At 41.8% G+C, this 126,056-nt stretch overlaps 1 protein-coding gene across 2 annotated transcripts; it reads right to left on the bottom strand.

Annotated features, from left to right (window-relative positions):
• Nucleotides 1-5,212: 5,212 nt before the first annotated feature.
• On the bottom strand, nucleotides 5,213-84,016 carry PTCH1 (patched 1). Of its 2 annotated transcripts, none has more exons than XM_090038605.1 (24): nucleotides 83,863-84,016; nucleotides 75,672-75,864; nucleotides 52,421-52,610; nucleotides 51,056-51,125; nucleotides 50,859-50,950; nucleotides 49,264-49,462; nucleotides 46,954-47,075; nucleotides 45,197-45,344; nucleotides 44,162-44,293; nucleotides 43,707-43,862; nucleotides 42,987-43,085; nucleotides 41,298-41,423; nucleotides 33,177-33,295; nucleotides 30,692-31,094; nucleotides 29,878-30,187; nucleotides 26,006-26,148; nucleotides 23,726-23,909; nucleotides 21,863-22,143; nucleotides 20,232-20,369; nucleotides 16,184-16,326; nucleotides 13,316-13,415; nucleotides 11,956-12,207; nucleotides 10,247-10,778; nucleotides 5,213-8,538 (listed from the first exon to the last, which is right to left on the bottom strand). In XM_090038605.1, the coding sequence occupies exons 1-23, from the start codon at nucleotides 83,929-83,931 to the stop codon at nucleotides 10,248-10,250; spliced, it is 4,200 nt and encodes a 1,399-aa protein (XP_089894731.1). In that variant the 5' UTR covers nucleotides 83,932-84,016; the 3' UTR covers nucleotides 5,213-8,538; nucleotide 10,247. The 2 variants fall into 2 exon arrangements, with proteins under 2 accessions (XP_089894731.1, XP_089894730.1); XM_090038604.1 differs by lacking the exon at nucleotides 83,863-84,016 and adding an exon at nucleotides 77,611-79,187.
• Between the last annotated feature and the right edge of the window lie 42,040 nt (nucleotides 84,017-126,056).

The raw sequence follows: 126,056 nt of genomic DNA, 5'->3' as shown, positions 1-126,056 counted from the left end.
TAAGGATAGTTGGAGAATTTTACTTGTTTGAATCCAACCATTTTGGCAGTAACCAAAGATCATTTGTCATCTAATGTATATTTGGTGACCTGTGCAAAATTAATTGAAACTTTCAGTAAACAATAATTTCTGCAGCCTGCAGGAGATGTGTTTCTGCAGGGGAACTAGAAGCTTGATCTAAAGCCCATTTGAAGCAATGGCCTTTTGTTTCTCAACCCTCTCCAGCATCTTTTACTCCTTCTGTACAGGTACTAAGAGCACACACCCATGTACATATGGGAGACTTGCTTCTGATAAACAAAAAACCACCTTCATAAAACCACCAAAAACACTGGGACCACCTGGGAAATGTAACAAGACACTTTCTTCTGTTCCCTTGTGTGTATTAAATAGTGGAGTTCCTTTTCGGAACTTTTTTTCTCCTCTTTTCTTTACAGGTTAGCTACATACATTTTTTTTGAAGTCTGGTCCTTCTAAGCCCACAGGTTTGAAAGGGAAATCCCAGGGTTAGTAATCTGGACTAATCTTTTTGTTGAAAAACCAGTCTTTCCACCCATGTTTTAAACTACAGCTTGACTGCATTTGCTTCTTTACCTCAGGGATGAGTTTACTTATATGTCTGGGAGATTTACTTATAGAGATTTTTTTTATAGCAGCTCTCTTCCACCACTCTGCTTTAAGGAGCTGCCTCCTACCAGGGTTTGAGGTGGCTCAAATGCAGGGCATACTGGGAAATGTATCCCTTAACCGAATAATGAGCTTAAACCCTGACTTCTCATGCAATCTGTTATAGCAATAAAAGAGGCTTGATTTGCATGCTGAGTGTTTGAGATGCTTTCTTGTGGACCTCTGTGCTGTCTGCTGCCTGTTGTAACTGATACGCATTAGCACCAATGGCCACTTGTACAGTTGATGGGGTTTTAGGTCCCCTAAATTGAAACGGTGGGTTTTTAATTGGTGGGTTTTTAATTATGATGATTAAAATCCCACCATTTCAATTTAGGGGCTTCTGTAACTGTTATGGTGAGGGGCATGATCCTTTTTTGGGGGGGGGGAGGGGCGGAGACAGTCTATGGCCGGGGGGCAAGCTGCCAGTAGCCCCTGAGCAGTCCTTTCCTCCATAGCAGTGGTACCTCCTGGGGCTGCCCGGGTAGGCTGCTAGCAAGCCAGGTGCTGGCTTCGAGCTGGGGCAGCACCTGGCCTGCTAGCAGCCCACCCAGGCAGCCCTGGCGGGTGTTGCTGCCACCATGGGTGACTAGTGCCACCTTAGTCAGGGGGGTATGTGTGACCAGTTCCGCCGACCACAGGCGATCCCATGGACCAGGGGGGAGGGATCCCCCATGGGTGATCTTGCAGATGGGGGGGGTCCCCCGCAGGTGATCCTGCCACAGCTGATTGCTGCAGCTGCTTCTGGGAGCAAGCACTGGCTGATAGCCGCAGCCACTCCCGGAAGCAGCTGCAGCAGTCACAGAGATCGGCGGGTGCTTGCAGGGGGCACTCCGGTGCTCCTGCCTGCCCCCCCTGCCCATTGTCACCACTGGCTGCCACAGAAGGAAGGACTAAGGCCCCCCCACAGCTCAGGGGCTGCTTGGCCCACTGGCAGCTCACCTCCCAGCCATGGGCAGGCTTCGCCCCCCAAAAAAGGATCGGGCCCCTTGCCACTTTTTTCCCCCACCAGGGCTTCCAGTGCCCTGTGCACTATTCCCGCTGCCGCATGTATACAGTGTGGCAAAATTAAAGTGCAATACACCACTGCATGTGCAACATGTGCTGCAATTAAATCACTGTAAAAGGACAATTAAACCACTAAAAACAGCAATTTTGTCATGTGAACAAGCACCCTTTCTTGACGTCACCAGAAAGACCATACACTGAATAAGTCAATGGTATATTTAAGAAAGAACCTTTTCAAATGGTTCTATGCCCACAAGAGGCTCTCTGAAAAAATCTCTCTTCTTCTCAGTATTAGCAGTGGAGCTGCACCTGTTGTGAAAATTTATGGTGCAGATGACACCAGGAGTCCTATCACTGCATCCTCTAAGGAAGGATGTCCATCTGGCAACCCATGGGCTGATGTACTGCCCCCTGGCTTCTGCCCAGCTGCTGCTCCCCCTATTGCTTCAACAGCAGCTGCCCCCCTCCCTCACTCACCTTTTCCTTCCTGCTCCCACCTCAGGAGGTAGGATAGCATACCCATGGTACTAGGGGAACATTGCAGTGAGGGAGCTGAGGAAGCATTGCAATGTGGGAGCCTCTCATGAGGATGGTGCAGCAGCAGGGACCAGTGCAACCTGGGGCCCTATGGCTTGCACTAGTGCAGCCTCCGAGCTGCTTAGATGTTGAAGAACCTTGACCTAAGGCTATAGCTACATTGCCAAAAAGCCTGTATTTAAAATTTGGTTGGCAAACTGAAATTAAATTCACAGTGAAGGTAGTTTGTTTGAGACAAATTAACAGCTCAAATTAAAGCTGATAGAACAATGATTCTCACCCCCTTAAAAGCACCCTGGGGTATCTTTTAAGGGTAACAGTGGGCATTGCTAAATGTGTAAACACCTATACATAATTCCCAGGATAAAGCCAGAGATTTCAAATAGGAATCCACAGGGTCAAAAATATTCTGACCTGTTATGATCTTCTTGAGTTCTTGGCCACAAAATTGCTCTATTATTTTTCGACAGTCAAAAAATAAATGAAAGCTAACAGCTGGCATTTTCCGAGGGGTGCCTTGAGCCTATAAAAGTCAAGAACCACTACTATAGAGCTGCAGTGAAATCTAAGTTAAAAGGGAAGTGAAGACAATTTGAGTCAAGAGCATACTTTTTATGCTTTTTTGTGGGTTTGTTTATTGGTGGGGGGGGGAAGGGTGGCATGAGGAGGTCAGACATACCCTAAATCTGTAGGGAGTAGATTTATATGGCACCATGGTCAGAATGCCAGTACTCTATGCTAATAATCCCCCCAGTAAAGTTGCAGTAGTTGTACTGAATAGAAAGAGATTTCCCAACAAAGATTACAGTAGTTTATGCCCTGGTTTGCATTCTGTTATAGACAGAGCCAATGTGAGATGCAGGGGTTTTTGACTTGTGCTTTACACCTAAAAGTAGACTGCATCTTGGCTTCCCTAAATGTGACAGCATCCTTTCTACTTTTTAGTTCTAAGAAAGAGTGCACACATTTACTCCCTTATTTTATTAGCTAAAATTAACTGTGCAAAGTTAAAATGCGGAAGTATTTTTAAGCCTCTTACACGGGGCTCTCCAGTTTCCTGGCATGCATCCTGTTCCAGCAAACAGGTCCACTGTGACTCCAACAATGGCACAGGACTGATTAACTGGATTAAGAAACTAGTAATTGTTCTCATTCCTTGTGGCTGTCATTAGAAGTAATTAAAGCTCAGCAAAGGTAATTTTCAGATATAAACAGCCAATGACTCAGATACTTATTGGAGACGTTAAGTTGCCCAAAATGAAACACCTGTTTATACATAAATGCTGCTGCAGTTTAGCAGCATGTAGCATTCCTGAAGCTGTTAAATATGTGCATTATGCCAACAAAAATTTGGCCACATGTTTATTTAAGCCCTGAATAAATATGGCTGATCTTTGACAAAAAAGCTGATTAAAGCTTTACCTGGGTTTAATAAGACTGAAAGTAAGAAAATGTGTCATTTATAAGAAATATAAACATGAAGAGTAATTCAAGGTAAATAGCGATGTTTGTTGATATAAAATGGGATTTTAAAAGAAATATTCTATACTCTGACTGGAAGAAACTGTCAACTTACTAATATTTTTCCAGTCTGATGAACTGAATAATACCCATGAATCGCCATGACAGGGAAGGCCATTCCATTCATCTCCAGCTGAGCAGAATGAATGATTTTATGTCCGTTTTTATGAGTTTTATGCAAACCATTTCTTATATGAATTCTCCTTCTTAATTCCTTCATTAAAGTCCTGTGGACCTCGTTGGACTTACTTATGAATAATGACAACGCATTTAAGTAACTGTTGCGGTTCAGGTTTTTAACCTGTAAAGTAATCCAGGGATCCTGGTTTTCTCAGATAAAAAAATCTGATTTAACACCCCCCATCCACATTTTTCATGATTAAAAATGAACACCATTTATATATATAAAACATCCAACATTTTCTGATTTAACCCCCTGCCCCCAAATCCACATTTTTCCATGATTAAAACAAAATGCCCCTCTCTTTCTGTCTCTAGAGCGGCACTTAGTTTTAATCATGGAAAAATGTGGAAGGGGCAGGGGTGTTATTAAATCAGAACATTTTGGATTTTTTTTATCAAAGAAAACCAGGATCCCTGATAATAACCAATGTCAGAGAGCATGTAAATACAAAGCTGTATAAAAGAGAAAACAGATATTGGACACTCAAGAGTTTAATTTGAATTAACAAGGGTCAGAGAATGCCTTTGATTAATAGGACTGGCAAAGATTGTTATAGTGGATTTACACAAGTTTTGTAAATAAGACGTTGTGGAGAGGGGCCTGATGGCTCTGTGGTATATTGATGGACACTCACATGCCATAAACTACACAGGAATCATGTTAAAAGTGAATGCTGAGCCAGTCAACATTTATACTGGCTTTCTCAGTACACAAAAATCATCTTCCTCTCCAAAACCAGAGATGGGGGTGGGGCTTGGAAAGTAGGTAATATCAGAGGTCCTGCCAATGCAGTACTGCCACAAGAACCTGCAAACTGTTATAGAATTCGACATGTAGTTCCTTAGTATTCGGGAATTAAATCCCACTGGCCATTCCACAGAGTGGGCAAAATCCACCATCTCACTCCTCTATCAGTTGTCTCTTTCAGGGGACACTAGACAGAATGCAAAAGCTAAATAGAGTTGACTGTATTTCCTCCAAGCAGAAATAACCAGTGTTGGGCATTATTTGACCCCAATTCCAAACCCCAGGTTTTGCAGGTTCCAGATCTGGTGCTGGAGTTGCTTAAACTATAGAGCTCTAAAGTTCAGACATGGGACTCCATCCTTACATTTTGGCTCAGGCCCAAGTCAGGCAGTAAAAGTGAAATCTGTTGTGCAAGTACTGCTGCTTCTGACTGTTGCATTAGGTATATTTGCCACTAGTATAATCCATGCTTCCAAGGCGATAGTTACTGTTCTGCCAGGTAGCTTTGCCCTACTTAAAAAAAACATTCTACAAACAACTAAATACGTAACCAATAAGTTATAATATTTTTTATTCATGTTAGAATTTCTATCAGTGTTTGAACATTAATATTTAGAGAGTTTGTACAATTTCCACTCAAGGTTTAAAATGAGAACCACACTAGATCACAAATGGTAACTAAAACACAGTTCAGAATTGCATGAATATTCACACTCTCTTTCTTTCTTAACACTGTTAAACATTTTCTTTTCCACAATGGGGTTTACAAGGAAAAGTGTGCACAGTAATCACATCTCAGCAATGTTCCAAAACATAATGGTATCATCATTACATATAAACTCTTTAAAAATATACTTCTGTCAAAAGACTTGATGACTACTATGTACACTACAAAAATAGATTTTCATATAAATAAATTATATGGCATACTTTTATCTTTGTAACTGTAATGACACAAACCCACTCCTGCCAAAATAGGCAGGCAATGAGACCCAGTTTGAATATTTTTTCCTTTTAACTCCTTACACTAAAAGCTACGACGAGTCCTCAATGTAAATGTTATATACTCTTTCCTATTTAACATTAGTAAGCACTCTATACAAATAAAAATTCCATTAAAAAGTAAAAACATAGCTGTAATAGTGTTTCCAATAGAAATAAAATCCCTGCATTCTGTTTGTTATAAACTGGCATGACAAATACTGTAAGAAAACATTCTTATGATACAAAAATATAAATATCACCCACGATTAAAAAAAAGTTAAAAAAACAAACCAAAAATGTTGCCAGCCACTGAGTTCTCCCTTTGCCAATGTGACTATAGGAGAAGGTCTACATTGTGCAGAAAGCAGCAGACAGCTCACCCACACACAAACATACAGAACAAGGATTTAGGGGAGATAGGACATATTAAGACTCTTCTTTGCTCCCTCTTTCCTGTCATCGACCAAAAAAAAAAAAAGGTGGGGGTGGGGAGTGACTGACTGATAGACACCAAAGCAGTAGCAGTGGGAAGCCATAGTGACCTCTGACACAGTAACATATACACTTGGCAGTTGAAGGTAGCTTCCAATTAGTATCATACAGTTTTGTTGCAGAGTTTTTATGATCTGAGGTCACTGCGCTGCTAGTGCTAAATTGGGGCCTGTTGTCTTTTTGTCATTAAGAGTTTTCATGTTAGACAGTGAGCTGGACCAGTAGGCAGTTACGAGATTAACCCTTAGTGTGCATCTAAACAGTAGCTTATGTACCATTGGAGCAATGCCAGGCTCATCACCTGTTCTCTGAATGTTCACCTTCGAGTTCTGTAAACAAGTGCCTCGTGTCAAAGGATTTTCAAGTGAGCAAAAAAGGCATGACAATTAGTGCATGCTAGTCATGCTCCTTGGCTGGGCTGGGAAGGTCTGTAGGCAAGGACAGGACTTTCAGCCATTGGAGAAGTATGGCTTTGTATCAAACAAGCAATACCTTCCTGGAGTGGCCACTTATATTTCTCAACACAGAGCTTGTGTTTTTTTCTTCCGCTGCATATGTGTTTTAAGCATATATCCTTTTAACCTACTCCTCTGTGCTGAAAAGACAGGAGAGGGGCACAAAAAAAAAAAAGGTGAGGGAAAAATAATGAAGATGTCTTTTCTAGTATTTTAAATCAGGTTGGCAACCTGTGGCTCACCATGCATGTTTGCGCAAGAACGCACCACCTAGTGGCCACTTCTGTCAACTGCTGCTTCAGCCCGCCATTTCCATCAGCTGCCACCTCTGGTCCAAGGGGGGCCAAGCTGTGTTAATTCAGCGTGCTGTTAGTGAAAGGTTGCTGACCTCTGTTTTAAATTACTGTTCCTTTTAGAAACTAAGCATTGTAGTATTTTTGAGGCCCTTCACCTGCAGCAATGTAACTTAAAAGAAACAGGGCTCTCGGTGTAACTATTTAATTAAAAGTACCAATGCAGTACAAGTTACCTTGGGGGTGGAAAAAAATCACTCCAGGCCTTAGTTGTCATTCATTGTGGTCCTGGATCCAGTAGAAAATCAATTATATTTAAAAGTGAAAACAGAAGACTTCTAAAAACATTCTCCTTATATTTGATTTTTCTCACTGCATATAAACTTGCTTCCTGCCATGCAAATAAGATGATGAAGGATACTGTTCTGCTCTAAAATATACAGTTATAGTAACACTGTAAGAACACAGCAGTGACTCACCACCTAACTACCAGATTATTTAGTTTCTAATGCTGGTCCATAATCTACAATACGTGTATCGAAATAAGGCATGTTTAATGAATTTCTATATCCACAAGCACCTCTTAATATCCAGCACCTTTGCAGTTAAGAAAAATAGTTATAATGCATTGTACTTACACGGCACCTTTCACTAATAACGTCAAAGCATTTCACAAACAGTAATTAAGCCTCACAACACTCCTGGGAGGTAGGTAAGTATTATTATACCCATTTTACTGATGCAGAAACGGAGGCACAGGGAGGTAAAGAAACTTGCCCAAAGTCACATGCCACAAGTGAAGAGATGGGAATAGAAACCAAGAGCCCTGACTCCCTGTCCTCTCTTCTGTTTTATTTTAGCCCTTTGATGATGACAGTTTGGATCTTCCACTGTTAAGCACCAATGTATTTTTCACTAGTGCTTAACAATAGAGACATCTACCCTGCCAGAATCAGTGAGCGTATAAGCCCACTAAGGGTTACCATACAGTAAAAAAAATACAGTACACTGGGAACATATACACACACACATACACACACACACACACAGAGCAAAACAAAACCTGCACATAACTAACTCTATTTAAGCCACCAAGATTAATGTGCTTTTCTTCATATCTGCTCATTAAAAAATTATCACGCATAGCGTGTTTGAAGTTAACAGTAACATTTCATACTACCACAGGGTTGTGATAAGCAAATTTAAAATATTTTAAAACAGACACGTACCTTTACAAAACATAATCCTATTACATAAGCAATATTTGCATAGAATTATACAAGTAAATTATACAATATTTAAGCAGCAGCAACATATGCTGAAATTTAGAACTAGATTAAGCTTAGTTGTGGCACAGAGATCAATGTACATTAAGTACAGAGCACAAACAATATTGTCCCCACTCTATTAACAGGAGTTAAGCAACTCCAGATTATACTACTTTACATTGTTCTTTTTGTATATTACATCTGTGTACACCTTTTAAATATTTATAGAAATATTTAACAAATAATACAATAGGTTACAGTAACAGTGAACTGTTGTCCTGATGCAGCATGTCCTTTTCCATAACTTCAAGCAGTTCTCTTCAAGCAGTTCTGGAAAGAGGAGGTTTTCCATCTTTGGCCTCTTCTTTGCTTCAGTTATTACCCTTTAGAGATACAGAGAAAGCACAGCCATTCATTTAAAACTCATGAATTACAAACTAACCAAGCCAACCCCAAACATATTAGATGATTCTTCTGGTTAAGGTATAGAACCTGGAGTAAGGAAATATAAGTTCTTTCTTTGTCTGACCCTGACTTTCTCTTAGGAAATTGTAAGACCAATTTTTTATAAGTTCTACTTATTTTGGGTGCCAAACTTGAAACACTCCTCTACAATTCCAATTGAAGTCAGCAAAAAGTGTGGGGGAATGATGACCTCAAAATGGGCATTCACAACAATAATACTCAATTTAGTACCCACCTTTGAACATTTGGGCCTGAGATTCTCTACCTCAGTATTGTCCTTCCTCTGAATAATATTACTTGCCATTTTCCCTGGGGTTCAGTAAGCATAAATCCATTCAGGACTACTGAGCACTGAGATCCTTGCAGAGAAGTTTTAGTATAGCAAAGTGGTTTTTTAAATAATTTTCTTCAAAAATTTCCATAATATTTTTTGTTGTTTTTTCTTAGTTTGGTTTTTCCTCAGTAAGAGCAAAGGAAAAAAATAGTCCATAGTTTCTTCTGGTAGCAGGGTACCATTTTCTCGTTATTTTTACCTTTTTGTTTATTTTCCCTACTAGCAGAAAAGAAACAAAATGTCTTTATAACCACAAAAATTACATTCTGGTTATAGAGGCATTTTCTTTTCTTCTACTAGGGAAGAATAAATAAAAAGTAAAAATAATGAGAAAGTGATACTCCACTACTAAAAGGATCCAGAGTCTATTTTGTTTTTGTTATTGTAAAAAACAAACAAAAAGATCATGAGAATTTCTGACAAAAACAGAATCAATGTTTTCTAAATATATGGTGAAATATATGGACTTCTATTGACCACTTCTAATTTTTATTTTCCTTTTATCTCGTCAGAGACAGATACTGATCCAGTTTTAAGTTGCACAAATTATTTGGAAGATAAAACAGAGTATCATCTCCTCTATGAAAGCTATTCTGTGAAAGAATTTACTTTTATTTCACAATAATTTCTGACAAACCTTTGATACCCCTTTTATAATGACAGTCCACCCCTAAATGGGATTTTGATTAGTTTGCCATATAGGAAGCCACTGGTCATCTTCAAGTGCACAGAGCTCTGTCTCCTGGACAATGCCTATTTGGTGCTGGGTAAATGTAAACTTCATATTCCTCGGCATGCCTCTGACAGAGGTCTTGAGGCAGCAGGTTGTTTTAACCCTTGTTAAATCTGTATAGTCCTTTGTCTGCATCATATATATTAATTTCTTTTGAATGTGAGTAGCTAGTGGCTTTAGGCCTTTCCTGCAACTATTGTGTATAAGATTTTTAGGGGGCTGCCTAGTTTAATGATCAGAGCACAGGACAAGGGAGCTTTGGAAACCTTGAATTATGGCTCAACTCCCTGGCCTTGAACACTAGATAGTGTGATGTGTGACAGTTTTAGTGTCCCTATCTGGAAAAATGTGATGATAATTATTTACTTACTTACCTCAGAAGGGTATTTATTTGCTTAATGAAAGTAAAAGGCTATGTATTATTGTTTTACCTGAGCTAATTTCTTAAAGCAAAACTTTACATGGGCTGGACAGTCTGGATTACAGCTGCCCAGAAATGAAGCATCTGGGAGGAAAGGTTACTTCTTATCTTTTCTGCAAATGAAGACACAAGACATACCTTAATCTGAGCCGTTGCCATGTGTCCTTTCTTCACATTCAACGTCTTGCAATTCTATGACTTCTACTTTAGAGTTTCTCCTCTCACACCGTACATTAAAAGGCACGTGGGGGTCCTCAAATGGTCCATGGTCGGTTTCCTGGTATCCCTCATAGGATGGAAAGCCTCCTCCACGAGAGTTATGGCTGTGCACAGCAGGGTGTACAGCAACAGTAACTGAAGCTGAGGCAGTCACAGTAGTGATAGGCTGGCAGTATGCTGGCACTGAAGCACCCATGGCAGTAAATGCTGGGTTTCTAATGTTATGAGAACGAGCCCTGTGGCCCAAGCGGTCTTTATTGTAAGGTCCAGAATGCCCTTCAGTAGAAATTTCAAAAGCATCCCTGCGTGGCCTGTATGGGGGTGGTCGCAGTCCTTCCACTGATTCTCTTTTGGGTTGTCTGTTTTGATGCCACGTCTGCTGGGACCCAGCTTCTGGGTTAGTTTGTAATCTTGGATTTGACTGATGATGCTTGTTCTCTGGCTGAACCACCTAGAAATGAGAGATATGGTTACGCCTGTGACAAAAAGCAAGTGCAACATCTGCTTCAGAAATATTTCCCTGGTTAAGCATGTAAGTGTACCGTTCTATATCTAACCCTAAAAGCATAGTTTTCCAGAGGCTTAGCTTTGCCCAGAGAGGTCTCTTCTGAAGTTGTTATAAGATCAAACTTACAACTTCACAGATAAATGCAGGATTAGAACTGAAAACACTAGATACACCTCCCACATGCCGCTTTGTCTTTTCAAACGCCTGGACAGCTAGCACTATGTCTTAAGTGGTTCAATAATCAAAATTGTTGAGCTTTGGAAAAGGCTCTGTTCCAGCCAGAGTACAAATGCAGGATGTTTGTTAGTGGGATGGTTTGTATAGATGGCAGGAATCTGGTTTCTGGATTTCTGTAAAAAGCGTGAAGCACAGCGGCCACATCAGTCAATAAACCGTGACCAACTTCAAATGTGGCTCTGCTTGTACCTATTTTTAGGCCTCTGCTGAACAAAAACAGATCCGCATTGCAGCTCAGCATGCAGCATCATGGGGGGCAGGAGGGGAGTTTTTTCTTTTCTTTAAAACGAAAGTTATGCTGCTGGCCCACTGGCATAGGGCTCTGGCAGAGTGGGGACACACAGCAGATCCACCCATTGGAACAAACCCCGAAACATCCTTTTTCTGATCTACACAAGGCTTCCTCCTGCCCTTCTGAAATGTATTGCTAGAGGAGAGGTACAGCCTTATGGTGACCCACATGGCTCTTGATGGAGAAAATTGTAAGCTGTACCATTTTCAGAGTCCTTTTGTACAAAGGCATCTAGAATAGTCATCAAGGGGCTGGCCTGCCCTGCTCTTGGGGATGGACCCAGCAAGCTGCAATGGCAGCTGCACTTGCATGTGTGCTGTGCTTTAGTCCCACCATTTTATCCCTATTTCTTCCTAAGTAAAAGGGTGGAAAAAATCAGAGTACCCCCTACTTCTAGATTACAGTTTGAAGTTTGGGGCACTTGCAGCAGGGAGTGAAAGTTGGGGGGGGTTTGCGAGGAAATCAGTCAGAAATCAATCAGGAAAAAAAATCAAAACAACAAAACCCCCTAAATTCCCACATACAAAGAAAGACCCCTTCTTCAAAAATTGTCTTCTCTTCTCCTTCAGGCTATGTCTATGGATAACTTACCGTGGATCTGGCAAAGACAGGATTCTCAGTTGCTTCCACTCTTACTTGATGGATTGGTGCACCAGAGCCCTGAGTAGGCTCATACTGATGGAGCTCCTCACTCAGTCCTGACATGGTGGTTTGAGAACTGTACTCAGAATCAGAAGAATCTGATCCATTATTTTGTCCAGGTGGCAGTGCAAACCTTACAATGCTAGGGGGTGGCTCAGGAGATGGTGTAGGTAATCTGTTCCGTCCATTGGTTGGAGAAACCTAGTAATGACAGTTAAAAACCCTTATAATCACTAGTCTTCAAGAAAAATATCCTTCCACCAACTTTGTATGGCACTAAAATCCTGAAGATATTGATTTGTTAAACATTTACTCTGCTCAGCATGGTACCAAACAGAGAAATAGTCTTTCTCTGTGGAAATGTTTGTGAATTTCACATGTCTCTGTATGTATGTGTGCCTTTTTTCTGGTACGACCTATTAAAAGAATGATTCTGTAGTTGTGTAAAATATGTCTGTATAATATAAATACTTATGAACCTGTCTACATAGACAGAAATAGCAAGAATTCAATGCAAATACACACATGGAAAATCACACAACCACAGAACAATTCTCTTTTCATAACACCACCCAAAAGAAGCCAGTGATCATGCCATGCAGGAATAATTATGTTGTACTCAGTGAATAATCAAGCATAAATCTGAAGCTATGACAGTCCTATAGCTGGACTTCCACTGTATACTGTAAGACTGTTCATACAAATGGATCAACCACATGAATCACTTCGCCAGCCCAAAACTTCAAGGAAGTCAATCAGGTACTATGGGGGTGTACTGGGGCATAAGGAAGGGCTCTTCTGCCAACTATTGGTCTAAAGATGTGGTTATCAAGGTGTGGTCTGTGGACCACCAGTGGTGTGTGGGGCCCTTCCTGGTGGTCTACTGAGTTAAATATTTTGAGGAAAGCAATTGAGGGACCAGGGTGTTAGAAGGAAGGTGGGTCTACAGAATGAACAATCTTTTACAAAATGTCCTGCAAAGGTTAGGAAACTCCCTGCTCTTGTGGCATAGATGACACATTAAATTCCACTTTAAAAACCTAACTAAAGCCAGCATTTTTATCTGAACCATTGCCTATCACCTCCAAATGATTCATTATTAAAATACATATCATGATTACTGAAACTTCCTAATTTGATATTCTTACATTCTTAAAAGAAAAGCGCATTGAATAGCATGTTCTTAAAAGCAAGAAACTTAAAATGAGATTTAAAAAAATCAGAACGGTTAAGAAGCTAATAGGTATCTAGGATTTTTTTTTTAAAAGAGATGCTAATTTCTTCATCTCAGAGAGCTTTATTTACTGACCTCAGGATATGGTCCAAAGAGGGAAAGTAGAACTGGAAGCAGCACCAATCCATTTAGAACTCCCAGAATTGTTAGGATTGCCAAAACAGCAAAGAAATACCTGGAATATTGTTGAAGGCCGAAAGAGAAAGATACCAGTGTAGTGAGAAACACAGAAGAGTACATTCCACGTCTCAAAATATTGCATTAATTTTATTTTAAAAATAAACACACACAAAAATCACAAACTAAAAATATTGGACAAAACCAGTATGACTTCTTTTTTTTTTACCTTTTGTGTTAGAGAAGCTACATTCCACAACCCAAAGTGTTAGTTGATAAAGGAAAGAAAAAAAATTATGTTTGTTAATTTACCAAAATCTTGTGGCATGTAATGTTATTTATGAATGTGTTACACAAACACAAAAATATGGAATGTGAACTGAATGGCTGAACGGATTGAAAGCACAAATACAATGAAAAGGGGCCCCCATTAGTGAAAACCCAGCAGTAGCAAACAAATGAAGTGAAGGGTGTAGAATTTAAACAATTTAGCCTAGAAGGAAAAGAAGCCCACTTCTCCCAGCGGCTAATCCACTGTGAAATGCTTCTGCATCTTACAGCGGAATCTCTAATTAAATCTCTAGTGTATCAGGTAAGGCTTTCCCTCGCTGTTCATTAATCACAACTTTCCGCCTAGAATTCTGTGAGTTCCAGTTTTACCAAATAGCTCAAATTGCAACCTTTTTAGAACACAGGAACCAGCTTTCTGCAAAGAAAATGCTGCCCATTCTATAGTAAGCTTCAGCATTGTACTGAGTAAGAGCACTCCACAATGGCAGAGCTGCATTGCAGGCTAATCTTTTGTTGAACAATTTAGCATCTCTGAATACTCTTGTTTTGCGTCAGCCAATTCAAACATAAAGGCTGAAGTACTATGGAAGAAGAGGAAAGTGCACAAGTGGTTGTCCTTTCCCACCATTGAGGGCTAAGGTCTGGGATCCTTCATGAATACCAAGGTAAACCTGTCAGTAAAAGGAAAGCCTTACTAGTTGGTATTCAGCACAGCTGGAGCTCAGACTAAACTTAAGGCTGCGTTGTAACTAATGATTTCAAGTGCTCAGTTTTGGGCAATTTTTTTGGAGGCAAAGGGAGCAGAAGAAGTAGTAGGGGCAAGTTTCCTACTAATGGGCTCTGCAGATCACACTGTTTTACTGGCAACAAATTTTACTGCCTCTCTAAGTTTCCACATCTGATCAAATATATCAGATTGCTGCAGAACTACAAATATCCTGCTATTGTAAACATTTTAGGATTTCTGATCTACATTTGCAAAAATCAACGAACGGATCTCCTACGCTAATGTAAACTACCAGAACTTTATACTGGAACATATATCAACAACAGGCATTAAAAAACATTTGCATCTCATCCATCTAACACTAGAATAAACAGGCTGATTATAGTTCTGACCACTTAGCATATACAATGTCTGTTAATTTACTTAATCTTCCTAGATATTGGTGGGCTAATCTATCCCTTTCCGGAAGCTTGGTGTCTTCTTCACCCCCTTTGCAACAATGCTTGAGCCTTGTTCGTTTATTCAACATCTTGGAAAAGTAAGGGGAACTAAAGTCAGATTATGCTAGAAAAGTGAGCAGACAGAGTTGAAACAAAGGAATTTAAGAGCTTGAAAGGGTGATTTTTTTTTTTATTCAGCAAGTATCAATCCCAATTTGGAATCAAATAGGCAGTCCTTTGCTATATCAAAAAATGTGCTTGCAACAATCTAATGTGTGTAGTATGAAAGATTACTGTAGCAAAACACATGCTATGAATTTCAATTTGATCCTGCTCCGCACTTTCCAGGATTGGATCCTAACTGAATTGTTCTGTCTCATTTCCTAATCACCAACAAAAAATATACAGACATTTAAGAAGTTCCACAGATCAAGACTTCTGTGATGTATATAATTATTTGTTACTTAAACAGATGTAAACTAAATCAAGAGCTCAGTGAAGAGCCCAGTCATCTGCCAGACCATTCATATTTGGTCCAGCCCTCAGTCCAGCTTCTGGTTTTTTGCCATAATCTGCCACAAAGAACCAGTGTTATTTCTAAGATTAGCCATTTTGCAGAGCTCCACAGGTTGTTTGGAGTAGAATAGGATCCGTTTCATTGCACTTCTCAAATTCCCTTCAAAAGAAAAACTTGCTCCTTTCTCCTACTTGACAAATTCACATTCTTAATTAAATCCACAAGAAACAGCTTGCCTGTACCTCTAAACAGAAGGGCCTTCAGGGTTTGCTTCACCACATTTTCATATGAAGTTCTATGTTCATACTTATGATTCCCTTGTTCCTAAAGAGAACTTTAATTCCCACCCCCCACTGGGTCAGTTAAAAAATTGTTGTAAACTTCAGATAGTGGTAACAGAGAGTGAAGGGGACAGGAGGAGAGTGTCAGTTTCAGGATGTTTAGAGTTCTTTCTATCCTTTCTATGCAAAATGTTGCACATATCAAAAAGTCTGGAAGACTCTTAGGTTACAGGTCAAATTCAGCTAACTGCTAGACAATACTAGCTGTTTGGAACTAACTTTATTTTAGAACTAAGCAAACTTGGCCATAGAGGACCTTTTTCTTTTTTCAGTTTATGCTGGGAGTCAGATTTTCCTGGAACAGAATTCAGCACTAGCAATGGAAACACTATTGCAACTACTACATAACAAGGAGTTAATACAGCAGAGAGAAAGCAGGACCATGATGTAAGCATGCTTGACACATCATGCACAGAAGTAAAAAAACCAGCAGATAAATCTGTTTGACCAAATATGGAGCATATTCTTTTTATTTAGAACAGAAAAGGAATACACAAACATATGCTTTACCTGACAATAAAATCAAACTCAGATCCTGCAAGCATTAACACTCCAAGCAGAGTAGACACTGCTCCATCCAGCACTGGTGCAAACATATGTTCCAATGCAAGGACAGCCCTGCGGTTCTTGTCTCCTATGGCAGTTAAAAATGCCTGTAAAATAATAAAGTCCATGCCATCAGATCTTTATGTACAGCCTTTTAAAATTCTCAGCCTCTCTCAAAACATGCATATTTTCCCATGTCAATTACTCCAAATTACAGTTTATTGAAATATCTTTTAGCTGGTTAGAGTTCAAGACAAGGTCTCATCCTGCAGCCATTGTATACAGCTGCTACTGAAGTCAGGGGAGTAGGGCAAGAGGATTGATTGCAGGGTCAGGGCTACAGCAATAATTTTCTCAAATGAGCCTCTGCCTACCTCATGAGGCATTTCATTTGCTGCTATTTTTGCTTGTTTCTGCCTACAACAGTCTTGTCTCATTTTGAAAGCACTTCAGGTGTAAAAATGTGACTACTCTTGCAGGTCCTACTTAGGCCAAATACTCATTAATGTTAGGCAAGTTTTGCTGAATTAAGAACTGTACGACTAGAAGCAGTGTTTGTGAACTTGGATCTGATCAAAATTCTACAGTCTCTAGTGACATGAATAATCACACTGAGCAGAGCATTGTAATCATGGCTCATATCTTTCTGTCACTCTTTAAGCATCCATTGATGCCTGTGTAGGTCTCCTTATGGGCACAGGACCCAGATTAGAGGCTCTTTATGCTCAAAGTATGTCATATTGGATAAGGGGAGCTGAATATGAGCCAATGCATTAAATGAAACTACTAATATAAATAAGTACAGCAGGATTGTGCTGTTACATTTGTGGTCCCTTCTAGATAAGCATTTACAATTTGCAATTTTTACTACTTCAAAACCAGTAGCCAGATATCTAGAAACATTTTCAAGGTTTTATACTACTTCCCATTGTGTTTTCTTTGAGCATGAATATAAATTTACATAGCACCCATACCACCACCACTGAATATACAACTCAAAACATACAGCGTTGTCTGTTATTCAAGGCAAGTAACCCAAGAAAAAATGGCATATGCAAGATCAGTATATCTTATACATACTCACCTAAGGATAAGTAATGGCTTTCTTATTATTATGGGTCAAGCAAAAGAGGATGTAAAAGGGTTGTAGAATCAGATCCATAAACATACAAACAAAATATGCATGTGTGTGTATTTTTAAGGAAGTATTCAATAGATGAAATGTTGGTTATTTGTATGTATTAAAAAAATGCGGTCACAACTCAAGTGGCAGTGAAAAGTTGAACCACGACTGGATTGTGAATTTGTTTTTAAAAAGTGCAATTAAGGCCCATATCAACACTATGTATACCGCATACTTTGTTTATACAATGCTGGTTTAAGGAGATTTAGATTCCATAGGTTTTATAAATACATTAGACAGCAGTGGTGCTATGGTTTAAGATCTAGTAAGTATTTTCACTGTAAAACCCATTTTTGGAAGGTTTTGATTCTAATGTCAATGTGAAAAAAATGTGGATTTAAAATTTGCCAGAGACTGAAACTTAAATCATATGTAATTTTATTAATTTATGTAAAAATCTGACGTGAATTAGTTTGGTCTTTTCAGTTAGTTTTCATTCCACAGTCAAATGTTTTCTAGTCATATACTCTCATTTTTTTGGTTTTAAATCTTTATTACTAACAACAGTTTTTGGCTGTTTGGAGGTCCCTGAAATGCCCATCGTCCCTGCCCCAAGCCTCAGTAAGCTAGGTTTATCTCAAAAAGTCTGGCCACTGTCGGACTTGTCAGCCCTGTATCCTTTGAGGCCTACTGTCCCTGTACCCTTTGAGAATTTCTTAAACTTAATTAAAACTCAGGTTTCCCCCACAGCTCCAATGTGCAACTCACCTGCAGCAGCTCTCCAATGTTTCCAATGCTCAAACCTCTCTTTTCAGTCTCATCACCCAATGATGCTCTCAACACCCCAGCCCTCTAATCTCAGTTCTGCTCTCTATTAGACTCCATCTAATCCAGTGGTTCTCAACTATTTTTGTACTGTGACCCATTTGTAAACATCAGTGGCCAGTCCCTACCCAATGCCCCTCACTCCTGACCCACTGCTCCCCCACCGCCAGGTCCCAGACCCACAGTGTGTGGGGCAGGGAGTGGGGGTGTGGGGTATGGGAAGCCCCAAGCAGCCCCTTGCAGGCTGGAACGCTGCCAACCTGCAAGGGAAAAGCCACAGTTTCCCATGTTTTTCCCCTTTAAAGGAGAATCCATTTTTAAAAGTTTGTTGATCAATTTCTAAAGTTTGTTTGTGACCCTTTCATATATTCTTGTGACCCACTTTTGGGTCATGACCCATGGGCTGAGAAACACTGATCTAGTCCATACCCACTTCCTCTCTCTGTTTGTTACTGCCTTTGGTCTCTCCTGTCATCCTTGTGGCATACTGTAGTTCTTGAGCCTTTTGATATTTTGTATTAAATGTTGTACATTTGTTAGAAGATATTAGGGACCTTGCTGTGGCTTGTGATATCTGGGTAGATATGGAGTGGATGTTCCTGTGGACTCTTCTGGATTAAAGGTTACTCACAAGGCTGCCTCAAATGGCAGGGGACTAGACTCAATAACCTCTAGTTTTGTGTTCTCCTTTAATTCTTTGATACTACTGGACTTTAGTGATACTATTGAAAAGTAGAAAATAGTAACAGACAGGGCATGGTCCTTCCCAAAGCAGTGCAACTGGCTTGTCCAGAGTCATCCGATCTTAAAGTCTCTCTAATATGGCCCCACTCCATATGGACAAGAAATATTAAAATCTTCTCCTGATAAATGTTTGAGAATGATCCTAGATTGGGAGTGTGAAGAACCGTCTCTTTATCAGATACTAGGAAGCATTAAGGAACACACACTCATTTTACACTCTGCCCAAGGAAAAGAAATAATTTCATGTGCCTTTTCAGGAATTGCAGTTTGCAAACAAACTGTTTACTTTATCAAAGTTAGAAGTGGTAGGAAATAGGGTATAGAATGGGGGCCCAGATAGACCCTTGAGCATGACATGACAAATGTCACCTAAAAGCCCAAGATTTTCAAACTGGGATATTGAAAACTACAGATTTTCCTCCATAGTTTGTCACTTAAATAAATGGTCTGCTGAGGTCCTAGAGCTTTCATTAGCTTATCTCAGAGCTGCAGTTGATCAGCACTTTGGAATAAGTCACTAATGTAAGTGCTTAAATGTAAATTAAGGTATCTAAACTTTGACATCTAAGTTTGAAAATGCTGGTGATTGTCTCTTGATTTTTTTGCATTGCTTTTCAGTTATCAGGAGAACTGTAGGATTGGGTCCATTACATTAATCATCAATCAATATGTTTTGAAAGAAATATGCCAACAGGGAGAGATTTTCAAAGCCAGAATCCAATTCCCATTATAAATCTATGGGAACAAGATACCCAACTGCCACTTACATGGCTGAAAATCTTTTCCAGCAGCCTAGCTGACACAACAGGCAGCATCTAGATATAACAGGGCACAAACTGTGTACTGTTATAAGATCTTCAGCATTACTTAGGGACAACAACAGAGGCCTAAGACAGAGTGGTAGTATCTGAGCTGACACACGAGACCCTAACAGCTCTGCTTAGCCACAATTTTCATATGGATCACAGAAATACCTACCACATACTTTAGTGTTACTTTAATCTGAGATTTGTAATGTAATAGTCAAACACTTAATAAGGCACTGTTGACTTGAAATGAAATAATACCTCTTATTTAATGCATCACTGACTTCATAGATGCTAATTATTATATCAAATCAGTTGGAGTTATCAGGACAATTTGACTTGCACACTAACCCTTGTGCAATGTTCAAGCTTGTTTCTTTTTCTTCTTAAAAATCAGACCACTTATTTATACCTCTGAATGCTTTTTTTTTTCAGAGCAAAATTTTAAAGATGTATTTTTAAAAATTGTGAACAGAATATTTAGTACGTGTGCTTTAAAAAGTGTTGTACTTACCAAAGCAACGTGAACCGTGAATTCCACACCTATGCCAACAGAGGCAATCAGGATAACTACAGGCACTGCACTCAGCTTTATTCCAATGAGACCCATCATGCCAAACAGTTCCACTGTCATCAGAGCCAGCACCACCACCTACATGATTTCAAACATCCGTTAGTAACATCTTGTACTCTAGAGAAATGAGGATGATTCAAAACAGTACAGGGATATAAAATACATCCCTTATGGCAGTCCTCCTCACACCCTCAAAGGCAAGCTGTTTTGTTTTATCTCATTTAATTCAATAGCAATGACTCTCAAGAGTCAGTTTAAATTATTCCCCCAGGAGCCAATGGATAGAGCAAACTTCGATGTTCTATTGGTTACAACTGTCCATGCAATCTCAAACACAATTTATTCTTCTTCTCTGTCTGCACCCTTCAGAATATAATGTTTCTGCTTTCATTTTGCTAAACATAAAATAAATGAACTTTGATGCAACACTTTTTGTACAACTTATGGAGTAAGTGAAGATGACTCTAGAGTAAGTTTAAAGTCCGGAAGAAAGTGAATGCTGTAATCAGCTGATGAGTTTCAGGTTACAGAGGGCCTCTTAGCTTTAAAGAAATGTGGAGGGATTGGGATGGACAAAGCAAACAGTTAAATCTAAAAGAAAGCTTTTATTTTTCTTTCATCTACCTTGTAAAAAAAATGATAGGTGGAATCTGTGGAATAAGTTAAAAAGTTTCTGGAGTCAAGAGAAAAAAATACATATGCTTTTAAAAGGGATCGAGGACTAAAGCCCCCTTCTTCAAGAAAAATGTAGGAACTACAATAAATGATTTTATAAGCTAATGAATCATGAATGATAACATAAATTGCTTAAGTGCTGTGAAAAATATTCTAGACTAAACATTTACCTTTTAACATACCTGGAGTACAAATATACATTACAAAAACTAGTAACTGCTCTGTGCTTTTCTACCTCTGGCATTTTATAAGCTATACAATAGTTTATGGAATTTAAACACAGGAACATCATCCTTCAATTTAACATGAATGTTTACTCCAAGGCTAACAGTGCCTTGCAGAATACATGAAGGAGTATTTTATACAATTAATATTTTACTGTTCTTTCTCTTGGATAGAAAAATTACACTCCTTGCTCAGTGCACGTTGATGTACAACTGTTCTCCTAACATCCTAACTACTCGTATCTTTCTAAGGGTCATATCAGTACAAGAATTTATTGTTTATGGGCAAGCTACAATCACTGAAATGGTCACAAAAATATTTTTGTTTGTTAAATTAAAAAGAAAAAAGAAAAACTTGTAATAGCTACTTAGTGTTCCTATTTCTCTTTGTAGTTTATTTCTCATCTTGCTGGGTATCTGAGCAAGGGCAAAAGTTTAGATAACTTTATAAGAAAGCTTTAAAGCTACAAGAGCATGGCCCAAAGATTAAGGTTATTAAGGGTTACAACTTTTGCCATGAACCCTGCCCCCTCAACTTGAATAAATATATCATGAATGATGCAATATACATACTCCACCAGAGGCCCAGACATAAACAAAACCTTTCCGACTACAGCAAGAGCTATGCTGAAAGGAATTTGACTTCAACAAAGACCCTTATAATAAACTTACAATGATCCCAGCTGTCCAGGGGTTTAGGAGGAAGAGGGCACACACCAGAAATGTGCAAGCCAAAACCACACTAATGGACAAGAGAAGCCAGTGGCGAAGCCCAATGTACTGTTCCCAAAAAAGAAATGGGTATCCGTTTGGGTAGCTGGAGATCCCCAGGCTGGTGTAGTTATTACAGATAGCTCTCACTTTCTCAATAGCTTCCACAAAGTCAGAAGTTTCACGCAATCCATTGAGGTAGAAAGGAAACTGAGAATATTCAATGGGCTCAGCTGCTGGAACTAGGACAAAAATAATAATGTTTCAATGCAGATTTTGTAAGAAGAAAAATTTGAAAGAAGTAAACATGATGAAAGCACTTTGTTCTCTACAGCAAAATCTAAAATAAGTTAAATTTGAGGCAAGTTTAAACCCAGAAGCTTTGTGACAAGTGGATGTTCTTAAAAACCATCATAGCATAGGAGCAGGACATGTTTTACCATGCAACCTAATAGAATGATTGTGTGTATCAAGATCAGCTTGATATTATTTACAAGCAAATGCATATGTATTTCTATAACACATCACTGAAATGCATTATATACAGTTTTCTGTATATAATGCAAAACGAATAAAAGAGCAGCCTTCCCAAAAAGTTCCCCCATATCTTAAACATTTTGTTTAAAGCAAAATAGTTTGGAGTAAAACTCCATACTCTAGTTGTTATGCTGGTGTAGGTCTATGAAAATCAAGTATTCTCTTTTAGATTAGTGGAGCGGCATGATCAAACTACAATGTAGTAGTGAATGAGGCCTGCTAGTTTTTCGTATTTCAGTTGAACAGTCTGAAAGTCAGTCGGGAAATGTATTTGTTACATTATCCACGAAGAAAGGTAAAAACATACAAGTACTGGTTTACTGAGGAAATACATAACTTTTTATCCTTTAATAATCTGACGAACTTAGATTTTCCGTGCTTTTTTTTTAATGCAATGCTAAGACTACTGTAATACCAAAAAAAAAAAGAAGAAAGAAAAAAAGGCTTCCACAACAAGCATTTTGTTATTGCTGCTGTGTGTTCCAGACCCTGCAGGGTCATTCAATTGACTTGCTAAACATGATTTGCCTTATTATAATCTCAACTATAAATTTTCATTAAGACAAGACTTGGCTGGCTGCCACAGAGCTCTAGGGTTCGGATATGGTGAAGCACAACTAGCTTGTTATCCAATCACATTTCCAAGAGAACCAAACTCTCCTTTCACCTCTATCCCTCATTACCCAACTAGAGATCTACCAAATAAATCCAATGTAAAAGCAAAGCAGAACAACTCAGGAATACCAATTCAGAATGGAAAGTGGTGAATGGGGGGTAGGTAAAAAGGAAGAAGAACACGCTCTTCCACACATCTCTGCACTACCCAAACATCTCTAGCATAATACAGGTGTTGATGACTTATATGAATGACCTAACTTGCCAAAAATTCCTTCCATGCTAACTTGGCAAATTTAGGATAAACATGATTTAATTCTCTGTGATGAAACACAGGAATAGCAAAGGCAGAATACCCTACAAACCCTACCTTACAACAAGGCTTCCTTAACTTATAAAATTAACGAGCAATATTCAAAATTGTCTACTGTAAGTTTCAGAGCTTAGATACAAACTATTATATAGAATGAATTTTTCAAGATGATAAAGCCCTGCAGCAGTACCACACGATGCTATATCCGTCTGCTGAGGTTTTAAGGTAACACAATATATTGTTCTGTTTATGCTTCCAGGACCTGTACAGTATCAACTAACTAGAGTGTTACTGAGCCTTGAAGGAAGGAGTGAGGCACTTACATAAACTGTAGGACATTAAGATGAAATTTTACTTACTTCTCAGCCTTGTTTCTGGCATATAGTCTGCTTTGTCATGGACCCATTCTGGACGGTGAGGCCGGATGTTGGCTTGTGAGGCAGCATAGGCCACGGGGTCATTGCTAACCCAGGCTGTCAGGTAGATGTAGAAAGCATTTGGGTTAATGATCCCATCTGCATCCACCAGACGCTGTTTAGTCAACTGCAAAATGAAAAGATTAGAAGCTTTTCAGAATATAATTTTTTCAGCACTTTTTTATGCACAGCTTAAAACAAAAGATGACAGGAAGATGCAATGCGTGTGGACATACAGTATGTGACTGCACATGAAGTGACTGAACAGAAAAACTATTGTTTGGAAATGAGTGCAAAACATCTAAATATCAAAAAAAGAAAATCACTACAGAAGTGTTGTATTTATTTTGTGAACAAGATATGATATTTATTACAAACACTAACCTAGCAGATGGTTCCAGAATAGACTGAACCAATTAAACATGAATTCTGAAAGACTGTCTACAGCCAAGGGGGAAAAACGACCAAGTTGGAGCAAAAATATTTTAAGAAGGAAAAAAAAAAACCTGGCAAGAGTCCCTATACACGTCTGTGTGCAGTTAACCTCTGTTGTTAACACTGAAGGAAATGCCACCCAGTAAATGGAGGAGAGCTATAAAAATAAAACAACATCTGTATAAATTTTGCTAACACTTGCCTCCTATGACCTATGTATTCAGAAAATGCCCAACGCCAAGAAGGCAGATGAATGCACTGTGTTGCTTGGGTCATTGTGGGCAAATGTATCTGCAGGGTAGCAGTGGCAGTGTATTTCCAGGGTTCATAGCCAAATGTTGCACAGCAAAAGCCATGCCCGAGGACTTTCTGGATGAAAAGCATTTTGTATTTTTTTGTTTTGTTTATTTTAAATTCTGGCCTGACTCCAGTTTCAGGTCTTTTTAATGAAATGAAAAACAACAGTGACAGCAGTTAAAAAAAAAAAAAAAAGAAAGTTGAATTCCAAGGATCTGGATTCAATTAATCCACAGGATATGCAACAACTGTATGTCTTCAAGCTGTCTTTGGAATTGCACAGTACAGCTCACAGCCCCTGTGGGTGCACCACACTTTTCTCCCTCCCAGGCACAGGAAATTATATCAGCAGCCATGGTCCAATCACATTTATTCCATGGTGTACCTGGAAATACCACCAAACAAAACTACTTGGGCATCTCCATCCTCTGCTTAATTCCTAGCTCAGGCTTCTGTCAGACCTGATAGTGTGCTACATGTTGCCATACGGCACTGTGTTTTACACACCATAGTAACTTTGAACAATGTACTCCGTAAATCTGTCACCTTTAATGCCAGCAAAAAAAGGCAGACAATAAACAGAGCTGCCGGAAAGATCATTAGAGTGACTATTTTTTGCCCGAAAGCACAGAGGCTTGACTATACTTCTGAGAGAAGAGAAGCCATTTGACTACAATATTTTTCTTAATAGTTTTAAAATCTAATTTTGATACCAAGAGTCAAACCAGTGTTCTGTCTTCCAAATGTGATCATCGTAAAAAACTGTAAATGCAGCTGTATTTTATGATTATGATAAAAAAGGAGTTCTGATGTGTTTTATTCAGGCAGCTTAACCAGCTGACATTCCTAATTCTAGTACATCATTATGTTTAGTAATGATAGTACACAAATATTATACTGTATGCAATTTCTCTAATTCTATTGTATCCATTACCTCCCCTTTAAAAAACCCCCTCCTAAAATCTATTTTTCAATACAAATTGTTGGGAATAAATTAAGTAAGTGGGAATCTACTTCTAAGGGGGACCAAGAAAAGGGGTCAAACCTATATTTCCTACTCACAGCTCAAGGAGTAAGTGGGGTTAGTGAAGTAAAGTGGTGTTAAGCTGGGGGAGAATGAAGTTTGAGGAAGCTCAACCACACTTTTGAATACAAGGATGAAGCTTCCATTGAGTTCAATGAGAACAGAACATAGATTTTATGTCTATGAAAAAACATAAGAAACATTTAATATACCGCACCCAGGACTTCATTGACATTTGGAAGGATTAATTTTTAATGTAACAGAATACATGCCTTGCAGCCATTATTTCCATAAGTAGGCCTAGTGAAGTCAGAGGGGATACTCAAGTGAGACTGCAGGCTTAGCCATGTCAACCCATCAAGACATTCAAGAAACCAACAGAATAGTCTCCATTTCTCCAGCTAATCCCACCAGTTTGTGCATTTCCATATAAATCTGTATGGTCACTGTGACATCTGGGACACTACCTGACTGACATCAATGGGTTTATCTCGGTTGCCTGTTTGCACCAGAAGTTTGTAAGCCAGAACAGCATCGTCAGATCCATTTTTATAATTGTTATATGTGATTTTCCCAGTTTCCCAGTCACTGTCAAATGCATCCTGAAGTCCTAAAGAGAATTGGGGAAGAGTGGGAAAGATGAAACATGTAAATAACAAACGAAACTTTTAAACGTACGGTTGAAGGAAACAAAAGTAACTGCCATTTTTAATATGTAGGTCTGGACTATGGCCTTTTACATTGTAGCTGGAATGTGGGGACACAGCAAGCTGGCTACAGGTGTGGGGTGGGGAGAAAGACTGGTTCAACCCTGTGCTGACCAGCAAAGTTCAGCTAGCAAAGGGGAGCTGTAACCTGTGCCTACAAGAAAGCTGCAGTAATCTGCTTCCTCCCAGGAGAAAGGGGAGAGCAGGGAAGGAATTATGACTCTGAGCCACAATTCCTTGTCAGGGCTTCTCCTGGGCCAGAGCAGCTGTGCACAGGGGACCGAATTAGATCAGAAACTATCACTCAGTTTGTACCCCCAAAACAGGGGGCATTCCCAGGTGTCTATATTAATGAACCATAGGTTTTCAATTAATATATTCAAAATCCCATCATATTTATTACCTCCACTGTTTGCTACTGCCTCACCCCCTAAATACTGCTGCAGTTTTACCCAACAGTGAACAGTGCCAAAACAGAAGGGACCAAGTTTATCCCTTGACAGCAGTGCAGTTAAATCAGAAAGAAATGTAGTCTGTCTAGAAAGAAATTCATGCCCCATGCTCCCCTCCCTCTCCAAGATGCTGGCCAGGTATATCAAAGCGAGGAAGGAAGATACACACCACTCTCATTGACTCTTGTGCTACTGGGGAGGGCTAAAGCAATAGGCTCTATGATATGACTAGAAATTCCACTACGAGGGAAAAAAACCACACTCCAACTTTTAGCTTCAAAAAGCAACTCAGCTGCTTCTTGAGCACAGCGTGAGTGAACACGATTTTGTCAATTTGTTCCATCTGTTCAACTTGTGTAGCTAATACAAGTCGTGGGATCTGCTGCCAGCACGTGTAAAGATCACAGCCAACACCTATTCACTCGCAACTGTTATTTTCCTCTTTGCCACCCTTTGTGGGGGGAAATACCTCACAGCACAAATTTGGATCAGATTTAAGAACAGGAAGCCACAGCCCAGTACAAGGAGGCTCTGTGAGAACAGATGACAAACCGCATGTCCAGGGAAGGAAAGGAAAAAGCAGAGGGAGGGAAAAAAAAAAGGCACCGACCCACCTCACAGCTGCACTGTGAGTCTGTAATCAAAACCATAATTACAGATCTGATAGGTTAGCTACAGCTGTAAAGAGATAAGAGTGCTGGAAGAGAAAACATGGCCTGAGTGACACAGCCCTAGGGCCTGAGTGCTCATTCACATTTACAAACTCTTTCCCCTCCCCCTGGAAAACCACCTCCCATGTAGTCCTATATAATCATACCAACTCACAGAGTCAACAGGTTCAGAACAAAGCAATGAAACAAGCCTGCCAAATACAGTTCCTCAGCACCTGGCCAGAAATAGGGGGCAACTACTTAACACCAGATAGTCTATCATCACTAAGGAACTTCAAAGCACCCAGTAAGAAAGCTCTATTTGTTGGGGGGAACAGAGCGGGTAAAACATAACTTAGAAAGTGGAAAAATACTAATCTCTCCTTCCTGCATACAGTGTTATTCCATACAAGCCTTTTCTGAAACACCATAATGTTACAAGAAAGCTAATGTCAGGGTAATGCTTGTAGTGAGGGAGTTAAGTGCAAGGGTTTTTATTATCATAAGGAGGAATTTAAAAGATGATTTGGGGAGTTAAAAGGAGGGCTGTTCAAGAAGGATGTGGGAGAGAAGGAAGGACCACCAAACACAGATTAACTTCTAAATTACAATAGCGATGGCTTTCCTTGGTAAAATGAGCATACAAGGCACCATGCCAGACAGACAATATTTATAAGCAGACCTTTCAGACTATTATCAAAAGAAAATCATATAAAGAAAGAGTGATAACTAGACATGCAAATAATGAGAATTATCCATTTGCATGCAAATTACCCAACTGGTGTTTGCAAATTAAGCATACAATTGTGTTCACAGTATGCTTATGTAAAATGTGCAAAAAAACGCCAGTCTTTTATTCCCCCTCCCCTTTATTCTAAAGCTTTTAGAAGAAATCTGGATCCTCCCTCCAGAGTCCCAAATCCATTTTGAAGCTTTTTGACTTGGATGGGTTATCCCCATTACAGTGCTGCTGACATGGACAAAAAATACCAGCACCAGTTTCTTCTTATTGAACTGGTACACTGACACAACTAACAAACATCTGAAAGAATGCCTAAGGAACCATTGTTAATTGCCTATCATTTCTAGAGAATTTCAGGATCACTGTAATTTACAGTCCACCAAAAATCCTCATGATACATTTAAATATATAAAAATTGTGATTGAGAAAGAAAATAGTATTTTTCGTCCCTGAAATAAAAGAAGATAGAAGGATGGCATGTAAGTGCCTGTGGGGATAGGAATGGAAGAATGAAAGTAGTCTCTGAAAGGTGCCAGGATCTCAGTTTATATAAGTAACAAAGCCTGCAACTCTAGTGATACACTATGAAGAGATTTACCACATGCTGCCAACAGCAAGACAGATCTAGAGCTACCATCTTCACAAGCTTACCAATAACACTGCATGCTGAGCCTCAGCACTAATGCTTGCAGACAGGCAAATAATTTTCACAATAAACAACCTTCCCTGAAGCTCACTATTGGCAGCTCATGCCAGATCTCCTTGTCTTGTACAGCGAGCTATTTGCCTGTCTGTCACTGGGAAACAAACAAAAAAAAAGGGGATTTGCAGGGAGAGGAAGACACATCCTTCAACTGTCTGTATTTTTCCCCACTGTTACCTCAAAACTGCTTTATGTAAAAAGCAATATCGTGAGAGAAACGTGTTTCAACTAAATGCCAAATTGTTGAAGTCTCTGAATGTACTGGAAATGTATATTCAAATCTGTTGCCTTCTCTCTTGCGATTAAATAAGTTTTTGAGCAAAATATTGCAAGCAAAACGCAAGCAAGACCAATGGGTAGATCTAGGCCTTTCAGACAAATTATAGTTTTAAATAACAACTAATGGGTCCTCTCAGCCTGATATATCAAGGAATAAAGCATAGCTAGAACTTGACCATTTTACAGAATCAGTCCTGTAATGTCCCACTTCCCTCATTCTGCCCGCCATATTTTCAGAAGGCATTTAGGTGCATGACTTTCAAGAATCATTTACTACATTAGCTATCTGTGAACTCTGCAGTCTTGGCAAGTCAGTGCAATTTATTTTTCAGTTGGTAAATACTTCTTAAAAGTCCTTCCAACTGAAAGATGGAGAGGAGTCAGAGGCATTTCTAGGCTGAATTTGTTTACTCAGACCTAAGAAATATTAAACTTGTGAAAATGTTACTATTTTAAATACTAATTGTTTGCTTCAGAATGAATTACTATAATAATCCTAATCCTAATAATCCTTTATTATTTATCTGTATTGCCTTACCACTTTGGAGCTCTAGTTATAGCTCGGCACTGCAGTGTTCTAAAGCCCTGGACAAAATCAGAACAAAAAGATGCTTTCCCAAAGAGCTAATAATTTAAGTATGTAACAGGGAACAAAAGACTGACAAAGAAACACAAGGACAATGCTTATCTGCAGTGGTCACAGCACACTTAACAGGAGGCCCTTACTTAATACAGAGATCTTAACTACTGTTCTTAAAAAATTTAGACACAGAAAATCTTTACTAGCCATTCAACTTCTTTCTTACCTTGCAGCCAGTCTCGAAAGTAATGCAACCACATTTTTGGAAGCTGCTTGTTTTCTTCCAACAAAACATATGTCACGTTGCTGAAACTTTTATGAAGTTCATAAAGTAAGTGCTGGGTATTGGGATAGTCTGCTTTCTGGGTCACTATATACATGTTGTAGAAAGAGAAGTACTTGAACTGTGCGGCAATAAAGTCATATTCCCGGGTTTCTCGTGGTACGATGTCTGTGAGGTCCAATCCATCTTTCACTCTGGTAGTTCCGTAAAGACTGAGTCCAAGTAAACCCAGAAAAAGGAAAATAACCACAATCTGCAGTAGAAAATAGAAATTCAGTTAGTTCTACATTTCCAAACAACTGACACTACTTACAGCCATAGCCCACACTACAGGAACTATTCTGGTATTAACTTCCATAGCATTATTCTTTTAATGCTATGCACTGATCCACACTATGGGCCCAATCTAATTTCTATTGTAGTCAATGGGAATTGAATAATACTCCTAGCTTTAAAGAGAAGTAAAGTCAGAAATCTAGTAATAAGTTTGTGAACAGTGAAACCAAGTTAAGTTACAGAATGCAAGCGAACCCTCCACTCATAATCTGTGTAAGAATACTGTCATAGAAACTGTAGAGGAATGGTAAAGAACTTCAAGCCTGAAAATATCTACAAGATATTTAAGAATCAGCATTTCAAATAAAATGCACTTTTTTTCTTTTGGACAACTGCAATTTACCAAATTCTTTTACTCTTAGGCAAGGAAGAAATGAGTAATTTTGAAAAACAGATCAGTTTTTTTCAGCTCATAAGTTACCTTGGCTTTTGGTTTTAGCAGGAAGGGAGCATAGTGCTTTTCAGCAAAAGATGAGAGTGTCCATTTAGTACAGGGTGGCTCCAGACAATGCATGTTAGATTCTGAGAATTGGGAAAGCAAATCCCTCGTTGAGCTTGTGCTTTCTGGGCTCTGGCAGCTGAGGTTATCCTGTGTTACCGTGACTGGTTGCACAGATATTTCTGAGCGAGGCTCTGCTGTGGTATAGTACACCTGTGTATGAGGGTCATATTCTGTGCGTAACTGCACTGTGGACTGCATTGTAATCTGAGTTTCTTGTGCAAAACTGTGCCTGCTGTAGGGTGGCGGTGGGCTGTAGCGAGCATTGTCATTGTTATCTGCATATGCTTGAGGCTCAATCTGAATCACTCTACTAGCACATGGACTGAAAGAAAAAAGAAAAGACACTCATTGACATTCAGATACATTCTCATTTTAATCAGACTAGACAGTGTAATCTGTTTTCATCTGAGACTACTGCTACTAATATTGGATTTGTTTTCACTTTAGTTATGTAAAATAGTCAGATGAAGATTTTTTTTTGCCCTTTAAGGAAACTATTTTTCAATGTGGCTGAAAAAATGTGTCTATTGTATCTATGGAACACACTAATAGCCACAAAACCAACTTTTACATGAAGAAACTAGCATTGCTCACGCAAATAATTAATTACACATGCAAATCAGGTCAATAGACATGTAGTTACACAAGCTGCATACACAACATGGATTTGGGTTTGCACCTGTTATAGCCATGCTAAATGTTATACTATTTAGGATACTGAAACATAAACATACAAAGAACTGAATTCTTTTCTTAGAATTATTGAAGTTATAATTTTGAATCAGTCAACTGTTAAATAATATTTGGGCCTTCTGGATAAGATCTTGTGCCTTTGGGAAAACCACAGTAAATTGGAAGCAGTTTGAAACTACTTGCCATATACTGACTGCATGTTTGAAAAATGAAGTAAACATAAGTGAGGATTAATTCCCAAGAAGGGAGAGCAACATGAAGAGATGAAATCCCTCAAAGTATTTAGCTTCATACATACAGGAACACAGTGGATATCTTGTTTGAGAAAACAACAATGGACCTCAAATTATCAGAGGCAAGCTTTTTCTTTGCATGTGTAGGCAGTCTGTGGCTTGGAGACCATAGCTGCTGCAATCTCCAAGCTGCTGGGGAGCATAGCACACCCCCAAGACTGAAAGATCACAGCAGCTACAGCTTCCCAGCTGTGGGAGTGCAGGGGTGCTCCAAGCAGCATCTGGGAGATCACGGGTACTGTGATCTCCCACCTCTGGGGTACCCATGCAACTGGCAGACTGCAGCAGCGCCCCATGACTACTTCTGAGATGTTTTGTTGTTCTTAGGCCCCCTCTAAACATGCAGGTAAAGGTGCAGTTGAATCTAATACGCAATCCCACAATCACACCTCCTGCCACATGTGCCTGGCAGGAGATGTGATTGCACATTAGATCCAATCATGCCTTATTGCTGGTGTAGGGGGATCCTGATCCTGGGCTTCCCCTGCATCAGCAAGAAGCATGCTCCCATGGCTGGGCACCCCCTTTCCTGATGGGGTTCTCAGCCATGGGGACCATGAGCAACTAACACCCCCATACGGTAAGGGGAAATCCCTGTGCCTGTGGTGCAGCTGAGACCAAGAGCCCCAACAGCTGTGGGGCTCAGCCCCAGTAGTCATGGGGCGCTGCTGCAGTCTGCCAGTTGCATGGGTACCCCAGAGGTGGGAGATCACAGTACCCGTGATCTCCCAGATGCTGCTTGGAGCACCCCTGCACTCCCACAGCTGGGAAGCTGTAGCTGCTGTGATCTTTCAGTCTTGGGGGTGTGCTATGCTCCCCAGCAGCTTGGAGATTGCAGCAGCTATGGTCTCCAAGCCACAGACTGCCTACACATGCAAATTAAGCTGGGCAGAAACTAGGTATAAAGTTATTACCCTTTTATGAGCAATAACTTTACCTCATACCCGTGGTTTGCAATCAGTTCTCTGAATTTGTCATTCCTACTACCTTGAAAACACAGCAAGAGATAACTCTTTATACTAAAGTTAAACACCTCCCCCCAGAAACAAACCCAACCCAACTGTGGCTGGTTTTAAGTAGATGAGTAAGAGGTGGAGGATCAAGGAACTATCCTTTCATACATTTTTGATAGTGGAAAACTAGTCCCCAAAAGATAAAATGAATGTAGTGGCTCAGTGTGCAAGGCAGAAAGTGCCACCTTATTGTTTACCATCTGTCAACCAGAAAACCAAGACAGGACAGTTGTTTTACTTGCCTGCAGTGAAACCATGATGACAACATTTTACTATAGGCCTGATCCTGCAGTTCTTCTGCAGGCAAAACTCTACTTAGTACAATGAGAGCTATGCACACAAAAGAGGAGAGACTAAGCTCCATGTATTACCATGTTTGATGGTAACCCTACCAGATAGCCTCACCTTGTAAAGCAGCAGAATATATCCAATCTCCTGTCCTCCCGACGGTACAGGTCCATGCTCAGAATAGCAGGAAAAATTAGCAGAACCATGGCGAAGTTGAATACTACAACAACTGCAGCCTAGAAACCAAGCAAAAGGGAAGAGATATCACTAAGTTTCATGCTTTAAGGACACAGGCTTTAAAAAGCATACAAACTCCTTTCAATTCCAATCTGTCTACCCATTTATCATGTCAGCTCATCAACACATTTAGGCTTTTGCCGGAGGGTGCTGGGAAGGATATTTTTACATTCCTGTCTCATTATGTCTACAGTAGTTAATTAATGTCTTTAATATGAAATTTCATATTGCTCTTGCATACGCATGCCCAGAGACTTGGTGACAGATAGATTTGAAAACTGGAAAAAACAGACATCATAAATAATATTTTTGTATGAGACTTTGTATTACTGCAATTCTGTTAATACAAAAAGAAACAAAAACAAACCCTGGGGCTAAAACTGTAGCTCTCATTTCAATGGTGCTGAAGTCACTTGGCTACCAACGTAACATTACAAGAGGGTACTAAATCAATAATGGAAAAAAGCTCTAATTAAACTTTAATGAAACTACTTTATTTGGTAACGTACTACATATTTGATGTAATTAGCTAAATTCAAGCTATAAAAGCATAACGAGTAATATTTCAGGAATTTTTGTAGAATTCCTCTACTCCTGGTTAGTAAAGCTTGATTAATAAGCCAGCTTAAATAAATAAAATGAGTATTTAAATAAAATGAGCATTTTAAATGGGACAAGGACATTAATTTAAAGTTAATTTTTAGTCACAGATATTAACATTAAAAAATAATTAAATTCAAGCCTCAACTCTTCCCCCTCAGATTCTGTATAACACCTTTGATACGGCACATGTCACTATTATTCAAGAATATATCACTGTTATTCAAGTGATGATTACATGCTAATTTACATTATGTAATTGCCTTGCAGTAGTGTCTGGCAATGCTACCCATTAAGAATGGATGCTTTGGAGTGCTGGTAGAGAAGGAGGAGGCTGGCTGGCAGAGAAGGAAAACATTGAATTTAAAAGTAAATGAGCAATGTTCAAAATTATTTTGAAAAGTCAACAGGTAACCCCTGCAGGCCAGGGGGGAGGGGGATGCCAGACCCCCCATGGGCTCTGTCTGGGTGGAGGCCACAGACAAGCCTCTGGATAATGATCTGCTCAGGTCCCTTCCAACCCTACCAACTAGGTAACAATTTTATCACCTTGCATATAGTCCAATACATTTGAGAAATAAGCATCTCTACTGTAACCTAGTACATGCCACTCATTTTAGAAGACTTGTTTATTCTTGCCTGCATATAACTTCAGAATTATGTGGGAGAGTGTTTAACATTGAAAAAAAACTGCTGCTAGTTGAGTTACTCAAATTATGGCTGCCTAACCCTGATACACCTTAGGCCTGATTTTTAGAAGGTCCAAAAATCCACTACTCCAACTAAAGTCTATGGTTGATTCCGGTGCTCAGTACCTCTGAAAAGCAGTTCAGGTATCACACAATTGGTAGCCTAATCACTGAGAAAACCAAAAAATGTGCTTCTGAAAAAATAGGCCTTAACCTCTTTTGTACATCTCATCTGTAAAATCAGAATAATCAACTTCTGTGAGGTGTTATTAGGTTTAGTTAGTTGGTGCCTGAACAGTACTTTGAAGCTATAAAGCACTGTAGAAGAACCAGCTATTGTTACCACTTTGTGAGGATGACAGAACCAGTCATGTAAACATCTAGTTATACTAACTGTAAAGCTGTAAATAAACTGCACATGAAAGTGGTTTATGCTGATGCTCCTTTTACTTGTTTATATTGAGATTGTTAATCAGGTTCAACTAAGATTTTTCCCCCCATTGATATGGCTGGAGATGCAACTATTGAAACAGACCTTATCTGGTGTTTAAAAGGCTAATTAGCATTTAACCATCACTTGACTTTTTCAGGGAAGAGATCCAATGACCATTCCATGATTTATAAATACCCACACACAAAGGTATGTAAGGTCATAGCCAGGACTGCAAAATTAAGTGATTTCCTTTTGATCCTTTCTAGAATGGATTGAATCTGTCAGGAAAACAAACTGCTGCTTTAGCAGGGGAGGTATTTACTAAGCCTAGTTTGTACAACTGTTTTCTTTTTAATTCTGCTAAATCAATCACAGTTGAAGTATCTGTAAAGCATGAGTAATTAGTTCTGTTAAAGCAAGAGCCTCTGTCAACCTTCATCCAAACATTTTTGAGGTTTGAGAAAGTCACTTGAGGCTTGATCCCAGTATAGTCCCCATTTCTTCCAGCACCCTTAAAGACCCTCTACCTAAAGCCTCCAGTACCCGATACTTCTACAGACTTTCCCAGCCTTGTATTCCTCCAGCATCTTTGAGTTTCAATTGCTGCTAAATTCAATTATTATGTAATTGAGCGGCATATGCTGCTGTCCAAGGCATTATGGAGGTGACCCTTGGTTCTCTATGATTACGGCTGCACTGGGAATTTTACTTAAAGCCTCTCAACTTACTCCTTCCCTATTACAACTGTCTAATGGGTGAATCTAGTCTCAATGTTTAATATACCAACTCCTCCTAAGACTTTACCCTAATACTGTTTTGGTCACAGGTTGATTTTTCCCATTAAAAATATTTCAAACACAATCCTTTTATAAAAACCATCCTTAAGTGCCTAATGCTTTAATAGATTTCCATAGCTTAAAAATGTCAGTTCCCAACAACTCTACATGTCTCTCATACACATACACACACAGACACACTACTAAGATAACTCAGGGGGCATGACAGTTTTCAATTTTTGCAATGAAATAGATAAATAGAAGACATAGATTGGTCCTGATTTGACACCTCAAAGAGGAATCCACTGAACTGATGATGCTTAGCATACCTCCCTGAATCCCCAAATCAACACCTAACATACATCAGACTCTGGAGGATCCAAAGAAGCAAGTGAGATCAGGGGACTTGTGTAGAGTGGGGGTTGAATAGGATGAGACCTAAGCTACATGGGGGCTGCAGCGCCAGGAACATTTGAGCTCCTTCCTCAGGGGCAGATGCATGATGATCCCTGCAGTGTTACTGATTGTTGCAAAAGTTTGGTGTCCGAGGAGGGTCATGCTTGAGCACTGAAGCATGTAAATGAATTTAACTGACTATACCCTTGAATTGTTATGATTACATTGAAAGGAAATAAACAACCTTAACTTTAAGTTAACAATGTGTCTTGTGTGGGAATGGTGCCTCAGAGCAGAATTAATCTTTATTCAGCAGCTCCATGATGAAGTAGAGAGTTTGCAAAAGGCACCAGGAGTGGGAAGGGCTTCCAAACAGGAGCAGTGAGAAGGGAGGCCTCACGCCTCCAAAAAAAAAAAAAAAAAAAATCAACAAAGCTAGTGGGCTCTGGGATTAGCCTGGAAGAGGGAAAGATGTTAGGGCCTCCTTGGGGGTGTGGGATGAAGGGGTTCACTATAGTAACAGCATCAGAAACATTTAGAGAATTTGGCTAAGCAGCCAAACTTGTAGGTGCTTTCTCTAAATGAAGCTCAAATGTTGAATCTTTTAGTAATCCACAGCCTCAAAATCGCGTGGCTGTGGCTATAACTGTTAACTGAAATAAAAGAATGGAAGTCTGTGCTGGAGTCACTGAGGGAGAAGCTAGCAAGGCTGGGGCCCTGCCCAAGGTATGCGCTGCTATTTGCCATTCCTGGCAGACCACCCAAGGAGACTGGGCGTACTGCATAGCCAGAGGTGATGAGCAGATGAGGAGGGATGTCAGGCAGACTTCCACCTTACTGCTGCCTATCTGCAACTCCCTCCTGATAGCATATATGCCTTGGAACCTGCCCCCCCCCCCAACCCCCTCAGGCTTTAATTTTGCATGTTAAGTCCTCATGACAGGAGTAGAGAAAGTTTAAGGAGCTGGATAAAAGGAGGGGGCAAGCCTTTTCAGTGCTATTCAGCAGACAGAGATAATTAATTGGTTTTGCAATTTACATTCTTTCTTGCAAAAAGTACCACAATCACATTGTAACATACTTTTATATTTAGGAAACAGCTAGTCTTTCTTGTATTGAGAAAAATGCTTACTGTTATGACTTATTGGGCTAAGTTCCACCCGCCATTACGAGTACATTCAAAAACACCTTGAGTTTAAGAGTTAAATTCAGCCCCTGTGAAAGTGGCAAAAGCTTTGTGTATTTTGATGCTGTGCCCTCAGTTGACCAGGGCTGAAAGATTGCTATTCTATCACTAAGGACATTTAGCTCATAGTTTTTATAATTTCCTCCCCCACCGTATAGACTAAACAAACAGCTATTTTTTAAAGAGGTTCTTGCAGGAAATATAACCAAAAACCCTAAATTAATTTTTAAAAGGTTGCACAGATCAGAAAACTTGGGATCCAATTGTGTGAGGTACTGAGGACCTTCAAGAATTCTGGGTGCCCATGAGACATCCAGCTTCTCCAAATCTCTCTCTTGAGATTGATGAAAGCAAAAAAAGATCACCAATCTATAGTAAAGCAAAATACTCACCCCCCCACCCACTAATTAATTTTAATGACACATTTTAAGATAGTTTGCATTTCTTAAATTTAACAATGGTTAATCTACTTGTAATATTTGTGAAAGTTACAGAGTAAGTCTGATTAAAAAAAATTAGTTCAGCTTTTGAGACTGAGAGAGTGAGAAAGAGAGTGCAACAGAGAAAGGGAGAGAGTGCACACATCCCATTTTAATTTGAACTTATAAAAGCAAATGAACAATTCAGAAGTATAGAAGAACTCCATTAGTTCTCACACAACAGACGTTCAGAAGGAAGAAAGCACTAATATGCAAGGCTGTAAGTTGGGTTTCCATTTGTAGTGACCAGTCAGGAAACCATTTATTCTCCCTCAGCAGCTGGATTATTTTACAAATACTGGGCCTCAAAAGCCATGGAAACTTGACAGTTATCTTGCAACATCTTGAAGAAAGTGAATGAAGAGAGAAATAAGGTCAAAAGCAAGCCTTTTAACCCATCTGCTAAAGGTTCTCTATCTAGATGAATAGAAATCAATATCTATGAAAACAAAAACTGTTGTATTTCCATGCTTCCAAAGCTTTGTTTGGAAAGCATTAAAGACAGCAAGGTGCTTTTGTTCAAACAAAGTTTAATAAGAGGGAGAGGGGAAAAGAAGATTGTAAATAAAGAAATTCACATGTAAATCCAGACCACGCACTCGAATCCTACCCGGTTAACTGATTCTGAATGCTGCAATTAATGCATCACCTGATTTTGATTACACCTGGTGAAGCTATACAGAACAAACAATAGATGTCCCTGTTCCTGACAATAAAAGCTGTCATTCTAGTATTTTTTCATTTATGAAAATGTGGTCACACATTATTCAGATATGAGCAAATCATAAATCATAAGGTGCATCTGTATATATACTGAACATTTGCTTCCTCTTTTAGGTGTAAAAAACATGCCACTACACACAAAAAGACTGGTCTAGGCATCTCAAATATCATTTTGTAAATATTTAATGAGGCAAAAGGAAGTTTCTATAGGCAGATTCTACAGTGATCACTGCTTTGCAAGAGAAAATGTCCTGATGTTTATGGTCCTGAGTAATGTGAACAAAACGTGCTGAGTGTGCTGAAATCTTATTGGGAACATACTGTCGGACAACTTATTTTTTGAAAGTGTCACACATATGACAACATGCTATGGTCAGACTAAAAGAACATAAAGATGTTATATCTAATATAAAGTATACACAGGATCAGACATGGCTGCAATCTTTGTGAACACCCCACAAAAGTGGAACCAGTATATTTCTAATATATTTCGGGATGGGTGCTCAGGGTTTGAGCACTTTCAGTTCAGCACAGAGTCCTCTCCACAAAACACATGAATAGAGCCACATGATCTTGCTCCATTTGGATCCTCCATTTCTTTTCTTTACAGTCATTGTACCAGGCTGAAACAGCCTCCACAGAATCCTTCTGTAGTCACTCTACAGGCAGTGAATGAGAGGGGGAAGATGATTTCTCTCCCAGTTCCCAGTGGAGATCCATTCCTGCTATTTGTTTTGGTACTGATCCTTGGATTTGGACGAGGGATTAGAAGACAATATAACACATCATTCATGCAAAGTAGCCCTCTTGCTTATGAATAAGCTCACAAGCAAGCTCTTAAAAAAATATGAGTTCCTATGAAAGTGAATCTTGAGCAACTGAATCCTGAACAAAGTACACTGAAATTGATCTTTGCCATAAAATATGATAGAACTCCATTGTCAGATCTTCCATAAAATGTGAAAACTAGATTTTAGGTTTATGTCACTCCCAAGAAATTAATTGTTGCTAAGCACTCAGGGTTGCACCCTTATTTTTGAGATCACTGCTTGTGTCATAAAAAGGACATCCTGTATAAGGCAAAATACAGTCATCTGTACTTTCCAGTATTTGACAGGAAATTTGAAAGTGACTATATTCATCACCATCATCACTGGAGCTACTATCAAGCTGCCAACTGAGAAGAAGAAAATGGTAAACAAAATGATTCCTGCTGATTGGTCTTTGAGCAGCCACAATCACTAACTGCTTATCATTCTGCGGGCATGTCTGAGCTGCTGAAAACTGCAATAATTGCCACAGGTATTAAGAAAAATTACAGCCCTCACTTCCTCTGAGTAGGTCAAGGGTCAAGTAGAATGAAAAACGATTGGAGAGCCAAGCTACAGCAGAAGAAAAATGACTACTAAAAAAAGTACAGTTTCCCTGATCTTTACCAAGGTCAGACAGTGCTATAAATTGCCTGTGTGCTGGGGCAGTGTCAGAGGAGAACCTCCTGGAGTTCTCTTCAAAGAGTGCTTTACTTTTAAAAGCAGCTTCTTTCAGCATACTTTAATCTTTTGTCTTCCTGAAGATATATCATCACAAACATAAATATGAGAGAAAGAGAGCGAGGGAGAGCGAAGAACTTCCATTCATAAAATTCACTCATCCTCTTACATGTGGCATGTGATGTTCTTGATATATTTATTCCAATACTCCATTAAAAAGGTACTGGCAGGAATGCATCTTGCTGGTGACACTTGCAAGTATGCATGTTCAGTAATAGAGGGATTTAGGACAAAATTCAATGAAGGAATTATATTCCCAGGTAGTTTTGTAGTATAGAAACTGGGGTGCAGCCTGCTGCTCTTGACCATTGCACATTCAAATCTCACTGGACCTATGTTTCTATTTAGTTTTTTACTTTTCTATTTTTGTGCTAAAGACAGTCAGGAAAGGCAGAAAAAGGGAAAAGAGAGCGGGTGTTATCATCATCCCCACAGACATGGAAGACAGAGGAGCAAAGTTTCACTGGAATGAGGAAAAACCAAGCCTCACCTGTGATACTACCAATGACAGCTGCTATCATAATGTATTTACTCTCATACCACATGCATCTTTCCCAGCAAAATCAACCCTCCAAAACTGGGGTCCATGTGTTAAGTGGGGAGGTGATTTTTCTTTGCTGGAATAGAAGCAGGGAGATGCTCCCCAGATACCACTTTTTTCTGGCTGAGAAAGTAGCAGGGGCAGAGTCTAGTTGTAACCCTCTCACTAACTCATATTGTGGCAGAGCACTATAGCTTGTTCCTGAAGCAGCAACTCAACTAGCTTAGGGCAAGTGAGCTGCTGCATGTAATCTTTAGTATCTTGATGAGGCTTGTGATGTGGGAACAACACTTTATTATTTACATGAATATTTTATAAAGAACTATGTCTAGTGAAGAAGTAACAGTCCCGCTACTTCTCTTGCTAGCTAGCCTTGTCACTGTCAGGCACCATCAGGAAGTTCCTACTGCCTCCCCCAGACTGTCTCCTGGGATGCTACTATTCCAGGGCACCCTTGTTTCCAGAAGAACTTACTCTATGTCACACAGTTGGCCATGACTAGAAAAAAATCTTTTTCTCTACATCCTGCCTTCCAAAATCAAGTGCATGTCTTATTGGGGGGGGGGGCGGTATATAGAAACTACACAAGCACAACCTTTACAGCTAACACAACATGATATAAACTTACTTGGAGTGAAAATGCCCGTAAAGCAGGAATAGGGATTAAGGCAGCCATAAAGAATGCAGTAACATTACTAATAGATGTAAGGGCCACGCTTGCTCCTGTCCGCTTCAAACATTCACCTGTTCTGTCCTGCAAAACAAAAAATGTATCTGAATAGTAAAACATATACAACACTGAGTATTTAACACCTGGAAGCTGAAAACTGAACTGTAAATTAACAGCAAGTGATTACTTCTGTAGATGTTATAAGATGATAACAAAAAACTATTTCAAGTTCATACTGAAATAAAATATCATATTTGCAGAAATCTGAAAATACAGCAGACTCAACATAAACCATTAACTATTCTAGAAGAAAACATTATGAGAAGGCTTAGCATGCCACCAGAACTCAAAACTAAATTGAGGCTGATGCTGATATCAAACATCTTTTATTAACACAGTTTTGCATAGTTTTAAATACTTTTCAAAGAATCATGCATGAACCTGATACTGTAACTATTCATTTGCACGTGTTGAAAAGTATGTAGAAATAAATCATGGACCACACAAAATTTAATAATTTGTTAAGAAGATTGAGAAAGGATCATTTCCCAACCTACTCAGGTGTTTGCTTTTGGTTTAAAAGCATAAAGAAACTACAAGACAGTAAGTCTCTACTACCTGTATGCTAACAGGCAAAGAATGCACGGAAGACATGTGTTTGTCTACACATATGCCAGACTGTGCAGTTATTACTGCACAATAACTGACATTACCATACAGTCTGGCTGCTACATGGGTCTTTTCCCACACTACTGCACAGAAGCTTGCTGCTACTGCACAAGAGTGTTGGTGTCACAGTTTGTGCCCACCAATGCTACACTGCATAGCAATGAGCTACGGCAACGTAGCTCATCACTACAGTGTTGTAGCGTCTCATGTAGTTTTGTAGATGTGCCCAGTTAGTACAAAAAGCAAAACAGGCAAATACATGTTGCTTTCAAACAGATTGTAATTTAGACATGAAACCTGAGACTGAGAACTAGGAGTGGAAGTGCTTTAAAAATTAGGGGATTTTAGAGCTTATAGCATGAATATATTAGCAATCATAATGCTATTATTCATTTATCACCTCTTTATAAATAAAAAGAAATAATGAAGAAACTGAGGAAAAAGTATATTTTTTAATCACTTCAAATTTCTTTTATGTAATAAATATATATTTTTTATTTTTAAGATGACACTTCTTCATTTCACTGTAATACTTTTAATGAAGGATACAAAAAAAATTGCCATTTTAAGGCCACAACCCTGTGCTTCTTTTATGTCCAGAACTTACATTGTCTTTTGCCTGGAGTTTTGGGTGCACAGCGAAGGAAGGAATAATGATCTTTGTGAATGAACTCTTGAATCACAGTTTAATATCAAACTTCTAAGCAAAAATTAATCAATGCCATTACTACACTGCAAAGCAAATATGAATGTATATATTTTTTGTGTGAGGCTCTCAGATATCATGCTAATGTGGGCTGTTATAAACATCTGCTTGAATAGACAGACAGACTAGAATTTCTCCTGCCCCACAAAACTAAGTCTTCTAATCTAAGAGTTTTCTTCTTAATGCAAGACCATGAATCTTAGGCACAACATACATTATGTCTGAACCAAAAATTTTCCTTTGTTTGCCCCAAGTCCCTATTTGGTTATTACCTCAAATGGAATTCTCTTATTCTGCCCTGTTTCACTAAATGCATGTGCCAGAAGGAAAACGTCATCTACACCAACTCCAAGGGCAAGAAAAGGCAAAACCTGTGGAGGAAAAACAAGGAGGCTGTTATATTACTCTTATGACCTACCATGTTGCCAGCTATTAGATGGCTAATTAAAACAACATTTCCACCACATTCTAAACAGAAATCCAAGGGCAAGAGTGAAAATCTAAAAGGATAAAGTGAAACTATTAGCTTTCATTCTGAAATCATGCCAACAAAGTGATCCTGCACAAAAGACTCCCACTGAAGTCAATAAGAGTGTTGGGTAGATGAGGGATGTAGGATATGATCCCAAGCATATTTTTTGCAGAACTTGAACAGACTGATACTTTCATATATAAGGGTTAGATGTATTGCCCCTTAATCATGCATCTTGCTGAATGCCTACAACCACTGAGATGCACTGAAGTCTGTGTAGCAAAGCCCACCTGCATGAAATAATTTGCAGAATAATTTGCCTCTCTTTCCTACCCATTGATAGTGTTATTTTTAAAGCTTCTCAAAGTGGGACGCATGAAACACAGGGAGGTAATTGGCGTTGTTACAGAATAAAACTAAACTCTGCAGTTTTATTTCATTTTTTCATACACTGTCTCTAATGTGTGTGTTTACTAAGAGACCTTTCTAACTTAACAGTAGAATAATGGCATCTTAATACCTGAGTTGTGGCAGCATTAAAGGAAATTCCAATCAATGAACACAGGCCCAATCCTGCAGCCACTGAGAGTGCAACCAACAAGACTCCTGCCAGCCCCACGGCACCCTGGGACTTGGCACAGTCCCACCGCAGCATGGTTAAACAGGCATAGGCAAGCTGAAAGCAGAACAATGAGAAAAACAAAAGCAAAACATTAGAATGTATCAGATTCTAATGTTTCCCCCCACCATACCAAGGCTTGCACACATTTAACAGAGTACACACATTAATTATGTTAAATAAGTGAACAGGTAATACTCATGAATCAAAGATGCACAAACTGAAAACTTACAAGTTCATTCTAACCATTCTAAAAAGGGCTCATACTGGCGGCTGATGTCAATAATGCATGTGTACTGTTAAGAGCAGGCAAAGCTCTAGAGATAACAACATACATAAGAGTCTACTTATTTTACCATTAATAAGTAGCCACTGGCAACTCTGATAACACTGACGTCAGAAAATGATTTTAGGATGTCATCCAGAGTAGTTGTTGTAAAGGAAAGCACCTTCTGAGTAGAATTTTGTGCGACACTTTGATGAACAACCTGCAAAGAGAAATTTAAAAATAAGCATTACTAAAGGCAAGGGATCACATTACAATCTGCAGCATATGCTTGAAGTCAACTCCTTTCTTAAGCATTAGTAATAAAGCATGCACCCTATACCAGAGGTTTCATTGATCCTACTAAAAATACCTAATATTTCTGATACTTATTCATTGCAGGCTGCTTATGATGAAACCAGAACTCATGTTCTTTAGAGAAGGACACTTCGTCTTTCAGGGAAAAGGACCGCAATTACAGTTGCTTCAAAATGTTTATTTTAATACTGAAATCTAAGAAGGTTCTGTTGCTTGCCTCTTTTTCTCTCCTGTAACTCTACAATTGATTTGTTGTTGTATCAGTTTTGCCTCTAATCCAAAACAACAAAATTCTTATGGGCACTCCTCTATTTCTTCACTGGCTGTCCATTTTAGAGAGGTCACAAGCAGCTCAGCAAAGGTCAATGTCTGGGAAACAAAGGCCAGATAATGTCACATGACCTCACCAATGGGACTGCAGCTGTGAGCAGATTCTATGGCTAGCTAATGTTTTCCAGACACCTTTTCAGAGTAATCACACTGACCAAGTGCTGTTAAATTCTGTCTAGCTCTTCAGTTCATTTTCAGTCCCAGCAAATCAGAAAAGTATGCTAGATGACACCAACAAAATGCAGAAGGCATCTTATTTTAGTGCGACCCATATGTTTATCACTGAACAATTTTATAATAGAAAGATGAAAGCAAAGCATTGTTAAACGTTCCGTCGGAGCAAGTGTATTGTTACTTTAAAACAAGGAGACATCCATTCCCAGTTCTGGTGTAGGCTTCTTTCTTCTTAGAATACTTCAATCCATAACAAAAGGCAACAGATTTCAAAGCATGATTTCTAGGTGATTTTGCATTTTACCTCAACATACATCCTCTGCCAGGCTTCCAGAATTGCTGCTGCCTTGTCCTCATTCCAGTTGATATGTGAAACATACTCATAGCCCTTGAAGTGCTCATACATTTGCTTTGGAGTCATTAACTGAAACATGGTCTGCAAAGCCTGGGCACTGTAACAGAGAGAGTAGAAAGAAGGAAGAGGAATGAAATATGCATTTTCAGGACATGACTTTCATCGCGTGAAGCCCTACATGAAAGTCTAGGAGCAATTTGCATGAATTTCTGCTTTTATAAGTCACGTGTTCACATTAAAACTGAACAGTATAATTACTGTATTTAGTAACTGCTACAAATGTACTAATGTACACAGTAGTAAGATCTGGATTCTGATTCCACTGGTGACAATGAGAGTTTTGCCATTATTTTCAACTGAATTAGTTTAAGACACAAAGGCTGTAACCTTACAAAATCCATTATAAACACCTTTGTTAAATTAATAGTTAATTTACTAATTTCTAATATATAACACAGGGAAGAGAGAGGAACACTTGCATCTTTGAGATACTTTATAACATAGCAAGAAATCCTGGGCTTTTTCTTTCCATGGGGAAAAATGCCAGAGTAAACTCGTGACACTTGACAAAAAGCAAGGGAGATCATTACTCATCATAAATGATTGGTCCCTCTGTTTGACATTATGCAACTGTATGTAGCACACTTAACCATTCAAGAAAAGACCTTGCACTTCACTGAGGGTGTTCTTTTTGACTAATTCTTAAAGTGCACTGCAGAGTACTTTCTAAAAATATTATGAAATTTAAAGAAAATTAAAAAGTAATACTCAGTGTCAGTATAATATCTTTATCAAAACTTCTAAGACAGCTGCATGTCTTTTTTAACCAAACAAGGTTACTTATATTGCATCTACATGCATGCATACATCCATTTAATTTATTCTAATATGTAACCCACAAACCAAACTTCCATTATACATATTTTAAACTGACCACACATCCCAAATTTTTCTGGAATAGTCCTGTTTCTTCCCCTCACAGGAATTGCTAGCATTCCAAAAACTTATTTTAGAACACCTGCAACAACCCTGGTTTCCATTTGGTCAACTAAAAAGTTTGTTCAAGGTGTAGAAGGGTAGACTTCTCTGTTTTTACCAGGAACAAAAAGGCCAGTGGAGCGTTCAGTGTGATAAACAGTGTTGTGACTCCTGTGAAAGGTCCAGTGAGTACAGATGCTATCATGCTTGTTCTTCTGCTTTAAGTGAATGTTATCAACATTGTTCAGTGTTTCATGATATATTAATTCAGAACACTAAAATCACTAAGAAAAAAAATTCTCCGTTCTGAGGCATATACATATTACTGGAGAGTCAGTAGCAGGCAGCAGTGACCCTGCAAACAATATACTTTCCTTTTTTGCAACACCATAAAGGGTCCCAGCTTTTGAGTTTGAAAATAAATGAAAGCTGCATATTAAATATTCTTGAAACGTTAAGTAATTTCTAATATGGGGCAGTAATGTTTAAGTGCATCCCTATTAAAGTAGGAAATTAAGCACTTGTTTAAAGTAGGAAATTAAGCACTTGTTCAAAGAGAACCAAATGCTTAAGCACAAGCCTAAATGCTGTCCTTATTACAATGTTTCCCTGAGGCTTAAAATACACACCATTCACAGATTTAGGAGGCAACTGCTTTGTTTATTAAAAAAAAACATACCATCAGCAATGAAAATTTCCAGAGTATAATTTAAATTGTATATGTTTACCTGACAAGCTTTCCAGAACTGTTCTTGACTGTACCACCTATAATCAACTCCTCCTGCCAGTGCATGTACTTTTTTGACAATCCATAGCATCCACCACTTAAAACAAGGGCCACATCAAGAGGCTAAAATAAAGTTATTGAAAAATTATTTGGCTGTGTAAATTAGTATATAAATCATGTCCTATGTAAACAGCTAGTACATCAGAATTAATTAAATTGGAAATTAAATGCTAGAAACATTATTCAAGAGGAGCAGTCATTCATGACTGAAGGAGTTGAACCTAGACAAAGTTTTTCACAAGACTGAAACGTCGTCAAATTTCAAATCATACTGGGTTTGTTTTAGTGTGCAAGACAGTGATGCTCAGCCTTCTAGCCCTGCAAGCCCAGTCTATGGGCTGTATCCAGGGTAGGGTGGTGCGTAGAGTCAGTCCACAGGTGTGATCCAGGGCACAGGATTCAGCCATGGATGGATGCTAAGCGCTGGCTCAGCATTGTATGCTGGATCCAGCGGAGGACTGACCTGACACATGGCATACGGGCTGTATCATCTAGACTAAGGCTCTCCATGGGCTGAATGACAAGGACCAGCACATCAGATTCAGCCCATGAGCCAGAGGATGACCACCACTGGTCTAAAATATAAATTAACCTTATAATTATATGATGGACACTGTGACTTACATGCCAAATATTTATCACATATGTGCCAAAATATGAGACAGACAATTTTCTCACTAGCCATGCTTGGCTTTCTCGTTATTATTCTCAGTATTATAGTTGTATAAGTGATGCACTTGAAGGTTTGTCTAACTTTATCCCAGATACGTAATTGGTCCAATAAAAGATACCATGCTAAGAAATCCTTGCCTCTCTCGATTTTATGTAATAGGTGTTCACATAAGCACTAAGCTGTGACTTAAGGAGCTCTGATCTCTAAAACATAAAAAATACCAACTGAGATGGCGAAAAGAAGGAAAGCATGTTACCATTTCAATGAAAAGGCCACAGTAACTGAAAATATATTAAAAGAAATGAGGTTCCAAAATATTAGGACTGAGGAACCATGGGGGCCACACTGCCTTCCGAAGTGACTGCTTTACAAAAAGACCTAAGCTCCTTGTGAAATGTGAAGACAGAACTGATTTCTAACATCAGATAAAGCATAACTACTGCATAAAACTCGACTCCTTGTAGACAACTTTTTGTTGACACTTTTCTGGTTAATTGACTTAGTTTGTCCGTGCAGACATGCTGTTTAGAATATCCTGAATATGATATTCCAAATAGCACTGAAACTACTATTTGTCATGTAAATATATGGTCATACTATTTGTCATGTAAATATATGGTCTGATCCTGCAGCTCCTTAGTCAAGAAATCTCTGGCTGAAATCTAGTGCATAACTTCTAGAATTGAGTTGGACTGGCCAACTGACTTCCAATGACTTCTGTGTGGTGGAATAGATTCCCAGCACATTCAATTCAAAGTGAAATCCTCAAGAAGTGAGCCTTTTTCTTTGGCAGTTTTCTTCCTTTTCATGAGTTCTTGCATGTTAATGTGTTTGTGTAAGAACTGAGTCAAGTGGGAAAGAAAAGAAATACGAATTATACTAATGGCCAGCTTGTGTCAAGCCCTGCATCGGGGGTGGGGAGAGAGAAGACACAATACTTCTTTCTCTTCCTCTTAGACTTCTCCAGATGGACCAAGCATAATTTGAGTTCTTATACTCAGAGAGACAACAGCCCTGATTCTCCTACTCTAAAGTCTATTTTACAATGATGTAACCCCATTCATCTTAGTATATTAACTCTTGATTTACAGTAGTGTAACTGGAAGCAGAATCAGGCTCAATTACATGGAGCATCATTGCTGGGACTACACTTTTCACAGTATGCCAGAGGGGGCAGGTCAAATAGGGGCCAAAGACCTTTCCCCTCCATTCTCCTACAAAAGTCAGTCAAACTGGTCTCTGTAGAGAATAAGCACATCCATGGCAATGTGAAGCAGTAGCTGTGTTTCTCCTGCATTCTAGGAGCCCCAGTGTCCACCTGAGGCACAGTGCTTGTTGGAGCTCCAGATAGAAAGATGAGTTGCCATGTTGCCACCCCAATGGCTGAAGAGCTATAACTTGACACTAAGTATCTGGGGTAATGCATTAGCTCACAGACTAAGGAAAAAAATAGCAGCTTTTTGGTTAAAGGTATACAACAAGAACTGAATAACAAAGATTGCTAGAAAGTTATGTTGCTTTAAAAATGATATAATCTTCACTTTCCTGGAATGGTCAACAGGTGATGAGCAAACTTACTTTGGTTGAATTTTTATTGGGGGCTGTTACCGGGCAATCAGGATCAGCAGGATTCAGGCAAGGTCGATCCATGTAACCATGACCAACCTCTGCTTTATTCAGCATTTCCTCCCAGCTCTCTACTTGATAGTTTATTTTCTTTAACTCTTCCAAAAATTCTAAGGGGTCAAAGTTTATCCACTGCAAAGGAGGCTTTCCTCTGCAAAAAAAATTAAGCATGGAATGATTAAAATATTTTATTTAAAAAATTAAAGATTTAAATGCTATTTTATGTACTTTAGTATGGTTGCAATGCTCTTTGGGAAGCTACAATATAAACTTAAACTATATTTTAATCAGATTTATTTACAATTTTTTCGTATAGTCCTGATGCAGCCTGATGAAAATGCTTGATAGGTAGAAGTTAGCCTTACAACTGAGAAACAACATCTAATAAAGTGAATATTTACATTTTAATTTACTTCCATTACTTCTATATTGTTTAATAACAAAAAGAAGTCAGCTGCTACTTCAAAGAGGTAATACCAAACAGGAGGGTAGGGGACAAAAGGAGAAAGACTTTCACACATCAGATTACCACTTACTGGTCTTTGGTCTTGCAAATATAATCAATCAAAACATCTGAATTTCTTCTCTCCTATAGTACTATGTTCCTCCAAATTCTCTGATAGCTTGGCAACCCCAGTAAACTCCCCTGCTGCCACAGCTATCACCACTATCACTGCCACTTCTCCCACCCCCCACTTTTGAATTTGTGATGTTGACAGACCCGAAAGGCTTTTGGCTGCCTTATTCTGTGGTTCAAACTACACTGTATCTGCTTAACCAGGCTTAAGTCATTATTCCGAATCTCCCAACCAGAAAACACAAACCCCTTATTTCCCCATCTAAAACTGTACACTAAAGGTTAGGAGATGGCCATTGCAAATTGCTTTTACAGAGACATGCAAACCAGGGCAGAGACAATAACTCAAACACTAACTCTTGCATAATTAACCAAAAATGTCTGCACAGATTAACAATTAACTCTTTGAAGAATCCAGTGCATGTAATATCACACTCCGTAGGCTTTGGAAAACCTCCATAAAAGATAGCATTTTTGGTTTCTTTAATGACATAATAAACAAAGGATTAGCTTTTTACTCTTTAGGAAGACTTGAGATTTTGCTCAAGATAACTATGCACATACATTTATCAACAGCTAAACTGAATTCCCAGGCAATCAGTGTGTTTGTAGTTTAAGAAAATAAAAACAAAAAGAACAAAATTTATTTCCAAAAATCAAACAACTTTAAAAGTTCAAAGATACTAAGAATCTGCATTTTCTTTAGTTTGTTAAGACAGATGTTAAAAATGAATGAACAAAACTTAATTTGATAGCTATAAATCAGCTTCTAAGAAAAGGAATAGAACAACCTTTGTGGAGCTTTTTTTGCTCAATTAAAATACAAAATCGATACATATTTTCTGACTAGCAGTGATTTTAGTTCTTGGTTAAACAAGCATCTGAATGAACAATGAGAATGCAACTAAAAACATGCACAGTTTGACAATTAAAAACAAAATCAAGCTATAAAACAAAAGAGTGCACTTACAGTAGATACGCAGTTCCTGACTGTAACTTTGCCCCCTCCCAAAAGCAGTCCAAAGGAGTGATAATTAAACAAGGGTAAAGATATTCTATAATCTGTCAAAGTTAGAGAAAAAAACCATGTACTTAGATTAGAACAAATGAACACTAGTTAAAATGAGGGAAAGGAAAATAATTATAAAACAAACATGGTAAGTTTACCTGGTCCATGTAACCTGCTTCTGTGATAAGTTCTCCTGATTTATAACATAAATGTTCCAATTTCCATTGCCTGTCATAAAGAAAAACATGTTTCCACAAATGTTTAATATAAACACAACACATTTATAATTGAAATTCTTTGTGGGGTCCTACTTCCAGATAGCTACTAACTACTGAGAAAGGAAAGTCTTGTTTGACACAAAGCAAAGGCCTTTTTGGGGCACAAACTCTAGGAAAGTTTACATTAGCTATGGCAAGCAACATGCATAAGACATTTAAAAACAAGAAAGCTATTTTTGTAGTAATAAGAGGAGGAAAGGAAGTTGAATCTGGCTTTAGGTGGGACAACACTGTAATGGTTGGTGGAGAAGGTCAGAATTTATCTCCCAGGGCTAGAACATTACTAGTCCTAACCAGGGAGTTAGGGAACTTGGGAGTTTCTGCTCTTCACCTGCATGTGTTACAGCTACTGTCATCATATGTCCTGGCACCAAGGGTGTACACAAACTACATGAGAGATGTTCCCTGTAGGAACAAATGGACAGGTAGGGGCAGGGGAGGCAACTCAGCTTTGCACCAGCTAGATATGCAAAGGAAAACATGGTTCACACCCTCCTCCACAGGGCTGTATGAGATCACATTCGTGGTCACTGTCTCTATTATGTAAGAGGTAATCCTGGGCACGTCTACACATGCATTAATGCGCCATAAGTATGGCGTGTTAAATGAATGCACAGTAACCAGTGCTACTGCACAGTAGCACCAGCACATGACTTTTTAGTGACACTAATGAGCAGCAGACTAATTCTACTGTGCATTAGTGCAATAGCATGGCTTTTGCTGTGATGTGCTAGTGCGCAGAAGAATTAGTCTACTGTACATTTAGCGTGTCATGTAGATGCACCCCTTGGGAGTAACTAAACCTCAGGTTTATAGCCTAGGGTTGCTGCCACCATAGCCATAGTGGCACATCTCCACGGTGTGGATGTGGTAGATACCTTCTGAAGGCAGAACTGTGTCCACACTAGAAAGTTTGTAGGCACAGCTATTCTGGCTACTCTTTTATCAAGCAGAAGGCCTAATGGTGCAGGACTACTCATATGAATAAGGGATTCATGATCTAACCCAATGTCTCTTGCCCCTTCTTTATTTGTTAAAATCCAACCACTCATTGTCACCACACAACGTTTCCAAATGTCTATGACTTGACAGTCCAATTTAAATCAAAATGCAGTCCTAAGGGGTAGGTGTTTTGAAGAGCTAGCCCTTCATAAATACACATGAAGAAGAAAGTATATACATCTAATTCAGATGCCCACACTTAAGTTGTCAGATGACAGAGAATACCTTTGCTTCATCTCTTACCTGTTGTACATATAGACGTGTACCCTGCTGGCTTGAAGTGCAGATTCAAGGTGCTGTTTGAGTGCTTCTGTTGTTAATACATTAGCACCTTCTTCCTGTGGTGTCTGAATCATGAGCTGGGGATTAAACATGGCCTCTTCTCCAATCTTGTGGCGTGTGTAATTTAACTCCTGACTGACTCGTCCACCAACTGACAAACAAATATTTACAGCTTTGTATTAGCCAACAATAACTTTCTCTGAATTCACAATATAAAAATTCACAGGTCACCAACAACTTTCCCATATATATGGAATACACTGTAGTTGGTTTTCAGCTGAAGTAACTTACAAGCCAAAATTAAATTAATGTATCCAATAGTTTAACAAAAAAAATGCTCTCCATTAAAAAAATAACCATTGTCTCAACTGTACTAAAACCGTGACATGTGTAAATCAGAGTCTGTTGGACACATGTTTTTTCTACATTATAGCCAATATTCCATATGTAGAAATTTAAAAAAACAAATTGAGAAACCTTTTCCTTGCAGACCAGACCAAATATTTCTATGTTACAATTCCTTACACTTGTATAAACAGTCTGCTCCAATAGCACATTTCAAGATAAATGGCTTCAATTTACACTCTTCTCCTAAATAATTTGGCAATGGCAGAAGGGGAAATGTTTCTCTTCAGTAAAAAAGGAGGGAGGAGGGAAATAGTAAATGAGTAAGAGCACTTTCTGAAGCCTTAGGTAGAAGTAAAAATATTAGGTTAGATTCACAACAAATAGTGGAGCCCAGTTCTAGTACAACAGAAAGAACCTGCCTAACTTGACCATTCACTCTATCTGTCCAATAGCCTCATATTGTGCTAATGCAAGAAATCATGGTCCAAATTTACATGTAAGGCCACATGGTCTGTGTGCTCCACAGCAAGAGATGGCAGAAAAGAAAAAGGGAAGAAAGGAGTACGATGCTGACAGACTCTAAAAGCAGCCATATTCATTCAATCTTCCTCACCACAGAAGACTGCAAGGATGGGAAAAGGAACAAGGCAGTTTCTAAGCAGTATGGTCCTGCTGACAAAAGCAGAGCATTCAGCTAGAGTATATATATATGCACTGCCTAATATATTTTATAGGCAAGCAACATGAATCATCAAGTCTTGATCTAGTTTCTACATTTTCCTAATTCTATACACTTTGGCACTGGGTGTGTCCTCCCACCAAAGTCTGTGAATTTTTAAGTGCCATCAGCATTGCTATAAGTTAACCATGTGTATATTAACTGGAGACTGGTTTGTATCCAGTCATGTGCTAGAGACTAGTTTGGATGCCTGTAAGCAAGTCTGAGATAGACTCAAATACCTTTAGCTTATGCTGAGAGGAAGACCTCACTTCACATAATTCCAGTGAAGTCCAGTAAAAGAAGGTATGCCCCAGTAGAAAGAGGGGTGTGAAAATTTAATTCTCTGCCAATGGAACATAGATTCCCTCGCTCTCAAAGTATACTTAGTTTGGAAAAGCAAATGCTCATTTGAGAAATAAATATATGAGCAAAGCTCCGCATGAACCACATGCAGGATTACCTCCCATCATATCTTATAAAAAATGACCAGGTCACTATGACAATTAGCAATCACTGCCTTGCAGATCTGAGACTTAGATTAGTTTATCATTTTTTAGCAGACCAGCTAGTAAGGTGAGACAAGAAATATTTTGTTGACCTTTTGAATTCATGCCAAGAAGTCAGTAACACAAAACTATGTACAATGAATACAACCCAAGAAAAATACTTAGTTCGCTTTTTTTAGTATTTCACACTAAATAAAAATTAAATGTGAATACAAACCAATCTGTGTACTCCAAATTATTGATCTAAACTGAAAAGCTACTTAGCACATCCATCCATACATCAAAGATGTAGAATTGCTCTAATGGAAGTTATTCATAACATCTTAATGCTTTTCATTAGGTTAATGATCATCCTTCCTTTTGCCTCCATAGGGCAACATGATAAATTAATACAATTTAACTCAGTTTGCATAGGTGTCAATGATACTCTGTGTGTGATAATCTATGGCTTCTACAAAAAAGTCAGTCTGTATTCTTTTCTAGAATTATTTAGAGTACAAACTCTGCAGAACAGAGATTTTATTTTTTCCCTGTGATTCTATAGCACCAAACATAGTGATATCCCAATTTGCTTTGAGCCATGGGAGCTACCTCAATATAAATATTTACTAATATCACTACACACTATGTCCCTTCCACTAACTCATGAATACACCACTTTACCACTGGAATGTAACTAGCATTTTATCCACCAGGATAAATCAAATGCAGGACAAAAGAGGACATTCCTCATCTCTGCTGAAAGTGACCAACTGTTTACTATCAACAGAAATTATTGCTTCCTAATCAAGGTACTGTCAAACTATATTAACCTCACTGAACAAGCAGATTTAGCTAATCAAAATTACATCACACCAGCCAGTCACTAGGAAAGGAACCATTTGTTCTTTGCATTTAATACAGGAACAACAACAACAAAAAAGTAATCAGGAGGGCAAACTTATATTCTAGGATGTTGAAAACGCAGTGCGTGGCAGCATTCTTGTTAAACAATAATTTCACCATTTACTTATTTTGCCTGGTAAGTTTAATTTTGTATTTTTCATCTCCCAAAAGGAGTAACACATAATTTAGAGCCAGTGTCTTAGATATTCTAACAATGTAACAAGTATTTCTAAATTCAGTTGAAAAGGAACAATCTGCCTGTCAAAGATAGTATGTGACAACTTATTGGAAACAAGTTGCTATATATGTGGCCAATCTGTACAGCAAAAGCTGTGAGGAACAATGAGAAAAATGCTAAAGTAAAGGATTCCCCCCCTCACCCCCTATTTGTTTTTCTCATTTTAATTAAGTGAATGCTAAAAACAATACTAGGGGCTGCAAGCCCATGGATTTTAACACCTTTGTAATCACCCAAATGATTATTTTTATTACTACTGCAGCCTCAGTTATTCTCTCCTTGCCTTTTAAGTGTCTACAGCTGCTCTTAGAAGAGAGCCACCATAAAAAAAATACCATTAAAGTCTACTTGAAGCCTTCAACCTCATTATGTTCTCAAGCTTTGCCAATACCTCCCAACACATGTACACTCTGCTGTTTGTCATTCCTTACTTATAACCATGAACTGCATGGGTCAGAAAATTCCCACAAAACCATTCACACTATGAAAAATTCTCTAAGCCATGAAAATTATGCTTCCCTCCCCTTTTTTCCTATTCTGCACTATTGCTCTTTATGATGGAAACAACAACTATGTTTTTAGAAACCTCAGAACATTATTGAGTTCAGCCTATTTCTGTATAAAGAGGTCAGTAGCACATTGCAATAATGACACAGTTTGTAATCAATAAACCATACAGAAATATACTAAATATATCGAAAGAAAAAATATTCCAACTGGATGTTTGAGTGATAAAAGCCCTGTCATTTTCATAATTTTTTATATCAACAGAACCACTTGATGGCATTCTAGCCTTGTATTACATGATTCCCTATGATTTAGTGGCTGTGTAGCTGAGCTGGTAGCACTATTACCTCCAGGCTAGAAGACAGATTTAAATTACAAATCAGAGCTTGGGCTCACGGCCAGTGATAATACAACATCACAGTGTGTGTGATGTTACAGGTGTCATCAGATTCTGGGTGGCTGTCCCATGGAAATAAAATACTATTCCCTTCAAAAACAAACAGCCATCCTCCTCTCTTCCACCCCAAACAAAACAAAACAAAACAAAACAACTGAATAATAATATTTAGTATTCTGGCCAACTTTTCAGTTGCTAATGCTCAGGAATTTGTGTAAGAGCTAATGTTGAACACAGGATGCCTGCTAAATTTGTGCACACTGCCTGAATCTTCCTCCTACCTGCAACACATCAAGACAAATTTTTATGTAAATGTTAGTTCTTATGAAAAATACCAGGCTAGCATTTCTGAAGAGTGGAGCCCACTGTTCATCAACAGGACAGCTACAGCACAGGAGAGGGCTGCACAAACTATCCTCAGAGAGCCTACTAGGCTACTTCAGATCTGACCTCAAGAGATCATCCCTATTAGTACAGAATAATTCAGTCTTCATGCCCATTAAGAGCATGATCCTGCACTTATTTGTGTGCATAGGAGTTTTCCACGTACTTAAATGGAAGCAGGATCAGATCTTAAATCATTGGTCCATTTCTCACAAGACTGCAGAGAGTGTTAATTGTGAATGTGGACACCAGTCCACTGAAAACTAGAAAAAGATCATCAACTTTATTCCCCACAGACCAAAGAACAGCTGTCAGGTGGTAACAAGTTTTAGTCATTCTTAACCTGAGGCAGCTCTGAACCAATGACCTAGAGGTGAAAGGCTCTGTATCCCATTACCAAGCCCTTGAGCCACACTCCCAGTATCTCAGTCACCACTTTGCAAAGTGCTTTAGTATACCTTAACTGTGAAGCACACAACATAGAATTAAACTTTGTCCTACCTTGCCCTATGTCTTCAAAATACTGGCACACATTTCCCAAACAGGAGAACTGAACACTTTTCTTTCCAACTACAGTCCTATATTTGTTTTGATTTAGAAATTGCCTAAGTGCCAGACTTCCAGTGACTTTCTAATAGTCTCAAAATGATTATGTAATTTTGATCTTACATTCATTTCAGTAATACTAGCTTACACTTCATTGTATTAGCTATATCCTTCTCATAAGCATTTATAAAATATTATATTAATACTCGTATAAAGCACTCTGGAACTTGCTACTAGAAAGTGGAATTCCCTCTGGATAGAGTAATTTTATGAATAAGCTTAACTTCTGCTACACTAGCAAACTTCAACCCTAAATCACAGAATGAGTGACAGCCAAAAGCACTATTTATTAATTTGCTGTCTACCTTATCATTCAAGGGCACAAAAGATTTCTATTTCAGGAAGTCATGCAACACTTCATTTCAAATGATTGGAATTACAGTACAGCATATAGGCTGAGGTGTTTTTTTTCAGATAAATGCACTGTCTTTATTAACTATTTGATAGCTATCTTGCATGCAACTGCATTGGAAATGTCTTTATCAACTGCCTACCCTCTCATAAAGACCTCTCTAAGCCCAAGACCTAGGGAAAAAATAATTCCTTAGAAGTTTGTATACGGATATGAAGGGCATAACTTGGACAGTGAAGACAAGTTTTCCTAAATGACTAATGATTTTGCATGCTTTATTTTTCGCAGGTGCAACCTGAGACACATACATGATGTTAAATTTGTTAGGAAGCACCATATTTTCTCACATATAGCACACCCCTGAACATAACACACAGCCCGCTTTTGGAAGGCTGCAAAAAGGAAAAAAGATTTTAGCTTGGAATACAGTAAGTATCTGCAATCTGAGATCTGCAGAGCTGGGACTGCAGACCAGGTGCAACCACAGACTGACTCTGCTTGATCTATCATGTCAGGTGTGGGGCTGTGCACTGGGGCTGGAGTCACATGCTGGGGCTGGGGCTGCACACTGGCTCAATCTGGCTTGTAAGAGCTGGGGCCACACACTGGGTTCAGTCACAGACTGACCCCACATGCTAGCTTGATCCAGTGCACAGTGCCATGTCAGTGTGCTGGGGGGCTCCCCAAGGGTCTGGAGATTTTATTGTGGGGTAGTGGTAGCAGTATTAAATTGCTGTGGCTCCCAGAGCAGCTCTGAGAACCACAGCAGTTAACACTGCCACTGTTCCTCCATTACCAAATCTTTGGACCTCTGGAGAACAGTATTTTTTGCACATAATGTGTACCCAACTTTCTCCTAGCTGGTTTGTGGGGGAACCCTCCCCCCCCACCCGTGTTTTATCCAAGAAAATGTGGCACTGATCACCTGCCCTCTTGAGGGTATGTTCACTTGGACATCCCTTCCCTCCTGAAAAATAAAATAAAATTATAGTTAAAAAATTCTGCCCCACACTTGTAAATTGTTTTGGGACAGACTACTTAAAAACTCTGCAGAATCTCCATCACTGGAAGTTTTTAAATACAGGCCAGAAAAACAATTATCTGGGCTGGTTTAGCCAAAGATGATCCTTCCTTGAGAATTGACCTCTTTCATCCTTCCAATCACATTTTTATGGTAATTTTTCATTTTTAGTAAGTGGTAGAAAATCTCTATTATTAGAACATTGTAGGTTACAGATTCCAGTTTGTCATCTTATAAAGCACTGAAACTTCATCCACCTGCCATAGCACAAGTCCCCAAGATCCTAAGTACATTTTATTCATCCCAATTCTCATGAATCTTCAATTCAAAGACACATACAACCCACAACTTAGTTTTCAATGTCTTCTTATGGATCTTACAGTGCTTTTATTTACTGTTTGTGCAACATCAACACCCACTGCCTGCAATTTGTGATATGTATCATGACCTAAACAGTGGGGATTATATTGTAAAAACAGACACAGGAAAACACAACTTGATAAGTGTCAGAAACATATTTTGAAAAATTATACCCTTGACACATACTGCCCTGAGAAGAAGGAAAGCTCACTAAACAGGCTGAGAAACAGCTGTGTGACCACATCCACAAGTACCATCCTCGTAGGGCAGGGCCTCCCCAATTTAAAGGGGTAGAACACTTTTCTACTGCATGCATTTCGCAAGTCTGTTTTGTGGCTGCTGGATAAGGGTGCACTCTAGTTTTCCTCTTTCTTTCCTATCTTGTCCTGATTGTGTTTCCTTTTTCCCTCCAAAGCATTCACCTGATAATGTTCAGACCGTTTCCAAGTAGCAGCAAAGTGAACCTGATTTAAATGAATTTATTTAGTTTTATAATACCTGTGTGACTCATACGCATGCCAATAAGCCATACTGACCTTCATCTCCTGGCCTATGTTATGTCATGTCATGTCATGTCATGTCATGCCATGTGTATTAGGTTTGTAAAATTTCATGCCTGTCATATAGCAGGGGTCAGTAACAAGTCCAAGTGACATCTTCCTTTTCATTAGTAATCAAAAGTAAATACAAATACATAATGCTAAACTAACCCCAAGCAATACAGAAACCTCTATAAGAAAAGTTGAGTTTAGAGTCGTATTTCCCTGCTAGGTGAGATTATCCTGCCTCCTCCTGGACAATGATTAATGCTTATCTCTGATCACAATAGTTTTCTGATCAAATAAATAGTTATTCTTAAACTACAAACTACAGTTTCTTTGGTAGCCTTTGGCTTGGCATCTGAAGTGTCTCTAGTACCTGGCGTTTATATATATTGCTCCTTCTGTTTTTTAATGTCATCTACTGTATCTTAGTTTTGCCAGCATGTAAGTACTGTCAACAACAATTTTGTTGGTCCTTAAGAAACAGAAACAATGTCCTTCTTAGTATGGTTTGGATGCCTGTTTTGTAGATGGTGGTGCTACCGTGGCCACTTTCTGTCTGATAGCTAGTATTTTCTCTTGCTACAGGTTTATTATTTTTTCTGTTACAGTTTGCTAGATGGTTGTCTTTAGTTTATGATGTTTATTAGAAGTCTGTATGCTAAAACTTCTCTCTCCAAGCGTAAATTTACAAACAACCAATCTTAATAAAGTATTGTGAGGCATATTGCAATATTCTCATAAAATGAAGCATACACCTTTGAATCCACTAGGCCATTATTCAAATTTCTTATTTTGTCTTTGTACTGATTTTTCTGCTCACCCATATGATTTCACAAAATAAGGCTTGGCGTGGAGAGTCTGAACTGTTCTATCAAAAACAAATGACAAAATGAGTTCCCTAAGCTTTGTAGTCTGTTGCCTGCTATTACACAGAATGCCACAGTAAACAAGCTGTGATTTATAAAGAGAGAGTATAATGTCACTTGATGTGCTTTCCATGCTGAAAGATTCAAGTGGCTTCAGTTGTTCACCAAAGCTTCAATTTTCTTTTAATAGCATAAATCAATAATATTGTAACCTTGCATTCAAGTGCTTCAAAAGATGACACTTTGTTTCCTGGCTTCTACCTTATGATAAAAGCTTAGGTCACAAAAGGTTATATTGTACTCCTCTTACTCAGAAGTCCAGTATTTACTAACTCTAAAGTTCATGTTACATATTTCACTAGTGCATACAGGGTCATGAATAGTAAGAATTAAAATGCACAGGATTAGGGACAGTTTTCAATCTAATGAAGTCTGACAGATCTTGAGGTAGCAACAAAGGCACTTGAGTTGCCTGCAGACTCAGGAAAGCAGCCCAATAATAATTGGTTCAGGGCATATTTGAAAATGTTCATAATTTTAATGGCTGAACATTTTTCTTTTTAAAATAAATGCTTTCATTTTACTTTTCTATGTTTGTATTTCCCATTGGCAAATAGTTGTTTTACATTTTATACAAAATAAAATAAACTTAATATTCTTATGCTTTCTGATATCTCTTGACTTGATGTTTCTCTCTAATGAAAAAGGGCAGGAAGAACTATACAAGAGACTGCAAAAATAATGAAAGAAGCGTGGAAATAAGTTATAAAAGTGCTTTCTTCTGCTTTTTTTTTTTTTTTTTTTTAGAGTTACTCATACTTTCCAGTTAAATTTAAAACTCAGTAGATGTTTACCAAGCAGGGACATATGTCCTTGGTAACAGGATATGGAGCTGTTCACCTCTGGGTCACTGGTTCTAATCCAACCAGGAACAATAATGACCACAAGTTGTTTACCATCTGACAGCTGTTTGATAGCTTATGTGAAATGAGTTGGTGGTCTCAGTCCATTTCAGAGTGGGCAGGTGTCCATATTATAAAATCCACCATCACAATTGGTAACCTTGTTGAAGGTCTCGATGAGAAATGAATGGACATAGAAAATGAACTATCCTCTTTCCCAAAGTGGTGGTCCCTTCAGGTCAGAGCAGAGGCACAATTGTCAGGTGGAAAAGCCTAAGCTAACTGCTGCCTAGCTTGGAAAATTCTACAGAGAAATAAAGAACTCTCATCTCCAATGTACTGAAAACCAGGGAAAGAGACTCACATCAAGCATAAATTATTACAGCTCCATTGATTTCATGGTGCTATGACAATTAACACCAGCTGAGGAGCTCCCCCTTATAATACTTAATTCTGAATAATTTAAGCAAACATTTTGTGTTATAAATAGAAGGTCAAACACTGAGGTCCTTACTCAGTCTAAATACCTATAGAAATTTCTGGGAGTTTTGCCTGAGAAAAAAGTGAGTAAAGGTTTTATGGTCTGGCCTAATGATTTTAAGACAGCTGACTATAATTGATTTAATTTACTTTAACTTGTCTAAGAGCTTCTGCTGGATAATAGGTTGAAAACAATTTGCTGTGTTGTCCCACAGCAGTCAGCTTTCCTCTAGACCCAACTTTTCATTTAACCTCCCAGTGCCCTTTCCCCGAATATGTAATTGTTTTCCTGTGTGGTTAAAAGCAGCATTTTTAAGTCTTTTCATCTGTACTCTCAGGGACCTTTCCACAGAGTAGCACAAATTTCAAATGGATTTTTTAAAGGAGGAAAAAAAAACATCTATGCAGAACAAGAACATCCAGCATAACATTTTAGGGGAGACCATTTTCCAAATAGTGTTTTTAGGAGACAGCAAAACTAACATATAGAAAAATGAAAGGAATGAACATGTTATGAAACAGGGTACAGTTTCTTTCAAGTATTCCCTACCAGCTGCTTGCTGTACCATCTGTTGTTGCCTAAGCAGCTTCCTTTTGAATGGCTTTGCACTGAAGCAGAACTGCTCTCACTGTTGGACACAATCAGGTCAGGTCAGCACTCCTCCAGCACCGAACCTGCTGCCTGTCACAACTCCCCCCATCTCGATATTTCTTACTGGCCACCAGCTCCCAGGACAGTGCTGCATCTGTCAAGAGGCCCATTTTTCATAGCTTACTTGCTATTCACACCAAGAAGGAGAGTACATTTGATTTTAAACAGAACAGAGTCAGAAGTTCTTGTTAGAAATGTTGTGACTGTGAACATATGGCCCAAGTTTGTTCTGAAATACAAAAGACTTGGGGGGGTAGGGGATAGCAGGAGGAAGGGAACCTTCTCAATTCCTACTTTTTTGCTAATTTGATCTTTAAGGGAATTTTTCCCTGCAACAAATCTTGTCATGCTGCAAGAGTGATCTACTCTGGTTATTTAGAAAGTAGTTTCATACTCTAAAAACAAACAGAACAAATGCCACTACCACAGCACTGGAATTTGTATCCAAAATATAGGAGATTTTATTACACCTAAATTCTGTTCAATTAGCTAAGAACTCCTAAAATCCACATAAAACAACATGGGTACTTGCAACGTACGCTCTCCATCAGCGCATTCAGATTGTTGCATAACATTAACCCCAGTTCCCTTCTCTCAGCTTCTGTGGAGCTGACATCACCTCTCAGCTCTGAACACTATTCTCACCATTATATAGCCAAGTCCTCTTTTCATTGGCTTTCCACTTGAGGCCGCATGGGGCAGAACACAATGGAAGTCCCCAGCTTCACACACAGGCTCCCCCAGCCTGTGAGGAACATCACGCTGGACTGATTTATTTCCAACACTGTTCCTTCTCTCTGCATCTGTGCAGGGAAACACACATCACTGGGAGCCACTTTCATGATTTTGTTGCGATCAGGATTAGCTGGATTAGGGGCTGATTCATAAGGACCCCCTGCGGCTGTGAGGAAGTTTCATCACAAGGTCAGTGTGGTGTGAACTATATTCTGTCAACACCACCACTCCTTATAGCTGACTACAAAAAAAAATACAAAAGAAAAAGTTGCAAATGTGAAATATATGAATGAACAGTTTACGGCAACAAAGAGATTTACAGATTTCCCCATCAGCTGTTTAAAAAGATGTGTGCACTCCAACATTACGTTCCTTTAAAACAAGGAACCTATATTTATCATTTTTAATTTATAAAGAATTTAGTGGTTTAGGAGGTGGGAGGAATCTGGGGAATAAGTATAGCAACCCACACACAAAACCACAGAGGAACTTTTTTGGCACTTGTTCTAAAACCAGTCATGCAGCTTGAAGATAGTTGCACTGTTGAGATTTTATTACATATAATGCTGTCACCTTCAGGACTATTTAATTCCTAACCCTGTAAGTGCAATACCTAACAGGGATGTTAGAGAAACATATACAAAAACAAACAAACAATCCAACTGGGAGCAGAAATGGAAAGGGAAGAAGATGAATTCAAGATTTTTTTAAAATGACAACTATGACATTCTTATCCTTTGCTGCAAAGCTTCCATCCCACCCCACCCCCAATCATAATGACATAGCACAAAGACAGAAACACATTTGTAGACTGCATGAAGCAAAACAAAATCTATAGAGAAAGTAAGGGACTTTTTTTGTTTTGTGTGCGTGTGTGTATTTTTTTTTAAAGAGCAGTCCCTCTTGCACAGAACTGGGCTGTTCAATCAAAGCCTTATCTGTTATATTTCTGTCTGTCTTTCTCTTCTGTTTAGCGCATTCACCAACAAGAGAAAAGGGGGTAAGCAATGGAGGCTTTGACCTGCAGCTGTAACACAATACTTTCGCACAGCCCTGTCGACCCCTGACATAAATTTTACACCGCAGCTGGCATTTACACACTTAGCATTACCATATGTATAGCCTACTCTGTGCTAATTATGCTAATCACCTGTCTAACTCTCTGCTGCGAAAAATGGTTGTATTTAGCAGTCCACTGCCTACCAATACAGCTTACTGTGTGGCTGAAATGTACATTCAGACGGCCCTGAATGGCAAGATTTTTCCACGTTGCTGGCTTCATTCAGGCCACAGAAAAATTTATTCAAGTCAACTGGTTTCGGTCCGCAACAAAAAAGTTACGAGAAAAAAGTGAGTGTGTTCCTGCCCTAACATTCTAAGTCTGCTTGCAAGCAAAATGATAAATCAATTGGTGTGGGAAACAAAAAGGGAGAAAGATTTCTTTTGCAAGCCATGTGAAACTGTAGCCTATTTTTTTTTAAAAAAGGTCATCCTATTTCCCCAAATCTCTAGAAAGAGCAGTTAATAGATATTTAGGCCAGATCACAATTCTCTCAAGTTGCCAGCTTTTATCTATGGCAGGAAGCAATCTTCAACATTTTATTTTTATTTTGTTTCTTAATCTTGTGAGTTGGTGGCTCAGCATCATATTTCCCCTTATTTACCTCTTAAAATAGCATCAGGATTTAAACATTGTGTTATATACATGTACTGGTGTAAACCAGTCACTGGGGTAAAACTGGAGTAAACGGGATCAGAATCAGGCCTGAATGGAGAATCAAACAAGGTAAGTCCACAAGAAACACTTTCCAGCAAAAGGGAGCAAAGGAGAACATCCTTTAAGTAGCTGCCTTGTTTCTTTTTTTATTTCATAAAAGAAAGAAAAAGTTAAAAGGCAACATTAAAATTTACATCTATGTTTGCAGTGGGTCTTTGTCTATGTAACAGCAGTGGCAATGGGAAGAGAAGATGGTAAACTGGGACTTAATTCCTTGTTCTGAAGGAATTGTTCCCCAAAGCCATGGCACTGAACTGATTAAATTGTTGTTTTCAATTGGATTATTCCTGGAGATATTTAAATATGATTTATCAAACACAATAAAGTTCCTACAACTTGCTTCCTCTCTGTACACACCCAAAGCAGCTATGAAAACCCAGAGATGTGTCAGATAATCCATATGTAAATCTGATAGCTGCTTTACCCGTGGCAATTTTCTTCTTCAGAACAAAATTTTGGAATCTCTATCTTTTTCTTTAATTACTTAATGTGCTATGAAAAGACATGTTCACAGGGGAAAAATGTGAGAAAAGGTTTCCCATACCCACCAACGTATCTGGAGAAGGTAAGCACACTGGAAGGTATTAAATATACCCAGAGGGCATTTAATTAAGTATGAGGGCAGCTCTACATCCAGAAGATGCAGTAATGCACCTAGGCTTTCCATTACACAGCATGAGGTCATGAAGAACCCCATACCTCTGGTTTCCCTACTTCCCATTCTTTGTCCACTCTGCTTCCACTGAGGAAGAGACTGCTGTTTGCAATAAGGTAAAGTGAAAAGTTGAGTGTCAACAATGGCCTCATTTAATTTTCTTTAATATTTTACATATTACAACCATTCAATAGCAGTCTCATCCAAGCCACATCTTGCTTGTCAGCATCTCAGTTTTTGTGATTATCTAGCAGTCCAGAGTATGAATTTATCTGTGCTCCTGCAGCTCCAAAAACCCGACTGTGCAGCCAAAAACACAAATAACACTACAACTACTGTGCTCATTTCAGAGTAGAGGGATTTTTTTTTTAAAGTAGGAGATGGACCACCCTGCTCTCATGGCACAGAACACTGTTTACATTGCAATACTTGACTGTGTAATACATCTGGCATTTTTGGGCAGGATTCCTGAGCCAGGGGCCAGAAGCCCTTAAGCAATGATTTTAAAAGGGGGGGGAGGGGAGGGGGAAGGAATCACAAGTTGACTTAACAGTGCTCATTTCTAGTTTGTTGCACTTAGCTGTTGGTTATTGACCGAAAATCACAAATATATCTGCTTGGCAAACAAGAGAAGACTGTTTCTTTAATTTATGTCCGTATCAAGAAAGGAAGAACATGTTACAACCAAAGAGTTTGGTTCCAACCTCAAGTACATGAGGGTGCACAACTGAACATGTGCCTTAAAATATCAGCTCCTGCTTGGACACACATGAGGAATATGCAGACGTTTCAAATATACAATGATGGCTTGTACATTTGAGGCTGGAGTGGAGTTTTAAAGTAAGTCTCTAAAACAGCAGCAACCACCGGCTCAAGGGGATTCAAGTTATGGTTCTCCTCACCCCTCATCCCACAATAAATTTTGACCTTGAGACGTGGAATACCTAATACTTTGCAAAACACCAAGTTAAAGCAGGAATTTTCATTGAAGAAAAAAAATGAGAGTGTTTCTCTCATCCAACTGTATATATAGCCAGCAGTTTCCATAAAGGGCCTTTACTACACTCATTTTTTGCAAAAATTCAGGATAGAGAAAGTAATCAATATACCACTGGTCAAAAACAAATATCACAAGTTTTACCTAAACCTGTCCTATTAAAAGAAAAGCTTTTTACCCCTAAAAGCAAGGTGAGTACTGTAAAACCAAGAAACACTTTCTGTCTTGGTGTTTTATTTGAAAGCAGCTTCTTCTGAATATGACTAATTTCTTTAAAAATATTCAGTATGCAACGGGCCAAATTAATTCCTGGTTTAACATATTTGGAGTTCACAGTGTGACACTATTGATAAACATGGCATAGAATTCTTAATTATCATTTTACTTAGCATATATCACTTTATACACAGGAGGGAACTGTCCTATCCTCCTTCATATAACAGAAGAACTGGGCAAGGAAGTAGTTTTTTTCATACACTATACATTTTCAATAGAGTACAATTTTCACAATTTTGGGTTCTGCAATAGAAAAAACCCTTTAAGAAAGCTGCCCCCTCAACTTATTAGCTACAATTTACTCAGATGGCCTCTAAAACAGTACTGCAAGTTGTGTATCTAAATATTCCTGATGGAAGAGTAAGCTCCTAAGGCAGTGCTGTCAAGTTTATGATTAAGGAGTTTTATTGTCCCTTCAGGCTTTACAGATGCAGCTCCCAACAAATACAAATGGAGGAAAGAACTCTTGGGAGTGAAAAGACTGATGAGATTGGACAGAGAAAGAAGAAAACCTATGAGGTGCACAAGATGAATAAGGAAGATTATGAAAATGACATTTACTGTAATAGTTATGTTGACTTAGGAGGCATATATGGAATAGATAGAACACAGGGATAATTAGGCAGTTCTATTTCAGGCATCTTTAATACAAAAAGATCAACTTCATCTAGTAACTTATATTCATACTTTATCTCCTTTAGAGATCTTGCGCAAAGCCTGGAAACCATCAATTTTGCTCCATTTATAAAGAGAAACAATCTAGCAAGTAGTATCTCCATATCTCCACAAGGCATATCTCCACATCAACACCTTAATGAAACTAAATATTCTCAAATTCTGCCCACTCCAGGGTGCAAGGCAGAGGACACTCTTGAGGGCACAGCTGCATCTGGACACATAGGGATTTAAGTGTGTAACTCAGTTGTGCTAATAGGAGTCATGCATGTAAGCGCATGAGCATCAAGTTGAGAACATACTCCATTAGATATGAAAAGAAAAGCAGTTGCAGACAAGTTAAAGCTAGCATCCTAGTGGACGCAGCTCTAGCAGGTCAAAAGGAGGTCAGCTTTGAAGGAGAAATCCAAATGAAATATAAACATGGCATTGTGGAAACCAGACAAATCTCCCATAGCTTCGTCCAGCCAGCACTAATCTAGGCATCAGCTGTGGAGCATAATCTAAACAAAAGGATCAGTGGGTTCATACATCTGGAAGCTGTCATATTTTGGAGCCTCCCAACAGTTATACACAAACTGAAACATCCAGTTGCATGCACGAGTTTTTAAACCTGTTGAAGGGTCAAGAATTGTTACGTGCCTGCCCAGTGCAGCATTACTACATTTCAGAGAGCCACAACAAAGTGTATTTAATAACAGGGACTCTATTTAATAACAGGAAAGTCAAAAGTGGGAAAGTAAAAGAGAACTTAAGAGTTGCACAGGTTCCTCTGAAGCCTCCCTTCTCTGTTGGAAGGGACTTAGGGTGGCCTTAGGTTTGAGAGACCAATCCTCTAAAACCTCTAGATGCTGAGGGTCCCATGGGAAAGAGTGACCCATTCTGCACAGAGACAGAAGCCATTTACTAGGTGTGGCTTTGGCCCCTTTAACAACCCCTTGTGCAGTGTAACTCCAACAGGAGGTCCACCTCCTCCAGCTGCTCAACAGGAGGAACCCAAAGGAAAGCAATGCAGCATTCAACTATTTTACTGCATACCTGGATTACTGCAGCAACTGTGCTGCAGAAACTCCCTCCATCTTCAGGACTCCTTGGATCACAAAGATTCATTTGGAATACAGGAGAGTGAATGGGGTAGATGATGGAGCAATCAGAGCTTCCTCTCAAATACAGACACTGTATTGCATATACACTATCAGAGAAGAAAAGAGGCAACCCCACTCCATGCATGGATTCACAGGGGCAGATCTGGCCTAAACATTAACCATAAGGTGCAATGTTTAGAAATAACAACCAGCTGGCTTTACAGGAACTCAACAAATAAAAAATATTTATATTTAAATGCAAGCACCCAAACAAAAACTACATCAGTTTTTCAGCAAATTCAGAACTCAAAAGGTACCAGTACTAGAGAACAGGATCTCTTGTAATTCATGAACCAGGTAGAGCACAAAGTGTAGCAATGCATTTGTACTTATCTGGTATGGTTTTGTACAAATCTCAGGTATAATTCTTGCAGCACTAAAGTCAATGAGAGTTTTGCCATCATTTTCACTGGGGCCAGGGTTTCACCCCTTATCTTTGCAATGATGTAAATGGTAGCCACACATGTGGTATTTTCAGTATTCCCAAAATATTTAAGATAAATGTACCTTATCTTTTAAGGTACATGCTTTCTCACATGGACTTATAAGTGTGCATCAACCCTGATCTAAACAAGTGATATCTAAAAGATGGTAGTTCAGCTTCTATGCCCAGTTGAGGCCTGGCTTCTCTAGAACACAAGTTCAGCTGTACTGACTGGGTTAAGGGCACCAATGTCCTTTGATTTAGCTTAAATTTAAGAGGCTACAATCATATTTCCAGTGTAAGCAAAGCCTTTTATCCATTTCCACTTAACACTTTAATAGATCAGAGTTCAAATATAACAGGAGTTAAAGTCATTTAACACATAAATGTACATTTAGCTTAAGCATTAAACACTGAAGTCAAACTTGAAAATAGAAGCATTAGCAGAATAATTCTTCAATTTTGATCACAATTTTGATCTTTGCTTTGAAAGATAATAGTGTAATATTAGCATGACTTTGCCACTGCTACTTCTGAAAGGCACTGTGGAAGCACACAATTCTTCCAGACAAAACGGGAGACATTACATTTATTCCAATAAACAACAGACTTTTCAGTGACCCATTATACCTACTGGGAGAATCAACTTAATATCAGATAGTGGGAGTTTACAGACTGAGCTACTGTATCACAGGAACCTTAATACTGTGTTGAATTTGGGTACAATTTTCTGCAGTCAAACTGATTACGTTAAATATTTGTTAAAAGCTTTTAAAATTATTACTACTACTACCACCACCACCAGAAAGCCATTTACCAAATATATAAATAAAATGAACCAAAAAAAGAGCCTTCTGTGCTCTCTCAGAGCTAAATCCTCTTTTATCCTTTTACTATGTGGAAGGGTCCAGTGGTCGTAAAATGTCAATAGAGAAGATACCTCAAGTCAGAGCATGCTCTACAGCATGCTGCTGGGATTTAGCAACAGAGGAAGTTCTGCTCCACTTTGTATCAAGGCAGTAATACAAAACATAGGCACAACTAAAATGAAGTTGCTCTGGTTCTGTAGGGAAAGTATAGGCAAAAAGCATGGAAGCCACAATAGTTTTGACTGGGCCAATTTCTGTGTCTGTATTCAAACAAAACTTACATTGACTTGGTTCACTGAGAGGGAGGTGTTCCTTGGCAGCCACAGACCCACAAAGATCTTTGTTACCACTTGTCCTTGTTCCTCCACAAGCAATAGTGTAAAGTTAACTGATGCCTTAAACAGTATGCAAGGCAGCACCCCTGCCTTCAACTGCACCTGAGTTTGGTGTGTCAGGTTATGTAACCTGAGAACCTGGGTACAGTGTTAGTCTGCTCCTTTCACTCTGTTTTCCACCCTTCACCCCATGGCCAGGTAGGTTGGTTTCCTACCACACTGAAGTGGCAAAGATGGGGTAATCTCATGCAGGGCCTATCACAGGGGGGGCCAGGAGGGCCATTTGGCCCGGGCCTCTCATTCACTTTGGGAGAGCCCAAATTTAGACTTAAAGGAACATTTATTACAAATAAATGTGGGTTTTTTTGTGTTAAAAGCATTAATTTGTTAAATGTAACATTTAAAATATACTACAATTTGTGTAACCCTGTTTTGGCATTTCTTCATTTTTTAATATACTGGAAGCCTCAAAAAATGGAAGTGGCCTGGGCCTCTCTCGACCTCTGAGAGGGCCTGATCTCATGATAGAATTTAGGGCAAGCTTATCTTAAAGAAAATGTGTTGATCAGCACTGTGGGATTTTACTTTGCAAGCTATATCCATCTGCCTTGCACAGTCAATGCTGATTCAGTTGTGGTTAGAATGAGCTTGATTTGCCCCAGGTACTGAAGCTGAGCTCTCTGTGTGGTAGCTGAGCCAACTCCCTCCCTTCTCCAGCCTAAGCAGAACAGCTCTGCATATCAGACACAGCTGGCCTTACACAATGGTTGTCATTGCACCTGTGACACAAAATGTCACTGCACCTGTCATTTTCCTGTGACACAAAAGGATCACCTGTATCACTGCTGCCTTCTTTTCTGAACAGCAAGATCTCTCTTGTTTCTAGCGTGGACACTGCATTGAATATTGAGGCCTCTTCTGTAATCTCCTAACTGGAGGGTAAGAAATGGAGGTGGGGGGGCAATGAAAAGGAAAAAAAGCAAGCAAGGTAGAACAGTCAAATGAAGGTGGAATGAAAGAGGTCAAGAAGAGGAAGAACATTTCGCCCCTTTTATAATCTCCTTCAACCCTTAATAGTAGTCATATTTCAACTTTCAAACATCAAACTCTTTCTTTAAAACTGGCAAATACATTTTACTTCCACAGCATATAAAAGCTGTATGCCTGTTATCCATCTCTTCTCTTATGAAGACTCTTACAATCCCCACCGAGTGGTACCTGGGCACCTTGCTGACGAGATATGTACAACTCCTTTCAAAAGCCAAGTCCTTTGCAACAGCATGCACAGATAGCAGTTCATAGTTATATAAAAGTCCTAGTGTCTGTGTCCCCATTAGGTTAAAACAAAGTTTCATGAAGCCCAAAACTAAAAAAATCCCGGTGTTGTCACTCCTTCCAATTAGCTCTGAGTTAATAAAAGGGAGAGTCCCAGTTATGGCAGAATCTGCAGTGATGGCCTATTGGACAAAGGGGTTTATGGAGCTGCTTGAAGGAGTGTGACAGTGGGACATAAACGAACAACTCCTGGACAGCAGCAAGAGTGGAATGGAGTTGAAAAAAAAAGTTCCTCTAAGATACTGTTACTGCCAAGAAGTGATTCAGGGGAAAGCCACTCTGGTACCAGAAGGCACACAGAAGGCCAAGTGTGTTGGCACAAGTTGTGAAGGAAGGAGACTAGTGAGAGAAAGCTGCAAGAATGAGGAGCTTTTAAGAGCTGTTTTTCTTTTTCTTTTTCTCTGAGAACTTGCCCACCAGGTGGGTTTTTGCAACTCTTATATAAATACTTCAGCTGTAATAGCTTTAAGCATACAGTACTAACCATTTATCTTAGAATCTAGAAGATCCTAAAACTCATTCAAATTTCACTCTATGAATTAATTGACTTAGGATTTTTACTTCAATAGTTTACTCCTAGCAAGCTTCAATGGGATGTTACCTTCTATGTCCCAAGGTATTCAGAAATGCATTACTGTACATCAAGTACAGAATGTACATAATGCATTACTGTACATAAAGCATATTAATTGTTGGTATTTAGACTAGAGACTCCTTTTGGGATAATCATTTTAAAAAGTTTTAGCAACAAAATACAACTTATTTTATTGCAACTGGCAAGGAAATCTATTTTAAGAAATTCACCGTATTTGGCTAATGCTGCTCTGTACATTCAAACCGTCTTATTAAACAAAGTGTAAAAGCAGAATAAAAGATCTCTAATAAATAGATCAATTCTGCTTCCTACCTGTTAACAAAGAGCTTTATTAAGATCCAAGAGGCAGGAAACTGTGCCTTCTTGTGTGGTGGTACAATACCTTGCACACTGTGTACTATAAATAAGAATTTGGCAGACTAGGAGTTAGGGCTATGTGTGCACGCACATACACATACAGGGATTGGGTATCTGAGCATCAGTTTCCAACACTCAAACACAGTAGGAACAGCATTTTCCAAACTACCTCTTGCTATGCCTCTCTTGACTCTGTTCCTCACTTTGCCCTCTCTTTTGTTTATATTTTTAACCACAGAAATATGCAACTGCTATTCATTTGGTTTATTTGTATAGCACCCATGTTCGTGACCAGAACATTTATATAGTCTCTATTGAGAAAACACAAAACTTAGCCAGACATATCTGTTGATGGTCATGGGGTGGTAGTCTGGGAAGACTACAAGTTAATTTAATTTAAATTAAGAATATTCTTTCATCTTAATTAACTAACTTTTCAGTAATCTAGGAATGCAGAGGTTTCTAAATTCAGAGTTTTAATGTTTACATTATTTAAACTCAGATATGAAACCTAAACCCAATAAATCTGAAGTTTGATAGGTCAACTCATAATATAGCCAACTGTACTATAACTTCATGTACACATGAAAAGTCTGAGGTCTATTTAGGCTAGATTTTATACTGGGGAAAATATTTATTTTCCATGAAGCAATAATGACATAAAAAGAGGTCAAAGCAGTAATTAAACCAAGAGGCTATACTGAAAATTATATTTTTCCACAAGAAACATGTTTCCACTATGGGCACGTCACATACAAACTGTCAGTGCTGTAATTAGGCAGTTTCTTGACACTAAGGCATCAGGAAAAAACAGGTGGGACAAGATGGGACCACCCTTCCTAGTGGGTGAAGACTAGTTACAGCAGTATCAAGATGCTAAATATTCTGGAGCACAGAAGAAACAGTGCTCCAGGATATCACAATCAAACGTTATCTGTGAAAAACCAGAGACATGAAAGCCATGGAACTTTTGACTTTAAATGCTTCAACCAAATCTTACAAAGGGTTAAGAGATTTAAAAAAAAAGAAGAAAAAGAAAAAACCTGTACTAAACCTGTTTGCGGAAATAATAAGGAAGGTTAGCAATGGCTGATGGGTTGCACTGACATCCCCGCTGCTGAGTGCATGTCTCTCATCTTGGACCATCGTGCAGCTGAGCAGGGGGTGCCGGATTGGACCCACTGTACTTGGTGCTGCTCCAACAGACATGCATATGTAGGTTTAGTTAGCAACTAAATTCTTACCCTCACAGACTGCTCCACAGACCTCATCCTCCTCCCAACAAGCTCAGTGGGACATTTGCCAGAAAGGTTAGCAGGAAAGGAGTCTGGTCCCATATGCCATGCTCCATCCATAAAGCAAGACAGGCTACCTCCATGGTCTGCTGGTAACTTTCCTTTCACTGCTTTCTCAACACACACAGAGCCATTCAGTAATGACTGGCTCTGCAATTCTCCATATTAACTTTTTATGAGCCAAATTCTTGCTGTAAGCTACTTTGACGTACATCCAGAGTAAGTCCCGCGGTCCGCGGAGGTAGTCTGGATTAACACCAACGCAGCGTGAAGAATCTGACCTGAAGCAAACACCAGTTTTACCAGAACACAAAAAATAATTTAAAAAAAAAACAACACCTTGACAGGCTCCAGCCACCTCTTTCCTTGCAATGGGCACAAATCCAGATAGACACCCTTGACCTCTCTTGCATTCCCAAAGCAAGCATCAGGGCCCAAAAGGGTTGGAGGCGTGGGGAGTCAGGAGGATTTGGGGTCAGCCCAAAACTTTTCCCCAGCAGGCAACTTTTTTTTTTAAAGTTACATGAAAACTAATGCCACCAAGACTTCACTTTTGGCAAATAGAACTAAACACCACTTCCACTGGTCACACATTGCTGCCTTGGCTGCAATAGCTGGATCTATAGTTACGATAAAAAGCCCCCTCAGGAGAGGCGGCCCCCACCTGTGGGGGGGCTGCAATCTGCTTTGCAAGCCGTCCCCCGAGGCGCTGCAGCCTTGCTTGCCTTTGCCTCCCTTTCTTTTTTTTTTTACCTCGAGACAGATGCCCCCCCCGTTGAAAGCTGTCCAAAAAAACAGGACCACACACGCGCACAGCCCCGCCGAGCCGCGCTCATCACGCTCCGCCTGCCGCCGCACCCGCTCGCGGGGCGCTCGCGCTTTGCAAAATGGCGGAGGGGTAGAGGGCGGAGGGTGGGCTGCGGCCAGGGCGGGCGTCGCTCTCCCGCGGGGGCAGCGCTGCCAGGGCGCCCCCGTCCCGCGCCCGGCCGCGGCCCGGCCCCCGCCCTGGCACCGCGCACGCAGTCGGGTGGCACAACCCGCGCAGCGCCAGCGAGCCCCTCCAGCCTCCCTCCCTCTCACACACCTTCCCCAGGCCTCCCCGCCCCGACCTGACCAGATCGCAGCAGCCTCTTTGTGGGCTTGCACCTGGCTTCCAGCCAACTCACGAAAGCAACCGTCAATTCCGCGCATCACCACCACCATCACCTCCGTGTGGCTGCTAGCCACATTAAAAATAAAATAAAATAAAATAATGTTTATATATATATAAAGGCCACATGCAAACTAATGACACCAGGACTTCACCTTTGGCAAATGGATCTAAGCCAGTCTCTTGACTTCTTTTGTACCAGGACCCATTTGTACACCAACCGCCTGTCTCCATCCAGTGCCCCTTGCTCCTGACCAGTGGCCACCGTAGAGGGCATCCCAGTTTTCTGCTGCTCTGTCCTCTATTGATACGAAACCCAGCACCTTTATGTCCTCTATTTTTCTCTTCTGAGGACATAAAGGTGTCCGGTTTCATATCAAGAGGACAACTGGACTGTCCTCTTTGATGGCCACCCTAGCCCCCAGCCTCACACTGTGTCCCCAGGCAGCCCCTGGCAGGCTGCAACTCTGTCAGCCTGTGAGGGAAAAATCCATGGTTTCCCACTTCTTTTCCTCCTCTAAAGGAAAACCCATTTTTTATGTATTTTTCAAGTGTGTTCGCAACCCTTTCACATATTCATGCGACCCGCTTTTGGGTCTTGATCCACGGGTTGAGAAATGCTGCTGTAGCCAACACTTTTGGCTTGGGTGACAGGCTGGCCACAAACTGCTGCCTTGACCTTCCTGAGGGGGTTGGAGTGGTTGGGGGGAGTAGTGGGCTCCATAAGATCCCAGCAAAGATCTCTTCTGGATCCCCTGAGGTGTGCTAAGGAGGGCACAGAGGAAAGGGAAGGGGCTCCCAAGAGCAGGGACCAAGTCTTACCTTCCACCCAGAGCTCCTCCACGTTGGTCTCGAGATTAGCTGCCCTTAATCCTACAGCGAAAGCCCCAAAGATGAGGAGGCCGACAACCAAAAACTTGCCGCAGTTTTTTTGAATGTAACAGCCCAGTTTGAATAAAAGTCTCTGAAACTTCGCTCTTAGCCACAGCGGTGCTTTTCTTCCAGTCGCCTTCCCCTACAAGGCAAGAAAAGGGCAGCCATTGAGAGCCTGGGACAGACAGACACCCACATGCACAGCGTGGGCATGCTTTTTTTCCTCCTTCTTGGCTGCCTCCAAGCACCATCACATCTTCACGCAGGAGTGCCAGGAGCCTCATGGCATCCATATGAGCGGGGACACGGAGAGGACAACCTGCACCCTGGACAAGACACCTTGGCCAAAGACTGCAGCCCATGCCTCTGTGGAGCTGCCCTCCAGGCACCAGACACAGCAGTGTGGACTAAGACGTGCATGTAGGCAGCTGAGTCTCCTGTTCATAAATCAATACCCAGGTTTTGGGTGACATCACTGCTGGAGATCCGGATAAATGAGACAGCCTCTGCCTGCCCTCCCATCCAGCCCATCCCGGCCTTGCTGCAAGCATTTCCCTGCCATCAGTTCAGCAATACAAATCAGTGCAGTTCTGTAATCAAAAATTCATTCATGCTGGCAAGATTGCCAGCACAGGGGAAGCAAGAATCAAAGCAGATGAATCTCAACATGCCAAGAAAAAAAAATCAAATCAAATCCCCCTTTCCTGTTCTTGTTACATCGGTAAAGGGGGTGGGGGGAAAGCTGCTTTGTACCAATTTGCTGCCGGTTCCCCCCTCCCCAGCTCCCGGCCCCGACTGTGTGTGTAGTAAATGACCGACCCACGTGGTGAGCAATGCTGCGTGATCATAAGCTTAATAGTCATTCATTTCCATAGAGTTTGGAGACGCTGTGTGATCGGAATGGTGAAGCAGAGCAGCCATCTGTAAGTTACGACAATATTTGTGAACGGAAGAGGGCAGCCACATGGATTTTTTTTTTTTTTTGCCTTTCCACTTCTTGCAAAGCCTTTCCCAACAAAAATACAATTAAAGAAATCTGCTGCCTGAAATGAACCGATCTCCGAAGAAAGGCGATGCCTCCTCGCTGGGGTTTGCTAGGAACCTTTTCGCCTTGCAAAAGGGAGCGATCGGGACTATTTGGGGGCGGGGGGGGTTGTTGTTTCAGTCAGTCCCGGCGTTTGGAGCCTTTTGATATTAACAATAAAAGCGAGGATCCGGGATCATAGAAAGGGGGGAAAAAGGCGGGGGGGGATCTGACCTGCACGGCAGCTTTAAGGTGGCAATTTGTTTACAACTTTCACTTCTCCTCCAAGCGCCGGGGGTTTCAACAGGACAAAACTTCCTCTCCTCCAAGCCTGCTCCCTTCCGAGAGCCGCGATGCCCCCGCGGACTGGAAAACGTGACCGAAGCAAACCCCCGTCTTTTCTTTGTTCCCCCCCAAGAAAAAAAAAACCCCTTGATCTTTTCCCGATCCCCATTTCCCGTCGGAAGCCGGGGCTGCCAGGCAGCTGCACCGCGCTCCGCAGGGATGGGGAGCAGCCGGGCACCCGGAGCGAGAACAGGGAGACCCCCAAAAGAGCAGGGCAGGCGGCAGAGGGTCCCGGGCGGCGTTGCTCGAGAGCAGCTCGGGAGCACACCCTCACTCCCCCCCCGGGGGCAAGGAGGACGGCGAGGAGGGCAGGCTCTTCCGCACGGACTCACAGACGTCCCCCTCTTTCTCCCAGCATTTTATTGGTGGCTCTTTCATTCCCATCTCCTCCTTCCATGAAAAAAAAATAGACACCCCCCTTTAAAAAAAAAAAAAAAAAGGATCGCTGGAAAGACACACGCACACACACAGACACCCAGAGGCGCGCGCACACGCACGCACAGCCAGCGGCTCATGCACCTTTGAGATCTGCTCCAAGGCGAAAGCTGCATCGCAGTAGCTCGGCCGCTGCAGACAGTCCAGCTTGGGCGCCGCAGCGCGTCTGGTCCCCCCGGTCCTCCTCCGCCTCCTGCTGCCGCTCCCCTCCGGCCCCTCGGGGTCCCTGCAGCCGCCGCCAGCCCCGCCGCCGCTGCTCTCCGGCTCCGAAATGTTACCAGCCGAGGCCATGTTGCCGCCGCCGGGACGGGGCTGCTGCTGCGGCGGCTGTTGTTGTTTGGGCGACCCGCGGGCTGGCTCGCCTGGGCTTCCCCGCGGCGCGCGGCGGCCGCGCTGGGGCGATGCGGGGGCACGGGGGGCTGGCTGGGCTGGCGGCGCTTCTCTCCGGCTGCTGCTGCTGCTGCTGCTGACAAGCCACCTCTTCACACCGCGCGGGCTGCGGCGGCGGCGGCGGCTCCCGGCGAGGCAGACCCTGCGCCTTCCATTGCAACATTTCGCGAGGATCCGGGGGGCTCCGCTTCCCGCATCCAGCGTGTGTGCGAGCGGGGCGCGGGTGAGTGCGGCGCCTTCCCCCCCGGCCCGGGATCTGGGGGTTTAATCCTCCCGCTTCCACTTGGCTTCTCGCAGCTGCAAAGAAACCGGGCTCCCCCCCTCTCCTGCCCCTTTCCCCTCCCTCCCTCCCTCCCTCCCCGCCGCCTCGGTCTTGCTCCGTGGAAAAGCAAAGCCAAGCCGGGCTGGGGCTCCTCCGTGCTCCCCGTGGAGGTGCTGCCGCTGCCGCCGCTGCCTCTGGCCGCGCGGTCCCAGTCTGGCTCAGGGCAGAGCTGTCTCTGAGTCCCGGGGCGGGCGGCTCCGCGGTGCCCCTCTCCCTCTGGACGTGTGTGTGTGTCTCTCTCTCCCTCCGTGTGTGTGCAGCAGCAAGCAGCAGCTCCTTGATTCAATAGATGAGATGAAGAAGAAAAAAAGAACTCTCTCCATTTGGATAAAGAGGAGGAGGAGGAGGAGGAGGGGTGAAGGGGGGGAGAGGAGAGACAGGGGAAAGAAGGAGAGAAAAAAAAAAAGCCCTCAAATCCCGCCCCTGGGGCTGTCAGATGGCTGGGCTTTCTGGGACGCGATTGGCTCAGGGAGGGCAGAAATTACTCAGCAAACATGACTATTATTAGCTGCTTAGCAACAGCTCACCAAAGTAGAGAGACCACCCAGGCAGGCAACCCTTGTGTGTGCATCTCCAGCTTCAGGGGGAGCCTTAAAGAGATCCAGCCTTCTTTGCATGCAATACTTCCATTAAGGAATGCCTCTCCCCCCCGCACCCCCTCCCCACCTTTTCTTCTTCTTTTTCTTTTCAACAACGGTTTCTTCTTCTTCTTCTTTTTTTGCTTGTTTTTTTACGAGATGCTTTTAGACAAACACGCGCGCAAGCCCTCCTGCACATCCACCTTCAAAAATATATTTTGCTTTCTTAAAAAAAAAGAAAAAAAAAAGAAAAAGAAGAAACCCACGGAACGATTTCTAAAGCCTTTAAAAGAAAATCCTTTTAGAGGCACCTTGGCCTCAAGCTGCAACAAATACTGGGAGGTCCGAGCTGAATTCCCAGGCTTGCACAAATAATGACAGGGTGGTGGATACTGCGGGGGAAAGTGCCAGGTTTTTTTTTTCCCTCTCTCTCTCTCTCTCTCCCCCCCCCCCACCCCTCTTCTCATTTTAACTACAGAGGATCCTTGCAAGAAAGCACCAGTGAGGGTGGGTGGAAATAATAATAATTAATAATAATAATGATGATAGTGATGATGATAACAACACACCATGGAAATTTAACACCCAGAAGAAGGGATGTAAAGCCGGGCAAGGAGCCCGCCCAGTTTAACTAAGCGTGGGGGTCCCGAGACTCACTCTGCAGCAAAGTCCGCTTAATACCTCGCCCCCCCGCCACAATTTTTTTCAATGTCAAGTTCAGTCCCCGGAGGCTTTTCGCGCTCCGCGTGAATCGCCAGCTTGTTTGGGGGCTTTTATTTTTATTTGTTGGCACCCCGAAAATCAATGAGTTGCTTTTAAATAGATACTTAAAAACCAATGCATTGATTTTGGGGAGGGGGGAAGGAGATGCCCGTGCAGGGAGATGCTCCCCATCGGAAACGCTTTTAGGGGTGCAAGGGGGGGCTGTGTCTCTGTGCAGGTTGCAGGAGGCGCTGTCACCCCGGAGGTGGCTTTTGCATCGCATTGCCCCCCCATTTGGATGCATTACAGGGACTCCCCCTCGTGCTTCTGCACCCCCCCCCCAGCCTGTACCACAGGGATAAGGGGGTCAAGTCCCGCTCGGGGCTGTGTCCCTTTAAGGGGCGCGCGGTGTGTGTTCATTGAAAAAAAAAGAACGCGCGGGGGGGCGGGGCCCAGCGGCATCACGTGACACGCGGACGCCTGGGCCGGGCTCCTCCAGTGTGCGGCGGGTTCGGCCGGGCCCTGAGGGTTCGGATTCTGGAAGGGCGGTGGAGATGGTGCGGCCCGAACCCGCGCGAGGCGCCCACGCGGTGCCCGGCGGGGGGGGGGCAGCCGCTCCGCTGGCCCTGGCGGCCGGGAGACGTGCCAGACTAGCCGTAGTACATTCCAGGGGGCGGGCGCTGCGGCCCGCGCTGGCCAATGGCGCTCCGGGCTGGGAGCTCCGGGCCAATGGCAAGGCGGCGGGAGCCGTCCCCATTCAGCCCGCACAGCTGTGGTGGCGGGGTCGGGTCGGGCCGAGTGGGGGGGTGGAACCTGCCCCAGGGAGCAGGCTGGGCGCGCGGCTCCCGCGCCGCGGGGCCTCTGCGGAGCCGCGCGAGCTGCAGGAGGCCGACGCATGCAGCAGGCGGGTGTGCAGGGGGCTTGCATGCGGGTCCCAGCACGGCGGGTGGGCCATGATCTCCCCTCTGCTTCCTGGTGCTCCCTGCACCACCCTGTCTTCCTTGCGCGGGGGCCGAAGCGCCGGCCCGCGGGCATTGCCTCCTGCCTGGTAGCTTCGCCTCGCAAGGCCTTCCCGCCCTGCCCCGGCGCCTATAAATCCTGCCGGTTGGTGCCCCCAGTGCAATCGGGAGGCTCAGATTTAACAAGCTGTGTCTTAATCTCTCCCTCTCCCCCTGTGGTCTGTTTTTTTTCATACCCCAGAGATGAATTACTGCGGGGATCTAATTGGCCTTGTTTCTGCCGCGCTTTAAAAAAAAATGGAGGAGGAGGAGGACGAAGTGTCAGAGTAAAAGTCTGTCTCAACTTGGGTGGTCAGGAGCGGTGGCTGCCCCCAATTTGCCTCATTGCTGATGCATGCGAGTGCTGCATTCCCAGCGATAATGTTGTTCCTAATCAATCTGCCCTTATTTACATTTGTAAGCATTGTTGGCTTTAATATGCATGCCCTGCGCATGTCACCGCGGCTCCGCACCCGGGGCTCTCCCCCTCTCCTTTCTTTGCCCTAAACTTCAAGGATCCCACAGATCGGAGTGGTGATAACACGCTCGGCTCCTCGCCTGCAGGAGGCCTGCCTAGGTGGCACCTCCCGCCGGCACAGCTCTGCCTTCCCCCGGCCCGGCTCGCTGTCCCCGGGTGGGCAGGGCCCGCCCAGTTGGCCCCTCCGGGTGCCTGGCACCAAAGACCCGCCTTTCTGTATGCCCCCCTGGGGCCTGGCATCCCGGAGCAGGAGGCTTGCAAGGGACCTTGAGAGGTCACATGTAGTCCAACCCCCTGCTCGGAGCAGGACCATCCCCAACTGGATCCTCCCCAGCCAAGGCTTTGTCCGCCCGGCACAGATGCCCCGCGGAGGAGTTCAGCCCCGAGGGGTAGGGGCTGGGAGGTTGCTGATGGCTTCACGGCGACTCTTGCAGCGTGTTAGGGGGCTCCCCCCCATCACTGCTCTGCCTGTAGCATCCGGTTACATGAATAAAGGAAGGACATTGAAAGAAAACACCTGCCCTCCAGATTGTTTGTTTGCCCGGCAAGAACAAAACCGGCCTGGAGGGCGCTCACTCGCCTGTCATTTTTGTGCCCGGGGATGGTTTTGCCCCCCACACCCGCCCCGATCTCCTTTTGGCATCCAGCTGTGCAGCCCAATAAGACCGGGGGGGGGAGGTTCCTGCCTCGCTGTTGCAGCCCTTTGAATACGCTCGCCAAATAAACCTTGTTCTTGCTCCCCCCTCCCCACTCCCGGCCTTGCTCCCGGAGGAGCATCTTGCCCGTGTGTCCGGGCAGATGCTGCGGGGGGCTCAGGTCTGGGGAGAGGGAGCCCAGCTCGGCTCTTTCCCTCGCCCTCGCCCTCCCTCCTCGGGACTAGCAGGCGAGGGAGGCTGCTCGAGCCAACTTGTCAAAATAATGCGGCTAATTACCCCTGATCGCCTTTAATGGAGAGCTGCTCCGCGCGCCACAAAGAAGCAAATGAGCGATCTCCAGCATCAGCCGGGCAGCGCAGGGCGTTGCAGCCGCCCCCGCTCTGGGCAGCCCCCTCCGGCTCTGCAGCCGCCGGGGGATCCGAGCCCGAGCAGCCCTTGTCATCCTCTCGCACACCCCAGCGTCGCCTGCAAACCGGATCCTTTCCCTGGCAGCCTGCCCTCAGCCCCGCAGTGTGCACCGAGGGGGGACAGTCCCCCTGGAGAGCTTTTTAGTCCTTCTGGACCGCACCGGGGCTCTGTAACCATACACCCCGGCTCTCGCGTTTGGCAGGAGGCGCAGACCATTCATTTTCCTGATCTCTGCCATGGGGTCTGGCGGGAGGTGGGGGGGAGCAAAAAAAAAAGAAAAAAAAAAGCCGAGCGACACGATCCCTTTGACCCACTGCTGGAGCAACAAATTTATTAGAGATATAGGCGTGAGAAATGAAAAGGAAGTAAAACAATTCAGGCTCATTGTGTGTCTTGCTTTCATACTGCTAATCCGGTTTACACATCACGCCTACATGTCTCAATAGGGCTTTATAGACTGTGGCAAAGGCAGGAGAAAATAAAAGGTGTGTGTGTGTGGATGTGTGTGTGAAATAAGGCTGAAGGCAGGGAAGACCAAGACATTTTAATTCCGAGAGAGCTGCCTTGTCAAATTTCTATCTGCCGGCTCCTGAAAGCCAGCAGACCTTTCCAGCCCCCGCCCCTCTGCCCCCAGCCCTTCCCGACCAACACGAATTCCTGCTCAAATATATTGTCAGATTAGAATCCATCTTCACAATGACTCTAATAGCCCTGTCCAGAAATTAGATACACCTATCAAGCTGGTGCTGAAATGATGTGAAAGACCTCCAACCTGACACTGGGAAGCGCTGGGAGCTGGCAGATGCCCACCTCGGCCACCGACTCGCTTCCTGAAGTTGCCCACCACGCCTTTCCCAGGACGGGGCTGCCTCTGCTCCCCACCCCCTGGCCTGATCCCGTGCAGGCACAACATAGGTCTGACCGCTGCCCACCCCCGCAACCTCCAGTGTCTGCAGCGCGTGCTGGGACCAATAAGGCTGGCTAGAAAGCCCAGCTCCTCTCCTTTTGCTGCGAGCGGGCACCAGCTGGCCCAAAGAAACCGTGCTGTGCGGGCGAGGTCCGGGACTCTCCGCTCCCGCGCCAGCCGGGGGATGGGGGAGCTCAGCACACGGGCCACAGAGGAGGAGAAGGGGGGAAGCTCTTTCTTCCTGCGTGTGCCCATTTCACAGGAGGCTGCACAAAGCTTCCCCAGGCGCCAGGACTCCCTCTCTGCCCGCGATCGAGCCAGCCCCGAGGGCTTTTTGGCCTCCCCTGGTGGCAGATGCCAAGACACCAGGTGACCCGGGTCACACCCGCCCCCGAGACGTCCCGGGCCCGCCGCCCGGGTGCTCTCCAGCCGGAGCAAGGCACAGCGGCGTGGCCCAGGCCCCGCCAGCGGCGCCCCGAGCCCAGCCCGGGGCCCAGCCGCGTGGAGAAGCTCCCTCTGGCTCCCCCCTCGTCCGGAACCAGCAGCCCGGCGGGGGCTGATGAACGGAAGCCGGGGCGGCGACCCTCCCAAGCGTGAAAATGGGATCCCCCACCCAGCACACACCCACCCACCTCCCCGGGCCACATCCCGCCACCCCTGCGAGCCGAGCGGCAGCAGCCGGCATCCCCACGGCTCCAGCAGGAGAGCGGTGTCCGCGGCAGGGAGTCCTCCCTCCCTCCCTCCCTCCCTCCTGCTCCAGGAGCCAGGTTGCTCCCCAGACCCCTTCCCCTCCCTGCTCCCCCCACCGGGGCTCTCCCGGGAAGTAGCCCCGTTACACGCGATTTTCTTTTCTTTTCTTTTTTTTTTTCTTAATGACAAAGCTGGTCTCGTACTCACCATCCTTCCCCTTCTCACGGGGAGCAGCTCGGTGGGAGTTGGGGAGCTGACGGGCTTGCGAAATTGCATTCAGCGCCGAGGGAGACTTTGATATCACATCGATTTCGTGTCCTGCTTTCTTCCCTTTCTTCCTTGGCCCCCCCCAGCCCCCCTCCCTTCCTCGCTTTCTTTTCTGCTTGGACCAAAGGAACTGAAAGTGTAAAAAAATAATCCTCCTAGGTTGCAGGCATTCTGCAGAGTGCTGGAAAGGCTCACAATTACATGCCTGTTTCTATTAAGCAGCTCCATCGTCCTCCATGTGGGTGGTCTGGCTCTCAATAGGCAGGACCTGTCAGGGTCACGTGATGAATCCGAAAACTTTACCCCTTTACAATAAACTCAAGGAAAGCAAAGTAAACTCCAGGAACGTGCTATCAGCAGAGCCCTCCTGGGTAAACAGGCAGCTCCCTGCTCCATCCACCCTTCAGCTCCCAGAGGCCAGCTCAGGAGACAGTCACTGCTGTAACCTCCCAGGCCTGCGATGGACAAAGAGGACACAAGATCCTCTTTTCTTTCTCCCCACTCTAGGCTGTTCCTTTCAAACCATGGCAATCCAAGCAGATCTCATTTCAGCTTGTAAGGAGCTTGGGTGAGCTCCCTCAAGCTGCGGAGGAGGTACAATGTGAGAGGTGCCAGGTGTTGGAACGCAGCTCCCCTGGTTTAAATAAATACCTGGTCCCATGGATATGAAAAGAAAGGGGATGGACAGTTTTCCTCTGGCTAAATGTTTACCATTCCACCCAGTGCTCGGTTGAAAGAAAGCTTGGGCCTGCAAGATTTATGCCGATGCTTGTCATTTTTGCTAGGGGTCACTAGGAAGTTACTTGTCTCCCGGGTGGTGAAACAATGCTAAACCCAGTGATTAGCCCTTCTGAAGGAACATCTGATTATTACTTCTAAGGCAATACACCCCACTCTGTGATGCTTTAAAAAGCAGATCTCCTCCCTTATTTTCCCCATAGGATACTAGCACTATAAGCGTTTAGTGATGATTTACTATCTTGGTGTCTCCATGTAACATGGAAGAAGTTGCTTAGAGTACTGCTTAACTGCTACAGAGTACTGCACAGCATGAATGTGGAAGAAGTCTCTGAAAGAGGTTTCATGATTTGGTTATAAGAGATGTAAAGTCTGCTAATTCTGCTCCGTCATCAGGTTGTACATTTCATTTGCTCAATAAATGCAATCTCTTCATGATAAAATGGGCCAAGAAGTAAATGAAGTGTCATTTGTATGAATTGAAATGTTTGTGTCCAGCTATCAAGATTTCTTTATATTGGCCTTCAGTTCAGAAACTCTGCTTACCACTTTTCTTTGTGCACAGTGTTTCCATGTGAGGGTTTTTTTTAAAGATCCTTCTAACAATCTTATATCTGGAATACTCTTATCATACAGTCCCATTCATTGACAGTAACTTGCATTTGTAAGGTTAATCCATTGTCTATAGGGTTAAACTTTTCAGAGTTATATATGACAAACTCTTGGCATATCTCTATATCAGAAGGCTTTATATGACATAATTCTGGCCATATCTTTATTTGCATAGGACCAGACTGGGCCCCAAAATAATGAGTAACAAAGATATTTCACTGGTGAAACAAATATTATTTTGTCATGGAAGAGGGCATCTGTATTTTTGCTGTAGTAAGGAGAAAAAGGTGGTAGGGCATGGAAAAAAGTCTCAAAGAAAGTTTTTAAGACTGGTTGCACAATATATATTACTGTGCTTCTATGTCTGCACCCCAATAAGAAATGATGGAGTTAGACGATCAAAAGCAGAAGGCAGCAGGATGATCCAGAGATTCATAGACTATAAAGCAAGAAGGGACTGTTGGGGTCCTCTGGTTCGACCTCCTGTATCAAACTGGCCATTGGATGTCCCTAAGCATAATTCTTTTAGATCAATATCATGCCCTTTAGAATAAAAAACACCCAATCTTTATTTAAAATTTCCAAATCATGCCAAATGGACCATGACCCCTGGTAAGTTGTTCCAATGGTTAAACACTTCTTTTCAGACTGTATTATGTCCATAAAGCTCTGTCATGGAAAATGCATGCCTAACCATGTTAGCCACGAAATCATTTTTAGTAGGAGGAGGCAGAACAATGGAATAGGAGATAAAGTAGTAAAGAACTGTGCAACTCTTATGCTAAGCATGAGGGGATGAAAGCAGAATAGTACTTCAACATAAACATGGAAAAGAAATGGAGAGGCGTTCTATGGATGGATGGAATTAGCATGAATATAAGAAGAGGGATGAAACTTGGATCTTTATGTCATGAAGGATTAGAGGACACAGTATCAGAATATGATGATGTTATAGAGGCCCAAATGTATCACAATGAACCAATAATAAATCCCAGAGACCTCATGTTCTCTCTTCCTTACCACTTTGACTTCAGTGAAAATTGTTCTTTCCCTGGGGAACGTTCAGCAATTTTTAGTCCCAGCCTAGTGCTTTACCCACTCTAACCATACTGCCTACTCCTAAGTGAAGAAAAACTGGAACAAGTAATATTGTCAGGAGATGAAGGGATGGCACGATCTGACACAGAGGTACAGAAACATAGTAATGTTTGAATGAAGATTAGATGCAATATTGCAGAAAATGAGGAGATAGAGAAGCATGCCACCAGGTGGACTGTCAACTTTTTTTGTTTTATAATATAGGCGTTTAAGCATCGACTAATAGAATAATATGGTTAGAAGGGATCTCTGGAGGTCATTTAGTCCAACACCCAGCTCACAGCAGGATCTTCCTTGACTCTGTCTAGGCTGCACTCAAAAAAGTCCAAGGACGGAGATTTCATAACTTGTCTGGGCAGCCTGTTCTCATGCTTAACCACCCTTGCAGTGAGGAAGTACTTCCTAATATCCAACCTAAATTTCCCCTGCTGCAGTTCGAAGCTATTGCTCCTATTCCTGTATACTGTGACTACAGAGAATAGCCTACCCATTTTCTTTATAACCACTTTTCAGGTACTTGACTGTTACAAAATCTCCCCTCGTTCTTTCTTTTCTCAAGACTAAATGATTCTAGTTCTTTCAGACTTTCCTCATAGGTCAAGTTTCCCAGGCCTCTAACCATTTTGTCTTTCTCTGCTGACTCCTTGTAATTTGTCTGCATCTTTGTTGAAGTGAGGAGCTCAAAACTGGAAACAGTAAAACAGAAATGAAATACAGAGCAAATCTGATGTTCTTGCTGCAGCCTGAATTTTAAAATACTTCTATATGTTTTTGGAAAAGAGTAGACTATACTCCTCCATCTTTGTTTACAACATTTAACAGCTGTAAAATCTCATGACTCGGCTTTTACATAGGCGTTATCTTGCAATGCAACATTAATAAGGCTTTCAGGGAAATTTACCTTTATGCATCTTTAGGTGAAGTGAGAATTTAAAGTACTTAAGACTACCTCTGAAGGGACCCATTAGAAGAAAAGCTTTGTTAATTACTTTAGTGACTTAGAACTTAAGGACCTAGGTTAAAGAGACTGCTAAAATCGTATTGCTAGTCTTTGCTCAGGGATCTTATTTCGTTATTGTGAAATAATGGTCACAAGCTGGCAGAGGGTAGATTTAGGCTAGATATCAGGAGGCACTACTTCACTGTCAGGGCAGCTAGAATCTGGAACCAACTTCCAAGAGAAGTGGTGCTGGCTCCTATCCTGGGGGTCTTTAAGACAAGGCTAGACGAACACCTTGCTGGGGTCGTTTGACCCCAGTACTCTTTCCTGCCATGGCAGGGGGTTGGACTTGATGATCTGCTCAGGCCCCTTCCGACCCTACCAACTATGAAACTATGAAACAGGGAAGAATTATTAGGGGTGGATCCTTAGGAGATGGAAGTTGACATAGCTCTACTGAAATCAACAGAGACATGCTGATTTCCACCAACTGAGAATCTGTCTCCATCTACTTATCTTACAAAAGGGTTTCTAACATCTATTTTTTTGTTCTGAGAGCCTCACTAAGCTAAAGGATCAGGTGGTAGATGGGGGATACATGGAGTATCTGCTCCACTCTTGGGCGAGGTAGCTAACAGTGAGCCATCACTGGAAAACTCCAAGATTCCAGGTAATTAAAAAAAATGCAGTTATTGCTGAAAATGGGAACAAAAATCATATTGTCTGCCCCCACAGAAAAATATGCTATGATAAAATATGGGGCTTCCTGGTAATGGAAAGACTGTCCCATCAGGTTAGATTATTAGAAAGAGACAAAAGAGTAATAAATATTTAGAAATATGGATTCCATTCCTAACCTATTAAGAGGACAAACGTTCACCAGCCAGTAATCCAGAATCTGTAGCCAGGTTCTTTGACTATTAATGATTATTATCAAATGTTAATTGATTTAAATACACCTCATTATGTTGATCATAGAGGTAATCATTTATACAGATGTTGTATATTATTTCCTTTGCAAATATTTAATAACTTCAACCTCATGTAACCATTATATATTCCTTCTGTGTTGGAGCTTTGTTTCTATAGTTGCTTGGATAAAATAGTTAAACATAAAATAAAAAACAATGCAGATGATAAACCAAGCTCCCAGTCCTGGACGCAGCTATGAAGGAGATTCAATAAAGGGCTTGGTCTGAATTAACTTCTATATTTCATCTTATAATCACTGGAGGAAAAGATGAGGGCAAGGAAATTTTGAGAAATGGAGCACCAGAGGCAGGCAGATTATTTGGTTGGGCTCTCTACCTCCCCAAGGCTCTATAATTACTAATTGTGGAATGTGTTTGTGTTTTCTTTCTTTAGAAATATTGGCTCCTCTCACAAGAATACTGTTGTGGCCCAAAGATAGGGAGCAGATTGCTTATGAGAGACTGAAGGCTTGGCCTGGTACAGAAAGAAGAAACAGAAACAGCATTGTCATTGCTGGGGTCTCATTGGGAATCCCAACAGTGCAGACATATTATAGATTTGATGAGGGCTTGGAGTAGATGGATATTAGTGCAGGGGATATAGCAACACAGGAAAACAGAGGTGAAAGGGACCTCACAAGGTGACAAGGTCACCTTGTCCAGCCTTCTGCTCAAGGTGGGTTCACCCCCGACTAAACCATTCCAGCTAAGTATCTGTCTAACCTGTTGAAAATTTTCAGAGTTAGAGAGTCCACTTGAGAAACTGGACCTGCCACTTGCTAGAGTTGAATTTGTTGTTATTTGAGCTATAACTGAAAAGTAATTTAAGGGATTGTAAGGTAAGAGGTATTCTGTTATGGGACAAAAACCCTGGCACGGATTATCTTATTTAGGGGCTTGTAGAGCTGACTGGATTCTATGTCTTTTCCCTGAGCCTCTCCCATGTCTTGGATCTAACTCTTTCCAAAGCTGTCACCTTCTGATCTTTACGTTTTGAAGTTTTGTTGCCCTCCTTCTTTTAGTCAACAGGTGAGAGATGGATCTGTTTGAAGTCCCGAGGCTTTGCTGCTGTTAGCTGGATATCCCAAATTTTGTAAGGAGGGTGTATTTTCTTTAAACCGGTTTCCTTTGGCCCTCACTCTGAGGCAGAGAACACAGAGGAGAAAGAAGAATTTAAAGACAAGAAGGTGGAAGTTATGACCAGACATATTCAGATCCATACTATCTTCCTCATGATCTAAATGTTTTGATTTTTTTTTCCAAAATCCATCTTGATGATTCTCAGACCTTTCAAAACATATTTTGATGTATACCAGAGGTTCAGATACAGAGTTGTCAGCATCCCAACACATGTAATCTATTCTATAACTTGGGGTTAAAGCATTATGTGACACCATATGGCCATTGTAGCAGGGCCCTGAGATATGCCTCCTCCTTTCAGGGAGAAAGCAGTCTAAGATCCTGCTTGCAGGTAGCAAAGTGGGGCTAGTGAAGGACTCACCTGGCTGGACAAGGGCTCAGACTTGTGGTATATAAGCTCAGAGCCTACACTGGTCAGTTAGTCTTGCTCTGGTAGCTATGGAGTGAGGAGTCCCTGACAGTAGAACAGCAGGACTCCTGAACTGACAGTGGCTCTGAATGAGAAACTCTGAAATGCAGGAAACAAGGGAAGGTCTCTGGAGCAGAGAAGGGCTTGGTTATATGGGCAGGTAGCCCTGTTTTATGTTAAGCCTAGGGGAGGCTTGATTGCTTGCCAGAGGACAGGTATTCATTATTAGGCTGTCCTAGCAGCTTAGTTTGGAGCCCTGCAAGGGCAGGGAAGGCTGACTTGGAGGGCCAGTAGCCTAGCAGGGGCTGAGAGTGGGGCTTAGCCAAGTTTACAGGGACATAGAGAGTAAGGACCTGGGGATCTATGATCCCCAGGCCTGGAAAGGGCTGGGAGTCTGACCAGAGGGTCCAGGGACAAGCAGGGCTGAGAGAGAGTGAGACCCAAAAAGGTCCAAAGACAGAAGGAGTACCTGAGTGTGGGACCTGGAGAATCAGGAGTTGGGGACTGATGGACATTTGGACCAGAGGGTCCATAGGTCCAGGGCCAGAGCGAGGGTCCAACCTGGGTCTATGAGTCTGAGAGGGGCTGTGGGCTGGACCAGGAGTCTGGGAACCCCAAAAGAGAGGGGCTGTGGGCTGGACAGAGCATCCAGGAGCCCCAAGAGGGCCAAGTGTGGGACAATGGGGGTCTGAGGGCCAACAGGGGCCAAGTGTGTGAACTGAACTTTGTAGTGATAACACCTGCCAGGCTTAGGGCATGGTGTAGGGGAGGAACAGAGCCATGCAATTTGCCCTTAAGGCTAGAGGTGCCCTACTGGGGCATAGTCAGGCCAAGAGGGACCTATCAGGCCTGAGGGCTGGATGACGCTAGGGGGGCCCACAAGAGACTTGGTGGGAAACTGTTAGGATTAAGCGTTACTCTAAGGCCTGTGGGCAACTTTTCTTAATCAATCTTTAATAATAAGAACAAGGCATGGCGGGTGACCAATTTAGGGAGAGCGACATTAGAGTGTGAGCCAAGCAGGAGTCACCTGCTTGCCAGGCAGACAGGTGTCACAGCTGTCCAACATCTTGACAGATGAAAGAAGATGTGACAGTCAGTGAGTCAGTGGTGCTTGGCAGTGGTGTGGACAAGAGCCTGATGCATGAGTGGCAAGCCTTCCCCAGTGACTACAGGTCCACTTGTTAGATAGAGGATGAAGCTTCAGCTTGGGCTCTTGGATGACTCTCTGTAGACCCACCTTCTCCAGACAGAGCGGTTGTGGGCAGGGTTCTCCCAGTTGTCAGTGAGAATGCTGAATTTCTTGAGACCTTCCTTGACTTTGGTGCTGTATTGAATCTTTTGCCTTCCTCTGCATCATGGGTGGTTCTTGAGTTGGCCATAGAGCAGTCTTTAGCAGATGATCTTGAGGCAGATGCTCTATGTGTCTCAGCCAGCGAAGCCTGTGAGCATCCAGTGTAGTTTGCATAGACAGTAAGCCAGTTATCTCAAGGATTTCATTGCTGGTGATCCATTGCTGGCACCATGTAGCATGTAATCTGCAAAGAACTGTGCAACTGCTCAACAACATTTTCTGGAATCCTTTAGAAATCCTTGCTCAAGACAACTTCTCTTATAACACCAAATGCCTCAACACAATCACAATGCTCCTGTGCTCACCCAGAAAATAGGTTATCATAGGTATCTCTGTGAGAGAACCAAGTCAAAAAGAAATCTTAGATGTGCTCTTTTGAAAAATATGCCATGTACTTGTTGCATGGAAAGCAACAATGCTAGCTTAGAGCCACTAGTTACTAACAAGGTATTACTGTATCTCTTGGGATAGGCTCCTTGCTCCGTGATATAGCTTACCAATGAATCTGAGGGAGAGGGGTAGTAAGTGGTTCACATTGCTCTCAGGCTTATATCTGGTACCTCTGATATGTTTGTTCACACTGCTTTTACTGTGATTGTTCTTAAGCTTTGTTGTACTTCCAGATTTAAGTCTGCCTGCAAATCTTCTCACCAGAGTAGGTTTGCTTATTGAAGAACATCCTCTCCAGGGACAAAACTGTTGAGGCATTAGAAAGACTGTGCTCAGCCCTCATAATAGACATGACTTATTCCTATTGGTTAACAACATTAGATTTCCTGCTACCAACTTCATACAGATTGCCAATTAACTCTTTTACTTCTTAGCCTGTAGAATTAGCATATCCAAATAACCAAACCTTTTGTATATTAATTTAAATGTTTGAATAATGAAGATTGTCCTGTAGTGCTAAGTATGTTGTATCATTGCTCCTCCCAAACTCATTTTATATACTTTAGTGAACCTGAATGAGCCATCATTTCTTTTGCTGGGCAGAAGGATGCGCTCAGGCCCTATTCCTTTGAGGAAAAAAGGCATTGTTCTTATTTAAAAACTGGTATTACTGAAATCCCTGGGAGCACTCCCTCTTGCATACTGTTGGCATCATATTCTCAACTTGGAGGTAGTTCTTTGAGAACTTGTATGAAGGGGCCAAAATACATAAATATTTTTATTATCACATACTGCCTTGTGCCCCTCCTGTATATAGCAGAAAGTTACACAAAGGTACCAGCTTTCCCTCCTCTTCTTTGCTTAATTGGACTAATATCTTGGAGGAAAACTAATCTTTCATTCTTTGTGGGCAATTTCCTTGGCAGAGTAGCACACAACAGCACATAGGTTTTGCCTCTAAGACCTTCAAGGACAGTCAAACTTATATCTTTCAGCTCCATTCTCTTCTGTCTTAAATATTAGTGGTATGTTATGTTTCCTTTCAATATACTGTATATTGGGTCTTCCTTCATGTCTGTGTATTTTGGGACCAAATTTCTCTTTGAAGCAATGTCATGGATCTCTATTTGCCAGTATATCAATTTCTTTATATTTTGGTCCCAAGTTGGATTTTTCAGCTGGTTCTGCATATAGGAATACTCTATGGTCATTTTGAGTAAGGCAGTGACATATTACATATTAGCTTCTCTGAACAAAACTGCATTTTGTTAAGTTAGACAGTATAGTCTTTTCCCCCACAAAGTTCTGCTTGCAAAAACATCACCTCCTTTATGCATCTAACTATGCTTCCATTGACCTATCACCAGCAATTTATACAACTTTCCCAGGCATACAATAGCATTTAAAGTCCTTTTCTTGTGTAGAAAGTGCTCTTTGTGACTGCTCCTAAGCCTTTGTTTGTATTGTCCATTCATGTTAACTGTACCTATCATCTCAATTGGAAACCAGTGCAAAGAAAGTGGTGATGTCAAAGTCAGTACTACCTGATGCATGGGTTCAGATAGATGGAAGTAACTTTTGGTCCAAGTATATTGAAATAACCCTTGCACTATTTCTTTCAGAGATGGTATTCATCTCTTCTTATTTCACTGGATCAAAAGTGGACCAGAAGATTTTAAAATTATCTCATTGACCTTTTTACAGCCTAAGCTATAGCCTACCTTCCATTAAGTAATAATTAAGAGACATGGTCTGGAATCTCAAGGGCTTATATCTGTTGCCTTTATCAGTATACACTAAGCCCAGGCCCTGCATATTTTAATATGTATTTTGCACAACGCTGTTTGGGACACAGACAATTCCAGCCAGGCTGGGGACAGCTGAGAAGGACTCAGTTGTGCTGAATTGCCCCTGGAGTAGCCCAAGTGAAAGTCTATCACTTAGGGACTCAGTGCCCACCAGCCTTGGGAGGGAAAATGCTGCGCTCTCCACAATGGTGGGGGCATAGCTGTATTTCTGTGTGTATGAGGTGGTGAGCCAGCACTTCACCTATTCCCTTCTGTCACCCATAGAGAGAGGGGATGTAGTGACTCTCTGTAGCTGGCACCCCCCTCCTTTGATAAATATAGCTAGTCAGGAACTCAGTGTGGGGTGACTAGGCCACAGGTCATCCATTATTATAAATGGTATTCATCTGTACTATTAAAACATAGGAATTCCCTACTACAGGAGACAGGGATCACCTACCCCTTTGTCCTGTCACTGAGAGTGATCACTGGTCATTACTAAATAGTTCAAGAGGAAGGCCTAACCCTTCTTTCCTCAGAATGAACCTTACAGCACAATCTTAGTGGCCAGAGAAAGTAAATCTAACCGGTCCTTGCTGGTGAATTTATGCTTTTAGGCACGATCACTGGAAGATTGTTCTTGTCATTTTTTCTTAGCTAACCACAGATTTTTTTCGTATAACTGTTTGCCTCAACATTATCCAGTCCTGCATTCTGCCAGTTTGTTGCCTTTTAATTTAATCAAATACCTTCTTTCTCCAAGGGGCAGGAGCACCAGTTTGGCTTGCCCCCTCCTGTTCATTGAATTTGGGTACAAATATTGTTTTAAGACTTGTAACCTAAGCTGCTTTTGTGGTTGAGAAATTCCTCTTAAATAACAATGGAACAATTTTGCCTTTTTTCTGTAAATTAAGAATGGAATGCACAGAGTAGTAATAATAATAAAAACAAGAACAATGCATCACAAAACACACAGTCTACATTTGTTTTGGCAATTGTAATTTCATTGGACTTAATTATAGTAATATTTAACAGCCTAATACTAAATGCATTAATAGAACCTTAGCAAATATAGCAATAGCTATCACATTCTGCTCTAAGTAGCATGGAAGACTGACTTTTTAAGTAAGAGATATATAATATATAAATAGCAAGAACCAGTTATGTACAGTATTGACCATTCAGCTGTCAGCTGTAGCAAACTGTGTGGACAAATAGCATAGTATGTATAAAAGATTATAGCTATTTTAAGAGATTATGCTTATGGGATTATGAATCTTTTCTAAAGAGTGGTTCATTTTTTACCATTACTTCTGTTGCAACCTTGAGCTTTTCATTTGGAGATGAAAAATAACCATGATTTTGTATAGGAGACTAATGATTTTATTATTATGAACAAAATCTTCAAGGGATGCTTCAAATGACTAAACATGGTACTTTTTTCTACTTATCACATATTTACAAATACATATTTTCTTCTTCTCTAAGTGTAAGCCTGATCCTGTGAAATATATAGTTCCCTCAACTTTCATTGATTTCTATGGCAACCTAAAGATATCATCACCTAACCATAATGGGCCTTAAAATAACAAAAACAGATTGTGTAACTCTTTCAAAAAGTCTCAGAAGCATGTTCCCATCAGTCCTCATAAGCTAAGCAAGATCAGGTTAGGTCAGTGTTTGAATGGAAGGGCTTTCAAAAGTTTCCATGGGTCTCAGTCAAGCTCCTGATGACTCTAGTAGGAACTACTCTGTTTTAATGGTTGTAATTAAAAATTGCAAACTGCTATTTTCAGCATTAGTGGATGTAGTCATTTCAGGCTTCCTTTATGGTTCATTCATTATTAAATAATAATTCCAATTCAAAATCTGAATTTAACAATTAGACTACGTATATACACACAATGAATTTTATATATATATGGCATACATACATATATACATATATATATATATAAAATAAATGAATGAATGAATGATATATAATTCATTCATTTAATATTCTATAATTTATTTATTAAGTTACCTAGATCTATTGAGAACGTGTATTCCAAGTTCCACGTGTCAGTATACCAATTAAAAAAAATGAGCACAAAATGAATGAATTGTGAACTGCGCTTGAGAGAAATCTTTGTTTACTTCTTCTATAGTATTAAAACTTCCAAACAATATTTCCTCACCTTATCAGTTTAAAAACCCCCTAAAACTCCCAAAGTAAAACAATAGAACCTTCCATCCCCTCAATCCCTTTTTGTTGGTTTGTTTTTTGCTTTAGAGCAAGACAGTTCAATGGGTAAAGAGAAATGAAATTCCCTCTTGGTATATTGCTACAGAGGACAGCTTAGTATATAAGAAACAAATTCAGCTTTCAGAATTAACATTTTGGTCATTGTTGAAGCATGCCTGAAGCAGCTGTGGCACAATGCAGGTATCAAAGGCAGCCTGAAAGAGATGGACAGCTCCAAGAGAAGCAAAACCATGTGTATATATACCCTAGAACTAATATTAAGAGGGAGGTACATGCATCATTTTATGTCCTCCCTTTTAAAGTTATAGGTTAATATAAAAAATCCTGAACAGCTGCCATACATAGATGAAAATTATTTATTACAAATATTGCTTATGAATAGACAAAATTGTTTTCACTGGAGGAATATGTCAGAGAACCATGAACAAGCACTTTGTACATTTTTTTTTCTCATTTTACTTTTAATTTTCTTTCTTTTATTTTTAAAGAGCAATCACTCCTTGCTATAATGGATTATTCCACCATGAGGAAAACTAATCCCCTTCTCTTCAGTTGCCAATCAGAACTCAACAATGTTCCAAGAAATCCACAAGATGACACTCTTCACAAGACAAGGGAGGTTCAGAGCATGGGGGAATCCTCCATGCTGGCTGGCTGGCGAGGGAGTCCTGATTTATGAGGGTTTCAAGTTGCTCCAGAGTGGTTACTGAGATTTCAGCACCTGCGCCATAACAGCACCATTTTTTCCTCTTTCATTATGCAATAAGCTGTTGACCTATAAACTGAACAAAACTGACACGGAAGTTATATATGTATCACCAGGGAGTCATTTTTAACTCTTTTTCCTTAATAAATGTCCTTTGGAACTACTTTTTTATATGGGAGGAAAAGTATGAAGTACATTGAATAAGAAAGCCGTCATAGCTAGAATTCCTTTTATTTTAGTATAAGTTACTACAGTACGTAGAAACTCCCTTAGCTGTTTAGCTGACCATAATGTTTATATGAAACCACAGCAAGACTATGTTATGAATGTATATTTTTAAACATTAATTCAGTTTTTAAAGAGAAAAAGAACACATCTGTTTGAGCATAATGTTCTACATATTAACTTTTTGCCGTAAATACAACAACTCATGATGAAGGAAAAAAGTTGTCTTGGACACCACAAGATATAGATACAATCATTTAAGAATACATGAAATGGCCATTTCTTCTCCAAACTGATATATATCAAGTCATTTGAAAACACAAAGAGCTAAATTGTCTGCCGATTTTTATCCCAAATGAAGTCCATGAAACTACACGGGGCACAAATCAATGCAGAATTTGTCCCAGAGTTCCAAACCAGAGAGGAGATTACACAGGTCTGAAGTCAATAGTATGTGGAAATAATTTAGGGCCTTAGCATCTCACAGTTTCAGCCATGACTAAAATGATAACTGATGAGGAAAAGGAGGCTAAACTAAAAAGTAGAGGTGGAAGAACCTTGACATATTATGGAAGGTTGATTTAGGCAAACATTTTTAAGTCTAGATATGAATTTGAAGGAAAATCTCTTGGGGGCTCGACTATACATGGAAGTTAATTTGAAGTAGAATCTGAATTCATAATGCAACAGCTATTTTTGAATGAACACTCGTATTTCAGAATGAAGGGGCCACTTTCTTTCAAAATGAATTAGGCTAAACTAAAAGAAGCCACTCTTATTTTGGAGTGTCTGTACCTGCAGTTATTCATGAATAGTTCTGGAACAACTCCATGTGTAGACAAGCTCTCACACTGTGCTTACTTTAATGGGGTCCCCACTCCGATATGGGGGGCCACTCTTTTTTGTGGCCTCCCCATAGCAATAGTAAATAATAGTGTTTGTTGTCTACAGTGCTGATCCATAGAGAGACTGTGTCCTATACGGCGCTTAATGCAACGGAACTGCAATACAAATAATTCATGATAACTCTTAATAATAAATGTTTGTGTGCTGATCTGAAACTGCTACAAATCTCTTCATTTTGTAAAACTGGGCTGTAAATCTCATGTGTAGAAGAGACTGCTTGAAATTTCCAGTACTTCCTGCTGCTGGACAGGCTGACAATCCTGTATAAACCAGTTTTTCTCATGACATTTCAATACTTCCAGTTTTGAATCCTGGCAGAACCCTGGATATCTAGAGCTAGGCAAAAACGTAAAAGAATAATAATAAAAAACAATTACAAAGTTTTTTCAAACTTCCAGAAAGGTCTCTTCTTTGTCTGCTTTGAGCTCATATTCATTCTGAACTGATCTACTAGTAATTTTGGGTGTGACATGACTAAAGGGGGGAGATGTTAATTGTTTTCTCTGGGGAAGAAGCAGGAGATTCCAAGGGCAAAAAGCAAAATATAAAGCAGACACTTCTTAGGATCACATTAGGGATTAGATCCTAACTTTAAGAGGCAAATAGCACTGATTAATGGGTATATTTGGCTGGTACTGGTTGAGTGGTTTTCAATAGTTGCCTCAGCTTAGTGCTTCATGAAACTAAGCTGCAGCTTTGTAATGTAAAGGCTGCTTTTTAACAGTCAGTAGGCATAAAGCACTACAGAAATGAAGGGTCCTTTAGAATGAATTTGGGACTCATGGAACATTATTGAAATTGTTTTAAGATTTTCCTTTTTAAAACAGTTTATCTTTGAAGATGAAGAAAGAATGTCTTTGTCTGTGATTCACAAGTTCATATATGGAAAAGTTTGTTTCTTTCATATAGACAATAATAATGAAAAAAGACGACATTGATGTACAGTATAGTAAATACTATTTATTACTTTTTACAAGGGAAGACTTATGGTATACTATACATCAATCACCTTAAGATAAGAACAGACCAAAAAACCTATCAGAAATGTTGAAAAGCTTTTCTCTAGAGAGCATGACTTGAAATGTCTTTTGCATACAATTAAAATAAACCTTGATGAGTTTAGATAGTGTTAATCTTGTGCAGTTTTGTCTTCAGCCCTGATTTAAGTTAGACACCTAAATAAGTGCCAGGTTTTCAGTGCTGAACCCTTGTAACTCCCACTGACTGAGATACTGGTTGTGCACGATTCAAATCAATGATGAATGGGTGTAGGGTCAAGATTTACGTGATCTGATCAGTATGTTTGAAAATATGGTCAATCAGATCTTTAAAGGTACTTAGGAACATGGCTCCCACTGAAACTGATTAAAGTTCAGACACATAACCACCTTTAAAAATCTATCTGTTAGTTGCCTAAATATGGATTTAAGAGTGTAACGTTAGACTCCTAAGGTACCTATACACATACTCAGGAATGGAGGTATGGGAAGAGGGCATTTTAATTAGAGCGGTTCCTGTTACTATTAGGTGTTACTATTTCCTCTAACCGTAGGAAAGTGTTAGGTTACTATTTCCGGCTGTTACTACTGGGCCCGTGATGTTAAAGTAAAACAGTTGCGTCCACTTGGAATTCCCCCTTGAGAATTACATTTGTGTTTTCTTATATAGATAAGGAATGATCAGCTTCTAGTCACTCAGTCTCTTAGCAACTTATTTTTCTCTAAAATTGATTCTAGATATTTCTGAGAAAGTTCATGAAACCATTTAAAACATACTCTGATTAGAGAAAGTTACAGTTCAAAGTTTTGGAAACATTAGAAATTTGAGAGGATTAAGGCAGCTGAGAGGTTCCTGGGTTCCTCCCTGTTTGTTAGCTACTTATCTCACAGTTCATCTCTCTTTGATTACTCATTTCTAAAAGATATTACCTTAATTGGAGTTTATTTGGAGTGGGTTTCTCAGTTAAATGTACTAGTGATAGTGAGATGAAATCCCCAAAGGACTTATCTGACAAAAGAAGTTTTAGATGTAATATAAAGTAGAGCCACATAGATGCTAAGGTTGGTACTAAATTCTCCGTAACTAGAATGAAAAAGGGTTAAAGTACCCCCAAATGCCTTAAGAATTTGGCTACACTGCTTCCAGTTGAGGAGGAAGTCCATATGGAACACTGCACCATAATTCATGGGCACCATAAATTGTAACTGTCTAAAATAGATTGTACAAATATAATAGAACCTTCACATTCAAATAAGTCACATAGTAAGTCAATCTATGGCCCTCCTATTTGTATACCATCATTTTCCAAGCCCTCCCCTTAAGTGTATGGAAAATATATGATGAGAGAGCATTCAGCTCTCATGACCGAGCAAGCTGTTGGCCCCAAACAGCTATTGTAGCTGACATAACTGTTCTGACTTAACTTGCAGCGAGGGCCAAAACCATGCTTGACCAACTCGGGATTGAGGTGGGCTTGACTGAAACAGTAGTGGGGGAAAGCCACTGAATATGATTGAAAAATATATATCAAGAGATACAAATAATAAGGAATAAGATTTTGATGGAAGCCATGCATGATCACAGTTAGATTTCAGCCTCTTTTCCCCTTAATCCACCTCAGACAACTCCAGTTTAAGAAAAGCTTCTGCCTCAGAAAATACAAGAAGCATGTTAGCTTGATCATCCAAATAAACCCAGGTCTTGGTAATAACATTTCAGCTATGCTGGCAAGATCGGGGATACTGTTATACTCCAATTTTCTATAAACATGAATCTGTTCCCATGAAGGCCTAATGTGAGGTAGTCCTTACACTGCATCAGGCTGAGCTTAAATTCTGGACCTCATATCAACGTACAGGAATGTGGCTGTCATCATACAGAGTCAGTGGACAATCTTGCCAGGCCTGTTGTCTTTAAAGTCACGTGTAATAACTGCTGTTTGCAAATATCCACCAAACTTGATCTTTGTTGGAGTGCTTCCAGAACTAGCCAAAATGTTGTGAAGTTTCAAATACACAGACTGCATAGGCCATCTTTGGCTCTTGACCTGGGAACTTATCCTTTGCCTCAAAACTCTTTCAGTCTGGTACTCCAGTTTCTTAATCTGGTGCTTATAAGCTTTAGTATCCCTCAAGATGCCTTGATTGGCAAAGCTTACATATTTTAATACAAGCTTGCATCTATTTAGATGTATTTTAATGTTGAAATATCCTAATGATGAGAGTCATGAATTATTCATTAATATGGGCCATGGTATTTGGAGGTCATCCAGGTGCTAATGTAAAGTGTCTGTATTATGCTTGCTCATATCAGAAAATATTTGTAGTAAGTCAGCAAAAGTAAAATGGAAAGAATATCAAGTTGACACTGTTCCACACAGAGCTGTAGATGGGGTAGCATTTGCAGGGTTAAAGGACTTTGTTCCTGAATTTTCTTTCCTAGATGGCATGATAGTAATTAACACAATCTCATACAGGCAAGATGCAAAGAAGAGAGGAGAGGAAAAGCAGCCAATAGGAATGAACTGCAAAGTATTCCCCTCACATCTGATGAGCAGGAGAACAATTCAAGCAGAACTGTAAACTGACAATTAACCATTTAGTTGGCACTCTGACCTAGATCAGGGCTGTCCAATTTCTAAGCTCCCTGGGGCCACAAGCTCCTGGGGCTGTACCAGCAGGGGCTGCATGCCATGCAGGCTGCACCAGGTGGGCTGTATGGACACTCACCTCTACCCATTGCTGCATCATGAACCCTCATGGACAGCAGTCTGCTGCTGTGCCATGCGGGTGTATGAGCACAGTTTTCCCCCCTGCAATGCATGCCTGTATGAGCACCCCCACACTGCTGCACTGTCAGGCGCAACACCTTGACACATGGCCCTAATCACTCCACTCCCCTCCTGTGGCACAGCCCTAGATTCACCCTTAGTTCCCCCTGCTGCCTCACTGCCCTGCTCCCTAGGGCAAAGGCAGGAAGCAGCAGCTGGGGCAGGGAAGGGGGAGCCTGGAGACTTTAGCTTCTACTGCAGCCAGAGGATTGGGGCAGGGAAGTGGTGCCCAGGTGAGAGCCCAGGGACTGCACATTAATTTCTCATGGGCTGCATTTAGCTTCCAGGCCTCCAGTTGGACAGTCCTGACCCCGATCACCAATCAGTCAGGTACCTGCTTATATTATCTGACAAAATTCAGTGCTGGAGAAAGCTGTTGGCTTGACAGCTATGGAGACTGAAATCTTTTGTCAATGGAACAAATAGAGCCTGGGCAGAATTAATGTAAACTTCCCTACATTGCCTCATCGTTGGGCCTTAATCCTGACCTTGACAGAAACCATCTAGTATTAAGAGATGAAATCATGTCACTGAGTCCTTAGCCTCTCTTTGGAAAGCACCAGCATGGGTGACAGAAGGAATGCTGGCTTTTGTGATGGGGACACCATTCTACTGGAAACTGCCCTTAAGCCACCAAGTCATTAAACACATGGTACAGGGTACTGGATACCCTTCAGAAATGGTAAGGACTCAACCTAATTGAACTGCAGTTGGTGACTGGGAAATAAAAGCCCTATGCCATTAATGACCCATTTCATCCTTTAGTTCTGTTTTTGCTGCCTAGAATGGTTTGGTTAGGTGAGTTTACTGAGACTGGATCAAAGACATTAAAGCAGATAACAAAAATAGTCAAGTGCTTTTTGTCAGAGACTCTGATCAAGCAGGCCAGCCTGGGTCAAGTACCTCAGCAGCTACATCTGCAGTAAGCCTCAGCTAATGAACCCTACCCCAGTTTAGGAACAGTGAGCATCCCGACTGGCTGCTAGGCAAACTGCCTATCCATTAAGCAGCAGCTGGGGCACTAGATTTGCAGTTCAGACGAGTTTTGCTGTGGCAAGTTTCCTGGTTCCTGACCCTGGATTTTGGCTTATTTCTGGACTTTGGCTTTCCCTGCAGATCTGTCCCCTGGCTTCTGATCCCTATTTGGCTGTTTTCAGACTTCAACCTGTGGATTGGTACTTGTCATCTGATTCCTGGATCCTGAGCCTGGACTGTGTTCTGGACTCTGCTTCTGGATTTCCCTCTGGTTTTGGTATATGGTTCCCACTCTTTGACCCAGCCCCAGCCCTAGCTCCAGCTCCAGCTCCAGCTCCAGCCTCCTGCTTGCCCTCAGGGGTTTAACCATTAGGTTAGACTGCCTATGCTCCAGCATTTCACATTTTGCAATCTGGTCAGGGCATCAAAGAGCACTTCGTCAGCTTTTGTGCAACTTGATGTCATGATGCAGAATAAGTTGTAGAACACTAGTTTGCATGTCACTTAATCTGATCTAATTTCATTTGCCCCTGACTGCCACGTCCTGCATTTAAGTCCAATGATCTGCCTGGTAGTGGCTGGATATGATTATGCAACTCATCTGGAGTGCTGAGACATCTCTAGATGTGAATTCTCAGTTACTAGTATATCAATCACAGTGAGTTACCTGACATGAATAAATAATGTTCACATCAAATGTAAGTTTCTTACCTGGAAGCTCAAAAAGTGCTTCACTAGATGTTCAGGACTGGGCTCTTAATAAATCATCAGAACAGCATATTGGGATTTGACTGTTTTAGATGCCAGGAGTCTCTGGACTTGGGACCGTGTCCCACTGTAGCTGTACTGTAACCCTCTGAATCTTTGCCATAGCTTTTCCAGTACCACTTGATTGACAAAGAAAGGCACACACTTACATCTCAGCAGTACTCATTCATCTTGTAGCTTGTTTTTTACAAACCACCAGCATAAAAAAATATCAGCTTTTCTTTGACAGGACCATTCTGCTATTTCCTTAACATTGTGGACAGGATCTTTTGATAGTCGGGCTTACGCAGATCACGCTCGCTTTAAAGGTCAGGCTTAATTTTATTAATAAGGGTTAAACAAAACAAAATCAACTATGCTGGGTGCACCAGTGAGCACCCACTCACACTGGTGTTGTATCTCCGGGAAGGGTCGCCGGGATCAGGCGGGTCTGGCGTCCTTCCCTCCGGCTGGCCAGGCCGAAGGTCGCTCCGTGTCGATTCAATCCATAGGGTACGTTCCGTCGGGCGCGCAAAGACCCCAAAGTTCACAGCGCAATGATTTTTATACCCTCTGTGATGCAGGGCGGTCTAATTACATGTGGCGCTTTCTCATTGGCCCGGGGCGGTGACCGTCACATTATTGACAGGCCCTGGACTTCCCCTTGAGAGACCCCGTGCGGAAAATTCCAGCCGCATGCTGCTTCCATGCTGCAGCCCCAGAGTCTCCCATCCACCCAGCACTTGTTACGTAAACATTAAACACATGCGAACATGGCCACCTATAGCACTCAGCAAGTGCAAAATAATTACAACAAACATGACAAAAGTGTTGGCCATTTCCCCATTATTACTCTCAACTTCTTAAGTCATAAATGACAAACATTGTCTAATTCACACTATGAAATGTGATTCTTAGTTTTGATACAAACAGAAAGTCACCAACTTCTTTCCTTTCTCCCTCCCCCTAGTCACCTTTTCCCCAAGAGACCCTGGGCATTGTGTCTGCATAGTAGCACAGGATGTCGTTACACTTGGCTACTCATGTTGCATAAATGGTTACAGAAATTAGGCCCAGCTCTGATCAGTCTCCTGCAGATTCATGCAATCTCCTGTTCACCTGCAGACTCCTATTTTAATGCCCATAGAATTTCACAGTAGGTTTACTACCTGTGCTAGTATTTACAGGTGTACATGAATACCAACCCGTTTTAGTAATTTGCTCTCTGTATTGGCCTACATGGTGCACTGAAGGATTTCAACAGTTAATAAGCCCAGAGGAAATAGGCAGGCTCAAGGAATTAAGTTGTGAATGTAACACTACTTGAATCATTCCATTTCAGCACTCTTTCATAACACTCATTTTCATGTCAAGAAGTTTGAAAGAATTTAATCAACATGTATTTCTGCTTCAGAGTTATTCAGCCTGGGCAGTCACCATGTGATGAGCGTGTACATTGCTAATGCAGAGTTGTAAGGATGATATGCAGAACAGAAGTGTTGTGAGAACACAGTTCTCCAAGATGGCTTTAGTGAATACACTAATTCTCCAGATGTTTTAAAAGAAGTATACCTTCATAATAAACATATACCTGTTTCCAGTTGAACTTAAAAGCTTGGGTGCAGAGGTACAGCTATCAGACAGATAATATGGTACTACTCCTGAAAGAATGTAAATATGGAAGTGTTTACTGTTTCTTCAGTCATCCTGATGATTTACAAACACCTTCTAAATATCTCCGACTTTCACTGAACTTATGTTAGTCCTGGAAAACAATTTGTTAGGGATAACTATTCACCCTTACAGTTTTTAACCATCTTTGAAATAACTTCTTTTTTAACACATTTAAACTGGTCTTGGAAAACAGCTTGATTATGTTAATTAATAGAAAATTTCATATTACAGGACCAGACTATTAAATCACTAGGAAATCTGAAAGAAGCCACAAAGAGAAAAAAAAATATTCTCAAAGGGTCTGATATTCATTTGCACTAAGATCCCTTTATACCACCCTGGCAGTGCAAGGAGGTCTTAAATGGGTGCAAATGTAGCTCCCATTACACTGCCAGAACAGCATAAAGGAGATTTATTATAGCCATGCCCAAAAACTTCAAGTCTTCTGACTAAACAAATCCATTGTCACATACTTTAGTTAGCAGTATACTTTAATGCATTCATTTTCAAATGTTTTTTAAATATTTTTTTACAGCAAAACATCTTAAATAAACTTTAATATACAAAGCAATACACTTAGCAATAAATGGCTAAGTGCTACAAATGGCAGTCCTTTAAGGCAACTACATATTTATGCATTTTGCATGATGAATACAATAAATGTGGATGTAAATACTTACAGTTTGTTTGGCTGTGTTAATTCATGATGAACAGGGATCCTGGTTTTCTCTGATAAAAAATGCAAACCATCTGATTAAAACGTTGCAAATTCACTTTTTCCTGTGATTAAAATGAAACACAAAACTATATAAAGGTGTCAGTTGAACATAATGTTGTATTGATATATTTACAATTTAAAGCAATTTGGAAGGCTGCCAGTGTCTCAATCACTGTAATAAAATAAATCCTAAATGCTTATAAAATTTGGCATTTGATTTGGGGCTTTTTGTCATGGAAAATCAGAGCTCCCCCTGTCCCCTTCGCTCACCAGGACTTGGGTCCATCTGCAGGGGGGATCCCTCCAGTTTTGTGAAGCTGAGCAGCCTTGATATGCTGGTGCCTTGCCCATGCCAGTGCCTCTCACTCCCAAGCCACAGCCCTCTGGGCCCTGCTGGTGCCCCTCACTCCTTACCCACAGCCTCCATCCCTCCTAGCCCTGCCAGAGGGGGTCCCACAGCTGCTAGGGCCAGGAACCCAGGCCTGCAGCCCCCTGCTGTCCACAGAAGCACCCGACCTCCAGCTACCATACGTGGAAGGTGGTGGCGGGTGCTGCAACAGAGCAGAGCATGCAGACCAGATCCCCCTCCCCCATGGGTGGCACGGCCAGAGCACAGCTTGTGTGGGGTGGGGGCCACATGTTGGCTGCCTGCTGTGGGCTTGGGCTCCCCACCCTGCTGCCGTCCCCCAAGGGCCTCTGTGACCCAGCAGGTGAGACCTTGCATGTCAGGGCAGAGAGGGGCTGGGCAGGGAAGCTTGGTGCTGCTGCTGTGACCCCATGCTGCCATGGTGAGGCACCCCTTACCCTCCCAGAAGCAGTGGGAGGCACAACTTTGTGCCACCCTCCCTGCTGCTGTCAGGTGGGCAGCAGGGTGCCTTACCATGGCAGTGAAGGGCTCACAGTGGCAGGCATCAAGTTTCCCCACCCTGTCCTGTCCAGCCGTGTTGGGTCTTGCCTGGTGGGCTGTGGAAGCCCAAGCCTGCAGCAAGCAGTCTGCCCTGGCTCCACTCTGCACACAAATCTGGGGAGGCATGTACACCCCATGCCCCCCCCCCCCCTCAGACTATGCACAGTGGTGGGGAGCTAGCTCCACTTCCAGGATGAACTGCCTGTGGCTCCATCCTGCTCCCTGCCCGGGTTCTGTGGCTGCACATTTCAACCCTGGGCCCCAAGCTGTGCAGTAGCCCCAGCTCTAGCCCTGCCCAACTCCCTCCCTCCCTCACTATGGAGGCCTCAATCCTTTCCCCTGCCAGACTTACCTGTGGGGAGCTGCTCTCTAGGCTGTTTGGCTGCCATGTGCATTTGTGCACATGCACATGGCACCCTCTGCCTGACTGTCTTTCTCCTGCTCCCCCCAGCCCCTTGCAGGCTGGAACTTTGCCAGCCTACAAGGGGAAACCCACCATTTCCTGTATTTTTCTCCTTTAAAGAAGAAAATCCGAATTTTTCTTCTTAACTGAGAAAATCCGGGTTTTCCTGTGTTTTTCCATGGGGAATGGAAAACCTGGTTCCCTGATGATAAATCTGGTTGTAGTTTTAGATGTATAAAGCAGTGCCTGGTTTTCTCTTGCTGATACCCCCTGCAATAATTTCATAAGGAAGTGAGCTCATTGTCTCCCATACAAGGCCTTTTACAAAATGGTAGGGTTCCCTTTAGTGCCAATAACGGAACACTGAACTAAACAACATGCTCTTTTTTATTTAGCTAGCTTTTGTTTTAACTACTGAAGTATTTATTTGTCCTGGTTCCTATGTAATATAAGAATTACTATTTTTCCAACAGTCTCCAAATAATAAATAGTATAAAAATATAAAAAAACCCCCAACAGGAATGGGAAATCATTAGAGTGCAGCTTTTGGGTTTTTTCATTGAGGCAAAATATATGTGTGGTGATGATGGTGCCATTGCTCTTACTAACACAAAACAGGTTAAGACCACATGTTTTCAGTACTGAATTCTGACATGGCCTAAGCATGGTTGTGTATTCACATAGCCAAATACATGCATGCAGGTGTGTTGTCAAGTTGGGAAAAACACCTGCTTCCTCCCCTAGGAGACAGTGAGCTCTCTCTTTTCCTTACCAGCAAACTTGTCTGAAGTCATGCTCATGAGCATGCATGGAAAGTGCAATGCACTGAACAAGAAGCACTAAGTAAAGTTACCTGTCAAGGTGGAATTAGTGACTCTGGGCTCACAGGTAATTTGGATCCATTCATACATCTCATGCAAAGGACATATTTAACCTTCCAAGAGTATATGCAAATATTATGCAAATAGAAAGTTATATAACCCAGAGGGTGACATGCTCCATTTATGTCAAGTACAGATCTAGCCCTGTAAGCATAGGTTCTGAGTACTTTAATCTAATACAGTAGTGGCCAATCTTTTTAGCAGGCATGCCCTATCCCTTCCATAAGTGCTGCTCTGATCTCTGCTCCCTAGAGATGTACCTGATAAAATTTCTACCCTTGAGCAGCAGGGGGTGTGGGCAGTGAGCCTTCCGCTGTGCAGAGAAGGGACAAGACACTGCTGCAAGAGAGTTGTCATCCCCAAGACAACTGCAGGGTAGCTGGCCCTGCAGCTGGAGCAGTTGTATATGGCAAGTGAGGGTGCAAAATCTTGACTGCAGTGACTGCAGGGTGAAGGAAGGGGTCACTGCCAAGAGCCAAGTTACACCTGACATCTCCTCTGCAGCAGTGTCCTGCCTCCACTCAGCTCCATGGGGCCAGAGGTTTGAGCCCCTCTACCTCTATTCCAGTGCCTTCCTTTACATAATTATCCAGGGCTTGCATGCCATACACAGTAGGTGTCTATGTCACTTGAGGTATGCATGTTGCAAGCTGGCCATCCCTGGTCTAAGGTTTCCATTTTCTTAGGAGCTGTGTAAGGTAAAAAAAATGCCCATTTTACAAGATACAGAATCATAGAAATTAGGACCGGAAAAGGACATCAGGAAGTCATTTAGTTCAATCCTTGTTCAAGACAAGATATCGTTTTCTCTCTCTGCCTATGTCTTTACCATTGATGGATCTTGAGGTGGCTTAAGAGTCCAGTCCTTGAGCCACTGACCCGCCTATAGAAGTTGCAGGTCTTTCTGCAGGGAGAGTAGGTGATAGACTAGGAATGCTCTCCTTTTTCCTTCCTCCATTCTCTCTTATCTGCTTTGAGGGCAAAACACTTTACCTCAAAATAAACTTCCACTTGGTTAAGATTATGGAACCATTGGAGCCAATTGACAGCCAGCTCCTCCCAGCTCTTGATGTCAGTATCTGTTTTCTTGAGGAATGCCTTCAATGTGCCCTTGTAGTGGTTCCTCCAGCCACCATGTGATCTTAGGCTATAACTAAGCTTGGAGTAGAGCACTTGTTTTGAGAGTTGGGCATCTGCATATAACATCTGGTCCAGAAAAGTTGGTGCTTGAGGATCACCAACTTAATGCTTATAACATTGGTTTCAGAAAGGATGTGGGCATTTGTGTAGAAATCTTTCCATTTGATGTGGATTTTCTGGAGGCATCACTGGTGATACTTCTCCAGGCTCTTAAGACTGTGCCAGTAGGTCATCCATGTTTCACATTCATAAAGGAGAAGGGGATGATCACTGCATTGTAGACCTAGATCTTGGTGTCTTTCCGGAGACTGTGATGATTAAAGACACACCCAAGCAATTTCCCAAAGAAGGCACTTGTGTTACAGATCCTGTGCTGGATCTCCTTATCAATGTTCACTTTCTGAGGAAAGTGGATACCAAGGTAGGGGAAGTACTCAACTATCTGCAGGGTCTTTCACTCAATGGTAATTTGGGGAGGGGTTTACTTCTGTGGTCTGGGCAGGCTGATAGAGCACTTTAGTCTTCTCAGTGTTGAGAGAGAGGTCCAAAAATTGGTAGGCTTCTCCGAAGAGATCCAGTGTGGTCTGGAGGTTTTTCTTAATGCACACAAGGATGACCATCCTTGAAGGCCAAGGATGGTTGTTTTGAGTACTTTGGTCTTTGACAAAAAAAAAATCTCGGACTGCAGAGCTCTCTATCCATCTGGTATTTTTTTGGCAATTCCAGAAAGAAGGCAGTCCTTAATGATAACCAAGATGACTGTCAAAAAATGGAGAACAAAGTTGGGGCAATGACACATCCTTGCTTGATCCCAGTTTGGAGTGGGATCCCAGTTTGGGAGGTGGATGCAGGCTGCTTGCTGTGGGCTTAGGGCTCCCCACCCTGCTGTCTTCCCCTGGGGCCACCACGGTCCAGTGGGCAGGACCTGGCATGACAGGACAGAGTGGGGCTGGGTGGGGAGGCTCATGCCACTGCTGAGAGCCTCGTGCCACCCTGGCAAGGTGCCCCCTCCATGCCTGGGAGCAGGGAGGGGCACAACTCCACACCACCACCCCCTCTCTGCCAAACAGGCAGGGGGTGCCTCGCCAGGGTGGCAAGGGGTTGCAGCAACAAGGAGCTTCTCTGCTCAGCTCTGCTCTGCCCTGCTGCTCGGGCCCTGTGGCTGCAGATCCCTGGGCCCCAAGCCCCATGCATTGCCCAGGGTGAGCAGCAGCTCCAGCCCCAGCCCTGCCCAATTCTCTTCCTCCCTATGGGGGCCTCATTTCCTGCCCCCTCCACCAGACTTACCTGCAGGAGGTGCTCTCCAGGCTGCCTGATGGCTATGTGCATGTGTGAGCATACATATGCACATGGTGCCCCTGCTTGACTGCTCTTCTCCCACTCCCCTCAGTCATTTGCATGCTGAAACTCTGCCAGCCTGCAGAGAGCACTTTGCAAAAGTGGAAAAATCCATGGGTTTTTCCATTAAAATGAGAAATCAGCTTTTTTCTCAGTTAAAAGGGAAAATCCACATTTTTTTCCATTTTTCCATGGGAAACAGAAAACACAAATCCCTGCTCAGGTACTTTCAAATCTGCTTTCTCTTAGAACAGAAATTAATGACTTTGTTCCCCTTTGGGGATCTTTTCCTCAAAACACAAATTAACAGCATTATCCCCCTTCTCTTGAGGTTCTTTTTAGCGAATCCCTTTTCTCAATTTGATCTCTGTCAATGCCAGGTCCACTCTGGGCTCAGATTACATTCCTGATAATCCTCTCTCAATATCTATGCTTCTTACAGTGCTTCCAAGTCCCTCTCAATGTAGTCTGTCATCCCAGATCCAGTATAATCTATATTTGCTCAGGCTCAAGCCTTTCTGAGTTCCTTTACCGTAGTCCAGGATTTGAGCCAGCAAATGTCCCTCAATAACTCATGGATCTCACTCGGATTTAGTTAATCAATCACTTCATCTGCTGCTTGCGTGGTCAAATAAGATTCTTTCCCCCTGAATCTTTCCTGGCACAATCCAGATATCTGTTGAGGGAAGTACCCTCCCTGCTGCATCCGGCACAGATTATATATGATTCAATCAATCTGCCCTCAGTAGCTTCACCTAGTCCCAATCAAGGGCCTATTAGCATCAGGTGACATGCAGATTCTCACCCAGGCTTATCTATTTTTTGTCTTTCTTCTTCCTCCACAGCTACCTGCCATCCCCCAAGCAGGAGTCAAGCAGCCACATTCCCTTTAAAGGCTGAGTTGTGTCCTTACTGGTATGCATTTCTCCAGTGGAGCTGCACACACAGGTTGCAGCGGTTGAGATTCACAGCAGGTAACTTCAACAGCTGGCTTGCATCTCCATGCAGGCCCCAGGTAAGTACCTGGAACTTCCCCTGTCCCAGAGGTAGTCCATATTTTCTAATAGAGGGCTGGCACTCTTTAATCCCCTTTTCCTGCGGGGCTGTTTGGCCTATCTGTCCACAGAGGGATCCCCCACAGTGACGTCCTCAGTGTACTTTCCCATGCTGTCCCAGTGAGCGAAGTTCTCCAGATTGCTGTGCAGCACTCACTCCACACTTCTGTGGCCCAGGATCCCTTGGCGGTCACATCACAGGGCTCCGCCACCCCTGCACCCCAGCCTCACTCCACCTTTAGTGCATTCTTCTTCCACAGGTCTGGTTCCCCAGCTGTGGAGTAATATTCCCCACCTGACCTGCCCCTGTCGTGGTGCTCGCTAGCAAGCTTGGCACACGGTTCTCCTTGCCTCCTCCCTGTTTGACCCTGGACGGGGTCTCTGCACAGGTTCTGGCCTCACCGAGACACCATCAACCCCCTTTCTATAGGGATGCTACCTTTGCTCTCCCTCCCCAGCCGGGGACATCCAACACAACAAAACAAACCTAAAAGCCCACTCACTACTCAGCCCCTTGAAATGCTGAGCATCCTAATTGGACCTCACCGGTTCTTCTGGGCCATCTTTGGCCCCTAGCTTCCCTAGTGCCTCCACCGACTCACTGCACTGTAACTCAGCAGTGATACCTGCCCCGGCTGCACCCTTTTGTGGCTCTCCAGGGGTTTCTCCCCCTTTGTGTGGCTGACTCTATGCACCGTTGCTCCGGTACTCCACCTGTGGGCCATGCTGTCTTCTGGCTTGTGCTCCGTCGTGCCCTCCGTGGCCATGCTTCCCACTCTGTCCCTGTCCTGAGCAGCCTCCAGCTATGGGGTCTGTCTTCACCCCTTTGGGGCCTCTTTGATTTCTCAAACCATCATGCCGCTGGCCGTTGCAGTCGCCGCCTCTCTCACTGGGGAAGCCGGTAGCTGCTCCTCCCTGGAGCTATCCGCCCCTCTCACCAGCGGAGCCAGTAGTTGCTCCTCCCTGGGGCTATCCGCCCCTTCCATGGCCACAGCTACTGCTTTTAACTTCGCCGGCTGGCGTCCCTCTATGATGTCACTGGCTGGGCGTACCCATACAAAAAGGCAGCTAACACGCTGCGCAGGTCCTTTCCTCGGTGTCGCGTGCTCTGCGTCAGGGTCTGAAGGTAAGTCCAGTTCACTATTTGGCTCCCCAAGACAATGTGGTAGGAGCCTGCATGTGGCAAGGAAGCTGGTGCACGGAAACAGCAACCGCATGGTCATGATAAGGTGGAGATCCAAGCCCAGTGGCAAGGGAGAACCCTAGATGATAGGAGAGCTTCATCTTACTGCAGCCTTCTTTCATTTTCACAGCCATTGAGATCCTGACATCTTTTTCTGCCTGATCTGCTGCTGAGGACTTGGGGTTGGACTGTGGCTTGTCTGGAACCTCCCCTCAGGTCTGTTCATTATGGGTGACCTTGCCAGAAGTGTAAGACTCTGGGAGACATAGCTCTGAGGGTCATTGGGACATACATACCTCTGCGCGGTCATTGGAAACACTACGAGGTCTCAGTCCATGGAGAGGCCCTTGTTGTCATGGTGGACTGAAGTTATGAGTTATGAGTTATGTGACTTGTCCAAGGCCTCACAGGAAATTTCTGGTGGTGCAAGATGTTGGAGCCGAGAGCGCCTTGTCACGGTGGGGCTGAGTACGGATCGAACAGGTGGGATTAGTGGCGAGGAGTCAGAGCGGGCGGGACGCGTGCGGTTTCAAAAAGTATCTTTTATTCTGTTTCTTACTTACGCCACTGATGGTATTGTAGCGTAGGTCAGTTCAGCTTGGTTACAATCAATTGAGAACGAGAACGAGAAACGCAGAACGCAGAACGATGAACGAGGTCGATCGGTAACTGTGACTTGAACGAGTAAACCGGAACGTAGACGAACGAGGTAATCAAAGACGTGAAGCAAGTGGCTGAAAACTTGGAACGAGTTAACTGGAATGTGAAATGAGTAATCAGATCGAAGACGTGAAACGAGTAACCACAGCAAACGAGCAATCAATCGAGTAACCGAATAGCAGAGACAAAGAAGAGCGTTTTTAGGAAGGGGTATGCCGGGACTCGAGGGTGGCAGGGAGACCAGTGGCTCTTTTGAACCAGGATCCTAGGCCTGAGGCAGTCTCCACTGCTGAGATCTGCTCTAGTCTCCTTCTGGTCTGGTCTCAGACTAGTCTGGTCTCCGCCGTGGGCGGAAACTCCCTAGCCCTAAATATGTTTCAAGTGGCCAATCATACGGCTTCCCTTATAGAAGTTTCTAGTTAATTTACATCATGCTGGAACAAGACTGGGCATGCACATGGTGTCATTTCAGATTACCTCACTTCAAATTTACATAGAGGTCAAGCATGGGGCATGTTCCAGGCATGCGTACTAGTCTTTTGGGGTTTTTCCATTGACATGCCCATACATGTTATGCTTAACTCAGTGTTAGCCAGCACTTCTCATACATTTTGGTTCTGACACAAGAATTAGATACAGGGAAACTACTAAGTGATTCTTACTTTTATACATAAGATGGTTGACAACCCTTGTTGTGGAGCACTTTTGCCATAGATGCAATATATGCTGCTTTTAGTGACCTGGCCTGCACAGCAGGCCACAAATCTCTATCACCCTGAAACAGCCAAGCCACCTGTTCTTACACTTGCCACTAATCCATGTCCCCAGTGGCAATGGGCAAGGGTAAATTCTGCAGCAAGGTGTGAGAGTACAGCAGGGAGGACTAAGGAGGGGGATATGGATGGGGGAATGGGTGGCATGGCACAGGTGCAGGCTGCTGACCTTCTGTGCTGCTTCAGGTCAGATATGACCTTCACGGGACTGATTCAACCTCACTGCAGGCCAAATCCAGGGCATGGGCCATAGGTTGCCAACTTGTGCTCTACAATATTCAGACATACTTGCCTTATATTGGTGTAGGCTGGCAACAGGTTATTTAATATATGTTAACATATTTAACATCTCATTCAGGATAGCTTTCGGGTTTGATGACACCGAAATGGAAGAGCCAACTTTCTCTAGCACCTAGATAACTCATCATTGCAAAGTTAATAATAACAGACTATGACTTAAGTTACCTGGTAGGGAACAGAGAAAGGTAGTTAGCAGTGTTAGTCTGAACTCAGGGGGAAAGTAGGGTAGAGATGAACATTATAGACTAACTAGATTCAAGATCCATATGTTTTTGTGAATCCAAGCTCACTTTTTCAAATACTGTGGTACAGAACAGAGAGGAAAAAGAATTTGGAATGCGCATGTCATAGTCAACAAAAATTCATTTCCTCAATACTAGCCTACTATTTTTTCAATACTTGAGAAATGGAGCTATACCTAGCAGTAGCTCAGGAGGAGGTGTACCAGTAATGAGTAGAGAGGGCCATAAACTTGATGAATGCAGACATACAATGCTTGACTACTGAAACACATGAGTAGCTGCACAGTATTCATATAAATTTTGTTCTTTATGTAACTGGCTAGCAGTATTAGGAATGTACTCATCACCATACTAAGTATGTGATGGCAGAGAAACAGGACTAACGCTATCCTATTATGAACTGTCAGTACTGTGCTCACACCAGTAATAAACACCATGGGTGCTCACGGTATGAAATGATGGGACAGCATACAGTTATAGATCTATGCTTTTGTATAAATGTATCTAGATTAATGGATTCATTACTAGTTAATACACATAACATATTCATATGTACATTAAGTAGCAACATATTTCAGGAGGTTATATTGTTACACGCCAAAAAAGTAAAAGGTATTGTTACAACAAGTCTTCACAAAAAATGCTGTCATCAGAAGACTTGCACAGAGCAGAGTGCACTTATGTATTTTTACATAATGCCCCACTACCAAGTATATGTCACAGGCTGGATGCTTAACACACAATGGTTAACACACAGTGCCAGGCTGAAGCTGAGGGGATGGGGGCAGTAATACATTGCTGCTGCTGCTGCAGTTGCAGTAAACAGGGGCAGCACATGTTTTTGACCACAATAGACAAACCGGCCAGATGGACCTTTGGTAACTAGAAGTTGCCTTCTCTGTTGACCTTATTTTGCACAGCATGGAGAAATTCTGTTCTGTTGCCTATGTAGGAAAAGAGGCTCTTGGGAATGTTTATATTGCTTGTATGGTTCTCTGGAGAATGCCTGTTTATCTGTTCTTGTCTCCCTGGCCAAGCATAGAGATTCAGTGGTGGACCTGCTCCCTGTGGCTGCTCTCAAGCCTGTTGGAGGCAAAGATCTTGAGAGCATCTGCAGAGGGATATTTGGAGTTGAGTGGCTTTGCTGCTGCATTTACAAGTTTGGTGCACGGACAAAGGAATGGATGGGCACAACATGCTTGAGAACATCTCTCCCTGAGAGCATTGTGGTGGTGAACATACCCTTTGTGTTCTCTTTCTTCCCTCCTTGGGCACCAGTACAAGGCCATAATCCCAAGACTGTACAGACCTACTTACTACTTGCTGTAATAAGATCATAATGTTCTTCAAGGCTTGGTCTTTGATGTCATCCTATCCAACAGTTTCATTAACAACATTGGTACAAGAAACAGAGGTGGTCTTATGAAACTTGTGGACAACACAATGCCACATTGATATTGCCAATATGGAGGAGGATTGGATTATTATCCAGGAATATTTAAATAACTTTTGGACAGGATCCATAGAAGTGATATGAAATAACTTTTTCTAAAAGATAGCAGCTCATCATCTGGAAGTAACAGAAGAGGTACTTAAGTATACTGGTTGATTACAGGATGACCATCAACTTTCAGTGTGATATAGCTCTATAAAAAAGGTTACTTTATTAGGTAGATAATTTTAGTTTGAATGAATGGAATATTGATATGACCCCACAGTGAGTATTGTATACACTTTTGGTCATTTTCATACTGCAGGTGATGCTCTGCTAATACTCTATTTATAATATAAAAATCAGTAATTAAATTTTGTGAAACTTTTACATTTAAACATGGGTAGTTAGCACATACTGCCCAGGAACAAATTCATAATTAGCATATAAAACTTAAAGCCACTTCAATTTATAACCTGACCCTTTTTCTCAGACCTAACTTTTGAATTGTAAGTTTTATAATAGTCTATTTGGTTTGTATGTTTTCATTTATATTTTATTTTTCAAGCTTTTTCTTTATATGTGAAGTGTGTGTGTCTACCTTATATTTCATCTGTGAGCCTCCATAAAATGTTAATAAATAGAAATGCTTAAAATGCAATACCATTTTAAAAGAAAACACTACAGTGAAGCTCTTACTGTACGGCAGCATTTCAATGTGATGCTGCCAACACACTTACTGCCTAGTTCTATATTTAATTCAACCAGCCTGTGAGCGTAACAGAGAATGCAACGTCTATCTTTTTGAAGATGGTCCAGTGTGCATTCCACATGGACCATGTGTGTGGTCCTTTCATGGTCAGAAAACAATATTCTTCTCATGTCCTTCTATGTTTGCCGTGGCAATCTGCAAGCTGGCTGTGTGCACATCCAAATGCTGAACACAAGTCATTTGTTTGCAGATTCACAATGAAACTCTGCAGTGTCCAGCCTTCCTTGTTATTAATGCTATACACTTAAGATCATATTATACTGTAACAGAGCTACTGTGAAAGCTCCTTAAACTTGCTTGAAAAGCACCCATCAATGTCACCAGACAGTGCTACAGGGCAGTCTTATTCTGAATGGGGGGAAAAATCAGTTTTAGTAATGCTTTATATTTAGTATTTGTGTATAATTCTTATGGTTATGCTAAGTCAAAAGCTTGCTTATGCAATTTTCTACTTTTTTTATTAGAAACATTAGAAGAGAAATAAAGAGAACTTTCTGTGCTCTTAATGAAGGAAAGAAAAACAACCTGAACCAAAATGAGGACTTGAAGGAATACTATTCACCAAGTTGGGGTTGCCCAGAATTTTCATCCAGACAGTTTAAAGTCTGTAGAGTTGGCAACTGGGAGTCAGATTCAGCAACTGGACTACAGAACTGAGGATCTTACACAGCTGAAGTACTGGAAGTTCAAAACACAGGCAGACTAAAACTGTAAAGGCAACCAAAGAAGACCATAAGAATCTGGGAGCTAGAATAATATTAATGATCTCTCTTCAAAGAACTTAGCTGATTCTTTCTTAAAACTAAAATTTTGGATGTATTGAAATTCTATGCTTCTCCGTAATAAGACATTATGATATCTTTGCACAGTCTATCCTATTTCAAAGTAAGGTATTCTGATCCAAAAGTTTAACTGGCTGTCTTTACTTTAAAACTTTTCCCACTTCTTTATTGTTTAATATGATCTTATTTATATGCAAGATATTCATAAAGAACTTAAACCAGAAATAAATCCCAAATCAACAGAACAGAGCTACTTACAATAGTATTAGGGCCTTGTTTTGATTATATACTAACCTTGTGCTCAACTCCAGTTTGCCCTCTTACCCCAGCAGATGTCAATACATCCATAGTTTACTATAAGTGCCATGTGGTGAGGCAGCCACTACACTCTGTGCTACAGAGCAGGCCACAAAGTAGCTTTCATCATATTGCTAGTGTAGTGACTGCACAGTGACAGTTGCAGTATTGTGGTCCTCTGATTTTTTCCACAAGTCCACTGGCCACCCAGTCCTGTGTACTACTTTGCTATTTATCTGTGGTCTGACCCCTATCTACCTTCTTATCTCTCTGCTCAGCATTTATGGTTGCACCTTGCTTGCAATTCTCTAAGTTCACCCGTCTCTGGTATTTGAAACAGCAAATCAATGGGCCCTAAAAAGACAATTTATCAGGAAGCAGCCACCTGTCGCTTGGTGCACCTTAGACCCAAAGGGAAAAACTGAAAGAAGAGTACAGGATTGAGTTAGCCAGAGAGTTGTGCAGGGAGAAGGTAAAATATGAGCTCTCAGCAGCCCATTTACTTGTTTTTTTCCTTTCCATTCCTTTCCTTTCCTTTCCTATTTTTTTTGATGAACTGGGTCGTGTGCACAGAAGTTCACTTCTCAGACTGGAAACATGGAGGCTGCTATCCTTGTTATTACTGTTTGTACTCAAATATATGAAAAATGTATGTTTGTCATAATTTCCCAGGTATGGAATCTAAGTATTGGAGTTTGCCTTGAATTTTCCCCCTCCTACTGCTACACCAGGGAAAATAAATGGGGGGTGGGGGAGGGAGAGAAATTGCTCCCTTGCCTTCACCATCTTCTTCCTTCCACAGCCTCCTCCCCTCTCCTCTCTGGCAGACTGTGCTCTCCCTGAGCACAGGGAAGTGAGGGGTAAATTTGAAAACACTGACTTTGAAATAAACATGCCTGTAGTAATTTAGTTCATCCAGAATTGGTGTATTTTACCTTCTTTGAAACAATTTCAAGTTTTAGCACACGTATTCCATAAGCACACTTTTAAGTAGCACTTTTATACCTACTTATTTATAGCACAATGAACGATATTAGTCTAAAGTCAAAGGGCTCATGATTTACCATATTGTTCATTGGGCTGGGCCCCAGCAGAGTCAACAGTATTTCAAGCCATGGTGACCCTACAGCTCTGCTCTGTTCAGTATGTGTGTGTAGTCCAGATAACCCTCACAAAGGAGCCATGTGCTAATTACCCCTCCACTCATGACTGGGACTGGATGTTCTTGTCACAAGTCCTGGGATCCTCCAACAATTTACATGAAGATAAGGTGAAGGAAACCTGGTCTGGTCCCACCTCATGGAGAGCGGGACCACACTAAGTATATGTGACAGGCTGAGAGAGGGGCAGCAGAGGGATTCTGGGTGAACTGCTGGGTGCCCCATTTGGAGATGTTTGCCAGACATTTAAGACTGGTGAAGAAACAGGAATAATTGGAAATGGGAAAGGCACAGCTCAGCTGTGGGAGTAAAGAGGAAGTCAAAATATAGTCCATGTAGTGGATCACCATGACTTGAAAAAGAGTCAGAGGAAAAAATAGTCATGTTCAATGTTGGCTGCATTTAATCAGCTTTATAGCTGGCTCCCAATACTGGGTATAAGCTGCATTTAATGAATGATAGGCAATAGGCCTGTGTGAAGCAGCAGGTATTGACTTCAGATTTGGATTCGGGCATGATTCAATTCGGACATTCGAATCATGGGCGACTGGTGTTGCCTTAGTCAGGTGGGGCATGGGCCCACCCTGTGACAAGTCCCACTGACTGGGGGGTGGATCCTCCCACAGGTGATCCTGTGGTCCCGGGGGTGGGGGTCACCCTGGGCAATCCCGCGCCGGCCGATCTCTGCAGTCACTCCTAGAAGGAGCCACAGCCACTCCCAAAAGTGACTGCAGTGAGCACAGCGATCAGCTGGTGCTTGCAGGGGGGGCATCAACGTTCTTGCCTGCCCCCCCGCCCATCACCTAAGCAGTGAGTGCAGCCATCAGGGGGTGCACCGGCACTCTCAGGGGGTGCACATGCACCCCTGTGCACCCCCTGCACATTGCCACTGATTCAAATCACTGTCCTAATTTGATCCAGCCAAATTGGATCCAAAGATTCAGCACCACTTTGGAGATTCAGCCATAGATTAAACAGGCAGCAGTCCTCACCATGCTGGACACAGCTGCCTCCAGCTGGTAAGTTTATTGTAGTGGGCAGAGGGGGAGGAAAGCTGCATGGGGAGGGCAGATCAATGCCCCCACAGTGAGGGAGGGATTGGGGCTGGGACAAGCTGCCTGGCTGTAGTGGGGGGTGGGGGCGTGGGATGCGGGCGTGACAGTGCTGGGAGCGGGGGCTATGCCTTGCTGCTCCATCCAGCTGGGATGGAGGGGAGGCTTCCAATTTGATTTGGACCTTTTAATTGGTCTTCCAATTTGATTCGGATTCAGAGATTCGGCTGCTGAATTGGGCCAAATCTCCTCCAAATCAAATTGGCTACCGAAGCTTCGCACAGCCCTAATAGACAATGTATTCAGTGAGGCTTCCTTGTATGTGAATGTAAGGAGCTTGTGCCCCATGCTGCTTGGGGAAAAAATCCTCATCTTATACTTGAGTAAATAATTGGGTGTGTTGTTAGATTAGCTTCAGTTTGAGGACAGGTAGTATTATTATATTAGCCACCTTCATGTCACCTGCTCCTTCATGCATACTCACTCAGTTAAAAATGATGGACAAGTAAAGAAAGAAAGAGAATGAGAGAGAGGGAGGAAAATAGCAATTTACAGCATCTCCATACAGTATCTTTCTGGTGTGCTTTACTTTGAGCCTATGATTTTAGCTGTAGTTTGAATGTGAGTAGAGGCAGAATCAAAATACTGAACCAAAACCCCAAACATAAAAAACTAGCAGCCATCTCCCAACCCAAATAAAAACTGCCTTAAAAGTATGCTTCCAGGTACATGCTAACATCCCAAACCACCCGCTTATTAAGAAACACTACCATTAGTGCAGCAATTGGATGAGAGTAGTTCTGACTTTTCTCTGTTATTTGGAGTGGGATAAAATAGAAATTTTCACTCACTGAAATTTAAGGCAAGTTTGAGGTTTCTTTCTAAGACAGACAGCCCTCTGCTGTTGTTGTAACTGGCAATCCTTGACCAGTCATTCAGCAATTTATCCGTCACAAGAGACAAAGTTTGCTTTGGCATAAATGGAGGATCTCATCTTCTCTGAATACAGTATCTGGCTTTCCTTCCAGATTTATGGGCAGGACATATTTTAGACTATTCAGTATCATAAGTGATGAGGTGAGCTCTCAGGAATTGGGATCTCCGTGGAATTGCTTCCAATTACCATGGACTACAAAATATGCTGAATTGCTCCTGGGAGACTCAACAAGTCATCACCAATCACAAGATCACCATGCCATCAGCAGCATCAGTGTCACTCTACCCACCCCATGGGCCAGAAGGAGAACAGGCAATCTAATGACTTAAACAGCCCCTTTTCCCTGCCCCCACTCCTGCCTCCCCGTACATACCACACAGTAATGCTGCCCAGGGGTCTTGGATTGGCCCCACTTGCTGCATGCCATACACACTGGTTCACCAGCCCAATGAGCTATACACAGCACATGGAGCCTGTCTGGCACAGTCTGTACACAGTGTGGGGGCTGGAGCTGGCACACATTCTGTTGGGCCAGTCTGGGGTGCATGCCATATGCAGCATGTGCCCTGGACTGGCCCCATGAGGCCATGCAGCTTGGGGCTGAGGCCAGAGCAGGCTGCACGCTGCACGTGAGGCAGGTCTGATGCATGCAGCCCACCCTGGACATGGCTGGAGTTGGCACATGCACTACTTGGTGTGTAAGGCCACTCTGGGGTGCATACTGCATGCAGGGTCCACTCCAGACCAGTCCTGCACATTAGATCTGGGGCCAGTCCATACTGGGCCCACAGACCATACCCAGTGTACAGGGCTGGTCCACTCAACGCAGCATCTACCCTGGATCAGTCTTCTGGGGTTGTGGCTGGTACGCACCCTGCAAACAGCTCATGGGACCAATCTACACTGGTCCAGCCCTATGTGCTGGATCTTGCATGTGGGGCTAGTCTGTGAGCCTAGTCCAGCCCCATCCCATCCCATCCCATCCCATCCCATCCCAAAGTACTCTTCTTTAAGCTCTGTAAACCATGTAGCATGCCTCAATCTCTCATACAGTATTAGAGACACTATAGTTCATATATGTCAGAACTATCTTAGATTTAGTTGGCCTGAGGTGCTTTCAACCACATTTCTGCAATTGTTCTGCATGCAGGTAAACTGGACCTGGCAATGCACATCAGGAGAAGCCTTTATCAATCAGGGTAGCAGAGAGTCTGCTACAATCACAACTGGCACACACACTCAATTGAGGACTGTGTTGTAAGGGAAGAACAACACAGTAGCTTGCATACCTTGAAACAGGCTAGCCTTTGCAAATAGCATCGAAAACACTGCCAGCCCATCCACAGTATTATGGTAAGATTGTCCTCAGGGATATGCTAACATTATTTGCTTGCACTGGCAGACACAAGATAGATATATGCATTCCCATGTATTGTGCCTGTGTGGTTTGGGAAGCCCATCCAGCCACACCTTACAATGATTTCAAAGAATTATAGGAAAGTGGGGCTGGAAGGGACTTCATGAATTCATCTAGTGCAGCTTCCACCTCAAAGCAGGAACACCCCTGACTAAACCATCCCAGCCAAGTGTCTTTCTAACCTGACCTTGCAAGTTTCCAGGGATGAAGAGTCCACAACTAATCTGGGTAGCTTGTTCTAATGCTTGACCACCCTTGTAACCAAATTTTTCTTTCTAATCTCCAACCTAAATTTCTTCTGCTGCAGTTTGAGGCTGTTGCTCCTAGTCCTGTTCCGTATAGCCACAGAAAGATGTATTTCACGAGTATTTCCAGTTCCGACAAATATTGAGAACAACACAGAATTGGTTGCCTTGAAACCCTCAGTGACCACTAAAATAACTGAAAATTGTGCCAACCCCAAACTGATTGCTTATTCATGCATAGTTTCCTTAGGGAAGTACCGTTTTCCACAGCAATGCCATTCAATCCTGGGGCTGGGGCTGGGGCTGGGGCTGGGGCTGAGGTTGCATATAGTTCCTAAGTGAAGAATAAGAACACCTCATACTTCTTTTTTTTTTGTTTCAGGTGATACAGAAAAATATATCTTATCTGAGAAATTTGCCAAATACATCTCCCAACCTTTACACACCAGATTTAAAGTAAAGGGAGGTAAATCATGTCAATCTCAGTATTTACCATTGCATATCAGCCATGAGAGTACTGGACTGCAAAGAAAATACATATTTTATATAAAGTAATACCCCTAGCAACAGACATTAAAGCAATCTCTTATTTTATTATTATTGGGACAGTACAGCAGGGAGGATCACATTCTATTGAACAACAACAAATGATAATCTCACATCAAGCATAATGATTTGTCCATATATAGAGAAATATGAAATACAAGTAACATACTGCATAATCAGAAGGCCAAAATAACTTTTGTTAAATTGGAAATGTTTACATCAGTTTAAACATGACTAATCTCAGTTTAATTTATGACAGTGCCTCAGTAGCTTAAATTAAATGGAGAGAAGCTAGCTTTAAATTGATTTAAGTGTGTTCTTGAAGTATTTGCACTATTTTAAAACACAGCTTTAGTTAAACATTGCCACTGTGTATGTGTGGAAAAGACCTACATTTTCCAATAGCACAGTAAGAGATAATGAAAACAGAGAGAGGGCATAGAGGAACAGAGAAAGAGGGTTAAAGGAACAAGATATTGCCTTGTATATGGTTATGGACACTTTGTAATACTCCCTTTTAATATTAAAAAATAATTTTTAGAGTTCTATATAAGGTTAGCTTTCTTTTTGTGTCTCTGAGTACAGAACTCAGAAAAGATTAGACTGAGGGGATCAAAAGGTAAGTTAGATAAGTGAGTAGAAAAGGTAATGATGAAAAGGAGTAGCAGTGTGTGTGGCTAGGAAGGAGAAGGGACACAGTGAGAGAGAAAGTAAAGATAAAGGCAGTTTATAAGAGAAGATGAAACAACTGAGTGGACTGAGGTGAATCAGTTCAGGCCTGATCCACAGCTCCTTGATATCCACAGTGTCCACAGACCTCAATGGGCTTCAGATCAGGTCTTAGTGAGTGAATTAAATGGCAACAGATGATCATTGCAATTGTGTGAACATGCTTGTGGTGGGTAATGTGGCACTTCTGCTGGAAATAATAGTTCAGAATTTCCTGATTCCTGAGTATGGAAAACATCATGCTTAATGTTGCATTATTATATTTTTTTTCTTAACTGAATTTTTCTGAAGGAGAGAAAAAAGAGATGAATGGATTTGAATATGCAAATCTTAGATCCTATGACAATTTAATTCTAGTTCAGCAATGTCTAGGACTGGATGGTAAAATATGCAAGACTGTCAGCAGGAGAAGAACAACTAAGAATCTCTATTAGATATTTAGGGATGCTTCTAATGTTATCTAAAACAGGGGAATGTTTCTTATCTAATAACATAAATATAAAGTAGGGGGATCAGGGAAAGAGATGGGCCTATACAGTTACCCTAGTTCATTCATATAACATTATGTTTAAGTGAATGTCTAAGTTGGTTTATACACTGCACAAGTCTCTGAATATCTACACTTGTGATCTAGAATGTCTCAATGTTTGTGTTCTGAAATTTTAAAATGTGACTCACATTGACTTCTGTTGGAGCTGTGCACATTCAACAATACTGAAAATTGGGTCCAGGTGGTATAGTATCATCAAAGGATTTACTCTCTTCCTTTTAAATATGTCAAAAACATTTATTCTGCACTGATAACCCTTCCTGCATGTCAAAATTTACATATTAAAAAGTTGGTTTTGAGTTACCTGGGGGAAAAAAAGAATCACCAATACAGACTTTGGGGAAAATGCTAGGTTTTCATTTTTTTACTTCAGAGAATTCACACAACCAACAGTCATTATTTTTATCAGTTTACGAACATTTAATATTGAAGCTTAAAGAAATTTTAACCCAAAGGCTAACTCATATAAAAACAATAATAAATGAGGATCAAGTTCTTGAAAATGAGCTCTGCATGATATTGCCTATATATCCATAATCCTTATCTTGCTGTAAAACCAATTCATATCTAGGATTTCAGCTCTGTTCTCCCTGTCTGAGGATCAGGATCTGTGTAGCGGAAGAAGCAAGACTGTGGGTAGCTTTCTATATTGTACCACTGAGATTCTCAGACTCAAGGTATGTACAAACATTACATTTAGACAACTGTAACCAAGTTTGCAATCTGAATGGACCAGTATGCAAGCCTTCACAGGGCTTTGGTTGGCCTAAAAATGGCACACCTGATCTCATATTAGCTCACCTCAGAGGTGAACTACTGGAGACTGAGAAAAAGTTAACCTGATCTAGCAAGGGTTAATCCAACCTAGTGAATGCTTGCACGTGTTCATAGCCCCAGGGCTGGGAAAGTGCAGCCAGTTGCCACAGCCCTGGGACTGTCACACCCCCACCATTCCCTATCTGATTCTGCCAGCCCCTTCTGCCCCACCAACTTACTTGCTTCTGGCTATCTGCATCTCTCCCTGCAAGCTGAGAATGCTTGCATGTACCACTCCAGCTCAAGTTTAGGGAATCACAGAATCATAGAAAATTAGGGTTGGAAGGGACCCACGACATCATCTAGTCCAACCCACTGCTTAAAGCAGGACCATCCCCAACTAGATCATCCCAGCCAGGGCTTTGTTGAGCCGGGCCTTAAAAACCTTCAAGGATGGAGATTCTACTTACTCCCTAGGTAACCCATTCCAGTGCTTCACCACCCTCCTAGTGAGAAAGTTTTTCCTAATGTTTAACCTAAACCTCCCTTGCTGCAACTTGAGACCTTTGCTCCTTGTTCTGTCATCTGCCATTGCTGAGAACAGTCTGGTCCCATCCTCTTTCGAACCTCCCTTCAGGTAGTTAACAGCTGCTATCAAATCCCACTTCAGTCTTCTCTTCTGCAGACTGTATAAACCCAGTTCCCTCAGCCTCTTCTCATAAGTCATGTTTCCCTGGCCATGACTCATTTTCATTGCTTTCCACTGGACTCTCTCTAACTTGTCCATATCCTTTCTATAGTGGGGGCCCAACACTGGACATAGCACTCCAGATGTGGCCTCACCAGTGCAGAATAGAGTGGAATAATTACTTTGCTCAATCTGCTGGCAATGCTTCTATTAATGCAGCCCAGTATGCTGTTAGCCTTCTTGGTACCAAGGGCATGCTACTGACTCATATCCATCTTATTGTCCTTTTCTACAGAGCTGCTGCCCAGTCAATCAGTCCCCAGGCTGTAGCAGTGCATGGGATTGTTTTATACTAAGTGCAGGACTTTACACTTGTCCTTGTTGAACCTCATGAGATTTGTTTTGGCCCAATCTTCCCATTT

This window comes from Crocodylus siamensis, chromosome 3, assembly GCF_052110815.1.
Source record: "Crocodylus siamensis isolate JL-2025a chromosome 3, ASM5211081v1, whole genome shotgun sequence".
In the NCBI taxonomy this organism is placed as follows: Eukaryota; Metazoa; Chordata; order Crocodylia; family Crocodylidae; genus Crocodylus; species Crocodylus siamensis.
The sequence above is the reverse complement of the archived record's forward strand: the minus strand, read 5'-3'. Positions and strand labels throughout refer to the sequence as shown.

Coding starts and splice junctions, on each gene's coding strand:
- PTCH1 (XM_090038604.1), bottom strand. CDS start 77,817: ATGGCCTCGGCTGGTAACATTTCGGAGCCGGAGAGCAGCGGCGGCGGG. Junction 20,370..21,862: donor CCTGGACAGCTGGGATCATT/GTAAGTTTATTA, acceptor GAAATCATGTAG/GTGGTGGTGCTGGCTCTGAT. Junction 12,208..13,315: donor TCTTTGGACCATATCCTGAG/GTCAGTAAATAA, acceptor TGTCATTACTAG/GTTTCTCCAACCAATGGACG.